General features: G+C 46.4%; 1 protein-coding gene across 2 annotated transcripts; it reads left to right on the top strand.

The window, feature by feature from the left end:
* Window positions 1–9,435: 9,435 nt before the first annotated feature.
* LAMTOR5 (late endosomal/lysosomal adaptor, MAPK and MTOR activator 5) lies at window positions 9,436–77,347 on the top strand. 2 transcript variants are annotated; one of them, XM_085615269.1, is made up of 4 exons: window positions 9,436–9,586; window positions 19,706–19,767; window positions 28,093–28,210; window positions 77,203–77,347. In XM_085615269.1, the coding sequence occupies exons 1-4, from the start codon at window positions 9,552–9,554 to the stop codon at window positions 77,261–77,263; spliced, it is 276 nt and encodes a 91-aa protein (XP_085471395.1). In that variant the 5' UTR covers window positions 9,436–9,551; the 3' UTR covers window positions 77,264–77,347. The 2 variants fall into 2 exon arrangements, with proteins under 2 accessions (XP_085471395.1, XP_085471399.1); XM_085615273.1 differs by having other exon boundaries at window positions 9,492–9,695.
* The last annotated feature ends 66,832 nt before the right edge of the window (window positions 77,348–144,179 follow it).

Raw genomic sequence — 144,179 nt, forward strand, 5'->3', positions numbered from 1 at the left:
ATCCGGCGGGCTGTTTGCCTCCCAGGAGCCCCGTCAGGATCCTCACTCTTCCGTGGGGCTTCCTTCCGTGGAGCATAGGGCGCACCCTCAGTGTCTTGGGAGGGTCAGCTTACAACCCTCCCTCACTGATGAGCTGTTTTCCCCTCCACGGAGGGCTACCGAGGCTGGTGTGGCTTTTTTGAGAGTGGTCTCTTTGGCTACCCGCATTTTAAATATGCAACACCCTTCTACACGTTTGTCTGTGTACCCCTTGCTTGAGGTCCTCCACCGTGGGTCTGGAAAAATGGAGCCGCTTTTGCCTTTTGAGACTTCCCTTTATGATGCCCTCTTGGGTACCTGGGTCCGACCTGCGTCAGGTGACCCGATGGCTCGTTCAGTTTGGCACTGCCACCATCCAGCTCCACATGATCCGGCCTGTCTTTTTGTGCACCCTGATGCGCAGGGGTTCGTGTTGCAGACTGCCTTTCCTTCTCTGCCCCCTCTAACGCTTCCTCCCTCTCAGGAGTCCAAGTGGCTTGAGTCATGGGGTAGGAACGTCTTTGCATCCACTAGTGCTATCCTACGGTCCTTAAATACAGTGTGTGTTTTGGCTCGGGCTACCTCTGCCCTGTGGGACTCTACAGAGTCTTTGCATACTGCCACCTCTGAAAATGCTTGCGTTGATCTCCTTCGCCTCATCCGGGATGGCCGCGACCTTACCGAATTCACAATCCGTTCATCCTTAGATACTGCGGATTCTTTGGGCCGAGCCATGGTGAGCTCTGTTGCCTTAAGGCGTCACACTTGGTTGCGAGATAGCGTCTTCCCTGAAAATATCCGGGAGCGACTGGTTGACTTACCCTTTGATGGGGTTTTGCTCTTTGATGCTCACGCCGAGTGTGCGGTTCGCCGGCTCCTGGCGGGCTTTCGTCCTCCCACTTAGGCCCTTTTGGGCCTGTCTTCTATGGTACTTTTTCATTACACATCCTTAGATGCACTCTGTGTTTACCATGGGCAGTGAGCCTTACGTCTTCTTTTTTCTGTGGTCAAGGGTGCTTACCCTTTTATTGGCATCCCTTGGATGCGTTTTTGCTTTCAGCTGCCTGTTGGCCTTTTGTGGCCGTGATCCACAGGTTGCTGTGTCCTCTGACTGTGGTATTCAGCCGGTGGCTTGGCTCGGTGATGTTATTACGGCTCGGAACTCAGCTCATGGGTTCGGTTCGTTACTGCGTTCTTTTGGCCTGGCTTCTTGCCCTAAGAGGTGTCCCCCGTTGTTTAGGTTGTACATACTCTATGTGAGGTACTTGTACGCTATTATATAGCCTTGCTTATCTCACCTGGGCCTGGGGTCATGTGGGCTCCATGCGTTGCTTGGTGGTCTGTTGTACGGTGTTCTATGTTTTCCCTTACTGCCATCTGCTTTCGCCATGGTCATCCACCTTCTTTGGAGGTTTCATGATCTTCTCTTCTAAAACGGCTCCTACCTGACCTTACTGTTCTAGGTATGGTCCGGTATATACATGTTCATGCTCCTGGCTCGTTCTGTCTCTACATAATTGTATGTTTATACATTTATGTCTACATGCCGGTTGCCTTGGTATCCTCTTCCTACGTCACCACCTCTTGTCGAGGCTGTGACGTCTGGACCAATATCTCCATGTGTGGGGGGGCTTTTCTGAGTTGTTGCAAGTTGGCCATGGGTTCCTCCTTGCTTCTGCTTACTGGAGTGGTTTTCCAAATTGACATATGCTCCCTTTTTGTTGTTCGATGCTGTACGTGTCTTTTTGGAATGCTGGTCTTGGATTCTGAGACTTTACCCACCTTTAGTTACCGTGGTGTTTTTGGCCTCTTCCTTCGGATATGCTTACTCTTGTTGCAGCTACGCCTGCGGGACAGTTCTTTTGTTGGCAGTGGTCATTGATTACTGTCTACAAGTCTATGTTGTGGGTTGTTTCTCACTTTGGCCTCATGCTGCCCGGTCGGACACTCTTCTGTTCCTGTGTGAGCCACTTTAAGGTCTCTTTGGCCTTTTGCCGGCAAAATATTCTACCTGCTTCGGCAGGTCGGAGATTGGTGCTATTGTCCCTCCTTTTGGGGTTGGGTGTGCGCTTGGCATGCTTCTTGTCATGCTGGGTTTTCCCTACGCATTGCTCAGGTTCCGGCTCTTGTCTTTGGGCTCTTGCCACCGGCTCCTTCGGCTTCCTTCTATAGGCTAGTCTGTTAGGCGCTGATTACCTCTCTTTGAGTTCTTTTCAAGATTGGGTCAATGCACTTATCGTGCGCCATTTAGCGGGAAGTGATCCTTCTTGCTCTCTCTCTCTTTCCTTGCTCTGGTATAGGGCTCATGCCGTTCTACCTGTCATTTTTTTTCTACGGGTATGGTGTAGCGCCATTCTGGCATGTTTTTGGGATTTCTTCTACCCTGTGACTTCTGCTCTTTCTGCTGCTGGGGTTGCTGTCGGGCTGTTCTGCCACAGCTTTCCCCCACTTATCCGTCACTCTGTTGCCGGATCAGATGCTTGGCGCTTTCTGTTGTCCTGTGGCAGACCCACCTCCCTTGGGGTTTGGCTGTGGTATCTATTCTAAGTTAAGGAATCTGCAGCTAGATGTCTCTATCAGATGTACGAGTTACTTACCTTCGGCGACGATGTATCTGGTAGAGACGTTGTCTAGCCGCAGATTCCTTAACGCCCACCCGGCCTCCCCGTTCTGCGAGGACCTTGTCTAGTGGTGTTTTCCGCGGTTCTCTTTGGTTGCCATTGGGTAATATCTCAAAGGGGTTCATATTGTTGCACTCCCCTGGGTGCTTTCATATACAGTTCGCCTCTGCTGGGGGCTTCTTTCTGTTATATGGTGCCTTTGATTCACAGGGAGATTCGTTTTCCTCTCCAGTTCCCTTCCCTTCTGCCTGCTCTACTACCTTGGGGTCCTGGTCTCCTTGTGGTTATCCTCTTTGAGGGTCTGTTGTGCTCTGTTTCCTACCTCTGTTTTTAGAGGGGAAGGGCCAGTCTTCTCATTCTTTCCTACAGTGGACTGTTGTTCTTTCTGTGTTCCATTCTTAGTGGACGGCACAGTTCCACATGGCGCTATTAGTCTGTTTCTTTTTTTCGAGATGTTCCTCCCTTGTTGTACTCGGGAAGGGGCTTCTGTTTCGCTTGTGGGGCTCTTTCTCACAGCTTCCATTTATATGTGTAGGCAGTGTCTATTCTGTCTTTCAGATGGTGTCCTCCACCATCCTCCTCCTTTATTCATGGATTGTTCATCCATCCCACAATGTTCCCATACTTTCAGTTTCTGGTTGGTGGCTCCGTGTTGTGCCCTGGAAAAGTTTCTCCGAAGAAAACTGACGTCAGCCTGCCAGGAGGGACTTATTTGACCTCGCTGACATCACGTACGTGGACGACGTCAGGGTGGGGTCGTGTGGCGCCGTCCCCCAGCGCGCATAGATGCTGCTGCAAATAAATTCTGGATCCAGACTCACGGCTGGGGATATTCTAAGTTAAGGAATCTGTGGCTAGACAACGTCTCTACCAGATACATCGTTACCGAAGGTAAGTAACTCGCACGTCAACCCTTTCCAAGCTGATGGTATCCTTGCAGGCTGTCACCCGCCTGGTTGGCCTTCAGGCATCATCGATTCAAACCATATTTCCAGGGCCCCTTCACTATCAGACTGTCCAGCGCCTGAAGATTCTTCATCTCTGGGAAAGGTTTGTCCCACACGGACCAGGTTCCTCTGATGGACGAAGTGAGAGACAAACTCCGTTGGTGTTTGGGAAGCGTGGATGCCTGGAAAGGCAGGGCCATCTTCGGATCCCTTCTGGAAATAGTGATAGAATATGATGCCAGCTGTTTGAGCTGGGGGCTCCTTGAGGGGAAGTATCTACGGGAGGCATATGGTCTCTTCAGGAACTGTCCCTTCACATCAATTGCCTGGAACTCTTGGCGGGGTCTTTCGCGATGCGGACACTTTCACCCAATTCAGTTTCTTTTTGCATCCTCCTTCAGATGGACAACATTTCAGCAGTGAGATACAAGGTCCCCGTTGTTGGTGGAGATTGCTAAGGATTTCTGGCACTACTGTTTAACCCATCAGATCTCCATAGTAGCGGAGTATATCCCGGGCGAATCCAACACAGTGGCGGACTGGAACTCCAGGCATCTGAAGGATTACAGCAACTGGCAGCTCCATCCGTCTCTGTTTCAAATGATCAAGTCAACCTGAGGCCCATGTGAAATAGACCTTTTTGCCTCCAGATTGACTCGCCAGCTACAGATATTTTTCAGCTGGAAACCGGATCCTCTACCGAAAGCCACGGATGCATTGTAACTGGTCGGTGACTCTAAATTTCATGTTTCCCCCATTTTTCCTTATTCCCAGAGTGGCGACTCAGATCATCCGTCAATCGGCGGTGTTAGTCCTGGTCACGCCTCTGTGGAAGTCTCAACCCTGGTTCCTGATGCTGCCGGAGCTAGAATGCGATTGCCCACTTTCCTTCCCTGGTATCTGACGATGCTCCAGGGCCCTCGGGGAATTACACCCGATGATAATGTAGGGGCAATTGTGCCTGATGGCCTGGAGGCTTTCAGGCAACAGTGGACACTGCCAGGCATTTCGGGGATAGCTTCTGAATTCATCCAAAAAGCCTGGGCACCTTCTAACTGGTAGCGATATTCTTCAGCCTGGCGAGGATGGGTGGGTTGATGCATGGAGCAACAGGTGGAACCTGTGGAGGCTGAGCTACACCCGATAATACATTTTCTTTCTCATAAGGCCTCAGAGGGCCTATCGTACAGGTCGGTAAATAACTTTTCATCTGCCATTTCCTGGTATTCGAGTGGCGAATCCTCCTCAGGCTAAGTATTCCTTTTTGTGGGATGTATCCCTGGTATTAACTTTATTCGACCAATGGACGGACAACCATCAGCTGTCCTAAACATAATTGTCGGCTAAATTGGCCATGCTCTTGTGCTTGTCTGCTTATCGTCTTACTTCGAATGTGAGATTTCTTGGCTTGACAGGTAGAGTATTCGCTCCGGAAGGAGCTTCAATTACTATTTGTGGCTTAACGAAACCTTTTTCACATTTAATTGACTATAATGCTTTTCCTGCTAATGCAAAGTTATGTGTAGTTCAATGTCTAAAGATATACAAAGAATGTACCCGTAATTTACGAAGTGTTGGTTGTACTAGACAGTTGATTGTTTTGCAAAAACCATTCAAACCTGTAATGCCTGCCGCGATCGCTAGATGGCTGAGGTCAGTCATGGCAGAGACTGGTATTGACACGCAAATGTTTGGTGCTCATTCTGTGAGAGGTGCAATGGCCTCTAAGTCATACATGCTGGGTTCTAATATTCAAGATATAATGGAATCTGCTGATTGGTTTTCTGAATCAGTGTTTAAACAGTTCAATTATAAACCTGCGGGCAATATTACATTCTGCAGTTTTTTGATAAGCGTTAAACTAGCATAATCTGAAGCTTCCGCTCCTTTAACAGAATACAAAATTTTCTAGCGTTCGCGCCAAGAATTTTCAATTCTATGAAGGACAGGAGGTGAAGATTATAACGCGCATTTTCCATTATCATAACTATTATAATATGTTTCCTTCCCTTATATTCTGGGTGTTGTTTTTCACAGACATTACATGTCACTTTATAGGTCGAGCCTAGCGGCAGCGCGCATGCACTGCTCACTCTGCAAGACTGCTGTAGTGGAGTAGGGGAGAGAGCAGCGCCCACTCTCCTCCCATATTTGTCATTGGCTTGTGTCATTGTCTTTCGTAAATGCTGCCTTCTGATTAATTAATAGGCTTGTTAGTCCCTCCTTAGTACGACCTTGTCTTCATTTGTATCCTTCCATGGTGACTAGCTCTTTTACTTCGGTTGTTACAGAGGACCTGTTATTTAGTCTGTAAGCACTATTTACTTTATTGAGTTTCTCTTACTGAAGGCCAGACATGCGCTGCTTCAGCTGAAACTGCTTGTATTTTTTTAGCATCACGGCCGCCCCCGTAACACGGGCGCCTGCTTTTAATCACTTTAACTCGGCATTACCTTGTGTCTGTTTCAACACATGCTCCCCCCCCCCCCCAAGTAAAATGGATTTAGAAATGATTAGCGAAGGAAGTCATGTGAATTCCAGGTAGCACATAATCCTGTGCTAATGGGCGGAAGCTGACAACAGCACATCTGTGTTACATGTCATCTGTACTAAAGCCACCTGACAGGTTGTTTTCAAAAGCTTATTTTATTAACAACAACACCACCACCACCAATACCACCACCACTAATAAATACCATCACCAATACCACCACCATCAATACCACCACCACCACCAATACCACCAATACTACCAATACCACTGCCACCAATACCACCACCACCAATACCACCACCCATACCAACACCACCAATACCACCACCAATACCACTACCACCACCAATACTACCACCAATGTCAATACCACCACCAATACCAGCAGTGCCACCATCACCACCAATACCACCACCACTAATACCACCACCAATACCACCACTATCAATACCACCACCATCAATAGCACCACCACCAATACCACCACCACCAATACCACCACCACCTCCGCCGATACCACCACCACCAATACCAACACCACCAATACCCCCACCACTACTAACACCACCACCAATACCACCAGCAATATCACCACCACTAATACCACCGCCACTGCCAATACCACCAGCACCAAAATCACCACCACCAATACCACCAATACCCCCACCTCCACCAGTACCACCACCACAACCAATACCACCACTATCAATACCACCACTTCCACCACCACCAATACCAACACCACCACCAATACCAACACCATCACCAATACCACCACCACCAACAGCACCACCAAAACCACCACGAGTACCACCACTAATACCACCACAACACCACCTCAACCACTACCACCAATACCACCACCCCACCACCACCAATACCACCACCACCACCACCAATGCCACCACCAATATCACCACCACCAATACCACCACCACCAGTACCAATACCAATACCACATCCAATACCACCACCAATACAATACCAAAACCACCACCAATACAATACCAATGCCACCACCATCACCACCAATATCAACACCACCAATACCACCACAACCAATGCCACCACCACGAATACCCCAAATACCACCACCACCACCACCAATATCACCATCACCAATACCACCACCACCAATACAATACCACCACCACCAATACCACCACTATCCCTAATACCACCAATACCACCACCATAAATACGACTAATACCACCACCACCAATACCGCCACCACCAATACCGCCACCATCAATACCACCACCACCAATATTAGTATAACCACCAATACCAGTACCACCACCACCAATACCACCACCACCACCAATAAAAATACCGCCACCACCAATACCACCACCAATACCACCAATGTCACTACCACCAATACCACCACCACCAATACCACCAACACTAATACCACCAATACCAGCACCATCAATACCAATACCACCACCACCAATACCAATAGCACCACCTCAGCGCCTCTCGCTCACTAGTAATAGCAGTGGCACTGTACGAGGCTGGAGCTGCAGCAGAGACCATACCTCCCTCCATGCCTGCCATAAAGCACTGCCCGCCCTCCACCAGGAGGTGAAGCCAGGGCTCTACTACAGCTGGAGTGTTTTTAGTAGTCCAAAAATAGCAATGACATTACGCAGTGCCACACTACACACTCAAATCACGGAAAGGGCAGGAAATAGCACCCCCTCCCTCCTGAGGCGCGACAGTGTAATCACAGAACGAAAGGTTTGCAGCGCTTTGTTAGTGTTTGTAGCTCGGATCATATGTAACTCTCACTTCACACTTTGTGTCTGTGTAATTCACTACACTTACACCTCTTCTTCATTGCACTATTTATCACTACTTTGAAGACGTCGCAGGCCGGTCTCTTCCTCTGATATTTACAATCTAACAAGCAGTCGAGAAGGCCTTTTATTGCAATGCAATAGGTCTCGCATTTGAAAGAGTTTAAGTTATTAGTATTGTAAATGACAATGCCTTTTATTTATGTTTAAAACCCAAAACATAAATAAAAGGCATTGTCATTTACAATGCCAATAGCTCAAACCTGTGTAAATGCGAAACCTATTGCATTGCAAATGCTTGTTTCCTTCAGGTGCAGAACAAAATGGAGAGTGATCCTTTTTGAAGTCCTTGGTCAAGATTGACACTTTTTGTCCTGGTTCATGTATGAACTATCGTTAACATCAAGGATGGCCGCTGAGAGGGCCGTAGACGCTGACATTTTTACAGATGTTAGCGTTATTCATCGTTTGCTGCAAAGAAAGAGGCTTGCGAGATGTGGTTAATGTTACTTATTTGAACATAAGGACTGTGATTGGTGGTTACACAACACGGTAGCATGGGAAATGTAGTTTGTTTGGTGTTTTGAATGTTTTTATTGGCTGCTGAAAATTTGACAGTAAAGAAGCATAAGCTTCACCTCTGTGTCCTTAATAGAATTGAAAATTCTTGGTGCGAATGCTAGCAATTTTTTTATTCATTTTCAGTACAAATGTATTCATACTGTCTCAAAACTAATTCATCATCATCATCAAGATTAACTTTATTTCGGCAATTAGCCTTAAAAAGTACAAATATAGATACATACAAAGACAACACATACACTTCATGGTAATATATCATAACAATTCATTAAATAGCAATCAGACCCCTTCTCTTGTTCCACATTGCTAATAAAAATTGGGAAACTGCAAAAACTATACATTCAGAGGTGTCTGTCTTGAAAATTCTAAAAGCGTGGTTACATTGCCGAAAACCCATATTTTTGCAGATAGGCAATATCCAATATGTTCTTGCTTTGAAACTAATTCAGAATCTTCGCCTCACAATTTTTTTGGCTAAACTGTTTGGCAAGTGTAGCATTTCGAGTGGAACTTAGTTAAACCTCGTCCATTTTGCTGTTGCATGAAACATTTCGGCAGCATACGCGAGAAGAAACAAGAGTACTGACATTTTACATAACTGCAGTGTGCGACAGCCACCGCAAGGTGGTGCCATTTCATCAGAAACACACAGGCTATAGATGAGGTCTAATTTCCACCAGCTAGGTAAAGCTGAAGGATCCACGGAACTTGAAAGACTAATGGGTGGGGCAAGGGGGAACGGAAAGCAGGCGCTGGAAATGCCATTTGTTTTGCCTTTTCCATATTGGAAATATCTTCAGTAGCAAACACGATAGTTAGGTCACGGTGACCTTTCAGGATAACAAAAAAAAGTATAGTAGTAGTGGATTGTTACTCTACTGAGAAGACCCGCAGCGAATCACTCTGAGAGAGACATAGAATAACGGAAGTACGACAAGAAATTCGACGCATTATCCCACTCAAAGATGGCGCTCGACCTCGGTCCTGTCCTAATGACAGATGTCGCTTCGCAAAGAATTATGGGTTGAACAGGAACTGTGTGTAGTCAGTTGATACACGGTCAGGCGGAGAAGTGGTGTTAAGAGCATGGAATCAGCTCTGGAGCAACATCTGGAAGAGACGTGAGGACGGGGCATTGGGAGGCAGGGACATGGTAGAAGCGTCTGGTTGAAATAGCCGTGCGGCAAGCTTGTGACAGAGGGGGAGAAAGAGTGGCAGGATGCGATTAGGGTGAGGAGTGATGGAAGCGTTTTTGGAAACTCGAGAGGGTAATATAAAGGGGATGAGGTGCAGGACTACGCTGGAGGAGGTGTGAGATTGAGAACACGTTGGGAGGTTGTTGTACGTAGGGCAGTCCTACAGAAAAATAGTATAGTGATCATGGGGCATTAAATTAGCGGATTATGGGTAGGACGGAGTGCACGAACCGCAGAAATGAGAGCACCAGACAGACAGCTCTAGTAGATGTGCTGTGGAAAGAGAGAAAGAGGCGGCTGAAGAGGGATCTACGGAAATTGAGTGGCTGGTTACGGGATCAGGGAAAACAAGCATAGGCAAAACCAGTTGTAATTTATTTTCTGTATTGAAAATGTAGTGGGTAATACATCAATAATGTTCATATTTGGGTGACTCTGGAGTTGAGATGCTTATTTCTCCACACAGAGGGAAACTTGTACTGCTATCGCAATTGTATTTGTTCAGTCGTGTGGGTGCTGGTGGTAGGCAGGGTATGAGATGAAGCAGCTCATGATGAAGTGCTGGGACCACCTGGATTCTGGTCCCAGCAGCTGTTCTTGAGCGTGTTCTGCTCCACCCACAGTGAGTCTGCTTGGCTCTGTTCTAACAATGTTACACATAGAAGTAGGGACTCTCACACATTCGTTTTCTTCGCCATTTAGTTAAGGTGACCAGATTTTTAAAACCAAAAACCGGGGTGTTGTGGCAGAAGGAAGTGCCGTAGTCGGATTGTGTGGGATAACTTTTATTACAATTCAAATCCCAAAGGGCCCACGAGCAGCCAGCACTGGCGCCGACAGCTCACACGAACTGCGGGCGTACACTCCCCCTCGTGACATCACTCCTCCACTCTCCCCCCTGATTGGATGATGACGTCAGGTGATAATGGGAAAAAAAGAACAGACTGTATCCCCTTGCTCCACGTCCCACACAATACATGGTATTCATGTACAACATCTCCCTTCCTTAACAACAACAAATAATACACAGTTTCATCCCGTCACAAACTCTTCGTAGCGCTTAGGTGCTCTTATTTGCCTTCCCGGTCTACCGGATACATTAGATCGTGGACAACCTACATGACCGGCGGTGTTTTTACCTTGACTCGAGCCATGAGCATCCTGCTTGCTAGCCTGCCCCCTTTTGGGGCTAACTCCATTCCGCACACTGACATCACCGGTCTCTTTCACCACATCCTCACTCCCGGCACCCTCGTCATTTCCTGTCCCTTCTGTGATGGAGATGCTTGCATCACCCTCCTCATCATACATACTCCTGTAAGCATCCTCATTCTCTTGCCACTCCAGAACACTGTCGTCACCTCTTGTATCGCTTGCATGACTCCCTTTAAGAATAATTTCTTCCTGGCCTGCCTTGAGCTTGACTACTGTACTACCAAACAATGTTCACAAGGAACTGATTTGAAAATAATCATCTATTGCATACAACATCAATAGTTGTATTTGAATTAATCTCTCACAAAACGACATCAAATCAATGATAAACACAGTAAGCCCACACACGACCTTTTGCAATTTACCAAGCCTCAGCCGAGGTCTTTTATTTAACACAAATTTTTCATTAAATCACATATAAAAACATATTGTATATACACAACTCCTCTCTTTCTTACATTCGCAGTGCAAAGTGAACCCCAGTGAAAAAAGACCATAACCTCACGAAAATAACAGAAAATAAAACAAAAAGTGTAAAAGGTTATTGGAAAGAAATATAACAAGGACAGTTTATAAACAATATATAATAATCCAGTCAAGGCTGTCTCTTATTTCGTTTGTCGACGGCGTTTCGACCCACTTTTAAATACCGGGTCTCATCAGGACTGTAATTCTGGGGACAGTGTTAAGCATACAGTCGTCCCTATCGGATCCAGTATGCAAAGGATGCGGAGGATAGAAATTTACGTCCAAACTTGGACTTTTTATTATTCATCCACGGGTAGTGGTCAAATGATAGACCAAATATATTGAGCGATACACACTTCCTTGGGCTTTATTTTATTATTCCTCCACGTATACGGTTCAGAGGTGCACCCAATATTCCCAAGATAGTATCAATTCTTATCTCGACATTTATATTGAATTGTTTGGAGAGAAAGAATAGATGCCCTTCAATCCGTGCTGGCTCTACTAAATACGAGAGAAGGGGCACTGACTCTATGGCCATCAATCCAATACGTGGTTACTCCGTGTTGTGTCCGTAGCGGAATGAATCGAGATTCATTCCGCTACGGACACAACACGGAGTAACCACGTATTGGATTGATGGCCATAGAGTCAGTGCCCCTTCTCTCGTATTTAGTAGAGCCAGCACGGATTGAAGGACATCTATTCTTTCTCTCCAAACAATTCAATATAAATGTCGAGATAAGAATTGATACTATCTTGGGAATATTGGGTGCACCTCTGAACCGTATACGTGGAGGAATAATAATATAAAGCCCTAGGAAGCGTGTATCGCTCAATATATTTGGTCTATCATTTGACCCCTACCCGTGGATGAATAATAAAAAGTCCAAGTTTGGACGTAAATTTCTATCCTCCGCATCCTTTGCATACTGGATCCGATAAGGACGACTGTATGCTTAACACTGTCCCCAGAATTACAGTCCTGATGAGACCCGGTATTTAAAAGTGGGTCGAAACGCCGTCGACAAACGAAATAAGAGACAGCCTTGACTGGATTATTATATATTGTTTATAAACTGTCCTTGTTATATTTCTTTCCAATAACCTTTTACACTTTTTGTTTTATTTTCTGTTATTTTCGTGAGGTTATGGTCTTTTTTCACTGGGGTTCACTTTGCACTGCGAATGTAAGAAAGAGAGGAGTTGTGTATATACAATATGTTTTTATATGTGATTTAATGAAAAATTTGTGTTAAATAAAAGACCTCGGCTGAGGCTTGGTAAATTGCAAAAGGTCGTGTGTAGGCTTACTGTGTTTATCATTGATTTGATGTCGTTTTGTGAGAGATTAATTCAAATACAACTATTGATGTTGTATGCAATAGATGATTATTTTCAAATCAGTTCCTTGTGAACATTGTTTTGTAGTACAGTGTACTTACCCGGTTCGCAGGGACATAAGGGTTGCTCTTGTAATTTTGAATATTGAGCTTGACTACATCATCCTTGCTCCGCCATCCTCCACCTTCCAAACAAACCGCCCCTTTGGTCGCTTCTTGCACACGTACAGGAAGGCTGAACACGGACTCCCTTTTTGCCACCTTGTGCGGCTTCTTTACCAACACCCAGTCTCCCTGCTTTATTCCTTTTACCCTAGCTTTATTTGCAGCATCAGCGTACCACTTGGCGCTCTCTTGTTTGGACATAATCCGCTCTCTGACTCCTAGCGTCTCCTCTTGTATGACCTCTGTGTTCTTCCTCACATCGTACCATTCATTGTACTTAGGTGTAAGTTCACTATTACACCTCCTGCCTCTCATCAGGTAGAAAGGTGTGTGCCCTGTGACTTCATTCGGAGTGTTATGATAGGTGCGCATCTTTTCAGCAATGAACTCTTTAACGTCCATATTAGACGCCATGGCCCTCCTTGAGAAACCTATTCTTTCTTTCCACTTGGCCGTTACTTTTCGGGCTATACAATGGAGTTTTCTCCTGCTTGATCCCCAGCGTGGTCAGGAAGTTTGTCATCTGCTTGGACACCAGCTGAGTGCCATTGTCGGAGACCATGATCTTCGGTTGTCCCTCCAATGCAAAGACCTTCTGTAGCATTTTAATCACTCGGTCAGTGGTAACATCACGGACAAACTTATAGTGCACCCATTTGGAGTAGTAGTCAGTGAGCACAATGATAAATCTGCAGTCTTCCGGCAACAGGGTGAATGGCCCACAAAGTCAATAGCAATCTTGCTCCAAGGGCCTATCTGTATGTCCACCATTTGAAGTTCTCCTTTACTGGTCTTCCAGTGCTTGTCGGCTCTCAGACACTGCTCGCACCGGTCTATGAAGTTGCAGACTTCGCTGTTCATTCCCGGCCACCAATAATACATCTTCAGTAAATTCTTGGTTGCTGTGCTGCCCGGATGGCCTTTGTGGGCAATCTTGACCAGTTTCCCGCGCAGTCCCTCCGGAGGTACAAATAACTCATGCCGCTTCAAGAATCCGTTTTCTATGGACAACTCCGCGCTCACCTGCTGGAATCACTTGAGATCACCCTGCAGATTCCGAACGGGAGGCCATTGGGATGTCATGTGATCCATCACCTTTTGAATAGTCGTGTCCTTTTTTTGATGAGCTAGCCACTCCTCTTCCGTGATGGACCCCTCGCATATGACCGTTGCATCCACCAACGCCACCACGCACTCCGTGTCGTCTAGAGAGGCGTCCTCTTTGTCGGTCACCGGTAGGCGCGACAGGCAATCTGCTCTGCTGTTGAGGCCACCCTTGATGAGGCGAATTGTAAAGTGATACTCCTGCAACTTGGATAATAAACGCAGCAGCCGCGAACTGGCCTTCCCGTTACCGCGGCCTTCTCCATCCATCATGTAGATCAACGGCTTGTGGTCCGTAACGATCTCGAACACCTTGCCCCACAGATAGTTTTTGAGTTTCTCCACAGCCCAGACGCATGCAAGCGTCTCGCGCTCAATGGTGCTATAGTGTCTCTCTGCTTCGCTCACAGTTCGCGATATGAAGGCTATGGTTTTCTCCTTCCGCCCTTGGAATTGGCAGAAAACGGCTCCAATGCCCTTGGCGCTGGCGTCGACGGTGACCACATTCCTTAGATCCTTATTGTAAGGTTGCAACACTGGCGCCACAGCGATAGCTCGCTTGACGGACTCGAATGCTACATCCTGGTCTGCCAACCAGAGGTACTTTTCATTTTTCAGCAGCAGTTTACGCAATGACTCCACTGTGGTCGTGTACCCCTGCAAGAACTTTGAGTAGTACTCATTGAGCCCCAGGAAAGACCGCAATGCATCCTTATCGCCTGGGCACGGAGCTTCCCGGATCGCTTTCACCAGATCATCTTTGGGCGCTATGCCGTCTGGAGTCAGGACGTGGCCCAAGTATTCCAGCTTGCTCTCCATGAACTTGCACTTGTCTTTGGAAACCGTCATACCCTTTTCACCTAGAACTTCCAATACCTTGCTCAGCAGTTCCAGGTGCTCACTTTCGTCATGCGTGTGGATCAAGATATCGTCTTAGAAGGCCTCTACCCCGGCCATGTCGCAGAACAGCAGGTCCATCAGTCTCTGAAAAACCCCTGAGGCCGAGGCAAGCCCGAAAGGCAGACGGACGTACCTATACGCTCCAAACGGGGTGATGAAGGTGGTTAGTTTTTTAGAATCTTCGGTCAGGCACACCTGATGGTAAGCTGATTTCAAATCGATCAGAGTAAAGTATCTAGAACCAGATGTGGACGCTAGGATGTCTTGGATATTGGGCAGTGGGTGGCAGTTTACCAGGATATTCTTATTGAGGGACCGTAGGTCCACACATAGCCGGATGTCTCCTGATTTCTTCTTTTTGGATACGACCATTGCGGACACCCATTCTGAAGCACCAGCTTCTTCTATCACCCCTTCCGTTTTGAGTTTGTCTAGCACAGCTTTCAGCTCAACCCTGACTGAGAGGGGCACTGTCCTAACCTTGTGTTTAACTGGTATGGCCCATTCCTTCAACTGTATGTCATGCACAAAACCTCTCACACATCCTACTTCATTCTTGAAGACTGCGCTGAATTTATCTATGACACCTGATAGATCGCCCCGCTCACCCTCAGGCTGAATATAGTTCACCCAATCATCACGCAAGACTATGGGATCCGCTGCGCCTGGGACTAGGATCACACCCAATTTCGCCAGATCCTTCCACCCCACTAGGCTTCTCCCTTTCTCAGGCACATAAATTTTCGTAGCGATCGTCCTCCCTTTGAAGGTGAGGGTGTCGCAGAAATAGCCTTTCATCTCAATATCCTGCTCCCCGAACGCCTTCGGGTTCACATCCGTTTCAGTCAACAGCACGTCGCGCCATTTCACATCAAACGTAGTATCGGATATCAATGTAATAGGGGAACCTGAATTGGCAGTAAACGGCAACTCCACATTCCCAATCATAACTGAGCCTATGGGCCCCTTCACACGGCCATCCGCCATATCAATAGATTGCACAATGCCCGTACATGCGTCTGAGTCGCCATCACTCACGGAACTGACTCTCACACTGCCCCCAGATTTCCTTGTTTTACACACAGCAGCATAGTGACCCACTTTTTTACATTTGGTACACTTTTTACTGAGCGCGGGACATGACTTGCTGTCCGCCAGGTGGTCCTGCGCACCGCATCTAAAGCAAGCGAGTGGTTTCCTGCTCCCCACTCTATCATTCACCGCCCTGTCAAGCGGCTTGTGCTCAGTCTTTTTCCTGTCCTGTAAATAAAACACATTCGAAGCATGGCTAGTACTTGCAAGTTCCTTTGTGGACACCAGAGATCTCTCGATGGCCTTCGCAATGGACACCACGTCTTTGAGCGTGTGGTTCCTACATGCCAACAACCTCTCCCGCACCTTTTTAGAATGGCAGTAAAACACCACTTGGTCTCTGATGTACGTATCAGTCATATCCGCAAATTCGCAGTCTTGCGCTAGGACGCGCAAACACGCTATATATTCTTCAATAGTCTCCCCCTCTTCCTGCTTTCGCAAAGCGAACTTGTGGCGCCCCCCCCATAATGTTACTTTCTTCAGAGAACTGCAGCTCAAGCCTTTTCACTGCCTCCTGGTACTCATTAAGAGGACCGAAGACCGCCGGCGGATTCACGTACACCGGTAAGCTGTCGAAAACCTCCTGACCAGCCTTCCCCAGCAGTCCGAACAGCAGAGCTTTCTTGCGCTCCGCATCATACCTCTTGTCATCAATGGAAATAATATAGTTCTCGAACGCCCGCAGCCAGCTCTTCCACTTCATACACGGCTTGCCGGGGACTTCGAGGAAGAGGGGCAGAACGCAGATGTTGTTGCTTTGTGCTATGGCAAGAAGCGCACGCACCCACACCGCAGGGGCACAGGCGATCAGCAGACCAATTTGCGCACCACTCCAGACGCGCAGCAATCCAGGCGGGAAAGCAAACCCCTCGTGACAGGACAGGGCTCCCCACACCTGCAGTGGAAGTCAACTCTCAGGGTCCCAGCACCAACAGGCGAGACATCAAACAGGAGAGGGCCTACCTGGACCTCCACGTGCTCCACAAGCACAGCCCCGCCCAGGCAAACCAGCTGTATGGGCCTCGAGGCGGTGGAATCTGATGCTGCGACGTCGGGGCAACCAGGGTGGAGTCATAGGCGGAACGGAGCTCTCATCAGAAACGCTCCGGTGCAATCAGCGACAGTACTTTCAGAACGCCAGGGGCGCCGTAATCAGGATGCGCACGTGGCTGGCTGCAGGGGCCTCACACGGCCGGAAGGCAGAACCTGAACACAGTGCCGCAGGAAACAGTCAAGGACGGGCCGGGGACCGGAGATCAGGCTCCCGCTCACAGGTGCAGGCATGGCAGCGTGCCGCAGCTGCGGCTCGCTTCAGGCGCGTGTTCCACTCACGCTGCTCGATGCACCGATGCCCTCGCGCCGTCTCTGAGCGTCGAAATCCGCTCGTGGGCCCACGGACAATCTAGACCCTCGTCGCCATTTGTGCTCACCCTCAGGTCGGATTGTGTGGGATAACTTTTATTACAATTCAAATCCCAAAGGGCCCACGAGCAGCCAGCACTGGCGCCGACAGCTCACACGAACTGCGGGCGTACACTCCCCCTCATGACAGCACTCCTCCACTCTCCCCCTGATTGGATGATGACGTCAGGTGATAATGGGAAAGAAAGAACAGACTGTATCCCCTTGCTCCACGTCCCACACAATACATGGTATTCATGTACAACACGGGGCATTTCGCAAAAATAGGAGGGCTACAATTTTACATCAGGTGCAGAAGGACGGCGTTCATTAACAGCGCACACATGCCAATATTTTAGAAGAGGTAAGTGGGAGATTTAAAAAAATAGTCTGGGGAATGGTATTTCTCCCCATTTCTCCCATCGACTTCTTTGAGGGAGAAGCAATTTCAGATGGAAGACAGCCAAAATAAAACCCATTTTTTGAGTTTCCCGCCTGAATTGGGCCTATTGGCGTGTCTGACATTAAAACACAGACTAGGCTTTAGGGAAATAAATGAAATGCACTGGTTAAACCATATTTAATATCTAGTATTTAAAATGATCTCCGACAACGGCCGCTAACGAGTCCAGCTTTGGAACACATGAAGACATGCCTCCCACTGTTTTGAGTCGACCCTTTCTGAAAACTAGGACATGTTCCGAATTTGCCAAAATCTACTGGGACAGCTGGTGAAAAACCATGACTTACTCGGCAAATCTGAGCTGCCTGGTTAGCGAATAAGGGGGTTGGCGATGAAGGTGAGGCATCTCGGAACTGAAGTATTTACCCATTGAGCCATCTTCTGTTTGGAAGTAGGGCGATTTGCTTTATTGTTTGATTATTTAAAATCATTACAATGAGGAAATACTTTATATGTGTAAAAAAAAGTGAGCCATTAATACAAAAGTAAAAAAACTATGATGTTTCTCAATTTCATTGGAGCATGTTGACCCAGACTTTAAATGTACACAATTTTTCAGCGGCATAACTTATCTAATAAAGGATGTGTTCTGACAGGGACAAACACTTCATTGTTAAAAAAAAAAAAAAAGGAACAATCCCGGCATAGACAAAGGAACAAGAAAAGGAGGCAGACCTGGCGCTTGTCTCTAAAGGTTCGAGATTCCTGTGTAGTCTCGGGTGGCGCCAAGAATATACAGGCTGGAGGTAGTTACTTGCGATCCTGCTCTGCTAACATTTTGGCTGCTCTTGAAATAAATTTGGTGAACCAGATGTTAAGCATCGTATTTTCTGGATTCATAACTACTATGATGGCTTGTTGGCACGATCGGGTACCAAGTTTGTTCCATTCGCCCCGTAGCAGAATCCTTCTGTCGTTTGGTAAGGCGGGACAGCTTATATCAAATAGACACTTGTGAATATGGTGATATGTTTTGTGAGTTTGGTAGGGGAGATAGCTTAAGCATCCATGGGTTACAGGGCATCAATTGTATTAACTAAGGTTGTTTACCACTGATGTCCCAGGCTTCTCATACTGTTGTCACCCCAAATGGAAAACCAAGCATACGCCTTTAACGCTTGAGTCTTGAGGAGGTGACATCCGAGCAGTCCGTGGCTTCCTCAGGGAGTTGATTTTGGTTGGAAACGCAGCACTCCAAAGCACCTATAATAATCACTCAATAAATCATTGGCTAGGAAATGTCTTTTCTTTTAAAACCAAAATGTACATTAATGCACACAAAGCTAAATGCAACAAATATAATTACAAATATGTATATACTATTGGAAAATAGATGGATGGTGCTAGCATGCCGGGTATTTTTGACGGAGGCTAGGGCGCTAAATGAGCATGGGTATTAAAAAAAAATATTTGGGTGATGGAGTATGCCAGAAGCAGCTGAATGTGGTGATGCGTGATAGGACAAAGGTTTATATTATATTTTTTGGGTAAAACAGGGTCAGAGGGTAAAGGGGGTGAGGCCATGTTGTCCACGGGTCCCCCATTACTCATTTACCCCATTGCAGCTGATTAAATGCACCAGCTCGGAAGCAGAACATGATTTGAGGGAGGGAGCATAATGACACAGGACTGTGCGTGGATAGCTGTCAATAACATGGATTTTTCCCACTTTTCAGTTCCAGGCGAAGACCTAGACAGTTCGAGCTTCACTCTCGTCTATGATATTGCTTAGAACCCCTCTGTAGAAGACAGCCTTTGTTATTTCATGCATTCTGTATATTGACTTTGGCAACACCTTGCTGACTTATCCTGCAAGTAAAATACTGTATTATTTGAAGGTATGATAAGAAAGGATCTCTTTTTATGTATGACTCTTGTCTTTCTCCTTAGGATGAAGAATCCCTCCATGGTTGGGATCTTGTGTACCGACTCACAAGGGCTGAATCTGGGTTGTAAGTGTCCATGCTCTTGCCATAGCACATACTATGTTCAACAAACATTAACAGACGGCACTACACTACACACAATTACTACCAGACATTAGTGATTTAATGAAATGCAGTGTAGGAGGCGGTGGATGGAAGCATACCTGTCCTTCTACCATTTTGACACTGAGGCCTGTGAAACAGATTTCCTTATGCGAGTGCTGATGAGAACGTCCTTGAGTATCATCAGCATTTGCCTAATAGTCAAGTCAAATAGCTTTATTTCGATAACCAGTATCATTAAAGCATCAATCATTCTTAGAAACATCAAGAAAAATACGAGTTATCTTTAACACCGTAGTGATAAAAATATGCAAAGCCGTCAGAGCATAATAGGTTGTCACATTGCCATATCAATAACAGTAACAAACTATATCAAACAGTTCCTTAATTCAAAAATAAAATAGATTTGGTTCCTTCCTTAGATACTAAAATAGGACATTTACATTTAAAATAGTTATTTAAAACGACGGTGCATTATGATTTAGACAAGCTATTTGCGCTAAAATAAAAGATTGGAAAAACCATGATGTTTCGTCACACCGCCCTACATAGGGATTTATATCTAATTATCCAGACGCAGCTTAGATACTTAGCCACGCCACAAGCAAGTTCTTGGATCTGACTTCAAAATAAGCAAATCAGCACAATGGTCAGAAGTGTCCAGTTGTCTGCAGATGGGTTTTAACCATCTGGATCTTGCTCATTTATATGCTGGGCAGGCAGACATGAGATGGGCCATACTCTCTATCGATGCCTCACAACAGGGACAGCCTGCAGTTGTCTGATGGGGGGGGGGGGGCTCCACTTTGCAGTTAATTCACGGACCAAAAGTGAGCCTACCCCGAACTGTATGTAAAGCACCCTACCTCGTGGTGTCTGGATGAAATCCAGATATGGTTCCAAGCATATGTGCTGCTTATGTGAGTAGACATCTTCTGTAAGCCTTCCTGCTTTGGGATTGCTGAGCTCCGGCATGTCAACCCAGGCCCAATAAAGTGTTTCAACTTCAACTTTGCAGGGAGGGTTTTGACTTTCCCACGATTCCTTAAGGCCAAGGGCGATAAGTGATTTATTGACATTATTTATCCAGCTGACTCTTTGATTACCATCTAGGTTCATTACCTCTGTGAGCGCAGCGGCATAGTTAGAAAGTTCAGCAGTCCGCCGTAGGCAGGCCCAGAAGAGCAGAGGCCACAGCCTAGCAATGTCTCTAAATGAGCGTCTGCCCAGATCACTCATCAGTGGTACATTGCGGGGAAGCATCACTAGGTCTTTCTTAAGATTTCTTCCACATTGTCGAAACCCCATAGTTCGGCACCATAAAGGGCCGAGCTAACTGCCTTTGCATCATAAATCGTGAGAGCCAGGGCCACTGGTCTGCTCTGCGAAGAGCGATATTCTCTACCTAGTGTCTCGACCGCACGTTTATGGTTCAAAAGCATTTTATCAATGTGAGGTCTCCCAAGCATTTTTCCAGAGTCGCATACCAAGGTAATCGAATGTGCTAACTCTCTCCAGGCGGATTCCATCTAAGGTGAGGCTATCTCTAAATGATCTATAAGGGTTAAATGTCATAAGCTTAGTCCTGGAAGTATTAATGACCAGCCCCCTAGATTTACAGAAAAGCTGGAATCTATCCAGGAGTCTTTGTAACCCTGCCGGGGTCTTAAAAGATCAGCAGGGTATCATCTGCAAACAGGAGTGGGTACCCTATCTCCTGCCAGGGCCGGGGCATCACCTGGAACCTCCTGGAGAAGCTGACCACTCCGTTCACATATAGAGAGAACAGGGTGGGTGCCATAACACAGCCCTGGCGTACTCCCCTGTTTACTGGGATCCTGTCTGTTTTCTGTTCTTGGGGCCCCCGCCTCACTTGTGCATAATTGCCCTCGTGTAAGCGAATCAACAGGTTGAGCATAAACGGGGGATCCCATCTCGCCCAGTATTTGCCACAGCCGTTCACGGGGGACCAGGTCAAAGGCAGTCCTTCAGTCAATAAAGGCAAGATAAAGACTGCCCATGCCAATCACGACTACCTTCCAATAAAGGAGAAGCAGCCTGAATGCCTGGTCGACCGTCCCTGTGTTGGCCCTAAATCCCGCCTGATATTTAGAGAGGACGTTCTCGTCCTCCGCCCAACATTAGATTCTCTGCAACAACACCCTGCCAACTACTTTCTGAAAAACACCAATAAAACTGATTGGTCGGTATTTGGCAGGGTCCCCCATAGGTCCCTTTTAAAAATTGGTGCCACCTCAGCACCCTTCCACGATTCAGGTACTGGGCATCCTTTAGCGATGGAATTAATTAAACATGGTATAACTTGCCCAACTATGGGTATCTGCAAGAATATCCCCCGGTAGACCATCTGGTCTACCGGGGGACTATTCTCTTTATAGCCGCTTCTACTTCATCTAGGGAGAAGAGGTCACAAGTATTTGGAATAAAAAGGGTGCTTAGTTAATCATGTGGCCCTTCATTGTTAATTACATCTGTCCCAGAATAAAGTTTCCCAAAATGGTCATACCAATCTTGGCTTGTGATATGGTTGGGAATTAGATCAGGGTCTTTTCTATCCACCAGTCTGACAAGGTTCCAGAAAGAGTTGGCATCCCTAGCTATACTAGCGTCCTTTAGATCCTGCCAGTGGGACTCATCTCACTTCAGCTTTGCATAGTGCAGAGCTGCTTTATATTCCTTTCTAGTGGTTTGGATCAGAGGACAATTTTTACTTTTAATTGCTAGTGCTTTTTTTTTTCGTCTCAATTCCCTAGTGAACCATGTCTGACAGCTTTTTTGGCGCGCACTTGGTTTGCTACAATTATTTGCTATTTGGAAGAAGGACCCTATCTGATCTATCATTCTCATATATATTTCTGGGACCTTCTCCAGACCATCTTTTTCACTAAATGCCTCCTTTAATTCAAGAGTGTTCTCACGCAGGACATGCCTGATGCCGGCCATTTTTGATTCTTGGGCAACAACTTTGGGCCATTTGAGATTACCTTCTACAATTAGAAGGAACCACTTCTTTGGTCGTCATGGAAGAGCCAACACTATGAGCAGGGCAAGGGGAGACCATGGAACCTTCATGATCAAAGTGGGTTATGGTCACTATCGGTAGTAGGGACCACTTCCATGTCGATCATGATTCTCCAAAGTCTAACGTCTATTAAGATGTAATCAATACGAGAGGGGCAGCTGGCTCTATTGTATGTGTTAGCCCCTATGGCATCTGATGAAGTACTACCATTGGCAGCCCTCAGTCCAAATTCTAAGGTGAGTGCATTAAGCTGAATTATTACCTGAGACCATCTTTTAATAGGATGTTTATTTGGAAGTGGAACACCCCACCTTGAATCATCTTCCTCTACCCCCAAGATGTCCTCAGAGCTTAGAGGCTCAAAGGTTCAGTTAAAGTCTCCTGCAACAATACCATAGGAATCAGACGGGCAACCAGATAACTCCTCTTCCAGAGACATAACAATAGATGAAGATTTACCCCCTGGTGTCCCCCTTATATAGACGTTGAACAACTCGAGAATTTTGCCTCCTCTACTCCCCCCTTAATGGTAAGCCTCATATCTGGGCTCGCACAACGGTGTTCGATAATTCTACAGCCCATGGCAATATTCACCCAAATGATAAGACCTCCCGAAGGACGTCCTCTCCCCATAGTAATAGCTGGTGTGAAAAAACAAGTGTAACCCGACTTATAGAGTGGGACTAGGTTCCATGTTTCCTTGAAAATACAGATGTCATGTCCCTCAATCAGATCGTTCCAGTCAGGCAGTAACAATTTACTATGGAGCCCTGCAACCTTCCAGGAAATGGATTTGAGCTGGGAGGAGGGGCCCAAATGGGAGCTATATCGCATAGAGGGGTTTTATGAATCAAAGGCATTGGGGCAGAGGATAAAGCAAAAGTATCAGTGGATGTTGCAACCCTTTGACCCCTCAAATTACAAACAGGATGGCTACTACAGTCAATAGATCCCGAACTAGTTGATGGTTGTTCAGTCACTGCATGATTGCATAGTGATAGGAACACTTTGGTTATTAGCTAAAGGGATAGATTGTGATTCCTGATGTGATTTGGAGTCATATCGTAGTTAGTCTATAGCTTCCAGTGAGGTTCCCCCTCCTGTGGGTGACATTAACACACTATCCTGTGCCCTAGCAGCAGCAGTTGTTGGAAGACGCCTAAACTGAATAGCTGAAGAGTCCGGAGGGCAGGTCCAGTACTCTAATGCCAAAAGGTTTTCAGCCAAATCGGGCTTAGTCAGGGTAAGTTCGATGCAGTCTAAAGATTGGTTATAGGACGTGCATCTCCATGCCCTGACTATGCCTTCCCTTATCAATGAGCGACATCCCCTGACATGGCGTATCCAGTGTATGGACTTGTTTTTCAAAGAGTCTTCATTTTCAAAGCCGCCTAGTGAATCAAACTTAGGGACGTTGACCATGAAGACTGTCTGCGCTTGTACAGGATGAGAACTGAATTATTTACTCAATTGGAAGTGATCTTTAGTACACAAACGTGTGATCGCTAATGTATTGTTAGGTCTTCTGTAATTTTTAATAGCTTGGGAAGAAAGTTGTTTTTGCTGTTTATTAGGCGTATTAGCTTGAGGGGGGCCTGCCTATCTGGAGATGGAAACCGTGTTGGCCTGTCGGAGTGAGGCTAAAGGAAGGGGAGATGAACCATTGCTTGTTGAATCTCCTTTTTTATGGGCAGATATAAGTGTCTGACGTGGATAGGAATTGGGCAGCAAACAAGCTGCTGGAATGTACGTTGTATTTTTCAGAGCCAACAAGTTAACAGTGGTCCCAAGCTCCTCAATCATCGGCTTCATCGTACCTAGCTCCAACCTGAGTGAAGTAACAATTTAAAAAAGAGCTTGAGGCGATGAAGCACAGGTTTCAGCTGACTCAATGGGACTCTCGATAGGACTCGGAATTGAAGGTTTGGGCGTCGCTTCCCCAGAACAATCGGGCGCATCAGCCAATGCTGCAAATCTATTTGAGCAAATAATAGAAGGCTCAAAATGGCCTGCAACATCATAAACTGAAGAATTAGGGGGCTAGGGAGGAATGTCTTCCAGCTGCCCCGACTTAGGTCCTAGTTGGGTGGCTTCGCTACAATCTGGAACATCTTTGCGTGGGGGTTTCTGAAACATTGAGGGTACAGTAGTTGGCGGAAGGGAATAGTACTCTTATCAGGGGAAGGATTAGTGTTATCATTGGGGCTGACAACTCAGCTCCTAATAACCCTTTGCATTCTGTGATGAGGGTGTCAATTCTGTCCATCACACAATTGTTAGTAGCATTCCTAAGGGCCTTTCTTGCCTTTTTTCCCCTTGCCCGCCCCCGCCAGTAGGACCATTTACCCCCCCCCCCCCTCCTTCCCTCCATAGTCTTCCTTTTACCCATTATTAGGCCTTCAATAGATGCTTAAGGTCAGTACTTTCTAGAGGCCTACCAGTGGTTAATTCCCCAAGAAAATCTTATGATGAGCAAATCGAACACAAGGATTTACAGGTGTAAAGTTTGTAAAGTGTCTTTAGTCTGCAAGGGAATTTTTCAAGGAAAATAAAAAATAGAAAAAGGGATTGCCACAAATCGGCACAGTACCATATTTAGTTACAGAAGGCTCCACGTTGTTTGTCCAACGCATAAAATGAAAGCGGGGTGGCCCTGCCTCTTCCTGACAAGGACGGGCCCGCGTGCGTCCCGCTGCGCGGGGGTAGAGGCAGCGCTTTATGACCTAAAACGCCTCCCCCTCGTTAGCGGCAGGCGGTAGAAGTGCTGTGCACCCTGGGCCCAGAGGTCTACATGCGAGGTGGTTGATGGCAAGACCTGGGATGGAGCAGGCAGGAATGTCAAGTTCGCTCTGACACCTGAAAGAGCTGCAGGAATCCCTCCACGAAGACAAGCGGCAACCGGCAACAACCTCAGGCAGTAAGCAGCAAAACGTGCGCTAAACAGCGCGTCCTGTACCCCGGGGGGAGAGGATGCGCTTTATGCGCAAGATCACCTAAAACGCATCCCCCTCGTTAGCGGCAGGCGGTAGTAGCGCTGTGCATCCTGGGCCCAGAGGTCCGCATGCGGGGTGGTGGATGGCAAGACCTGGGATGGAGCAGGCAGGAATGTCAAGTTCCCTCTGACAACTAAAGGAGCTGCAGGAATCCCTCCGCGAAGACAAGCGGCAACCGGCAACAACCCCAGGTAGTAAGCCACAAAACGTGCGCTAAACAGCTCAAGATTAAGCATAAATATTCACTCCTATAAAGCACCTTCGGGCAGGAAGGCATGCCTGAGATATAAATCCTAGCTCAGCATAGTTTGTTTTGGCATTATTAAATATGAAAGTATCAGATTGGTTGCTCTTTCTATAATTCTCGAGCCAGTGGGCATCTCTGTACACTTAAGTGTCCTTTAGCGAGCCTACCATTACTACCTCTAACTGAGCGGGGCTTCTCAAAGATAATTATATGAACTATGGGATGCCCCTACTTATTGTACAGAAACTTTGCAATCGCAGGTTTGACGGGTGGCTTCTTCCAAATCACCTGTCCTGCCTGAGGAACTGGGCACAATAGAAAGGGGAGATGCTGGTGGAAGCTTTGAGGTGACCGGCAGATTGAACTTGACTTCATTGTCCGGCATCTTTGTAGGTTGTATAATCACTTGGTCTTAGGTACCAGCATCTTCAAGTTAGTATTTGGAAAATGCCATCATTGGTTTCTTGTGCAGATTTGACTTGACTTTAGAATAGACTCAGTCACCTCAGGGTTCAATGAACAGGAGCACAGACTGACATTCAGACTGGTGCAGTGGTTACTTATACTGTGGCGTTGGAGCTGAAAGAATACGTTCAGCAACATCCGATGCCAGGAACTGAGTTTACTGGCATCGAATGGTGCCTGAAGAATCGGAAGATATCCTGCTCAAGATGGTCTCGGCAGTGAGTCTATGACCTTTAGCTTGGTATGTAAGAAGTGAAAAAAGTATCAGTAATGTGACAGATGGTTATTTCCAGGCTAGTCTTCTAGAAATTTTGCAAACCTGCTGCGGCACATTACTGTGGCACTTTGTGCATGACTTGAACCTGATCGTTGCTGCAAAGACTGATTGTGCCAAGAATTAAAGACAGAAGACGGGGTGGGGCAGAAAATCCACAGAAAATGCAAGTACCCAATACTACAGAATTGTGATGAGTGTGACGGAAGCGGGATTCTGTGAACACCAATCATAGTAAATGGGTGGAGCTGTTGAGGACGTGCGTCCTCACCAAGTGAAGGGAGATGGTCATGTGTAAGTCCATGCAAAGCTCTGAACTACTTTCATAAGGCAGTATATGGTACCAGTACTACATAAAAGAGTGTAAACAGGTTGAGAATAGAGGAGAATCTTTATGTTGGAGTTATGGTTACACTCTAGAAACCACCTTGAAGCCGACGGCTTTATCTCAGTCTCTGAGCTCAGATCTGATGACCGAATGGGTTTCAATAAGGGTGCACCTCTATATGTATTTTTCTACATTGTGGCCTTAGGTCGCACCTTTGAGCAGCGGGTGCTCCTAGTGGGTGCACAGCCTTCTTTTGTAAATTATTTATTTTGGGACAAAGGGGAGGTGCTGTTAATTGGGGGCGTTGCTCATTTTGTATTTCTGTGGGTTTCAATAATGGAAGGTTTTTAGTAGGATTCAGGCACAAATACTCCATCTATGACTTGAGTCATATTAAAATGTTTTACTTTGGATGCTACATTGTCATGCGTTCTATAGATAAATGTTACATTTAAATTATTTTATAAAATTATCAACCTTATAAAATGGGTTAGAGAGCCTTCAGATTCTAGGTAGTTTTTCTTGTTCAGCTCCACAGGTCTTAGTGTGAAGGAGGGCCTCGGTACGGCGCAGACTTAATACTTGGAACAATTAAAGGATTACCTTAACATAAAAAAAACAACCATCCATCTTTCTGACAGTTTATATCTTCTTGACCAGAAAACGATTGCTGTCAAACCATGTGCCTGGAAAATGGCATGCACAAAATGTTTGCCAATTATTTGGTTTTAGGGCTTTGGCTATATTGGTGTAAACACTACATGTCACACAACATGAGTCATATAATTATTTCTTATCAAACAGTGTAGACTTATTGAACAGATGGGGGCAAATAACAGCTATATATTAGTGTTAGCCCTAAGAAACCTTCATCATTGTACAACAACTTTTTAGCTATTTAGTGTATGCTTAGCCATATTGATGTGCTTTTTGCCCTAGGTCGAGGAAGCCTTTCGGATGAACATGCTGGTGTGATCTCTGTTCTTGCTCAACAAGCGGCACAACTCACCTCCGACCCTACTGATGTACCTGTGGTTTGCCTCGAGTCGGAGAGTGGGTGAGTTTTTTGTTGTGTTCACACCTAATTGCTTCCCTCTGTAAGTTTACACTGAACTCTGCTGTGCAACCTGTGTTACTTTTTCCTTTTTACTGCTGTCTGAGTTCTTTAGTGGGCTTTTTCTACGAAGGGTGGCGAGAACCATGTTAAATAGCTTGCAGCCATAACCTTCCAATATTTGGTAAAACATAGAAATATTTCATTCTACGTATGGTTCGTCTGACCATCTAGTCTTCATGTTTCCCTGTTTACCATGATGCAGGCCCTTACTACTTATTATGTGCTTTTGCTCCCAGTCTTTTATGAATGGATTTACTGATTTGGATTCATAACTGTACAGGACCTAAAATTACATCTTACACTGTTGTTTGTCAGAACCTTTTCGGGGATTGGTGGCACTCATGGATTATTGCTCCTCAACTGTGGGGGTTGAGTCTTTTTACCACTGATTTCCCGGGGCCTGACCTCCTATAGCCACTAAAAACCGAGGTCCAAGTACACCCTTTTAGGTCTCGACTCTCAGAGTAAAAAGGCAAGCAGTTCAAGGCGTAATCAAGGTGGTGGTGTGGGGCACACACTGCAGTGGTGGAGCGTTTATTCTACTTAGGGCTGCACGGCTCATGTAGGTGTGGGTTTAGCTGGTTTGTCAAAAGTCGTGTCTGCTTCTGCTGAATAACAAATAACCAACAGGAGAGGAAGGGATCAACACGACTAGTCCCCTCAAGGAATTGTTCAAAAACAACAAAGTCAGTGTAAACCAAGTCAGTAAAAACAAGGCACTACTAATCAGAAGAGCACTGATCCACAAGTTCAGAACAAGCCGATATGTTGTTAAGAAGAATGCAGACCTCCATAAATATTACCCAGTTGGTATAAAAGCCATCACTCGCCAACCTGGTTGGTGACATGCTTCATCATCGGGCTCCACTGGGATGACCGAATGTCATCCCAGTGTGCTACAACGCCAGGTTACTGCGGAGCGGGGTTCGTGTGAGGTGGTAGTGAATTTAAAATTTCCAATTGAGTCAAAAAATAAAGTTTTAATAATTTTGCTAATTGGAAAGGAGTAAAAAGGAGTGAAGGTCAAAAAATAGAAGACCTGTTTCACTCCACGGCGGTCAACATGTTTCTGCCTCAGTGAGTGTTCAACAGGCTTTCATCAGGACCAGAGTGGGAGTGCGGAGCCCCGGTGGTATGAACGCGCTAAGGTTCACCCTACCGTGGACTGCTGTGTGAAAAAGTATTTACAGTGAAAAAATCAGCCAAAAATATATATATAATGGGGGAGAGAAACGAGTTTATTAAAGAGGCCAATCCGTTTGATGCCTCAAGGATCCCGGGAGGGGGGTGGGAGCAATATGGCACACCGCCCTTGCTGCTCAGCACCCGTATGTCACCTAATGAGCCTCTTGCCGCCGGGTCCGGAAAGTACTTTACGGACCCGGCGGCAAGACCCCTTCCCCTCCCGGGATCCTTGAGGCATCAAACGGATTGGCCTCTTTAATAAATTCGACCGCCACCCCCCCCCCCCAGGGCTTTAAAAGAGGTGGGAGGGGGGCCACGCGGCCCCCCTCCTGGAGCCCTCGATGGCCCTGGGGACCGCCACCCCCCAGGGCCGGCTCCTGCAGTGTCCCGGGGTGCCCACCCCCGGGACACTGCCGTTTGCAATGACAGGGCGGGAGCCTCGCGTCTCCCACCCTGTCAATACAAACTGCTTTGCTATTTGGAAGAGAGAGCAGGAAACCTGCTCTCTCTTCCAAATAGCAAAGCTGATTGCTTTTCACATGGGGAGCAGCATGTTAGCTGTTCCCCATGTGGAAAAGCAATGCCGGCTCCCCCCCCCCCCCCCCCCATGGTCCCCAGCGAGGTGGCAAGGCCCTGGGGAATGGGGTCCCCGGGCCATAAGTGGCCCGGGATGGGGGCCACGCGGCCCCCTCCTAAAAATTTACAATAAAATGAAAAAACCGCCCGGGGGATGGGGTCCCCGGGGCCTTAAGTAGACACAGGAGGAGGGCTACGCAGCCCACCTCCCTAAAAATGTTTATTTTTAAAAAAAAGAAAAAGTCCCATGCCCCGGGGGATGGGGTCCCCGGGGCAGATTAAGGCCTCGGGAGGGGGGCCACGCGGCCCCCCTCCACAGTATTAAAAAAAAATAATAATTAGGGGGCAGGCCCTGGGGGATGGGGTCCCCAGGGCCAAAAAATAAGAAAAAGGGTAGCCCCCCCTTCTTAAAAAGAATTTTATTTTTAAAAAACGGGATGGGGAGGAGGCCACGCCCCCCCCTTTCATCACTCTGCAAACCTGGCGCGTTTGCAGAGGGGTAACAAATTCCCCTTCAATACTGGGGGTCCTTGGGGGCCAACTAGCCCACCACGAACCTCCAGTATGCACCAGGGGGCTGCGTTGCAGAGAGGTGTTCTGAGGCCACGCCCCTTTTTACACCTCTCTGCAACGCAGTTCTGTGGCATTTAATGGTGGTACCTGGTGGGCTAGTTGGACCCCAGGGGACCTCAGGATTCAAGGGGACTTAATCTCCCAACTTGAAACGCGCCACAGGGCGCGTTTGCACAGTGGTGAAGGTAGGGGGCGGGGCCTGAGGTGATGTGTGTGTGTGTGTAAACACGCCCTGTGGCACGTTTTAAGTTGGGGAATTAATTCTTCTTGAATCCAGAGGTCCCCTAGGGGACGACTAGCCCACCAGGTACCTCCACTAAGCGCCACGGAGCTGCATTGCAGAGGGTTGTAAAAAGGGGTGTGGCCTCTTAACACCTCTCCAACGCAGCTCCCTGGTGCATACTGGAGGTACCTGGTGGGCTAGTTGGCCCCCAGGGGACCTCAGGATTGAAGAGGAATTAATTCTCCAACTTAAAACGCTCCACAGGGCGTGTTTGCACACGTCACCTCAGGCCCCGCCCCCTTCCTTCACCAAAATCAGCCGAACTACGAATTCCGATTTACTCATCTGTAATCAGGAGAGAACCCAGTGCTGCATCTTTTAGCCCAGCACTGACCCTAAAAAGTAATTCTAAGCGTACTTACCAGTAACTTGTATTTCCTTCCATAGGAATCCATTGTGTGGTTTTCACCAGAAAATTTTCGAAGTGTCCATTTTTGAAACGTACAAATATTCCTCTAAAATCAGCCGAACGACGAATTCAGATTTACTCACCTGTAATCAGGAGAGGACCCAGTGCTGCATCTTTTAGCCCAGCACTGACCCTGAAAAGTAATTCTAAGCGTACTTACCAGTAACTTGTATTTCCTTCCATAGGAATCTATTGTGTGGTTTTCACCAGAAAAGTTTCTAAGTGTCTATTTTCACAAACTAAAAATATTCCTAAAAAATCGGCTGTATGACTTAAACACATTCTTTCAACTGTTTACAGGAGGTTGGCCAGTGCTGGATCCAGGATCCACCACTGAGTAAGAAAAAGTAACGATAACACTACTTACCTGCTAAGTGAATTTTTTGCCATAGGATTACACTGGTGATTCTATGTGAAAAATTCTCTAAGTGTCAACTTTTAAAATACAATAATAATCCTTAAAGAACACTACTGTAACCAAAACGCTTTTACTCAACTGTTTACAGATGTCCAAGGACTGAATCTAGGATCCAGTCCTGTGGTTAGAAAAGTAATCCATAAAGTAACTAATGCATTTAACTAGAAATTCACATTGAGCTCAATGTTGCTTTGTGTTTTGAAATTCTGTTGCCCATTGCAACAACTGTAACTACTGTACTTGAAAGTCTGTTGCCCATTTGCCAAGTATTTAAAATAAAGTAATTCATTCTGAGAAAGTATATTTTGTATTGTAATGTATAATGTAATTATCATGTAATTAAAAAAATATATCTAAAAATAGTTAAAAAAATGTAGTAAACCAGTATCAAAAAAATCATTATTACAATTGATACATTAAAAATTGTCATTTACAAAACCTTTGAAATTTACTGAAAAAACCATAGGTTTCAGGGGCGTTATAGTTAGCTGGACATTTCCCTCGTACAAAACCCTAGAAATTCCCCCGTTATAGTTAGTTCAGCTAACTATAACTCGCGCCCCCGCAATGCACTGCTGATGACGTCACATATTACATCACTCATGACATGGTCAGTGACATCACTGATGACATCTCAAATGACATCACTCATGACGTCATTCAGTGAGTCTGTGTTTCTGTAAAGTTTTAATATGTTTAATATATAGGGAAAGGCCTGTTGAAGAATGAGTGGGTGTACAAGTGTGTGAATGGATGATTTTCTAGGTGCGTAACTGACTCTATGTGAGTCATTAAATGTATCTTACTGCAGACTAGTGACTAAACTGTGTGAATGTCTGTATGTGTCTGTGTGTTGGTGTATAAGTGGCTGCATGGTTTAGTGAATAGCTATATGAGTGTCTATATGGGTTATTGATTGGTTGTCTGAGTATCTGTATGGGTGCCTGAGTGTTTGTGTGGGTAGGGTGTGTGTGACTCTGTGCATAGATGTGTGAGTGGGTGATTCTATGGGTGCATGGTTTTAAGAGTGCAACTGTGATGGACTGTATGGTTGGGTGTGTTAGTGATTGAATGTACATCTCAGTTGTACATGTGTCAGTAACTCCATATGTGAAACGCAGTGTATATGTGTGTAAGAGTATATAACTGTCTATAGGTGAGTGTGTGATTGCGAGAATGGCTGAATGGATGAGTGTGCTTGTATCAGTAATTGTATAAGAGCGTCAGAATGTGGTAGTATTTTTATGAGAAAGTGAACTTGAGTTTAACTGTATAGGTGAGTAAATTGGACTGTGATTAATTATTTGCATGACTGACTAGGTGTGTCAGTACCTCATTGGATGATTGGCGGTGTGTGAGTGTCTATATAGGTGTATAAATGCATATGCTAGTCCTGTACTGAGTGACTGTAAGTATGAGTGACTGTACAGGTGAGTGAGTGGAGGTGTATGTAGACCTAAGAGTTAATGAGTGGGTATGTAGTTATTGGTATTGGAGTATCTATGGTTTTCAAAATGGCCGTCTGAAAGTTTGAGTCTGTGTATCAAAGGTTATATTCGGGTGTGAGAAGATGCACTAATTTATCACATGGATGATGTCATCAGTGATGTAATTTGAGATGTCATAAGTGATGTCACTGACCATGTCATGAGTGATGTAATATGTGACGTCATCAGCAGTGCATTGCGGGGGGGGGCGAGTTATAGTGAGCTGAACTAACTATAACGGGGAAATTTCTAGTGTTTTGTACGAGGGAAATGTCCAGCTAACTACAACGCCCCTGAAACCTATGGTTTTTTTCAGTGTATGTGTGTGTATATATATATATATATTACCTACTGGCGGTCGCCAGTAGGTAGTTATAGTTAGGACCACGTTTCCATAGGAAAACCTCAACATTCTATTTTGAATAACTTTGGCGCCGGTCGACGAATCCTCGCGAATTTCTCAAAATAGGTGGGGCGCTACGCTCCGCTCCTACCCTGAAAGTCTCGGGGGGATCCGTCAAGCGGGGGCTGAGATAAAAGGGGGGTCCCAAAACGCGTTTTTCCCATGCATTTTTCCATAGGACCTTTAGAACGAGCTACAGCCCGAACGGCTGAACAGAATTACTCAAAATTTGGCAGAGAGGTAGTCCCTAGGTCAAGGAAGTGCCTTTTGTAGGTTTGGTGTAAATCTGTTCAGTAGATTCTGAGAAAATAGCCTTTAAATCAATATATATATCTGAGCCCGCTTACGGTACGCTTACCGTACGCTTACGGTAAGCGTACGGTGGCGTGCGCGAGCGCGATTCTGATTGGCTCTTAGATCTTAGTAAACATTCGAATCGGCCGAAACCAGGAAGCGGCGGCCGCCATTTTGTGTATTTCACTCTGAAAAAAAAGAGTGAAAACAAGGAAAGGGGGCAATGAGGAGAGTTACAGACCCCCTAACATTTGTAAGGGGGTCAAAGAAGGACAGAAAAGTACAAAAAAAACATTTATTGATTTTAAAAAAAATCACGGGGTACGCGTACGGTAAGCTTACGGTAAGCGTACGGTAGAAAAAAAAAAAAAAAAAAAAAGGAAAATCAGATTTAAGTGTTTAGATATTAGGGGGCTCTAAAAAGAGCCGTTGTGTTTATGAAATGATTTTTTAGTGGTACCTACAAGTAAGTACCGATGCAGAGTCTAAGGTTCAAGAGGAAGACTCTGTTCCCTTCATCATTGAAGTGCACACCATCTCCTCTATAAATGTCTTGCATGTCATAACGCAAGTTGTTGTGGTAAATGGCACCCATACCATAGTCACGGAGGAAAGCAGAAACAGATTTGTTGACGTGCTTTCTTGCTTTGTCATCGCACCGCGTGCCCACCGTGCGTGCACGGCACTAACTGCGTAAAGTGGGCGCGCGGTGCGCAAAGCGCACCGCGTGCTCACTGTGCGCGCACGGTGCGCGAAGCGCACCGTGCGCGCACGGAACAAACTGCGTTAAGTGGGCGCGCACGCCACGAATGGCGTAAAGTAACTTAGCATTTAAAAAACCGTACAAATTCACTGAAAAAACCATAGGTTTTACACACGTTATAGTTAGGAATTAGCATTTAAAAAACCTTGCAAATTCACTGAAAAAACCATAGGTTTCACACATGTTATAGTTAGCGGAAATTTTACTGATAAAAAACCAATGAAATTCCCCCGTTATAGTTAGTGCAGGCAACTATAACTCACGCGACCGCAATCTTCTGCTGATGACATATGTGTCTTTATGAAAAAAAAATATTTGTAATATATGTATAGCTAAAAATGTATGGAAGAAGACATGGGCAAATAAGTGTCTAAATACAGTATTAGCATCAGCAGAGGATTGCGGTCGCGTGAGTTATAGTTGCCTGCACTAACTATAACGGTGGAATTTCATTGGTTTTTTATCAGTAAAATTTCCGCTAACTATAACATGTGTGAAACCTATGGTTTTTTCAGTGAATATATATATGTATATATCCAAAACACAGAGCTCTGAACGGAGGGCCCCCAACCCTTGCAGGGTGGCCTCAGCTGCACAGGTACAGAGCATCCTGCAATAACGTTGTCTTGAAAAGAAAAGCCGAGGCCTTAATGAGAAAGAAACTGCTGCTTTAATAGTGACACACAGCAGCACATTATTGTTTCCAGACGTGTTTCGGCACCTAAATTGGCCTTAATCATTGGTGAGCAAAATAAACAAAGGACTGCTTCAAACTGTTCTATTATTCCTTCATTTCCCACAATCCATCATTCTACTCAGGTAAGTTCGAATTTCATAAAAAAGGTAATCATTATTGGCAGTCTTTACACATTGCAGTCCAAATTATTTCTCCATAGTGGCTTTTGCTCCATGTGCTGCCATAAAGAAAATACATTAGTCTTAAAAACAGCAGCTTACTCATTCCACCCAAGGAGGTGCTCCTCTAGCGTCCCTTACTCGTCTCCAGCCGATTGTATTATCAGGCAAATCCTTTTTTTCATCGTCGGAGGCGGGCGGGGTCATGTCCCCTCATAAAATCAGAGCTCTGAACAGAGGGCCCTCGACCCTGGCAGGGTGGCCTCAGCTGCACAGGTACAGAGCATCCTGCAATGACGTCGTCCTGAAAAGAAAAGCCGAGGCCTAAATGAGAAAGAAACTGCTGCTTTAATAGTGACACACAGCAGCACAATATTGTTTCCACACTTGCCATATCAGGCCCTGCCCCCTCCCTGCACCACTGTGCAAACGCGCCCCCTGGCGCGTTGTAACTTGGAAGATTAAGTCCCCTTGAATCCTGAGGGTCCCTGGGGGCCAACTAGCCCACCAGGTACCTCCAGTAAGTGCCACAGAGCTGCGTTGCAGAGAGGTGTCAAAAGGGGCGTGGCCTCAGACCGCCTCTCTGCAACGCAGCCCTGTGGTGCATACCGGAGGTACCTGGTGAGCTAGTGGGCCCCCAGGGACCCCCAGTAATCAAGGGGAATTAATTCCCCAACTTTCAATGCGCCAGGGGGCGCGTTTGCTGAGTGCTGCAGGGAGGGGGCGGGGCCTCCGGCACGATGCCTCCAGTAAGCGCCACATGTCACTGACCATGTCATGAATGATGTAATATGTGACGTCATCAGCAGTGCATTGCGGGGGCGCGTGTTATAGTTAGCTGAACTAACTGTGGAATTTCTCTGGTTTTGTACGAGTGAAATGTCCAACTAACTATAACGTCCCTGAAACCTATTGTTTATTCAGTGAAAATAAATATATATATATTTGTGTGTATATATGTGTATGTATGTGTGTATATATATATATATATACATATATACATAAACCAAAGGTTACAGAGACGTTCTAGTTAGCCTCAGGTTTCACTGATACAAAACAAGAGAAATTCAGCAGTTGTAGTTAGCTCTGCTAACTATAACTCGCGCCCCGCAGTGCACTGCTTATGACCTCATGACATCACTCATGACATCATCCACAGAATCAGTGATACACCCACTCACACCCCATAGAACCTTTGATACACCAGCTCCCACACACCCATTCACAGACCCCTACCAATACTTACACACCCACTGACTGATTCATAGATCTACACACACATCCACTCACTCACCGATACAGCCACTCATACACCCACTCATTTACTAATACAGCCATTGACATATTCACCCATACAGCCACTCACACACTGACTTAGTCACCCATAGTGCTACTCACACATCTAAACACTTACTCATACAGTCAATCAAACAGCCACTTACTCACCCATACACCCACTTATTTACTCATACAAATACTAACAATACTAACACGTATTCACTCACCTATACAGTCACTGACAGAAGCACACAATCATATAGCCACTCACATTCACTTACCCACGCAAATAGTCACTCATATACCACATCAGTCACCTATACTTTCTTTCACATACCCAGTTACTCACCTATATACCACTGTCACTCACCCACCAACACAGCCATACACTTGCGTACACACGCACACCCATACAGACCCTCATGCACGCACACACTAACACATACAGCCACTGACTCACTCACCCAGCCACTGACTCACTCACCCACCCACTCACTCCTCCATACAGGCACTCACTCCCTCACCAACATACACAGACACTTAGACACCCATAGAGGTACTCAGCCAATCAGTCAGTCACCTGCACAGCCACTCGCATACCCACTCACAGACTCATACAGCCACTTAGACACCAACTGACAGACAGACACTGACATTCACAGAGCCAGTCATTCAGCCATACATTCACTGAGATACCTAATCACTCAATTATACAGTCAGTTGCACCCCCACTGAATCATCGATACAGACACTCCTGCACCCACTTATTCACCAGTACACCTTTGTATATAAATGTAACATTCATAAACTTTTAAAAAACACCCATAGTCACTGAATGATGTCACTGACCATGTCATGAGTGATGTAATATGTGACGTTCTAAGCAGAGCATTGCAAGGGCGCGAGTTATAGTTGGCTCATTTAACTATAGCTGCTGAATTTCTCTGGTTTGTGAAACCGGAGGCTAACTATAACGTCTCTGTAAAAAAAAAAAAAAAAATAATTCAATTTCCTAATTATAACGTCCCTGTAACCTTTGGTTATTTGTATGAATTTCCCCCGCGGCCTGCCGCTTTTAAAAAAAAAAAAAAAAAAAATGGGAGGGGGACTGCACAGCCCCCCTCCTGAATACATTTTCAGGCCCGAGGACCCAATCACCTGGGGCATGGCCACCTCGTTGAGGACTGCAAGAAGAGCCTGAAGGCCCACTGTCCCTGCTGGCTCCCCGCCTCCTGCAGGAGCCGGCATTGCATTTTACAGACGGGGAGTTTCTGGCATGCCGCTCCCTGTGTGTAAAAAGCGAAGTGCTCCACTTTGAGCAAGCTCAAGATGGAGCGCTCTGTTTGCTAAGGCATGGCAGCAGCTGTGCCATAGCAAACTGCAATGTCCCAGGGGTAGGCACCCTGGGACACTTATGGAGCCGGCCCTCGGGGGCGGCAGTCCCCATGGCCATCTACGACTCCTGGAGGGAGGGCCATGCAGCCCCCCTCCTTTGATCACATTTGCCCCAGGGAGGTGGTTGTCCCTGGGGGGGCGCAACGGATCCCCTTAGTGAGTGCATCTGTGCTCCGGGGAGGTGGTGGTCCCCGGGGCTGCGGGGGAGGCCATAGGGGGGTCAGAGTAGTCCTATCCTACTCCCTTTTCTTTTTCCAAGATGGCTGCCAACACTTCCTCGTTGAAGTGTTGACAGCCAATCAAATTTTAGTAGGATTCGCAAGTCTACTGCAAGGGCTCGTGTCTCCGGAAATCTATATTTTTTATAGATAGATATCTAAAAAACGACTGAATGGATTTACACCAAATCACAAGTACGCTTTCTGGACCAACATCTAGCTTTCTACCAACTTTGGTCTAATTCCGTTTAGCAGTTAGGGCTGTAGTCGTGTTTAAAAAATGAAAAAAAACTCCATAGACATAACAGGGAAAACCAGTTTTGGGACCCTCCCTCATTTTTCTCATCCCCCGCTTTACGGATCACCGAGAAACTTTCAACACAGCAGCAGAACCAACAAGCATTGGCATAGCCAATAGGTCTCGCTTTTGGGACCTTATAAGTGTTTAGCCATGCAACAGTTGATGTTGTTGCACCAAGGATATTCTGCTGCATAACTAAATACTTATAAGGTCCCAAAAGCGAGACCTATTGGCTATGCCAATGCTTGTTTCATGTGGGATACAGTTTATCCGAAACCGTTGTGACTTGGAAGGAGGCGGAGAGGACCCTCTCTGCTACAAGAGTTGCCAGGAAATGTTTATCAAAACTGCTGGGAGGTATTCAGGCTCAGCCGCGCAGGCGCACCGAGGCGAGCCTAATGTTAAATGAAGAGGGGCATGCGTACAGCAATATTACTAACTTGTTTGTACATAACTTTATATTCAGCACATTCATTTCTGTTTGTCTTTAGTGTAAAGAAGTCCCCTATCCTCCACCGTTCATTAAAACAGTGTCTTGTCTCTGTCACTAGAATTAGCGTATTTTCAACCATTTAATACAAGCATTGGCATAGCCAATAGGTCTCGCCTTTGGGACCTTATAAGTGTTTAGCCATGCAACAGTTGCATAACTAAATACTTATAAGGTCCCAAAAGCGAGACCTATTGGCTATGCAGAGAGGCCGTGCGGCCGCGAAAGTGAAAGTGATCGCGATCAAACATCAAATGTGTTTTTGTATTAAAAAAGTGAAAGTAATCGCGGTAAATCGCGGCACGCGCTCCCGCGCACATGCACTGTGGCTCTAGGCTGGCCTGGTAGCACTTTTTGGAGCCCTCTCAATAAGTCTCGCCAGACCAGCGCATGCGCTGGGTCAGGCGAGACCTGAAAACGGGAAATTTTGTGAAAGTTTCATGGAGATTCTTCAATTGGCACCGAAGTTATTAACGAAACATAGGAAAACACTTTTCTTATGGAAACTTTGGTCTTAACTATAACTACCTACTGGCGACTGCCATTAGGTAATGTATAAATATATATGAAAATATATTTATACATATATATATTTTTTTAAGTTGCCTCGATCACTTATCCCAGTGGCACTGTTTGCTGCCTGAATGGACAATGCACAAAGCTGGATTTCAGCGAACATAGCAAGTGAGCCTGCTGCCTTTAGCAAAGGGTTAGCCCCAAGAACATTTTGAAAATAGAGGGGCTCATTACGATGTCCGTCAGAAAGCCTCCAACCGCTAGTCGGAAGATTCCTGACCGCGGTTGGAGGCTTTCCGACCAGCACAGTCGTTTGCGGTCCGACCGCCGAATTATGATGTCTGCTGTCGGAGTGTGAACTGGCTGGTCATTCCGACACGGTTCCAACTGGCTCTCTGAGTCTTCTGGCCAGTCGGAACTACACCATAATCATCCATGGACGGCATTTCCCCGATCGGGATTATGATATCTGTTTCCCACAGCCTTTCCGTGCCGGCCTTTCCAACATGGCAGGGCTGTCGGAAAGCGAGTTTTGGGGCCCCTTTGCCACCGTAGCTTACAGTTGTTGGCCAAGGGGGTACCTAGGGTGCCCCCCTGTAAATCCATGCACTGTGTGGCAAGCTCCATGGGGTGCCTGCCACAGGGTGCAGGGTTTTAAACACACCCACATTTCTTAATGGGAGCCTGGATTATGACCGGTTTACTGCTGTAACACTAGCTCCCGTAGAGAAATGTGAGTATCCAACTGAACAGTGTTTAGTCTCATTGTAATCAGGTGGTCGTAACTGGTGACCCGACTGTTTCGGTCAGAGGCAACTCTGACTGACATCTTAATAAGCCCCATAGTGTCCAATAGTGCATCTTAAACCCAATTTTGACATATATTTACCAAAAAAACTCTTGTAGGAGAGTAGGATCTGCTTCAAAATGGTTACCCCCACTTTTTGCTGCTGTAACACTGTTTTTCGACTTTAGTCTGGTTGGGGCCCTGCTATTCAGGACCCCAGCCTAGCTGCTTCCTCTCTAAATTGATTCCATGTATTTTAGGTACACTCCAGATTGGATTCTGGGGTACCCTTGTGAGTCCCTAGTATATGGTATACTATGTACCCAGGGCATAGGTACCCCAGAGGCCTACCAGGGGCTGAAGCATGTATTGTGCCACCCCTGGAAAGCCCTCCAAAATGACACCACAGGTCTGCTACTGCAGCCTTGGTAAGGTGGTGCATGCACCCCTTACTGAGCTATAGGTTCACTATACCTCACCTATCACTGCATATAGAAACCTATCCGTCACCCCTATTGCAGGCCTTCTCAAACCTGAAGGCAGGGTGCTTCGTTATATGTGAGAGGGTGCCCAGGCATGAGCTGAGCCCCTCTGCAGCCTTCGGAATCTCTTCTCCGGGGTTGTCAGTGGTGCAGCCTGACCATATACTCTCAAGTGCATTATAACCAAACAGTAAATGCAAACTTTGGACTGACTGCACGGAAACATGCCGTGTTTGGTGTCAAACACCTTGGCATCATACCCTCACACCAGTAACTGGTGTGGGAGTATGATCCCACCCTTCTAGAGGGAGAGATATGACAGCCCCGGTATGCCCGGTACCAACTTAACAGAGCCCTGGCATCACAAAATGGATGCTGCAGACACGGATCTGGCCTCCTGCTGCTGACCGAAACTCCGGCAGGGGAGGCCTGGACAATAGGTTTCCTGTCACTGGGGGGTGTAACCACCTCCCAGACACGCTGATGTGTATTGGGGCTGGGTGGGAGCACTCTCAGAGTGCTTTGAAGTCCTACACTGGGGGTACATTTGGTGTCCCTGTGCATAGTCCAGCTCAAACCGGTTCAGGGTCTTCCAGCCCCTGCTCTGGCGTAAAACTGGGCAAAAGAAATGGGTGTAGCCACCCCTCTTTCCAAACCCTCCCATAGGTGGGTCCCTAGAGTTAGTCCAACCCCTTCCTTGGGTATAAGTAAGGAACCCCTGGCAACAGGACTTGGATATCCCTGGACGAAACTCTGTAACTGAATCCTGGAACTTTGACGCTCTACTAACGACTAGATGATGAAGAAATCTCCCTTTGGGTCAAGGAGTGACTTCCCCTGCTGGGCAGGCACCAACGAAGCAATTGCTGGTCTGCATCTCCAAAGCTCCCGCCGGACTCCGAAGTATTTGCAGCCCAGGAAGAGGATTTCCAGACTTCTAAGAGGCCGACCTGAGTCCCCAGCAAAGCTGAGACCTGCAGCCCTCGTGAGCAACGTGGAACCGGAACTCCTGGTCACCGTGCATATTTGCAAGTGCATTGACTTCCCGACGTGTCTCAAAGTCGTGCTTTGGGTTACTTGTAGCCCACGCCCCGAGCACCATCTGCTCCGAAGATTGTGGGCCTACACACCACGAGTGTTCCGTGAGCCCGCTTCTTGCATTTCAGCTCGAGGCTCCTTCGTGATCCCTGGTCCATCGACTGGTGGGTCCCTGTGAAGGCAACTTTGATTTTCCTTGGGCTTCCCTGGTTGCTCCAGACGTGCCCTGACTCCCCACCACGTGGTGAGTCCCTCAGACCTTGCTGGTCTGCACCGAAGCATCTTTCTCCTTTCTGCGTGGGTTGCTGTTGCCAAGGCTTGTTGTGTCCAATCCGGGCACCGACGCTGCAGCACTCGACATCCTTCGTGGGACAGCTCAAACCCAGCTTCTGGTCATTGTCGACGCCTCTTGGTCCTTGTGGCTGAAGAGTCGAGCTTCACCTCCTTCACCTGAAATCACCCGATATCGGTGGGTATTTGCCTATCGTGCCCCTGATCACTGGCTAGTGACCCAGACTCTGTCCCCTCTGCTTTCAGGTTCTTCTCATCCTCGATCCAGGTTCGGATCTCTTCGGACACTTCGCATCTTCCTGGCAGTAGCAATTCTTCGTTGGCTCCCATTGAAAACGACGACGCGACCCGACACCATTTGACACCTATGCACCTGGCTTCCCTGGGTGAGGTAACTCGAGTACTGCGGTGCTCCCGTGGGTGTTGACCCTAGAACTTCCTAAGTCCAAAAGGGTTTGGTCCCAGCTCATCTCTAAGTGTCCCTAATCTTTAAAAATCTAACCACGACTTTCCCCTTAGAAGCTAACGGGAGCTTGCGGCTGTGTTCTCACACTGCACACGGCCCCGTGGGTCCCCTGTGTCACTACCTTGGGGTCCCAGCGATTCTACAGGCTCTAGGCCTTGTCTAGTTAAGTCGTGGTTCTTATACCACTATTTTAGTATATGGTTTGCCTCGCCCCTAGAGCCTAATGTGTATTTGTGCTATTTTACTGTAATATTTGAAGTGTAACTTAAGTGTTTGGACCTCTAGCCTCATAAAGAGACTAGTAGGGTGTGTTTAGAAATAAATACATATATTTTAAATATATACCTGGTGTGGTTGCCTTTCATTTGGTCATTCAAGAGATTATAGACTGGTAAAACAAGCTGCTTTACATTTCTTCAAGACTTAGCCTGAAGGCTGCTCTCCATAGCTACCACTAGGATAGCTTTCAATAAAGGTTGTCTTTAACCTATCATCAATAAGTGGTTGTTTGGACTGGTGCAGGGTGCCCACTATAACTAGTGGTACAAAAGGGGGTGGTGATGGACGGAGCATCAGAACCAATCAAACACTCACACCCAGTCAACAGATCTGGGTTTGATCCATCACCGTTCTTTAGCCCACTCTGCCACCCCAGTTCAGACATGGCCATATGCAAATCAGTCTGACCCTGTGCCTCATGGGAACAGTCCAGCCCGAACCGCCAAGCCATGCCTTCCCTGGACCGGAAACAAGCTTCCTAGGACCGGTTTCTGGCATTTCAGCTGTCTTCAGCCAGGCTTGCGTGAATCCAGTGGCAAAGTGAGCAAGGGACTCAACGTCAGAGCATACCCTGCCAACTTATGGCGAGCAAAGCGGTACAAAAGGGGGTGGTGATGGACGGAGCATCAGAACCAATCAAACACTCACATCCAGTCAACAGATCTGGGTTTGATCCATCACCACCCCCTTTTGTACCGCACTATAACTAGTGGACAGCATATACCAGGCCAACGTCTCACAACTCTAGTTTCACAAAGATCACTTTAAAGGGCACTTGCATGTTCCCATTTGGAGGGGGGTCATGGGCTGGACCTTTGAGAGGAAAAATACACCAGTGCAGCATGGCTCATGGTCTGTTGTTTCTCAGTGGAATGCATACATGTTCAATGCAGACTGACGGGCAGCTCTCAGAATTTTGGTTACTGGCCAAACAAGGAAAATACTTCTAATTTTTAACAATTGGGATCACTACCCGCAGGCCACCACCAACTCAAATTAGGTACTGCTGAGATCTATGTATGATCTTGGTACTAAACCTGTTCAAAATGTATTTTACTAAATCTGAGTCTCTCTTGTTTGTTTTCTGTCACTTACCCATGGTCTTTCAGTCGTTAGCTCACTCAGGTCCTGATTACCATAAGGCAGCTAATACGGTTTCATGTGCAAATATCCCTTTGCTCCTGAATTGCGTTTATAGTTCTGGGGCAAACTGTGTGAGATGTGGGTTTGCACCCTTAGTTAATGCCAAAAACAATCTTGCATTAAATGCCTTGCACTCCTCAGACTGGGTGCTATCATGTGTAATTTGCACTCATTGCTTATTCAGAGGATTGCAACTCCTAACTAGGTGCAAATTGTACACTGACTACGTACGACACCACTTGCAAATGGTAATTATGGGTTCGATAATTTGCATCTGCAGTAGCATAAAAGTGTGATAATAAGGCCCTTACTCATCTTCACTTTCCAACGTACTATTTATTATACTCACTTTTTCAGTTATTCAAAATCAGTCATACTTTAATCTAATAGGACTTGCTATTGTCAGCTAACTACAACATCCATTATTTTCTGGGCAATGGACATCCATATCAAATGAGGAATTTGGTGTAGCACTCTAGTTTCACCCAGTCAACAAAAGTCACAGTGAATAAGAACTTGCACATGCATGCTACCGATTAGCATAACTCCAAAACTAAATCAGACTCTGATCCGCAATGAAAATGTTTGGAATGTCATAATATGCAATTCCAAACTGGGAAGCAATGTCAGACAAAAACACATCTCTTTCTCTCCAAGTTTCTAGAACTATACAGGTCAATTAAGAGGATGGGGGCACTTTTAAACACATGTGGGAATGTGCCATTAGAGCTGTGAAAACTCATTTTTAAATTCAGAAGCTTTCCACCAGTATACTAGCATACGTTTGAAACCGGAAACACTAGGCTGTTGAACGGGTTTGTTGAGGTGGTCCTCCTAAAATACCGTGCAAAAATCTTCATCCACATATTATGTCCATTGCTAGTGCAGGTCCCTTTTAACAGTTAAAGCCTTGTAGATTCTACAGTCACAGCTGAACCACTTTTTCCCACTATCTCTCAGTACTTACACAGTCAATTTCCCCGCATCATCCAGCACTGTGCAGTATCTACTCTTGCCCTCCTTCTGCTTCTCCCATTTCTTTTCCTACTAAATACATCTTATATGGCCCCCAGTAGTCCTTGTATCGGTTCTGTGGTGGAAGAAGCTCACTATATACATCTGATTGCGTGTTGCAGTATACCAGGTCTGTGTTCCATTCCTCTACTGTCACACGGGACATCTAGCGGCTCTCGTGAGTGAGGGTGACACATTAGGGGCAGCGATTTATCCGATTCAACTGTTTTAAATGTACTGTTTTGTAATTTGCACGGCTTTTGGACTTTAAAATTGAAGCACTGATTGCACATTTCCTGGATTTTAATTGCTCTGAACCCCTGCACTGCTGCATGTTGCAGGCGAAGTCTTTTTACTTGTTTTTAGGCTGCTGTTTTTAGGCTGCTTAAGGGCTACGTGTTGTGGGCCTAGCGGGGAGGGCTTCCCCGATCCTTGGAAGTGGATCTTCCCTCTGTCCCCGAACTAGACACCTCCAACCGCCATTTTGGAAAGTTGTCGGGCTAGTTGCTCTTGGAGCATAACTCTCCAAATCCCATAAATGAGAGCACTGACGCAGACGCACAGTGGACACGTGCAGCGGGCATGCCAAAGGCAAGCCGGTCTACGCCCGTCAGCTTCCAGAACGTGACCAGCGCCAGCTATGCTGCCCAAATATGCCCAGGTATTGTGTTATCGCCAAGCCTATTCAAGTTTTGACACCAGCAAAAAATGTGGCTGCCGATTTACACCTGATACAGCCAAACGTCCCCTCTCAGGCCGTAAATGCAGAACGGGTTCATATTCACAGACATCTGCCCGAAATACATGGATACTAAAGTGCTATCATCTAGCAGTTCGCCACTTAAAGGGGTGCTGATCAATGCACAGTCAATCTGTAAACACTCAAGATATTAGAGAATTGATTTATCAACCTACAGCTCGATATTCCTTTTCCTCACTGAATCCTGGCTTAAGGAATGGTGTAACCTAGGCATTGCTGAAGCACTCCCCTGCCCCCATTATACCATTTGTAGGAAAGACAGAGACGAAATGGGTGGAGGTGGGCTGGCCATCCTCTTTCGCGACTCCCTGCAATGTACAAATTTTGACCTCCACTCCTTGACGGGAGCGGAAAGCCTAGGATTCTGCTTCAAACTCAATGACTTTACAGGAGGCCTAATCTATCGTCCTCCTAGGCCCAGTTTTGATTTCTTAAAATCAACTGGAGTCACTCTAATCCAACTCCTGCTCAGGTACGCTAATTTCACTCTCTTAGGAGACTTTAATCGCCATTTAGAATGTAGAAATGAACCAGGAGTGAGTAATTTTCTCGATCATAGAATCACTTGGAATTCACCAACTGGTCGTAACTCCTACTCACCAAGCAGGCCACACGCTAGATGGAGTCTGTTCGAACTCCACCTCGCTAATGGTTGACACTCCCATCTCTCAAATATGGTCTGAACACAAAATCATCCCCCTCAGTATTATTATGCCAGTTGCTAACTTTCCCCCGAAGCAAATACCGTTATCACAGCCTAGGCGCAAATGGGCTAAATTGGTTACCAGTCCAAAGTTGCCTTCCATTGCCTATGCATCTATACCCACCCTAACTGGAGACACTTTGGAAGATACGCAACTTTTCCATAAGTGGATGAAATCAATAAGTGATGATTTAGCTCCACTGGAAGAATTTATCAAGAAGCGTAAAGCTAAAACCCACCAAGCCCCGTGGTACACATCCACTTTAGCACAACTACATCTCCAGTGTAAACAACTGGAACGAAAGTGGAGAAGAACATATGACCCGGTAGATAAAAACTCTTTTAAACTAATCAGAAACAATACCACATACACATTAAATTAGCTTAAAAATAAAGCGTACTACTCAAACTAAAATTTTGAGGCACACCACGATCAGAAAACCATTTTCTCGATCATCCAGTCCTTTACAGACCCAAAAACACTGAGTAGAGAAATCCCCCCCCATCACAGACCTTATGCAACCAGATTGCAGTTTTTTTTGAAGAAAAAATCCATAATATACAAAAGGAACGTACTATAATCCCTACGCAGAATCTGGCCTTGGAGACTGACCCGACCCATATTGGTCCTTCATTCCAGGCCTTTGAAACATAGTCACTTGAACAGACACGTGAAGCAATAACTGCCTGCAAATCAGGCTCTCCTCTCGACGCCTGCCCACCTATGATTTTGCCTCAAATCATAGACCTCATCAACCCTGTGATCAATCGGATAGTCAACGCCTCGATAAGCACAGGCACAGTCCAAGATGAATGGAAACTGGCTATAGTTAAACCTCGGGGAAAAAAACCAGAATATCGACTCATTAACTCTCACAAGCCTCCAACCAATGTTGTTGCTACCTATATTGGGTAAAATTACTGAAAGACTGGTCAACAGAGAATTATCCAACGTCCACAAAACCAATAAGATCCTACACCACGTCAATCAGGTTTCCACCCTAAGCACTCCACGAAATCTGCGCTTTTGGAAATAGTTGACACCCTAAAATCTACTCTAGATAAAGGCAGGAAGGCGGTTTTGATTTTACTCGATCTGTCAGCTACCTTTGACACCATTTCACATGATATCCTCCTCACACGTTTCAAGAATAGCGGCATCTCAAATACAGCACTGGCTAGGATCAGATCCTTCCTTACTAACCCAAGGCAAGCAGTGGCCCTAGGAACGTTTCTTTCCTCCGAACGTCCCATTACATCTGGCCTCCCACAGTGCTCCTCCCTCAGCCCTTTTTTTATTTAACATGTATATGACCCCCTCTCATCTCCTTGATTTCCTTTTTTCATATTGAGGTAACGGCATACGCTGATGACACACAATTGATCTTAACCCTGGACAAAGATTCCACCAAGGCAGAACTCAATTTTAAATTATGCCTGACAGAGGTCATCCAGTGGATGAATCACCTTAGATGTAATACAAATAAAACGGAGATCTTGCTGATAGGAAAGGACAATCCCTTCGAGCCGAGTGTATGGTGGCCAGAAGACGCACCTACACCCCCAAATACGGTTGAAGTGGCAAAAAACCTGGCAGTGAAATTCGATATTTAACTCTCCTTTCGACCACATGCCCTGACGGTGGCAGGGATATGCTTTAACATAATTAAAACACTAAAAATTATTTGATTTTATCCCACTTCCTGCACGTAAGACTGTTGCAGTGGCACTTATCCTGTCACACCTAGACTACTGCAACAGCCTACTCGCAGGAGCAAATAAACACTCAAGAGATTACAAACGGTACACATCTAGGGCTAAAATTACCATGTAGGTCTTCCACTTCAGCTGCCATTAAAACCCTTTTTTAGCTACCCTTACTAAGAGAATCATATTCAAGGTACTCCTAATCACTTTCAGAGGATCCAGGAATCTAGGACCTACATACCTTCCGGCCAGATTCACCCCCTACACCACTGCCAGGACACTTAGACTCTAATCTGTAAACTTTCTTAAGCCCCCTGCTTTCGGTGCAAAACCAAAGGAGGAAAAACCATAGCTGCATTAGGAACCAAAGCCTGGAATATTATGCCCATACACTTAATGCTGATCAAATCAGAAAATCAGTTCAGAAAGGCCTTGTAGACTTGGATCTTCGGCTCCTCAGATGAACTCTACTCAGCCCTCATATAGGGCCTGTTCTTGTCCACCTAACTTGCGCCCGCACAGCGCCAGGATGCTCTTTTCAGAGTGACAGTAGCACTCTATAAATACCTATTCAAATTTTAATTGCCACTTGGCCCTTAGCTAGTAATAAACCAATAGCTACCAACCTCCTAGTCGCCTTGTCTATTTCCTTGTCGTAACCTAGCAGAGCTAACATTGGATCCATCTTTAGGGGAGAGCCAACAATAACTCCCAACTCTTGAAAGACCTTTCTACAGAATTCCTGTACCCCCGGACAGTACCAAACAGTGTGTATAAACCCAGCCCCTTGCATGTGGCATCATTGGCATCCTGCTGCGTTGCGCAATCCATATTGAAACAGTCTCTCCGGTGTATAGTAAACACGGTTTATATCTTTAAAGTGTATTAAATGGTGCCTCCCATTGAACAATATCTCTTTCGTCTTAGAGCAACAGTACCATTAGAAAATATCATCAATGGCCCTGTCGAGGTCTCTGCCATTCTAATCTCGCTTCTGTCAAACCAGTCATGCACGCGTCTGGCGCATAAGTGTAGAGTGATGCTACTAATTTAGCAGGTACCAACCAAACAACTGCCAATACGGATACCATTCAAACCCAAGCAATTATCCCACACACCAGATGACCTAAACACTCTGGTTGGAAAAAAAATAGAATTTTCTTTTTCTTTTTCAAATACTCTTTTTTTAGTTATTAGTTATCTTTTTTTTGGTGATGAATCATTGTTTATAAATTTAAACAAAACAAATCAAGAAAAAATCTTGGACATACACTGAAGACACACAAAGACACACAAATGTGATACAAATAAAATAGAAAAATATATGTACAATCTACCAATTGTCTATACAGCTTTTGTTCTCATCAGATTTTTTTCACATTTCAAAACAAGCGGTGCCTCTGAAACCATTTTGATTATTTACAAAACTTTTTTGCTCAATTTCAGAGGACCGTTTCAAATGGTGGACCTACTGGGCTCACTCAATACTTTCTGACTTTTTATACACTTGATCCGTGGTGAGCACCCTGTGGTCTCCCCATCGGAGTGGGCACCTATTTGGCTCAAAATGAAAACAGTCGACGCATTTCGAACCCTTAGGACATTAATGTCTGGTTCTCCTCAGGACGTAGAAAATCAGGCTGAAAATAAAATTCATACTGTCAGAATCATCCAAACATTCGAACTTCGTTTACTCCATTGACTCTTAAAAAAGGCTTTAGCTCCCTTTACCTCAATCTCTTCTTGAATGGACTTCAGTTTCCTTATTCACCGGCCGGTGAACCAAGTCACGAATAAACAACCTTCAAAGAATACCATAGCCAAAAAGCGTTATAACACGGTTATCTAGTCAGTCTGCATTCTATAAACCAATCTCTTAGTTTAAATGCTTACTTGTGTGTTCGTTGTGAGAGAAACTCCTCCCCACATTCACTTATATTTCATAGATGGAATTGTTCACCACAGTCTCTGTTGGTGAAAAATATGTTTATCAATATTTAGACGGTGCCGAAGTTCCATTGCGTCTGTTTTAATATAGCCCATAGTTTTAAAGATATTCTCGTTCTTTCATCACGTCAGGAGGATCATATCGACAAAATTGTCCATCTTAATTAGCAAAAATCAATGAATTGGCAAACCTCCTTAGTTTGTCTTTAATATTGACAATATATTGGTGTATGGCTTCTCTAAAATATCACACATACTGTGCCCGTCAAAGTAATATTTTGCGGATAGATTTATGCAAGGTAATTTGTGACTGATAGAACTGCGTATCATCATTGTTGGGGCCGTATACTCCCACAGTCAGAACTGCCAACTCCGCCTTACAGCAGTGAGCTACTACAAAACAGCCTTTTGGATCTGTGCACATCTCTTGTAGCCTTATTCCCGTTCTGTGATTCACCCAACTGAGAGATAGTGTTACAGAGTTAGTGTCCGAAATATGACAGTAACCGGTACATAGAGAAAGGGAGAAAGAGTGTATGTAGGGTGAGGGGACTGTAAAATATAAAGGTAGAGTGACTTAGATAAACGTTAAAGTGACTAAGCGATAGTGACAGAAAAGTCAGAGAAACACAGAGAGAAAAAGGGTAAATAGATAAAATCAGCACTATATAGTTGGAGACGGAGTGAAAGAGAAAATGCCCTAGGCTACGAGAGATGCAGGAATTGAAGGAGAATGCCTCTATTAAAATAAACACCAAATGACAAGAGTGACAAGGAGTGAAAGGAAGGTGGTAAAATGTGGCCCTACCAAACTCCATTCGTTCAAAAGAAAGCGATGAGCAAAATCAGTGCAATTTATTTTTGGGTGGGATTATTCATATGTGTGGTGTTTGGTATGATAAGGGAGCCCACAAACATCAGTTTGAAATTAGCCTCTTCTTATCTCCAGCCGGTGCAGATTAAACATTAAAGAAAGATCAGTCTCTGACCGAGCATGCTTTCGTATTTATTTATTTTTTTAAAGAAAGAGCTTACCTCTAACTGGTGTTAGCTGTATTCTTCTGCGAGGAAAGACACTTCCTGGTGAGAAAAGCAACAAGAAACGAGCCCGCTGGTCGTGCCTACTCCCCATTTACAAACAGCCAAAAGAGTAAATAAAAAATGTCACTTACCAGACTATACCATTCACGTTGAAGTACCAAGCTGAAGCACAGTCTAAGATTGTTTTAGTAATTTGAAAAGCATATGCTTCAAAGAACTTTGGCTTTGACAGTTGATAAATCTAAAAGAAGAGATGCCACGATTAGGAGAGCAGAGGAACAGCTTCATTTCAATAATACTTTTATTTTTTCAAAACTTGCCCACAGCGCCCACTCCTAGCCATTCAATTTCTTTCATTTCAATGGACACACCACAGGCTGTCCACTGCTGACAGGATCTCATCAAACCACAACTGTCTTTATGACCACTGTCGAGGGAAATATATGCCTCTGCTCATCTTGCTGCAAAGGAATGTCAGAAATGTGGCCGCTCTTCAGCTGTTAATCTGATCTGGGAATAAAAGGTGAAATAAACCAAATAGCACATATTCGTTTTAAGATGAAAAATGCAGATATTCCTTTCAAGAATTTAGCAGACTGCGGAGCAAAACACACCGATGATAAAAGTTCTGAGAGCTAATCTCTGATGCGAGCCAGACATCCGTATGGAAATTTTGTCAACTCACCTCTGCCCAAGTGGGTCGACCTTTCTTTTTCACAGATTCTGCCAGAAAATTAGACGTGAACCTTCTCTTCGTCTTGACCCCAGACACACTTTTAACCCAGAGGCTATGAAGGGTATCACAGTCAGGCAACCAAAATGGCCGCCCGAATCATTCAGAAGAGTTAATGCAGTCTAGTTCTTAACGCATTCTGTGTTTAAGTATTCCCTTTGAAAACATAAAAGAAAGATATACAAAAACTAACAGCCGTCTATATCTCAAATATTGGTAAATGTGAGTCGCCATGCCATGGTGGCCCCTTATCGGTCTATTTTCAATTCACACAAGGCAACAAAGAAAAAAAAACTAAGATTTTAAAAATGATTATTAGGTAATACTGCATTTATCCAATGCTAAAACGTGCTAAATTGTGTTCATATTTTTAAGAAAAAATTAAGTAACTTTAAATAAGTTGGCGTGTGTTTATTATTTAAAAGTCAACATATAAAGATTTGTATTGCTGCCATACAGAAACAACTGACCTCTGAACGGACTCGTACGTGATGATCTCTTTATCTTGAAGGTTAAAGACTAATAAAGCTGAAAGTTGGGGGTCATAAGTTGCATGACAGAGACCTCTCCCAGGCTTTGACCCACTAGAGACTGCAGTGGACCATCACCTAAGCTTCCAAATAGTCCATTAGTTCTCCCTCGTGTTTTGCGCACAATGGCCGGCAACTCTTCTGTGAGGGGAAGAACGGAGAGTGGTGGGGGAGGAGAAATAGTACCATCGCGTCAGGAGCAGTGGATGGGCACTGATTAAGTTTGATTAATCTGTGCTTGGTCCCTGCTCCACCGAGACAAGGGGAACTGACGTTTGGGCTGTGCTGGACAGTTAGGAGGCAGCAAGGAAGTGTTGCAAGCGAATGCATGTGCTCGCAGGCTCGACCCTAAAAACTATGTGGAAAAGGAAATCTTACAGTAGCGTGCAGTGAAGTTGATTCCTCATTGTATGCTCATAGGTCTTCTAAAATCTGCTAGTTTCTTTCAATTTCACTGAAAGTTACAGCGAAAATTCAATTTCCACATACTTTTTTTTTTTTGATTAACATGGGATGTTTCATTAAATCCCAAAGTTTTGTGCAGGTGGGCGGCCTAACAAATTAAAGGTGATGGCCCTTAGAAGAGCTGAGCGCAGAAAATATATATATATTTTTATTTTTTTTATAACCAACTTTATCGAAAGGTTTGAGGCATGGCATAGCATAGTACAATGTTTGATTCACATACAAGTACATCATAGTACCCCGCTCCAGCACTAACCTCAGGTAACCGCACTTCATCATATGGTTATGCCATACTAGTCCCACCATTTCCCCCCTTTCCTTGCCTGCTTCTACAGGGCACAACAGGCCGCAAAAAGCTTCTTGTGGTGCGCACACCAGTCCACTCTTGCACGCCAACCTCTAACAGTCAGTGGTTGTTTTTTCTTCCAGGCACGGGCCACATCTCGCTTGGCAACCAAACATGCCATCCCCAGGAATGCACTCTCCGCCCTCGAACCCCCCCCCACCTCCTCCATCAGCCCTAGTAATGCAATATGGGGTCTGAGCACTGAAAATATTCAAAAGCAATCCTTTGCATCTGTGAATGGGGAGATCTCCATCATATTTGGCAGCGTTTGTTGTTGCGCTCCAATCTGTTGGCAATTAAAGTAAAATACTTCCAATTACGATGGATATCACTGCATCCACAGATGCATAAGATTGCATTTCAGGTTTAGTTAGCCCTGTTTGTTTTAATTTCTTTTCTGCCAGATTTCTCCACTTAGACCTTAAAGGTCTCTCCTTTAAAATGTGTGCTACAGTGTGCCCCCTTCATGAGGATTGACATCCGTGTGCGCTGCCGCCTAGGCGCATATCTTAGAGGGAACAGTGGTTGTATCATAAAAATAGTCAGGAATGCTAGTAATACACTGTTTGTCTACCAGACTGCCTCTGACCTCCATCTTGTGCAGCAATCATTCAGTCCACTCACTCCACTGGCTCACACTAACAACCTCTTATCACACGCATGTACTTGTCATACACATGAAATGTAGCTCAGCTAAATAAGAATAGAAGGCATAGTTCTTCCAGGCATCTAAAGCTGCCCATAGCCATACTTTGAAATGATTAACACAACCTAATCTATTTTAAAAATAAATAACACTCACAGCTAAAATATCGTTACAGGTTTTAAAATGTGTTAGTTAGCCACTGTCCTCGCACTTTTAAATTGTAAAACTCACAAGAGGTAGGCCGAAGTGCTAATTGGGTGGAGACTGTCTTTCTGAGTTTTACCAAACAGCTACACAGGTGTAAATAGTTAACAAACAGACAATGGGCAACCATTATTTCACAGTATGCACACCCCGCAGACAAATCATCCATTGGTCAATAAGCTTACACAATGTATTGTTTGTCTTAATAAAGTATGCAAGAATTCATAGTCCGGCCTGGTATATAAAAATCCTTATTCTAGCTAACAAAATATAGTTCGACTTAAGTATAAACCTTTAATGACCGTCTTAGCCACTTAAGAGACTCACAAGTGATGTTACCTACTATTTCTTCAGCGATGTTGGGGAAATAATTCCAGTAGAGGATGAAGAGTTTTCATGTCATGTGTTAGAAAGCAAAGGATTGACTGCAGAATTAAGAACTTGTAAGTGCAGTTCAAAATGGTATATATCTAGGACTTCAATTGAGTAGTTCTAGTATTTTGCCAAAAAAACAGAACTACTGAAATCTATTAGTAATGTGCTTCCACCTACATGCAAGGACGATGCAAGGTCTTTCTTCCGTTAACTGAATTTTACCTCAGATTTGTAAAAGACATTGGCAAGAACATTTTTGAGTTAAGATATTGGCTCAAAAAGAATAAAACACGAGTGGAGTAATTATCTCCAAGAGATTTGGAGTCTATCAAAAGTTAAATTTCTGATGTGACACTGTTGCACGGTTTTGATCCATGTGCTAGGTCAATTTTGCATGGTTAAAAGAACCCTACCCATATGCGCAGAATTACAAAAAAGTGCGACCGTGTCTGATAATAGTAGGGCCAACACCCAATATGGCATAAAATGCTAGGGAGTAAACAGGAGCACACAATAAAAAAAATGGCACCAGGTGTTACGAATTTTGTAACAGGGATATCTAGCAATTTACCCTTTTGCCATTGCGTAGTTAACTGAGCCCTGCCCATATGTGCAAATTTACACGTACAGTGCAAGTGTCTAGTTGTACAGGCACCAACACCCAGTGTTGTATGATAGGGAACCGATGAGCCTTGATTCTCCCTAGCAGCCCGCCGTAATATGGGTAGTTTTCATAAGCTGATGGGGGAACCCCTCTTAGCCAACAGCCTTGACCCTTAACTGAACATGGGGATTCTCCTTAACGAGGACCTTGAAAATGTAAAAAAAAAAGTGCACCAGACTGATGTAGAGCATTGTATTCAGTGGGTTTAATGACTGTTACTGCAGTTCTGCAGGTCCTAATTCCTTAAATTCCTTCCTTCACTGGGTTCTCCGCTGGTGGCCTATATGGAGGGCAGATGCTGCAGTATCCTATTTGTCTTTTACACAAACATTTCATGTCCCCTCTTTGGCCTTCTTCCTGCCAATTTGGTATGCGGTCCAGAGTAGTGACCTCTATTAATCTCAGCAACAGTAGTTTGTGCTTGACCTTCAGGGAATAAGTGGCCTCCAGTAGGGGGAGCTCCTTCTGCTCGTCATTAGATTTAAGCACCAGCCACCCATGTGTCTGTGTAGCCACTGCTCCTTTACCCTCCATCTAGCTTTGCAGCTTAGTGGTTTTGTTTAGCGCTCTGATGAATACTTTGGTGGATGTGTCTAGGCTCCATAGCCCCTCAGCCTAAGTTTTTCAATACTTTTTTAGAGATATTTTATATATTCACCCTTTCCTCTTTGGAGGTTAATTTCAGAACAAACCAGGCTAGCTAGTGAACTTTTGGCAGCAGATATCAAATTATGAGAACATTTACCAAATGCTCCAGGCCTAGCAAGAGCCTGCTTTGTCAATGAAAATTCCAGCCTAAGTTGAGCAGGCAATGCTGATCTCGGCAGCTGAAATACTTGCTTGTAGGTTCTTGTTTCTATTTTACCCAATAGACTGGCCTCTGTGCCTGTCATCATTTCGTCCCTGTAAGAAAGGGTGGGTATCAATTTTGCCTTTATTACTGCAGCTAGTGGTTGGAGGTTGTGCCTATTGAGGGATTTGCTAATGTTGAGAACGCAAAATATAGGGCTAGGACTTTTTCTTTAATTGCCTCTCTTTTGGGCACAAACGAAGCCCTTGAGTCTATGTTAACGCTGAGATAGACGTAAGTGGGTGTCTCATCAATAATAGCTCCACTGAAGTGCCATTTGCGATGATATAGGATACAGCGATTTAACAAGATGATCTTAATTTTGACCCAAGTGTCTGTTTAAAGCAGCTTGATAGCACTGAATTGGTTAGGCGGAATTCACTACTGCTGGAGTTTTGCCTATAGTTTGTCACGTTGAACACAGTCAAATGCCTCATTAAAGTCAACAAAGCACCCATATAGCGGCGTGCCAGTGGCCTTTTCTCTGCTGAGGATTAGACCTACTTCCATGGGGTTTGTTAGTGTACCTTGCTTCTTCGTAAACAGTGTCTGGTTCGGCGGGAGTCTGCTTCAATCTAACACCCATGCTTCTAGGTCTTGAAGTTGCAAGGTTGAGAAATACTTGAGGTCTACGTCCAGTAGGGCAATTAAACGGTAGTAACTTGCTGTTGAGGCAGCTCCTCCTTTAAAGTCTAAGTGGATAATTGACCTTTCCAGCTTTCCAGGATAGGCCCTTAAGTCAGGATGGTGTTAAACATCCCGACAAAAAAACTTGGGCCATGTGAAGCGTTATGCTTAAAGAGAGCTTGTGGGTTTCCATTTGGGCCGGGGGCGCAGTCAGAACGGGATTTCTCGATGATTTTGGTTATTGCTGTCTCTGTGTACTCTAGTGGCATAATTTACCCGGTTATTCACCTGTGACCACTCTAGCCCAGCTGCGTCATGCATACTCTCTGAGATGTCACATCAGGTGCTCCACCCAGCCATCCTCACTCATATTTGCATTGGGAGCTGCCCTGGACCTTTATCAATGTCATTGATCATCTTCCAGAATTTCTTCGAGTCATTTGACCATTAAGCGGGCAGTTCAGTAACCTTCTCTACTTTCGCAGGGACTGTAGTAGGTCTCTGGTACTTTCTGCAAACTGGTACATTCTGCAAACTTTAGTTCTCATCAAGTGGACAAGTGTCTGCATGACTGGGACCTTACTGTTCCCTGCGCCACGTTGTTCACGCATTTGGCTGGGTATTTTAGTTGTCAAGTAATCAGTAAAGGTTTCCCAGGCTGATATTGGGTTGGGATCCCCAATGGAGTTAAGGGATTCCACAGCATCTTCTGCCAGATCTTTTACTGTGCTGGAACACCACGGTGGGCGATTTTCAGTGTGGACAGCTCCCAACAGGGCTGTTGCGGGCTTATGTTTACGCTTGGTGATCTCAATCAAGATTTCCTGTGAATGGTGGTTGCTCTCCTGACGGTGAGTTATTCTAAAAGCCACCGCCCGGTTGTATAATGAATGGTATACCATTGTGTAATTTAGATAGGAGACTGATTTGCTGGATGACCTAGTGTCTGTGGTAATGTATATATTTGGAGGTAGGTGTCATATGTTCTTGGATATATGTTTTCATTATAACCCAGTCTCCATGACAAACTCCTTCTCTATGGAGAGAGAGAGTTCTGAGTTGGAAACAGTTGTTAAGGAAACTGGAAAGAGGAGTTATGTGTAGCAGTTGGTGGTGGCTGGAGTTTCTTTCATGGAATAAAGACATTTTCATTACACCTTGCTTTGAGTATTTGTTTCCTACCTTCTTGACACTTGGATTTCCATGCTGGTGACAAGGATGGGATGTGAACCCACATGTACAAAGCACAATAAATTATGTAGTCATGATAATGGACTCTGGGGCCAAGTTGACCCTGATTTCTGATGAGGAGTAAGATTCTTGTTTCAAAGGGAACATCACTCTCAATCCTCCTGATGTTATGACTTATGGTTATGGAGGGAAACCTGTGGAACTGATAGGTTACTTTGTTGCAGAGTTTGACTTTCAAGGGAATCATGCTTTGGGAAAAGTATATGTTCCTGTTAAGGGGGATTCTATTTTGAGCTGGCCTCACCAGAAACTTATGGAAATGTTTCTTGATCCTAACTTGACTCCTCAAGTGCAGGTCAGGTTAGTGGATACGTTGACTGAGCAGTTCCAAGTGGAATTTCCTCAGGTGTTCTCCGATAAGGTTGGATGTGTAAAAAGTTACATTAATCACATGAGGATTATGGAGGTCCACATCATGTTGGCAGAATATCACAGGGTGTGCGGCTGTTCGGGACGATAAGGCTGGATAACTTACACACTCTGGCTAGTTTATTCCTGACCTAATTTCCACAGCAAACTCTGGTCTGGAAGGGGCCTAATTGCCTCAACATGCTCCTCACTTGGTTTGTGGAACAATGTTAAATTAAAATCTCCATTAACTAGACAGTACAAATGGTAACACATTCTTTAACTGCAGCGTGTATGTGGCAAATGTATCTGCTGTTGCGGCTTTCCTCTTAGGATTGATGTACACATTCACAAACACAAGGGATTCACATGAATGCTGAGCTCATCTATCCAGGCACAAGGCCAGAAGCCAAGGTTCATTCAGTTTTAAATTTGTGACCTTTGCAGGTAACAAAATTACAGGTTGGAGCTTACGTAAACTGTCAAGCCCCCGTTTGCCCTTCCAAAGGGACTGCTTTTCTGATCCATTTTGCTGTGTTCTACAAACCCTATAAGTGGAACATTAACCTACGGAGGGTTCCTTTTGTCTGCAGACCCCCCATATTCCAAGAAAAGAGGGTTAAGCCACACTGTACATTGGCAACTAGTTGAGCCACTATTCAATCTATACTGATTGGTGCCATGGATAGGGCAGCCATCAACCAGCTCCAGCCAGTCTAAGAAGCTTGCATTGTTATAGTCCTTCGCTGCTTGATTGGTCCCTCGCTTCTGCTTATTTGAACAGTTAAACGGGAGTTCCTTGCAGCACTTGAGGGTTGCACCATTGGGGGATGACCCCCCATAGCACCTCCTCAGAACAGATGTTGAAGGGTCTGCCTCCTTGGTGAAGTGCCTCTGCTCTATCAGGGTGTGGGTACAGCCTCCCCTGAACACTATCACTTCTGTGCCCCAGGACTTCAGCAGTTTCTTTCTCTCGAACCTGTGCTGGCAGATCCGGTGCAGAGAATGTAGCAAGCGTAGGCTCCGAGATCTGCCTTCCTCTAGCTGGTAGAAATTTTATGGAAAGAATGTCATCTAATACCACATGATCTAGGCCTAGTAATGCTCTTATCACTTTTAAAACACTTGTGCAATTCAATACGTCCTGTGAGCCCCTGGATTTGAATTCTGGGATCCAAAGGAGCCAACGCCCCTCGTTGTTATACTCAGTAGGTAAACGTTTAAGATCATTTGGTCTTCACATGCCGCAAGGCCTGTCCCATAGCCTGGAGGGGCTGGGGCCAGCTTTGATGTAGTCCTTGCCTGATGTTTGATCCAGGATTACAGACTCGAGTGGCCTGCTGGGCACCCCTTCCCTTTTACAGGGGACTGCTTCCTTACATGATGCCAACCTACCCTCCAGAGTAAATGAGGTCTATGTTGTTTGTGGTTTGAATCGCCACTGCCTTGAGCTTTCTTACTGAGCTACCGCCATTGTTGCCCTCCTAATCTTGCGGGATTCCCTCTGATGCAGGTAGAACCCTACATTATTTGCTGGCACAGGCTCCACTGAGCCAGGCTCTTTCTCCCTAGGTGGCCAGATTGAGGTTGCAATTAAGGTTCAGGCAGGCCTAGGGACAGTTTTATTCCTGCCCTTCCCCACTCGCTTCCGTTCCCTCCTTGTCATATGGGTTCGTGCTGGGGTTACATCATGATGTGGGCTAGGTGCACAAACTGGGTTCCGGTGTGGGCTAGGGTCTTCCATTTGACCTGCCCCATCACCTACGGGGTCTGCAGGTGGGGAGGCTTCAAACCCTCTTATCAAGGAGATACTGATGTCCTGGGGATCTATTGGCAGCAAATTCAACTGGTGTAACACATAAGGGAGGGCTTGAGTGAGCATCCCTTGAAACCGTGTTCGCTTTAACCTCTCCTAGTATTCGTTCCAAAATCACTGGAAGCTGCACCATCTTATCAACCAGCTCCTTGCAAGAACATTTTGTGCCATTAGCGTCGCTTGCATAGAATTCAAAAGTGCTGCCTACAACTTACTAGTGTCCGTCACACTTTAAATGCCTGCATTGTGGTCTTCCATCCCTACCATTCGGCTTGGGCACCACTCTGGAGGGGCCTTGGGGAGAGGGGTGTTTGCACAGCCACCCTCCAGTATCTGCATGTGACTGGGGCTGTCTATGCTGTTACTGTCCTCCAGCAGGTTCTACCCTGGGCTTTGCTGGCCTTAAACACTGGTAAAGAGCAGAGTGTGTGCTGTGGACTTTTTGTGGTAACTAGGTCAGGCTTATGACTTGTACAGGAGTTGTCTGGGCCGAGTGCCAGTCCACTGTGGTCTCCAACACCTTGTGGGGGGGGGGAATCGCTACATAATTCTGCCGCAATCGGCTCAATCACAGAGGACCAGCTACGGAGACATTGGTTCTTAAAGATCACAGCAATATTTGACCGAGGAATCTGAGAGCGATTCTCTGCTAATACCACGCTGTTCCAATTACTTGTGAGATCAGATGCCACTTGAGTAAACGGTTTAAGGTTAATGGCAGAATTAACCTCCGTCTCATTGGGCTGGTTGTTACTTGCCCACACTGTGCCCCTTCCGCCTTCAATGCTTGGTGTGAAATAGCCAGTCCTTTAGACCATCCAGGATTTTGGCCAGCTTCCCCTATGTCTTTACCCTGTGGGCACGCTGCTACATCTGTCCCTCTCTACGACCAGGTAATGTTTGCCCAATGGGGAGTTCTTGGCTATTGCTCCTTTAGCTGTCCTTTTCAACACTATTTCATCGGTCTTTGCCTCCTGCTTCCTTTTATTGGATACTAAGGCTTGTTCTCTATATCTGCTTTATCTAATTCTGGATGTTATGTGAGAGAGATGTGATACCTACTGAATGTGCCTGCTAGTATAGGTAAAAATGATCTTGATGGGGTTGTCTGGCTTGGTTAAGTCAGATTTAAATTGTGTGATTTTGTTCAGGCCTCTCCTCTCCTGAAAGTGACCAGATGCCACTTGCTCCCTCGTGTGTTGAGGCAGGTGGTGGGGTGGGGGGGCAGGCACATTCTAGGAGCTACTCAGTGTTTAGGCCAGAATGCCATTTGGAGCATTGTACCATTGGGTTGATCTCTTCAGCGTCTGTTTGGCCTCTTGAACTGCTCTGTTGAGGAGGGAGGGGGGAAGCTCACCTAGTGTCAAGCCGCACCCAAGCCTGGCTGAGCCGCTTCCACGGCACAGGGTTCAACCAACTATCCGTGTGGGGACTTAACACCACAAACCTCTCCAGCCACTACTAGTGGCAATTCTCCCTCAAGGGACCTTGCTCTCTGCTCCTTAGTTAGGTGGCTAGTGGGTATCGCGGGGAAGGCGGGTGACGTAAATGGGGCAGCAGAGGTGACCGCGGAGGCTGGACAGGGGCTAGACCGGCGTCCGGAGATCACTGGGAGAGAGAGAGTGTGGTCGCGGAGAGGGATACTACTCAACCCTACATGCTTCCACCCACCTTTTGCCCACTACCTCCGTCCACCGACACTAGCGTTTGCCAACCACCAAATGACGGCCAGCAACCTTATCCACTAGGTCCCTTGCGCCTGACCCTGCCCACAGCCTGCTAGGCCCACTGACCACCTTTCAAGGTCTTCCCTGGCAGTTTGTGGTTTGTTCGGGCACTGGCTGGGGTACTGGGTTGCTGGTTCACTGGCTGCTCTCGGCTCAGCTCGTCTGGAGCTCCCCCTTCTCCTCCTCCTCTCGCGTCTACACCACCAGATTCCAAGAGTCAAACACTATCAACATGCCAAAGTCACACCTATATCCCTCTCTACATTACTAGGGATCACAAAGAATTCCTTGCGAGGAATCTGGGGCCTCAAATGAGTCGTCTGACTGCATGTTAGCCACTGGCGCTCGCTTCAACTCTCACTTCTTTGACGGGTGGCTCTTTTTAAGATGCTGATGCTACCGCGGCTTCTTTATACATTACAGAACACTCCTTTTCAGATTCTGCCGACTATCTTCAAGCACATATCACAGGAAGTGTGGACTCTGCTGTGGGCGGGAGGGTCGCTGAGAATTGCTCTACATAAGTTACATAGAGGAGTCTTCGATGGAGGGATTGCAGATGCAGGTGATCAATGACTGTGTATATGTAGGGATGGAAGAGCCAGCCTACAGAGTGGATAGGACAATAATGCCACAGGGCAATTTTGAACCCCTTCTGTACTCCCATCTGTCGCGCCCAGACTGGCCGGAGCATACCAAAGTGGTGGTCCAATGTTGGAGGGACACCAATAAACTGTTGGACTGGGCCGGGAGGTTGACGGGCAGAACCCCACTCTGGGTGGGTGACCCTCTAAGGGAAGTGGCCACGCTGTCGGGGTTCAAAGGCTGGCAATTGATAGGAATTGAATACTTGGGAGACGTGTGGAAGGGGGACTCTCCTCGCACATTTAAGTACCTGCAAAAAGAGTACGATATGCACGATTCGCAGCAATACACACTCCTGAGTCTTTTGCAAGCTCTGCGCACTCCTATCCAGCAAGGGGTTTCCATTCCAGACTACTTCCCGCTAGAGGACCGGCTACTGCTGGACCCCATCCAGTGGAAACCCACCTCCACGATCTACCTCAAATTGATTAGCAACCTCCCGGATCCCCTTGCTGCTCTTAGGGAGGCCTGGGTCAGCGACCTGGGAGCTCTGGATGATGATTGGCAGGAGGTGCTCCAGAGCCCTAGAGAAGTGGCTATGTGCGTCAGATTTCAACTGGTGCAGCTCAAGATCCTCCATCGCACATACTATCCTCGCACTCACCTATTCTCTTGGGGCTGGGCTCTGTCCGCGCTGGGCATCAGGGGGTGCAGGGAGGAAGGGACCTTCATACACATTCTGAGGGAATGTCCCGAGGTTTCAGTATTCTGGCGGAAAGTCATGGAAGTCATGTCGGAGGTTGTGGGAGAGCCTGTGCCATTAGAACCAAAATGGCTTTTATTCATGATTACAGGCGATGCAGACTGGTCCAGATACGTGGGTCTATGGCTGGCCTTGTCGGCGGGGGGGGGGGCAAAGCGCAATATTGCCAGAGCCTGGGGTGCGCCTGCACCCCTGCAGGTGGAGGAATGGAAACGGGATCTCAATTGGTGCCAGAGGGAGGAAACCGTGTACAAAAGTAGGGGGGTGTTAAGAAATGGGAAAAGGTGTGGATGCCGTGGAGGAGGTATAGAGGGCTGGGGGTGGAAGAATAGCGGCACGTTCGGGGGTAACAAGCATGCCTGCTCTATCCAAGAATATGATGACACTGATTCTCTGTATATGGCAACCAATGTACTCATGACTTTGTCTTTGTATGATATGGTCTCTCAAGCTTTGTTAATAAAAATATATATTTTTTAACATCACTCCTGATAAAGGGTCTACTGTCACAGCAGCAAGGACTATTTCCTAGACCTATAACCAGAAGCACTAAATGTAGCGATTTGAAACCTGGGATTTTAAAAGTCTGGTTATCTTAAGCTCCACGAGCAACATACTGTTCTGAAGCGAGTTATAAGGCCTTCTACAGGAGTATCCGAGCGAGGCAAGTGGAAGTTTGTTCTTTTCCGTGCTTGTCGTGAGGTTGATGGGGCCTGTGCAGAAATGCTCCTATTTTCGACATGTTCACGTTTAAAAGTTGACACCTTTTTAGGTGATGACTTTTAGCACATTTTGCATGTATGCTTCAGTGTGATAGTGTACTTAGCAAGTGTTTTCGTTAGAGATACATTTCTTCCTAGACACATTATCATATTATCGTACATTGTGTCCAAAGACCAATTATACTGCGCAAACTGCCCTTGTATATTGTTGTCTGTTTGGAGACAGCTCTGACTTGGTAGTATCAACAATACCATCAGGATCTGAATTCAGGCACAGTGAGAATGGGTCCCTTCTTTATTATATAAACGGCACTGAGCCTTTGTTAAGCAGAGAAGCATTTCTATGGATTGTCTTGGTCACCCGTGCCGGATTTCCAGCCTACTGAATCTCATCAGTATCCTGAGAGGGACGGCGGCCTGTTCTACACCAGACTGACTTTGAGATGAAACATGCACACAGGTAAATGGGTAGTTAGACCACTCCAAGGTATCTGGCATAACCACATTCACCCTATGCTCTCTAGGAAGAACTAGATAGGAGTACAATTATATGTATTCTTATACTCACTGCACCAGTTTAATGGTTGAATTATTAATCTTTTTCACCATTCTTGTAATGCTGGTTACAGTGCGCTGTTTCCTTCTACTAATCCTCACAGTGCACATATTTTTACACAAGAATCTAATTTCTTCAGTAAATTTTTGAAAGGCCAATGTGTGTACTTCTTGTGTCTCCCTTTGGGCATGCCTGAGATAACAACGAAAGGGTAAATCTGTTTTCACAATTTGCTTGAGGTAATGAGGGTTGTCATGTTCTGAGGTTGCAGACACCATCAGGTACCCCATGAGGTTTAGGGGTCCAGATGGGGCACTGTGAGGTAGCCAGGAACAAGGTCCGCATCAAGGTATGAGTGAACATAGTGCCCATTGGCCTGAAGCTTATATTGTCCAAACACACAGCGTTACTGAATTTGTAGGAACCGTACGATAGTAGTTTTCAGCAAGACCTTTACAAGTGTCAGTACAAGATCAAATTCAATACACATCTGTAAGAATTTATTTGGCAGCAGTTGTGGCATACTTGCAACCAAGGGAATTTTAGTCCATTTTCAAAGACCCAGTAGCAGAGCTTATAGAGAATCATCCCTCCCAGGTAATTCCCAGGACCAGCATGTAACTTGAATGTTGTACTAACTCATCTTATGGGACCATATATTCAGCCAATACATTCTATTCATGTTCCTTTCATGAAACTTTTCCCTTAGTTGTAAGCACATCTTAACATAGAGTGAGTCACGTGCTTTATCAGTGGAATAATTTTATTTTCAGTTGCACAAAGGCATGGTAACTGTATAAAGTAATCCCATGTTTATAGCCAAATGTTTTCAAAGCAACCTGTCCATTGAGCTACCAATCTTTTTCACAAGACCACAAACACTTGCTAAGATATTTACACTCTCTAGGCACAAGAAGATAAGTATTTTGAGCGTACACATGCATTTAGAGAGACTAACCAGCTGCATTTAGAATATGCTGTTTACAGTGCTGGAATGGCTAGATAGATTACATGTATTCAGCTTTGTGTTAGAGACAAACACACATTACCGAGCTTCCACAAAGTATTCTATGATGGCCTTTTTGGGCCAAATCTCATTAATTGACATTTGCAAAGCTGCCAAATGGTCCTCCGTTTAGTAACGATACTTATATATAAGCTAAAAAGGAAGTGCAAACTAATCAAATGGTTCTTTAAATACTTTTCCAGACCACATCCTCTACTTCTGTAAGACATCACTTTAAATAAGGAATTCCACTACTTGGCAGTCTATATGCAGCATGTGATTTAAAACTACTCCTGCTTCAAATTGTAGCATCGTAGAATCACCTTCCCTTCTCCCTGAATGCAAGACCGCTGGAAATTGACCTCATTTTTGCATAATGCACTCATAACACAGATCATGTTCCCAATAGCAGGGGTAAACCCACACTCTAAGGATGCGTCTTTGTCTCAGGGCATTGTGGTTTTCAGGACGTGCCTACGAGTCATCTGCTGCATGATCAAAAGCATTCTTTTAAGAATCACGTATTATATTCCAAACTTAATACTAGGTGGAAAAAGACTGTACAGCATGTGATTCTGTAACACTACAGACTCAACTGATTGCAATAACATATTCCATTACATGCTAGTTGCAGAACCCTGGTCGTCACGTGGCACCTAAGCATTTCAGAGGCTGTGCAAAAAAGAATTAAGCTATACAACGGTGGTGTTCTTTAGGTGAGAATGTCTGAAGCCCTGAAGCTGTGAAAAAATTCCACAACATACCCTGCCCATATATTTCACTCTTTTTTGCCAAATAATTGATTTTTTTCCATTAGACAACACATTGCTGCTTTTGCCTATGTGTGGTAGGTTAGTCTTCCTAGGCTAGTAAGAATTCCGTATATGGACAGTTAGTATTAGTAGATGCCATTGTAACAACAGTATAGACTTGTGTGTCATGTGCATTGAGTTGGGAGTCGATAGATCGAGCCACAATTAAGCATTAGACCAAAGATCATGATTACAGATAAAATGTTTGACTTTGTACGTCAAATGCTTCACTGCCTGTTGTCACTAACCAGCGCTTATGAAAGTAATGTTTGAGCAAACCAGTGCAGACTCCTTCCTCAACCTTTTAACGTGCTGTGCATTTGGTGCTCTCTCGTGAACTTGCTTTTGTATTTGTATAGTGTGCTCAGCACACAAAGAGGGTGCCTTTGAGGATTGGCATCTGCTTCATGTATGTAATAGCATTTATGTAGTTTCAGAAATTGCTCATGCAACTTATTCAAGGGTAATGTTGTATAAAGTGGGAAGAGAAGGCAATGGCTTTCTAGAGGTTCCCTTTCACTGTCTGAGAGCAAGCAGAGAACAAAGCTCCTCTATGGACGTGGATAGTGGAGGTACACTACAGAGACTGATCAACTTTCATAGTATTTTGACACATGCTGAGAAAAGATTGTGACCTCCTTCCTGGGCACTGACCTCTTCTTGGGGGTGAACAGTGAAACCTACTACCCGTATCCCAAGCAAAACAGATCGCTTCGACCCCAGGTACTCTGTTTAGGGATTACATTTCGCTTCAAGAAGGCCTCTTGTGAAATATTAGAACTTCATCTAATGGCAATCTAGCATTTTCCATTTGTGAACTCACCTGAGGTCATTTACATTCAGCTCAATGTAACTCTCACAGGACAACAACAACCCCTTCGCTGCTAGGCCTTTCACCCCCTGTGCTAAGCCTTTTTTTGGCTATTTGGGGTAGTTCGCGCTTAGGTCCCTGTAACTTTTTGACCACATAAGGTATCCACGCCAAATTTGCATCCTTTTCTTCCAACACCATGGGGATTCTAAAGGTACCCAGGGTTTGTGGATTCCCCTGGAGGGGACCCAGAAATTAGCCAAAATACAGCTAAATTTTGGTTTTTTGGGGGAGAAATGGGGAAAAAGGACTACCCATGAAAGCGTCTGGTTTTTTCCCCTGCAAATGGTATCAAAAAAGGGGTTGTGAGCTGAAATCACCATCTTCCCAGCTTTCAGGGACAAGCAGACTTTTGTCAGAAAACCAACATTGTTTACACAGTTTTGTCATTTTTCTGGGACATAGCCTATTTTTTGTGCTTTCAACCTCCTTCCAGTTAATGGTAGAAATGGGTATGAAAGCAATAATGGATCCTGGAAAGCTATACATTTTAGAAAAGTAGACAAAATTCTGAATTCAGCAAGGGGTCATTTGTGTAGATCCTTCAAGGTTTCTTTATAGAAACTAACCGTTGAGTATAGGAAAAATAGAAAATTAGTTGAAAAAAACAGCCATTTGTGTCAACATTTTCACCTGTAACTTCTAATTATGACAGCTGTTTGAAAGCAATATACCATTACATCCGCTGGACCTTTCTGGTTGTGGGGATATATAGGACTTGTAGGTTCACCAAGAACCCGACAAACCCAGAGCCAATAAACTGAGCAGCATCTTGCAATGGTTTTTTATTATGTACCGGGTATAAGCAATTCATTTGGGAAAATATATACATGTAAGAATTGGTATGGAAGACACCTATGTGTTTCTGAATTTGCAACAAAATATAGAGTTTAGAAACAGTAGATATTTGCACAATTCCGAAATTGTGAGTACCCATACTAGCATGAGAATTATAGGTCATTTTAAAAAATTACTTCTTTTTTACACATTGTCTTTCATTTGGAAGGCAGAAATGCATCGAAAGTCTATAGGTAATAACAGTTGCTCTACAATTCTGTGTTTCTCTAAGTCTCCGGATAAAAATGGTACGTCACTTGTGTGGGTAGGCCTAGTGCCCGCGGAAACGGCTCAATACGCAATATGGACACTTTATTTTTACAGTGAGAACTGACCCTTTTTTTGAAAAGTGCCTAGCTGTAGATTTTGAACCCTAGCTCTGCCGGCACCTAGGGAAACCTAGCCAACCTATACATTTTTTTAAAACTAGACACGCAGGGTAATCCAGGACGAGGTGACTTGACTGGCTCCCACTACGTTCTATTAGCCAGAATCCCTTGCAAACTTAAAAATGTGTAAAAAAAATAAAATAAACTTTTCCTCACATTTCTGTCGTGGAAAGTTCTGGAATCTGCATAGATCCACAAAATTCCACACACCCAGCGTTCCCCAAAGTCTTCATAGAAAAATGGTACCTCACTTGTGTGGGTAGCCCTAGTTCCGGCAACAGGACACGGCCCAAAACGCAACGTGGACACACCACATTTTCATAGTGAAAACAGACCCTTTTTTTGCAAAGTGGCTAGCTATAGATTTTGAACCCTAGCTCTGCCGGCACCTAGAGAAACATAGAAAACCTTTACATTTTTGAAAACTAGACACCCAGGGGAATCCAGGATAAGGTGACTTGACTGGCTCTCACCAGGTTCTGTTACCCAGAATCCTTTGCAAACCTAAACATTTGTCCCAAAAAACACATTTTCCTCACATTTCTGTGGTGGCAAGTTCTTGAATCTGCGTGGATTAACAAAATTCCACCCAGCCCACGTTCCCCAAAGTCTTCCGAGAAAAATGGTACCTCATGTGTGTGGGTAGGCTTAGTGCCCACGACAGGAAATGGCCCCAAACGCAACGTGGAGACACCACATTTTCACAGTGAAAACAGACCCTTTTTTTGCAAAGTGCCTAGCTGTAGATTTTGAACCCTAACACTGCCAGCACCTAGGGAAACCTAGCAAACCTATACATTTTTGAAAATTAGACACCCAGGGGAATCCAGGATAGGGGGACTTGACTGTCTCTCACCAGGTCTGTTACCCAGAATCCCTTGCAATCCCAAACATTTGTAAAAAAAAAAAAAAAACATTTTTGTTCCCATTTCTGTGGTAGAAAGTTCTGGAATCTGCGTGGATCCACAAAATTCCACCCACCCTGCGTTCCCCAAAGTCTTCCGAGAATATTGGTACCTCACTTGTGTGGGTAGGCCTAGTGCTCGCAACAGGAAACGGCCCAAAACGCAACATGGAGATGCCACATTTTCACAGTGAAAACGGACCCTTTTTTGGCAAAGTGCCTAGCTGTAGATTTTGAACCCTAGCTCGGTTGGCACCTAGGGAAACCTAGCAAACCTATACATTTTTAAAAACTAGACACCCAGGGAAATCCAGGATGGGGTGACTTGACTGGCTCTCACCAGGTTCTGTTACCCAGAATCCCTTGCAAACCTAAACATTTGTCCAAAAAAACACATGTTCAAGGCATATGAGCTGCAGATTATACACTGTGCATAGATCGCCATCTGGTGTTGGGCCCGGATGTTTGCAGTTTGTTTTTCTTCTTGGACAGTCTTTGGAAGTCACGATTTCGGTGACTCCTCCTTCGGTCCGTACTGCGCATGGGCTTCGGCTCCATCCTCAGATTGTTTTTTTCCGCCATCGGGCTCGGATGTTATACTTCGTGCTCCGGCTTCGAACCTTTCCAGTTCGACCTTCGACGAAAAATCCTCGTCCATCGAGACTCTTCAGACGAAAATCGGCTTCTTCATCTCTCTTTTCGGCACTTCCTCGATTCCAGGCAGCGGCCTTCGGGCCTACCTCGACTCCGGTCTCGGCCGATGGAAAGGACTCCCTTCAAGAAGTGCCCAAAATGTGGGTCTAAATTTCCCCACACCGTTCTCCATCAGGTGTGCAACCTCTGCCTCTCTCCCGAACACGAGGCCCGAGACTGCTCCGCCTGCAAGTCTTTTCGATCGAAAAAGACCATTCGGGATCGACGAGCTCGACGCACCATGGCGCACTCATCGACCTCGGTTCCACCTGACATCTTCGGAGCGCTTCCGAAGCCGACGACTCCGACGTGGAGGAGATCACACCGGCGCAGAGGGTCGTGAGTACTCTACCCCCTCCCGCTCCCGCACCCATACTGAAAGAGACTCCGGTTACCCCTTCGCCCCCGGGCCTAGGGAAAACCAAGCATACCGCTTCCATCACCCCACCTTTGGGCCCGGTGAAAAAGCATCACAAGTCTCCTGGCGGCTCGGGCTCGAGCCAGCCTCCTAGCGGCGCCGAAAAACACCCTTCGGCGCTGAGGAAAACCAGCTCCGTTCCGAAGCCATCGGTGTCGAAACCTGGCCTCTCGGTGCTGACCAAACATAAGTCCCTCGGCACCGACGCTTCCGTGTCGAAGCCTGCCTCGGCACCGAAAAAAAATCGGAGGCCCCGAGAAAGCATGGCGCGGATAAACCAACGAAGCCCTCGGTTCCAAAAACATCGGCACCGGTAGAGGAATCGGTGCCGGAGGAGCTTTCCACGCCAGATCCTCTTCAAAAGACTTTAACCAAGGATCCAAAGACTGGACATTTGACTTTGTCTTCCAAGAAAAGACATTTAGACAAGCCAGCTCCTCCTCCACCACCAAAACGGAAGGACTCTGCCACATCCCCATTCAGAGTACCCTCCCCACCACCTCCACCTCCTCCACTCCCTCCATCTCCCTCCATCTCCGCCCCCACCTTCTCCACCCTTGCCTCATCGCTCTCCAACCCCGTCTCCAGCCCCTGATGACCAAGGGGATTCATTCTATTATCCAACAGATGCCCCGCAGGACCCCACTCCCACGGCAACACCTGACCCATGGGAGGATTATCACAATCCAGATGTCCCAGATGTGCCTCAGGATGATCTTTATCCATCCAGGCTATCTCCACCAGAGGACTCCCTGGGGTTCCACCACCTCTTACAACGGGCGGCACATTATCATGGGGTGGAGTTACACAGTCATCCAGTTGAGGAAGACTTCCTACTTGACACGTTTGACATAGCAGATAAATCTACCGCTATATTACCCATGCTTAAGGGGGTGACCAAACATGCGACAGAGGTTCAAAGACCCCGTCAGAGCTAGGGTCTTAAACCCCAGAATAGAAAAGAAATACAAGGCAGCCCCCACAGATCCTGCCTATATTAAAGGACCTGCGCCCCTAGACTCATTAGTGGTATCCACAGCTAGGAAGCGCTCTAATTCTAAGTCATCAGGTGAAGCTCCGCCACCCGATAAGGAGTCCAAGCTCCTAGACGCGTCAGGCAAATGCACTGCCTCGCAAGCTGCCAATATGTGGCGCATCGCCAACACGCAAGCGTTGCTGGCGCCTTTACGACAGAGCACACTATGATGAACTGGAGGCTCTTATGCAACACCTCCCAGAGAAATATAAAAATAAGGCTAATGAACTAATACAAGAGGGAAAGATTATTACCAACACCTCTATTAAATGTGCCCTTGACGCAGCAGACACAGCTTCCAGGGTTATAAACACCAGTGTTCTGCTTCGCCGCCACGCCTGGCTCAGGCTTTAAACCAGAGGTCCAAGCGTCTATACTAAACCACCCTTTTGACCAACAACACTTATTTGGCCCAAAAGTAGACGAAGCCTTGGAAAAAATGAAGAAGGATACAGATACGGCGAAGTCCATGGGAGCACTACAATCACACACTCCTAGACGCTCCTTTCGCCGTTCCTCCTTTCGAGGCTCTTCCGATAACGCCTCCACATCCTATAAGTCCCCTCCTCAAAATACCTTCACAAAGGGCTATCAAAGAGGTGGATATCGAGGAAACAATAATAAAGGCAGGGGCAAAACCAACACCGCCCGTTCTGCCACACCGCCCACACAATGACTTTCCCCGCTCCCCCCAGACCATTCCACTCCGGTCGGGGGCAGACTACAGGATTTCCTTCAAACCTGGGAGACCATAACATCAGACAAATGGGTGACCCAAATTATTCGGTCAGGGTACTGTCTCGAACTAACTTCTACCCCCCCAAACATTCCACCCAGACACCGTGCGATGTCACAAGAACATACCACACTTCTGAAACAAGAGGTACTCTCCCTCCTACAAAAACAAGCTATAGAGCAAGTCCCTGTCAATCAGCAAAATTTAGGGGTCTACTCTCTGTACTTTCTAATACCAAAGAAGGACGAGACCCTACGGCCCATTCTAGACCTCCGGCCTCTAAATGCATATATCCATTCAGACCATTTTCACATGGTAACTCTCCAACAAGTTCTCCCACTCCTCTGTCAGGGCGACTTTCTCGCTACACTGGACTTGAAAGACGCATACTTTCATATTCCAATACACCCTGCTCACAGAAAGTACCTCCGATTTGTGGTGGACGGCCAACATTATCAGGTAAAGGTTCTCCCCATCGGGGTCACAACCGCAACACGGGTGTTTACCAAATGCCTGGCAGTAGTGGCGGCACACCTCAGAAGACAGAACATTCACGTCTTCCCCTATCTGGACGACTGGCTCATAAAAGCCGCGTCCTACCACCAGTGTGTGCAGCATACAAACACTACCATCCAACTACTCCACCAGCTAGGCTTCACGGTGAACCACCAAAAGTCCCACTTGATACCGTCTCACACAAAACAATACCTCGGTGCCACTATAGACACCTCAAGAGCCATAGCCTATCCCAACTCAGCCAGAATCGCAAGCATACAAGTCTTGCGCCAAAGATTCCTTCTTCAGCACTCTCTCCCAGCAAGAATGTTCATGAAACTAATGGGGATGATGGCATCTTGCATCTTCATAGTGCCTCATGCAAGACTTCACATGCGTCCACTCCAAGAGTGCCTAGCACGCCAATGGAACCAGGCCCAGGGACAGCTGACGGATCTGGTGTTGGTGGACGGTCGCACCCATCGCTCTCTGCAGTGGTGGAACACCACAAACCTTTCCAAAGGGCGACCGTTCCTGGACCCGGTTCCTCAGGTGATTCTAACAACGGACTCATCGCTCTCCGGCTGGGGAGCGCACCTATTACACCTCACAGTGCAAGGTGTATGGACGCTACAACAGAGGTTACTCCACATCAATCATCTGGAGTTATTGGCGATCTGTCTAGCCCTGAAATCGTTTCAGAAACAAATCTCAGCCAAGGCAGTCCTCATTCGCACAGACAATATGACTGCAATGTATTATATTCAAAAACAGGGGGGGACACACTCTCCCCAGCTCTCGCTCTCTCGCTTAGCACAGAGCATATGGAGATGGGCAATCCCACAAAAAATCTTTCTCCTGGCACAGCACGTCCCAGGTATACAAAACACCATGGCAGATCTGCTCAGAAGACAAACGCAGCAAATGCACGAATGGGAACTGCATCCACAAGTTCTTCACCCATTCTTTCACAAGTGGGGGCATCCTCAGATAGACCTCTTCGCCACCCACGAAAACAAAAAATGCCCAAGCTTCGCCGCCAGATACCCACACCCATTGTCCAAAGGCAATGCGATATGGATGACCTGGTCAGGCAAATTTGCATACGCCTTTCCACCTCTCCCGCTAATTCCATTAGTGGTAAGGAAGCTACAACAGCACTCCCTCACACTCATTCTGGTAGCCCCAACATGGGCCAGGCAGCCGTGGTACACCACACTACTACAGCTCTTGGTGGTGCCACATCAAAAACTGCACCTGTCCCCATGCCTCCTAACCCAGAACCATGGAGAAATCAGGCCCAGCTCAGCTCAACCTTGCGATCTGACTCCTGAAATCTTAGAATTTGGATACCTTAATCTTCCCCCTGATTGCATGAACATTATCAGGGAAGCCATACGTCCTACCACTCGAGCATGCTATGCCGCAAAGTGGAAGAGATTTGTTGTTTACTGCCGTAACAATACAATCAACCCTTTAGATGTATCCATACAGCACATCATATGCTATCTGCTCCATCTTCAAAGGTGTAACCTGGCGTACTCATCCATCCGTCTACACCTAGCAGCAATTGCTGCTTACCTGCAAAACAGACAGCATTTATCACTTTTCAGAGTACCTGCTATTAAAGCCTTCATGGAAGGCCTTAAAAGAGTAATTCCACCCAGGGCACCACCCTCACCTGTGTGGAATCTAAACGTAGTTCTTACAAGGCTAATGGGTCCGCCTTTCGAACCAATGCATAAATGTGAGCTACAGTTCCTTACTTGGAAAACAGCTTTCCTCGTAGCTATCACTTCCCTTAGAAGGGTTAGTGAGATACAAGCATTCACTATACAAGAACCCTTTTTACAGATACATCACAGCAAGGTGATACTTCGCACAAATCCAAAATTTCTGCCCAAGGTCATTTCCCCCTTCCATCTTAATCAATCGGTGGAATTACCGGTTTTTTTCTCGCAACCCCAATCTGTTGCGGAAAGGGCTCTACATACACTTGATGTTAAAAGGGCTTTACTGTACTACATAGAAAGAACGCAAGCTTTCAGAAAGACTAAACAGTTGTTTGTCTCCTTCTCTCCACCGCATAAAGGCAACCCCATCTCAAAATCAGGGATAGCTAGGTGGATTGTAAAGTGCATACACATTTGCTATCACAAAGCAAAAAGAACATTATCTGTTCCACCTAAAGCCCACTCTACAAGAAAGATAGGGGCTTCTATGGCTTTTCTAGGGAACATACCCTTAGATGACATCTGCAAAGCAGCCACATGGTCAACACCGCACACCTTCCCAAAACATTACTGTGTAGACGTGCACTCCAAACAACAAGCTAGTGTGGGCCAGGCTGTACTAAAGACACGGTTTCAAACCACTGCAACGGATACTGGTGGTCGCCTCTAGGGTTGGGTACTGCTATATAATCTATGCACAGTGTATAATCTGCAGCTCATATGCCTCGAACGGAATATGCTACTTACCAGTATGCATCTGTTCTTGGCATGTAGAGCTCCAGATCTATACACGCCCACCCGCCTCCCCGGCTACCTGTATCCGTTCCAGTCTATCTTATTTAGATACAACACACATGGGTTTCTTACTATTATCACTACGCTCCATCTTTTCCCTGATTTTGTCCCCAGGCTCGGCGGTCATCTAGGGACACCCACAAAACCCACACATTTCTGAAAACTAGACACCCGGGGGAGTCCCGCAAGGTATGGCTTGCGTAGGTCCCCCAACATTTCCCTACCCAGAATCCCCTGCAAACCTCCAATTTTGTTGAAAAAATCAATTTTTCTCACATTCCTGTGTGGGTAAGTTGCAGGCTCACCGGGATGACACAAATTTCCTACCACCCAGCATACCCCCAGGTCTCCCGATAAAAATGGTACCTCACTTGTGTGGGTAGGTATAGTGGCTGCAACAGGAAATGGCCCAAATTGTACTGTGGAGACTTTCAAATTACCTGGTTTTGGGGAGGGGGGCACCTGTTTCTGTGGCCCGGGCTCGCCGCCATCTAGGGAAACCTACAAATCCACACATTTTTGAAAACTAGACACCCTGGGGAGTCCAATGAGGTATGGCTTGCGTGGATTCCCCAACGTTTCCCTACCCAGAATTCCCTGCAAACCTCAAATTTAGCTGAAAAAAACACATTTTCTAAATATTTTTGTGTGGAATCACCGTGCCGGCACAAATGTCCTACCCCACAGCGTTCCTCTTAGTCTCCCGAGTAAAATTATATCTCACCTGGTGTCTAGTGGGCTTTATGCCCCCCTGGGGGCAGATTGGGGGCTACTGCCCCCATATGCACCCCAGGGGGGGGGGGGGGCAGAAAGACTCCAATTGTGCATTTGGGGTGGGGGCATTGGCGTGCCCCCACCCCTAATTTATGTGGTAAACAATCCCTGGTTCTAGTGAGCTTTCTTCCCCCCATAGGGGGCAGAAAGACTGAATTTAGCCAAATATTTATGGGGGAGCAAAGACCCTTGCCCAAGGGGCCGCTTCTCCCTCCCTGGTGCCTAGTAGGTGGATCCCTGCTTGGGGATAGCCCACCAAGCAGGGATCCACTAGGGAGTCTCCCGTCTTTCTACATGCTCGGGGGGCTGAGATAGCCCCCTGAGCACGTAGAAAGTGAAACTGAAATGAGCCTCGGGGCTCATTTTAGTTTCGGTTTCTGTGCAATGAAGTTAGCGTGACGTGCGTGCTGATCTTCATTGCACAGAAACAACACAGACTGCCTTGGCAGCTGGGGAATCCCTTCCCCAGCTGCCGAGGCTGGTGGGGTCTGGGGGGGGGGGGGGGAAATCCACCAGAGGGATTTCCCCTGCCATGTGCGAGGACGGCCGTGAGCCATCCTGCGCACACGAGCACCGTGACGTAGGACGGCTCTCGGCGGTCCTGCGCATGGAACGGGTTAAATGTTTTCACCAGGAATCTTCCTATCTCAGCGTCCAGGATTGTAGAGCTAGTTGTAAAGTGGCTTTCCCCTAGGTCTCCCCGCTAAAAACATAGCTACCTAACAAAAAAACTCTATGGGATAGAGTGCGTTCTCAGCTGGAAAAATCATCCTGCATCTTCACTGTCATACAGAAGTAGCCATACTATTTACATAAGACCCGTTATTGCATTCCACAGCTGAGTGCAGAGTCCATTAAACACTTCCAAGGCCCTATGCTATATATAATAATTGCTAGGAGCGTTCTAAAAGGGATCTCTTGGTTTTCATCTCATGAATAACCAGTCAACATAAAGATTACCAATTGGTCTATAAATGTAACAGTCATAGCAAATTAAGGGACATTGTAGATGATTCTGATGGTTTTCTAACATTGTAAGTACGTCAATGGAATAGAATAAAAAAACAGTACATACTAAAATGCTCAAAAATTCAGTGTGACGTCTTTGTTTATTTTCTTTCAGAAACATCATGATCCAGAGACATGACAGCATCACAGTGGCGGTTCACAAAGTAGCATCCTGAAGAGACCTTCTTCCTCACATCCTCCATTTCACAGCTGTTTACATTGTTTTTGCTGAATTAAAATGATTTGATCAATGTTCATAAGTCCAAGCTTTCACTTTTACTTGGTTTTTGAAACGCCAGAGGATTTTAAGACACAATAGTCTCTCCTCAGAACAAGCTTTCTTTTGGAAACTGGAATACATTGTATATTACTTGAGAATATTAATCTGTGTGTCAAATCTTCTGTTATGCAAGGACCCACGCCATTCTTCTCTTCACATGTGTGAAGAACGCTGGTCAAGTCCCATTCATGGGAACACAGTCCAAGGAGGGACTACTGCACCTCAGCCATGAGGTTGTTTGCCTCTGATGTATCGGAGTCTGTCCAACTATGGCTGAGCGAGCTGGGACAAGTACAGACAGTACGGGATGGTCTGTTCCCATGAGGGGCAGTTTCAGTACCGATTTGCATAAGGCGAGACTTTATCTAGAGTGACATGCTGGGGGAAAACGATCAACTGGTATGCAGATTAAGTGATTGCTAGTGGCTGAGGTTAATTCGAGCATTCCCTCCATTGTCTTGTTGTTGTATCTCTACAACCTTCAGAGCACTACACTCTGTGGTACCAATGGTGAGTAGTCACAGGCATCTCAGGGAGGTAATGTTCTAGTGCTCGAACTTTGCATTCAACAAGCACACATCAGGATAATAAATGATTGCCCAGTGCTTGATTTTCAAAAAGAAAAGAACTTTAATGCATAGTAGAACTAAACGCTACACACAGGTATGCACACAATGCAGTTATTGTGGCTCAGCGCTGTTGCCCCTGGTTGGCCCCTTTGGTTAGGTAGATTCCCTCCTTTGAGCAACACTTAGCGAGATTAGGCTCTAGATTACCGCCAACACTCCTTCAATAGCACTTAGTCATTGAGTTAGTCACTGTTCATCACCCAACAAATCTTTGAATTTGTGGATCGGGCTGGCATTTCAGTGACCGCCCTTTTCTTCCCCAGCTCAGCCTCTCCTCCTCTTCTGGGCCGAGCGTGAGTCGGCAGTTAATCATGGCCCTCTTCGCACTTGTCAATGGCTATTTAGGAGAGATCTGGCTTACTGCTTTTCCAGTGATGCGCAGTGCACCCTAGATATTTAGGGTTTGATTGGAGGGCACACAGTTCGCGTTCTATAGTCCTCTACTTCTGAAGACCCACTGCACTGGGGTCGCGCAGTACCCACTGGACAGTCATTCCTCCTACAGGAACGCAACACAACATGTGATTTTGCTCCTTCCCTCTCTCTGCAGGCAGGCTGGCTTCTAGGCACTTCAGTACATTCTTTAACTGCAGCATGTACGTGGCAAATGTTTCTGCTGTTGCGGCTTTCTTCTTAGGACTGATGTACACATTCACAAGCACAAGGGATTCACATGAATGCTGAGCTCATCTATCCAGGCACAAGGCCAGAAGCCAAGGTTCATTCAGTTTTAATTTTGTGACCTTTGCAGGTCACAAAATTACAGGTCGGAGCTTACATAAACTGTCAAGCCCCCGTTTGCCCTTCCAAAGGGACTGCTTTTCTGATCCATTTTGCTGTGTTCTACAAACCCTGTAAGTGGAACATTAACTTGGGCCCATGTTTCCTGTATCATTATTATATCAAGTGAATTCGGGTAGTCTCCTACGGAGGGTTCTTTTTGTCTGCAGACACCCCATAATCCAAGAAAAGAGGGTTAAGCCACACTGTACATTGGCAGCTAGTTGAGCCACTATTCAATCCATACTGATTGGTGCCTTGGATAGGGCAGCCATCAACCAGCTCCAGCCAGTCTGAGAAGCTTGCATTGTTATAGTCCTTCGCTGTTTGATTGGTCCCTCACTTCTGCTTATTTGAACAGTAAAACGGGAGTGCCTTGCAGCACTTGAGGGTTGCACCATTGAGGGATGACCCCCCCCCCCTCCCCCCATAGCACCTCTCAGAACAGATGTTGAAGGGTCTGCCTCCTTGGTGAAGTGCCTCTGCTCTATCAGGGTGTGGGTACAGGCCCCCCTGAACACTATCACTTCTGTGCCCCAGGACTTCAGCAGTTTCTTTCTCTCGAGAACCTGTGCTGGTAGATCCGGTGAAGAGAATGTAGCAAGCGTAGGCTCCGAGATCTACCTTCCTCTAGCTGGTAGAATCTTTATGGAAAGAATGTCATCTAATACCACATGATCTAGGCCTGGTAATGCTCATCACTTTTTTAAACATTTGTGCAATTCAATACGTCCTGTGAGCCCCTTGATGTGAATTCTGGGATCCAAAGGAGCCAACGTCCCTCGTTGTTATACTCAGTAGGTAAACGTTTAAAGATCATTTTGTCTTCACATGCCGCAAGGCCTGTCCCATAGCCTGGAGGGGCTGGGGCCAGCTTTGATGTAGTCCTTTCCTGATGTTTGATCCAGGATTACGGACTCGAGTGGCCTGCTGGGCACCCCTTCCCTTTTACAGGGGTCCGCTTCCTTACATGTTGCCAACCTACCCTCCAGAGTAAATGAGGTCTACATTGTTTGTGGTTTGAATCGCCACTTCCTTGAGCTTTCTTACCGAGCTACCACCATTGTTGCCCTCCTTATTGTGCGGGATTCCCTCTGATGCAGGTAGAACCCTACATTATTTGCTGGCACAGGCTCCACTGATCCAGGCTCTTTCTCCCTAGGTGGCCAGGTTGAGGTTGCAATTAAGGTTCAGGTAGGCCTAGGGACAGTTTTATTCCTGCCCTTCCTCACTCGCTTCTGTTCCCTCTGTCATATTGGTTCATGCTGGGGTTACATCATGATGTGGGCTAGGTGCACAAACTGGGTTTCGGTGTGGGCTAGGGTCTTCCATTTGACCTGCCCCATCACCTACGGGGTCTGCAGGTGGGGAGGCTTCAAACCCTCTTATCAAGGGGATACTGATGTCCTGGGGATCTATTGGCAGCAAATTCAACTGGTGTAACACGTAAGGGAGAGCTTGAGTGAACATCCCTTGAAGCAATGTTGGCTTTAACCTCTCCTAGTATTTGTTCCAAAATCACCGGAAGCTGCACCATCTTATCAACCACCTCCTTGCAAGAACATAATCATGATTTAGTGCCATTACAGTCGCTTGCATAGCATTCAAAAGTGCTGCCTACAACTTACTAGTGTCCGTCACACTTTAAATGCCTGCATTGTGGTCTTCCATCCCTACCATTCGGCTTGAGCACCACTCTGGAGGGGCCTGGGGGAGAGGTGTTTGCACAGCCACCCTCCAGTATCTGCATATGACAGGGGCTGTCTATGCTGCTACTGTCCTCCAGCAGGTTCTACCCTGGGCTTTGCTGGCCTTAAACACTGTACAGGAGTTGTCTGGGCCGAGTGCCAGTTAACTGTGGTCTCCAACACCTTGTGTGTGTGGGGGGGGGAATCGCTACATAATTCTGCCGCAATCAGCTCGATCACAGAGGACCAGCTACGGAGACATTGGTTCTTGAAGATCACAGCAATATTTGACCGAGGAATCTGAGAGCGATTCTCCGCTAATACCACGCCGTTCCAATTACTTGTAAGATCAGATGCCACTTGAGTAAATGGTTTAAGGTTCATGGCAGAATTAACCTCTGTCTTATTAAGCTGGCTGTTACTTGCCCACACTGTGCCCCTTCCGCCTTCAATGCTTAATGTGAAATAGCCAGTCCTTTAGACCATCCAGGATTTTGGCTAGCTTCCCCTATGTCTTTACCCTGTGGACACCCTGCTACATCTATGTCCCGCTCTACGACCAGATAATGTTTGCCCAATGGGGAGTTCTTGGCTATTGCCCTTTTAGCTGTCCTTTTCAACACTATTTCATTGGCCTTTGCCTCCTGCTTCCTTTTATTGGATACTAAAGCTTGTCCTTTATATCTGCTTTATCTCATTCTGGTTGTGTTATGTGAGAGAGATGTGATCCCTAATGAATGTGCCTGCTAGTATAGGTAAAAATGATCTTGATAGGGTTGTCTTGCTTGGTTAAGTCAGATTTAAATTGTGTGCTTTTTTCAGGCCTCTCGTCTCCTGAAAGCGACCAGATGCCACTTGCTCCCTCGCGTGTTGAGGCAGGTGGGGGGGATGGGGGGGGCAGGAGCATTCTAGGAGCTACTCGGTGCTTGTGGCCAGAATGCCATTTGGAGCAGTGTAACATTGGGTTGACCTCTTCAGCGTCAGTTTGGCCTCTTGAACTGCTCTGTTGGGGAGGGAGGGGGGAAGCTCACCTAGTGTCAAGCCGCACCCAAGCCTGGCTGAGCCGCTTCCACAACACCGGGTTCAACCAACTATCTATGTGGGGACTAACACCACAAACCTCTCCAGCTACTACTAGTGGCAATTCTCCCTCAAGGGACCTTGCTCTCTGCTCCTTAGTTAGGTGGCTAGTGGTTATCGCGGGGAAGGCGGGTGACGTAAATGAGGCAGCAGAGGTGACAGCGGAGGCTGGACAGGAGCTAGACCTGCGCCCGGAGATCACTGGGAGAGAGAGTGCGGTCGGGGGAGGGATACTACTTAACCCTACACGCTTCCACCCACCTTTTGTCCACTACCTCCGTCCACCGACACTAGCGTTTGCCAACCACCAAATGACGGCCAGCAACCTTATCCACTGGGTCCCTTGCACCTGACCCTGCCCACAGCCTGCTCGGCCCACCAACCACCTTTCAAGTTCTTCCCTGGTAGTTTGTTGTTTGTTCGGGCACTGACTGGGTTGCTGGATTGCTGGTTCACTGGCTGCTCTCGGCTCAGCACGTCTGGAGCTCCCCATTCACCTCCTCCTCTCGCGTCTACACCACCAGATTCCAAGAGTCAAACACTATCAACATGCCATAGTCACACCTATATCCCTCTCTCTACATTACTAGGGATCAGAAAGAATTCTTTGCGAGGTACCTGGGGCCTCAAAATGAGTCGTCTGACTGCATATGTTAGCCACTGGCGCTCGCTTCCGCTCTCACTTATTCGACGGGTGGCTCTTTTTAAGATGCTGATGCTACCGTGGCTTTTGTATATATTACAGAACACTCCTTTTCAGATTCTGCCGACTATCTTCAAGCACATATCACAGGAAGTGTGGACTCTGCTGTTGGCGGGAGGGTCGGCGAGGATTGCTCTACACAAGTTACATAGAGGAGTCTTCGATGGAGGGATTGCAGATGCAGGTGATCAATGACTGGGTATATGTAGGGATGGAAGAGCCAGCCTACAGAGTGGATAGGACAATAATGGCACATGGCAATTGTGAACCCCTTATGTACTCCCATCTGTCACGCCCAGACTGGCCGGAGCATACCAAAGTGGTGGTCCAATGTTGGAGGGACACCAATAAACTGTTGGACTGGGCCGGGAGGTTGACGGGCAGAACCCCACTCTGGGCGGGTGACCCTCTTAAGGGAAGTGGCCACGCTGTCTGGTTTCAAAGGCTGGCAATTGATAGGAATTGAATACTTGGGAGACGTATGGAAGGGGGACTCTCCTCGCACATTTGAGTACCTGCAAAAAGACTACGATATGCACGATTCGCAGCAATACACACTCTTGAGGCTTTTGCATGCTCTGCGCACTGATATCCAGCAAGGGGTTTCCATTCCAGACTACTCCCCGCTAGAGGACAGGCTACTGCTGGACCCCATCCAGGGGAAACCCACCTCCACGATCTACTGCAAATTGATTAGCAACCTCCCGGATCCCCTGGCCGCTCTTAGGGAGATCTGGGTCAGCGACCTGGGAGCTCTGGATGATGATTGGCAGGAGGTGCTCCAGAGCCCTAGAGAAGTGGCTATGTGCGTCAGATTTCAACTGTGGCAGCTCAAGATCCTCCATCGCACATACTATCCTCGCACTCACCTATTCGCTTGGGGCTGGGCCCTGTCCGCGCTGTGCACCAGGGGGTGCAGGGAGGAAGGGACCTTCATACACATTCTGTGGGAATGTCCCGAGGTTTCAATATTCTGGCGGTAAGTCACGGAAGTCATGTCAGAGGTTGTGGGAGAGCCTGTGCCATTAGAACCAAAATGGCTTTTATTAATGATTAGAGGCGATGCTGACTGTTCCAGATACGTGGGTCTATGCCTGGCCTTGTCGGCAGGGGTGGCAATGCACAATATTGCCAGAGGCTGGGGGGGTGCCTGCACCCCAGCAGGTGGAGGAATGGAAACGGGATCTCGATTGGTGCCAGAGGAAACCGTGTACAAAAGTAGGGGGTGTGTTAAGAAATGGGAAAAGGTGTGGATTCCGTGGAGGAGGTATAGAGGGCTGGGGATGGAAGAATAGAGGCACGTTCGGGGGTAACAAGCATGCCTGCTCTATCCAAGAATATGAAGACACTGATTCTCTGTATATGGCAACCAATGTACTCTTGACTTTGTCTTTGTACGATATGGTCTCTCGAGCTTTGTTAATAAAAAGATTTTTTTTTTAAATCACTCCTCATAAAGGGTTTACTGTCACAGCAGCAAGGACTATTTCCTAGACCTATAACCAGAAGCACTAAATGTAGTTATCTTAAGCTCCACTAGCAACATACTGTTCTGAAGCGAGTTATAAGTCCTACAGGAGTATCCGAGCTAGGCAAGTGGAAGTTTCTTCTTTTCCGTGCTTGTGTCGTGAGGTTAATGGGGCCTATGCAGAAATGCTCCTATTTTCTACATGTTCACGTTTAAAAGTTGACACCTTTTTAGGTGATGACTTTTAGCACATTTTGCATGTATGCTTCAGTGTGATAGTGTACTTAGCAAGTGTTTTCGTTAGAGATACATTTCTTCCTAGACACATTATCATATTATCGTACATTGTGTCCAAAGACCAATTATACTGCGCAAACTGCCCTTGTATATTGTTGTCTGTTTGGAGACAGCTCTGACTTGGTAGAATCAACAATACCATCAGGATCTGAATTCAGGCACAGTGAGAATGGGTCCCTTCTTTATTATATAAACTGCACTGAGCCTTTGTTAAGCAGAGAAGCTTTTCTATGGATTGTCTTTGTCACCCGTGCCGGATTTCCAGCCTACTGAATCTCATCCGTATCCTGAGAGGGACGGCGGCCTGTTCTACACCAGACTGACTTTGAGATAAAACATGCACACAGGTAAATGGGTAGTTAGACCACTCCAAGGTATCTGGCATAACCACATTCACCCTATGCTCTCTAGGAAGAACTAGATAGAAGTACAATTATATGTATTCATATACTCACTGCACCAGTTTAATGGTTGAATTATTAATCTTTTTCACCATTCTTGTAATGCTGGTTACAGTGCGCTGTTTCCTTCTACTAATCATCACAGTGCACATATTTTTACACAATAATCTAATTTCTTCAGTAAATGTTTGAAAGGCCAATGTGTGTACTTCTTGTGTCTCCCTTTGGGCATGCCTGAGATAACAACGAAAGGGTAAATCTGTTTTTACAATTTGCTTGAGGTAACACAATTTGCTTGAGGTAATTAGGGTTGTCATGTTCTGAGGTTGCAGACACCATCAGGTACCCCATGAGGTTTAGGGGTCCAGATGGGGGCACTATGAGGTAGCCAGGAACAAGGTCAGCATCAAGGTACGAGTGAACATAGTGCCCATTGTCCTGAAGCTTATGTTGTCCAAACACAGTGTTACTGAATTCGTAGGAACCGTACAATACTAGTTTTCAGCAAGACCTTTACAAGTGTCAGTACAAGATCAAATTCAATACACATCTGTAAGTATTCATTTGGCAGCAGTAGTGGCATACTTGCAACCAAGGGAATTTTAGTCCATTTTCAAAGACCCAGTAACAGAGTTTATAGAGAATAGTCCCTCCCAGGTAATTCCCAGAACCAGCATGGAACTTGAATGTTGTACTAACTCATCTTATGGGACCATATATTCAGCCCATACATTCTATTCATGTTCCTTGCATGAAACTTTTCTCTTAGTTGTAAGCACATCTTAACATAGAGTGAGTCACATGCTTTATCAGTGGAATAACTTTATTTTCAGTTGCACAAAGGCATGGTAACTGTATAAAGTAATCCATGTTTATAGCCAAACGTTTTCACTGTTTTCAAAGCAACCTGTCCATTGAGCTACCAATCTTTTTCACAAGACCACAAACACTTGCTAAGATATTTACACTCTCTAGGCACAAGAAGATAAGTATTTTGAGCGTACACATGCATTTAGACAGACTAACCAGCTGCATTTAGAATATGCGGTTTACAGTGCTGGAATGGCTAGATAGATTACATGTATTCAGCTTTGTGTTAGAGACAAACACACATTACCGAGCTTCCACAAAGTATTCTATGATGGCCTTTTTGGGTCACATCTCTAATTGACATTTGCAAAGCTGCCAAATGGTCCTCCGTTTAGTAACGATACTTATATATAAGCTAAAAAGGAAGTGCAAACTAATCAAATGGTTCTTTAGTTTTTTTTTCAGACCACATCCTCTACTTCTGTAAGACACCACTTTAAATAAGGAATTCCACTACTTAGCAGTCTATATGCAGCATGTGATTTAAAACTACTCCTGCTTCAAATTGTAGCATCGTAGAAGCACCTTCCCTTCTCCCTGAATGCAAGACAGCTGGAAATTGACCTCATTTTTGCATTATGCACTCATAACACAGATCATGTTCCCAATAGCAGGGGTAAACACATAATCTAAGGATGCGTCGTTGTCTCAGGGCATTGTGGTTTTCAGGACGTGCCCACGAGTCCTCTGCTGCATGATCAAAAGCATTCTTTTAAGAAACACGTATTATATTCCAAACTTAATACTAGGTGGAAAAAGACTGTACAGCATGTGATTCTGTATCACTACAGACTCAACTGATTGCAATAACATATTCCATTACGTGCTAGTTGCAGAACCCAGGCCGTCACGTGGCACCTAAGCATTTCAGAGGCTGTGCAAAAAAGAATTAAGCTATACAACAGTGGTGTTCTTTAGGTGAGAATGTCTGAAGCCCTGAAGCTGTGAAAAAATTCCACAACATACCCTGCCCATATATTTCACTCTTTTTTGCCAAATAATTGATTTTTTTCCATTAGACAACACATTGCTGCTTTTGTCTGTGTGGTAGGTTAGTCTTCCTAGGCTAGTAAGAGTTCCGTATATCGACAGTTAGTATTAGTAGAAGCCATTGTAACAACAGTATAGACTTGTGTGTCATGTGCATTGAGTTGGGAGTCGATAGATCGAGCCAAAATTAAGTAATAGACCAAAGATCATGATTACAGATAAAATGTTTGATGACTTTGTACGTCAAATGCTTCACTGCCTGTTGTTACTAACCAGCGCTTATGAAAGTAATGTTTGAGCAAACCAGTGCAGACTCCTTCCTCAACCTTTTAACGTGCTGTGCATTTGGTGCTCTCTCGTGAACTTGCTTTTGTATTTGTATAGTGTGCTCAGCACCCAAAGAGGGTGCCTTTGACGATTGGAATCTGCTTCATGTAAGTAATAGCATGTTCGAGGCATATGAGCTGCAGATTATACACTGCATAGATCGCCATCTGGTGTTGGGCCCGGATGTTTGCAGTTTGTTTTTCCTCTTGGAAAGTTTTTGGGAGTCACGAGGTCGGTGACTCCTCCTCTGGTTAGTATTGCGCATGGGCTTCGGCTCCATCCTCAGATTGTTTTTTTCCGCCATCGGGCTCGGATGTAAAACTTCGTGCTCCGGTTCCGAACTTCCCAGTTCACCGATCGACGCACAAATCCTCGCTCATCGAGCTTCTTCAAAGACATAAATCATCTTATTCATCTTACGGCACTTCTTCGATTCCGGTCGTCGACGGCGGCCTTCGGGCCTATTCCGGCTCCGGTCTCGGCTGATGGAAAGAACTCCCTTCAAGAAGTGCCCTCGATGTGGGTCCAAGTTTCCCCACACCGATCTCCATGAGGTGTGCAACCTCTGCCTCTCCCCAGAACACGAGGCCCGAGACTGTCCCGCCTGCAAGTCTTTTCGCTCAAAAAAGACCATTCGAGATCGACGGGCTAGACGCAACATGGCGCACTCCTCGACCTCCGCTCCAGTCGACATCTTCGGGGACGACGTCGAAGCTCCGGGACAACAGGACATCGAACAGGAGGACGACGACCTCGTCAGCGCTTCCGAGGCCTACGACTCCGATGTGGAGGAGGACATCACCCCGGCGCAGCGGGTCGTGAGTACAATTCCCCCTCCCCCGCCGATCCCGAAAAAGGCTTTGGTCACACCTTCGCCTCCGGGCCTAGGCAAGACCAAGGACACTGCTTCTGACACCCCACCTCCGGGCCCGGTGAAGAAGCCTTCTAAGCCTTCCGGCAGCTCGGGCTCGAGCAAGCCGGCCACCGGTGCCGACAAACACCCTTCGGCACTGAAGAAAAAATCAGCCTCCACCTCCACACTAAACCTGGCACCGAAGTCTTCGGTGCCGAAACCTGCTCCGGTGCCGACCAAACATCACAAGACCATCGGCACCGACACTCCCGGGCCATGACCCCCTTCGGCACCGACCAAAAAACCGGAGGTTCCCAGGAAGCACGGCTTCGACAAACCTAAGAAGCCGTCGGCCCCGAAACAGTCGGCGCCGACCGATCAACCAGTGTCAAAGGAGCTCTTCACGCCGGATCCTTTGCAGAAAACCCTCACCAAGGATCCAAAGACCGGACACTTGACATTGTCTTCAAAAAAGACACTTGGACAAGCCGGCTCCACCTCCACCTCCAAAGAGAAAGGACATTGCTACCTCTCCTTTCAGAGTGCCTTCCCCTCCTCCTTTACCTCCTCCACCCTCTCCACCTCCACCCCCTCCACCTCATCGTTCCCCCACCTTGTCCCCTGTCCCAGACGATTTGGGGGACCCTTACTATGATCCAGCAGATGTGCCACAAGATCCCACCCCTACTGGATCCCCAGACCCATGGGATGATTATAACAATCCGGACATCCCAGATGTCCCACAGGATGACCTTTATCCATCTAGGCCATCCCATCCTGAAGATTCCTTGAGTTTTCACCACTTGTTACAACGGGCGGCACACTACCACGGGGTGGAGTTGCATACCGATCCAGTGGATGAGGACTTCCTCCTAGACACCTTCGATGATACACATAGGTCCACTGCCATTCTACCTATGTTAAAGGGCGTAATTAAACATGCCCCTGAGGTTTTTAAAGACCCAGTCAGGGCCCTAAACCCTCGGATAGAAAAAAAGTACAAAGCCGCCCCTACAGACCCTTCTTACATTAAGGGCCCTGCACCATTAGATTCCCTAGTGGTATCTACAGCCAGGAAGCGCTCAAATTCTCAGGCGTCAGGCGAGGCGCCCCCACCTGACAAAGAGTCCAAGCTCCTAGATGCGTCAGGGAAGCGCACTGCGTCACAAGCGGCCAATATATGGCGTATTGCCAATACGCAAGCACTGTTGGCCCGATACGACAGGGCGCACTATGATGAGCTAGAGACCATCATGCACCATCTCCCTGAAAAGTACAAGACTAGGGCTAATGAACTTATTCAAGAGGGGAAAACAATAACCAATACCTCGATACGATGCGCCCTAGATGCGGCAGATACAGCCTCCAGGGCCATAAACACCAGTGTCCTTCTCCGTCGCCATTCCTGGCTCTGGGTTTCAGGGTTTAAACCAGAGGTTCAAGCCTCTATACTAAATCACCCATTCGACCAAGATCATCTATTTGGCCCTAAAGTAGATGAAGCCCTGGAAAAAATGAAAAAAGATACAGACATGGCGAAATCTATGAGAGCCCTACAAACACAGACTCCCAGGCGCTCCTTTCGCCGTTCTTCCTTTCGGGGCACGGGCAGAGGCTACTCATCGGACAGTGCATCCACGTCCTATAAATCGCCCCCTCAGTCTGCCTTCACAAAAGGTTATCAAAGAGGCGGATACAGAGGTAATAATAATAAGGGCAGAGGCAAAACAAATACCGCCCGCTCTGCCACACCTCCTGCCCAATGACTTTCCCCCGCTCCCTCCAGACCATTCCACTCCGGTCGGAGGTAGACTACGACATTTCCTTCACGTCTGGGAGACAATCACTTCAGACAGATGGGTGACACAAATTATTCAGTCAGGGTATTGCCTAGAATTAACATCTACACCCCCCAACATTCCACCCAGGCACCGCCCTATGTCGCAAGAACATACTGCGCTACTAACACAAGAGGTGATCTCCCTCCTGCAAAAAGGAGCAATAGAGCACGTCCCCATAAATCAAAGGAATTTAGGGGTCTACTCCCTGTACTTTCTAATTCCAAAGACAGACGAGACTCTACGACCTATCTTAGATCTCAGACCTCTGAACACTTACATTAATTCGGACCATTTTCACATGGTAACCCTCCACTTCTCTCCCAGAACGACTTTCTCACCACTCTGGACTTGAAAGATGCGTACTTTCACATCCCAGTACACCAATCTCACAGAAAGTACCTCAGGTTTGTAGTAGACGGGCAACACTACCAGTTCAAGGTGCTCCCGTTCGGGGTAACAACAGCACCAAGGGTATTCACCAAGTGCCTGGCAGTAGTGGCTGCACACCTCAGAAGACAGCACATTCACGTCTTCCCCTACCTGGACGATTGGCTGATAAAAGCCACGTCCTACCAACAGTGTGTGCACCATACCGCCGCAACAGTCCAACTACTTCACCAGCTAGGCTTCACGGTGAACCATCAAAAATCCCACCTGGTACCATCACACACAAAACAATATCTCGGTGCCACCATAGACACCTCAAAGGCCATAGCCTATCCCAACCCTGCCAGGATTGCAAAAATACAGGCGCTGCTTCAAAAATTCATATCCCAACACTCTCTCCCAGCAAGAGTGTTTATGCAGCTCATAGGGATGATGGCCTCTTGCATCTCTATAGTGCCACATGCAAGACTCCAAATGCGCCCACTCCAAGAGTGTTTGGCGCGCCAGTGGAACCAGGCCCAGGGGCAACTGACAGATCTGGTGTTGGTAGACGGTCGCACCCATCGCTCTCTGCAGTGGTGGAACACCACAAACCTTTCCAGAGGTCGACCGTTCCTGGACCCGGTCCCACAAATAATCCTAACGGCAGATGCATCGCTCTCCGGCTGGGGAGCTCATCTGTTACATCTCACAGCACAGGGCACATGGACGCCGCAACAGAAGTTACTCCACATAAACCATCTGGAGTTACTGGCGATCTTCCTCGCCCTAAAATCCTTCCAGGCGCAGATTTCAGGCAAGGCAGTCCTCATTCGCACAGACAACATGACTGCCATGTACTACATTCAAAAACAGGGGGGCACACACTCTCCACAGCTCTCTCAGTTAGCACAGAGCATATGGAGATGGGCAATTCCACAAAAGATTTTTCTCCTAGCCCAACACCTCCCAGGAGTACAAAACACCATGGCAGATCTGCTGAGCAGACAGACACAGCCGATCCACGAGTGGGAACTTCACCCACAGGTTCTTCACCCGTTCTTTCAGAAGTGGGGGCATCCACACATAGACCTATTCGCCACCCACGAAAACAAAAAATGCCCAAGCTTCGCCGCCAGATATCCACACCCATTGTCCAAAGGCAATGCGATATGGATGAACTGGTCAAACAAATTTGCATACGCTTTTCCACCTCTCCCACTAATTCCATTAGTGGTGCGAAAGCTACAACAGCTTTTCCTAACACTGATCCTAGTAGCTCCATCATGGGCCAGACAACCGTGGTACACCACGCTGCTGGAACTCTCAGGAGTACCACACCAAAAGCTACACCTCTCACCATGCCGCCTAACCCAGAACCATGGAGAGATCAGGCACCCGGACCCAGCTCAACTTAACCTTGCGATCTGGCTCCTAAGGTCCTAGAATTTGGATACCTTAACCTTCCCCCTGATTGCATGAACATTATCAAGGAAGCTAGACGCCCTACTACTAGGGCGTGTTATGCAGCGAAGTGGAAAAGATTTGTTGTTTACTGCCACAACAACACAATAAATCCCTTAAATGTATCTATATACCACATTATATGCTATTTACTCCATTTACAAAGGTGTAACCTAGCATATACCTCCATTCGGTTACACCTTGCTGCAATTGCTGCCTATTTATAAAACAGGCAGCACCTCTCACTTTTCAAAGTGCCTGCCATCAAAGCCTTTATGGAAGGCCTCAAAAGAGTAATTCCACCCAGAGTGCCACCCTCACCTGTTTGGAACTTGAATATAGTCCTCACACGGTTAATGGGACCCCCTTTCGAACCATTACATAAGTGCGAGCTGCAATTCCTCACTTGGAAGACAGCTTTTCTAGTGGCCATCACTTCCCTCAGAAGAGTTAGTGAAATACAAGCACTCACTATACAGGAACCTTTTCTTCAGATGCATCACAACAAGGTTGTACTCCGCACCAATCCCAAATTTCTACCCAAAGTCATTTCTCCATTCCATCTAAACCAGTCGGTAGAATTACCAGTCTTTTTCTCGCAACCCCAAACAGTTGCGGAAAGAGCCTTACACACACTGGATGTTAAAAGGGCTTTACTTTACTACATCCAGAGAACACAACCTTTCAGGAAAACCAAACAGCTATTTGTTTCCTTCTCCCCACCACACAAAGGCAACCCTATATCCAAATCAGGGATAGCTAGGTGGATTGTGAAATGCATACAGATTTGCTACCGCAAAGCAAAACGAACGCTATCGGTTCCCCCTAAAGCCCACTCTACAAGGAAGATATGGGCTTCTATGGCTTTCCTAGGGAACGTACCACTAGATGACATCTGCAAAGCAGCGACATGGTCAACACCACACACCTTCACAAAACATTATTGTGTAGATGTGCAAACCAAGCAACAAGCTAGTGTGGGCCAAGCTGTACTAAAAACACTGTTTCAGACAACTGCAACGGATGTCGGTGGTCGCCGCTAGGGTTGGGTACTGCTATATAATCTATGCACAGTGTATAATCTGCAGCTCATATACCTCGAACGGAATATGCTACTTACCAGTATGCATCTGTTCTTGGCATGTAGAGCTGCAGATCTATACACGCCCACCCGCCTCCCCGGCTACCTGTATCCGTTCCAGTCTTATCTTATTTAGATACAATACACATGGGTTTCTTTACTGTTACTACTACGCTCCATCTTTCCCTGCTGGCGAAAAACTATCTGAGGATGGAGCCGAAGCCCATGCGCAATACTAACCAGAGGAGGAGTCACCGACCTCGTGACTCCCAAAGACTTTCCAAGAGGAAAAACAAACTGCAAACATCCGGGCCCAACACCAGATGGCGATCTATGCACAGTGTATAGATCTGCTGCTCTACATGCCAAGAACAGATGCATACTGGTAAGTAGCATATTCCTTATGTAGTTTCAGAAATTGCTCATGTAAATTGTTCAGGGGTAATGTTGTATAAAGTGGGAAGAGAAGGCAATGGCTTTCTAGAGGTTCCCTTTCACTGTCTTTCAGCAAGCAGAGAACAAGGCTCCTCTACGGATGTGGATAGTGGAGGTACACTACAGAGACTGATTAACTTTCATAGTATTTTGACACATGCTGAGAAAAGATTGTAACCTCCTTCCTGGGCACTGACCTCTTCTTGGGGGTGAACAGTGAAATCTACTAACAGTATCCCAAGCAAAACAGGTCTCTTCCACCCCAGGTACTCTGTTTAGAGATTACATTTCGCTTCAAGAAGGCCTCTTGTGAAATATTAGAACTTCATCTAATGGTAATCTAGCATCTTCCATCTGGGAACTTCCCTGAGGTCACTTGCATTCAGCTCAGTGTAACTCTCACAGGACAACAACAACCCCTTCGCTGCTAGGCCTTTCCCCCCCCCCCCCTGTGCTAAACCTTTTTTTAGCTATTTGGGGTAGTTCGCGCTTAAGTCCTGTGACTTTTTGACCACATAAGGTATCCACGGCAATTTTGCGTCCTTTTCTTCCAACACCATGGGGATTCTAAAGGTACCCAGGGTTTGTGGATTCCCCTGGAGGGCACCCAGACATTAGCCAAAATACAGCTAAATTTAGGTTTTTTTGGGGGGAAAATGGGGAAAAGGACTACCCATGAAAGCGTCTGTTTTTTTTCCCTGAAAATGGTATAAAAAAAGGAGTTGTGGTGCTGAAATCACAATCTTCCCAGCTTTCAGGGACAAGCAGACTTTTGTCAGAAAACCAACATTCTTTACACAGTTTTGTCATTTTTCTGGGACATAGCCTATTTTTTGTGCTTTCAACCTCCTTCCAGTTAATGGTAGAAATGGGTATGAAAGCAATAATGGATCCTGGAAAGCTATACATTTTAGAAAAGTAGACACAATTCTGAATTAAGCAAGGGGTCATTTGTGTAGATCCTTCAAGGTTTCTTTATAGAAACTAACCGTTGAATATAGGAAAAATAGAAAATTAGTTTAAAAAAAACAGCCATTTGTGTCACTGTTTTCACCTGTAACTTCTAATTATGACAGCTGTTTGAAAGCAATATACTGTTACATCCGCTGGACCTTTCTGGTTGTGGGGATATATAGGACTTGTAGGTTCACCACGAACCCGACAAACCCAGAGCCAATAAACTGAGCAGCATCTTGCAATGGTTTTTTATTATGTACCGGGTATATAGCAATTCATTTGGAAAAATATATACATGGAAAAATTGGTATGGAAGACACCTATGTGTTTCTGAATTTGCAACAAAATATAGAGTTTAGAAACAGTAGATATTTGCACAATTCCGAAATTGTGAGTACCCATACTAGCATGAGAATTATAGGTCATTTTAAAAAATTACTTCTTTTTTACACATTGTCTTTCATTTGGAAGGCAGAAATGCATCGAAAGTCTATAGGTAATAACAGTTTCTCTACAATCCTGTGTTACTCTAAGTCTCCGGTTAAAAATGGTACTTCACTTGTGTGGGTAGGCCTAGTGCCCGCGGAAACAGCTCAAAACGCAATATGGACACACTTTATTTTTATAGTGAGAACTGACCCTTTTTTTGAAAAGTGCCTAGCTGTAGATTTTGAACCCTAGCTCTGCTGGCACCTAGGGAAACCTAGCAAACCTATACCTTTTTTTAAAAATAGACACGCAGGGGAATCCAGGACTTGGTGACTTGACTGGCTCCCACTACGTTCTATTAGCCAGAATCCCTTGCAAACTTAAAAATGTGTAAAAAAAAAAATATATATATATATTTTCCTCTCATTTCTGTGGTGGAAAGTCCTGGAATCTGCGTAGATCCACAAAATTCCACGCACCCCGCGTTCCCCAAAGTCTTCAGAGAAAAATGGTACCTCACTTGTGTGGGTAGACCTAGTTCCCGCAACAGGAAACGACCCAAAACGCAACGTGGACACACCACATTTTCACAGTGAAAACAGACCCTTTTTTTGCAAAGTGCCTAGCTATAGATTTTGAACCCTAGCTCTGCCGGCACCTAGGGAAACCTAGCAAACCTATACATTTTTGAAAACTAGACACCCAGGGGCATCCAGGATAGGGTGACTTGACTGGCTCTCACCATGTTCTGTTACCCAGAATCCCTTGCAAACCTAAACGTTTGTCCAAAAAACACATTTTCCTCACATTACAGTGGTGGCGAGTTCTTGAATCTGCGTGGATTAACAAAATTCCACCCAGCCCACGTTCCCCAAAGTCTTCCGAGAAAAATGGTACATCACGTGTGTGGGTAGGCCTAGTGCCCACGACAAGGAAATGGCCCAAAACGCAACGTAGACACACCACATTTTCACAGTGAAAACGGATCCTGTTTTTTGCAAAGTCCCTAGCTGTAGATTTTGAACCCTAACTCTGCCAGCACCTAGGGAAACCTAGCAAACCTATACATTTTTGAAAATTAGACACCCAGGGGAATCCAGGATTGGGTGACTTGACTGGCTCTGGCCAGGTTCTGTTACCCAGAATCCCTTGCAAACCTAAATATTTGTCCAAAAAAACACATTTTCCTCACATTTCTGTGGTCAAAAGTTCTGCAATGTGTGTGGATCCAAAAATTCCACCCACCCCGCATTCCCCAAAGTCTTCAGAGAATAATGGTACCTCGCTTATGTCGGTGGTTCAAGTACCCATGACAGGCAAGGGCCCAAAATCTATTGAGGCAACATCAAAATTACCTATCACAAAACAACCTGGTTTTGCAAGGGAGGTGGGGGTCCCATGAGTTTTTGGCCCTGGGTGTCGGCAGCCATCTAGGGAAACCTGCCAATCCTACACATGGCAACATTTTCCTACCCAGAATCCCCTGCAAACCTCAAATTTAGCTGAAAAAATCACTTTTTTCTCAAATGTCTGTGTGGGAAAGCTCTGGAATCTGCGTAGATCCACAAGTTTCCTTCTACACAGCATTTCCCCAGGTCTCCCGATAAAAATGGTACCTCACTTGTGTGTGTGGGTCAAGTACCCGCGACAGGTAAGGACCAAAAACGTATTGAGGAGACATCAAAATAACCTATCACAAAACAACCTGGTTTTGCAAGGGGGGTCACCTGGGATTTTGGCCCCAGGCTCGGCGGTCATCTAGGGACACCCACCAAACCCACACAGTTCTGAAAACTAGACACCCAGGTATTGCTTGCGTAGGTCCCCCAACATTTCCCTACCCAGAATCCCCTGCAGACCTCAAATTTTGTTGAAAAACTATTTTTTTCTCACATTCCTGTGTGGGTAAGTTGCAGGCTTACCGGGCTGACACAAATTTCCTACCACCCAGCATACCCCCAGGTCTCCCGATAAAAATGGTACCTGACTTGTGTGGGTAGGCATAGTGGCTGCAACAGGAAATGGTCCAAATTGTACTGTGGAGACTTTCAAATTTCCTATACCAAAACTATCTGGTTTTGGGAAGGGGGGTACCCGTTTCTTTGGCCCCGGGCTCGCCGCCATCTAGGGAAACCTACAAAACCCACACATTTCTGAAAACTAGACACCCTGGGGAGTCCAATGAGGTATGGCTTGCGTGGATTCCCCAACGTTTCCCTACCCAGAATTCCCTGCAAACCTCATTTAGCTGAAAAAAACACATTTTCTAAATATTTTTGTGTGGAATCACCGTGCCGGCACAAATGTCCTACCCCACAGCGTTCCTCTTAGTCTCCCGAGTAAAATGATATCTCACCTGGTGTCTAGTGGGCTTTCTGCCCCCCGGGGGGCAGATTGGGGGCTACTGCCCCCATATGCACCCCAGGGGGGGCAGAAAGACTCTAATTGTGCAGGTGGGGTGGGCGCATTGGCGTTCCCCCACCCCTAATTTGTGGTAAACAATCCCTGGTTCTAGTGGGCTTTCTGCCCCCCCCCCATAGAGGGCAGAAAGACTGAATTTAGCCAAATATTTATGGGGGGAGCAAAGGCCCTTGCACAAGGGGCCGCTTCCCCCTCCCTGGTGCCTAGTAGGTGGATCCCTGCTTGGGGATCGCCCCCCAAGCAGGGATCCACTAGGGAGTCTCCCGTCTTTCTACATGCTCGGGGGCTGAGATAGCCCTCTGAGCACGTAGAAAGTGAAACTGAAATGAGCCTCGGGGCTCATTTTAGTTTTGGTTTCTGTGCAATGAAGTCAGCGCGATGTGTGCGCTGATCTTCATTGCACAGAAACAACACAGACGGCCTCGGCAGCTGGAGAAGCCGTTCCCCAGCTCCCGAGGCTGTCGGTGGGGGGGGGGGGGGGGGCGGTCTGGGGGGGAGGAAATCCCTCTGGGAGCCGTCCTGCGCCACGGTGCTCGCGCAGGAAAGCTCTCGGCGGTCCTGCTTATGGAACGGGTTAAATGTTTTCACCAGGAATCTTCCTATCTCAGCCTCCAGGATTGTAGAGCTAGCAGTAAAGTGGCTTTCCCCTAGGTCTCCCCGCTAAAAACATAGCTACCTAACAAAAAAACTGTGCGTTTTCAGGCTGGAGAAATCATCCTGCATCTTCACTGTCATACAGAAGTAGCCATACTATTTACATAAGACCCGTTATTGTATTCCACAGCTGAGTGCAGAGTCCATCAAACACTTCCAAGGCCCTATGCTATATATAATAATTACTAGGACAGTTTTAAAAGGGATCTCTTGGTTTTCATCTCATGAATAACCAGTCAACATAAAGATTACCAATTGGTCTATAAATGTAACAGTCATAGCAAATTAAGGGACATTGTAGATGATGCTGATGGTTTTCCAACATTGTAAGTACGTCAATGGAATAGAATAAAAAAAACAGTACATACTAAAATGCTCAAAAATTCAGAGTGTGACGTCTTTGTTTATTTTCTTTCAGAAACATCATGATCCAGAGACATGACAGCATCACAGTGGCGGTTCACAAAGTAGCATCCTGAAGAGACCTTCTTCCTCACATCCCCCATTTCACAGCTGTTTACATTGTTTTTGGTGAATTTAAATGATTTGATCAATGTTCATATGTCCAAGCATTAACTTTTACTTGGTTTTTGAAACACCAGAGGATTTTAAGACACAATAGTCTCTCCTCAGAACAAGCTTTCTTTTGGAAACTGGAATACATTGTGTATAACTTGAGAATATTAATCTGTGTGTCAAATCTTCTGTTATGCAAGGACCCACGCCATTCTTCTCTTCACACGTGTAAAGAACGCTGGTCAGGTAGCATTCATGGGAGAACAGTCCAAGGAGGGACTACTGCACCTCAGCCATGAGGTGGTTTGCCTCTGATGTTTTGGAGTCTGTCCTACTATGGCTGAGCAAGCTGGGACAAGTACAGACAGTACGGGATGGTCTGTTCCCATGAGGGGCAGTTTCAGTACCAATTTGCATAAGGCAAGACTTTATCTAGAGTGACATGCTGGGGGAAAACGATCAACTGGTATGCAGATTAAGTGATTGCTAGTGGCTGAGGTTAATTCAAGCATTCCCTCCATTGCCTTGTTGTTGTATCGCTACAACCCTCAGAGCACTACACTCTGTGGTACCAATGGTGAGTAGTCCCAGGCATCTCAGGGAGGTAATGTTCAAGTGCTCGAACTTTGCATTCAACAAGCACACATTTGGATAATAAATGATTGTCCAGCCCAGTGCTTGACTTTCAAAAAGAAAAGAACTTTAACGCATAGTAGAACTAAACGCTACACACGGGTATGCACACAATGCAGTTATTGTGGCTCAGCGCTGATGCCCCTGGTTGGCCCCTGTGGTTAGGTAGATTCCCTCCTTTGGGCAATACTTAGCGAGATTAGGCTCTAGATTACCCCCAACACTCTTGCAATAGCATTTAGTCGTTGAGTTTAGTCACTGTTCATCACCCAACAAATCTTTGAATTTGTGGATCGGGCTGGCATTTCAGTGACCACCCTATTCTTCCCCAGCTCAGCCTCTCCTCCTCTTCTGGGCTGAGCGTTGTGAGAAGTTGGCCTGGCATATGCTGGTCACTAGTTCTAGTGGCCACCTTGCACCAGTCCAATTCGACTCTTGGTAGATAGGTTTAAAGACAACCTTTTAAAAGAAAGCTATCCTAGTGGTAGCTGTGGAGAGCAGCCTTCAGGCTAAGTCTCTGAGGAATGTAAAGCAGCTTGTTTTACCTTATAATCTCTTGAATTGCCAAATGAAAGGACACCACACAGGTATATATATGAAATATATATGTATTTATTACTAAATATACTCTACTAATCTCTTTGTGAGATTAGTCCCAGGTAAACATTCAAAAGATCAACATTTCTCAATAAATTAAGCACCTAAATCACTGTAGCCCTAGGGGCGTACCAAACCATATACTAAGTAAATGGTATAACAAATTCGACAAGCAAAATGAAGAGGCCTAGGGCCTTGGGAATCGCTGGGGCTTCACTGCTGTAGTGTGTTCAGGTAAGTAACTAGCCCACAGGAGGCGCGTGCAGTGTCTAAACACGCATGCGAGTTTCTCATAGACTTCAATGCAAAAATGTCGCGATTTGTATTTTAAAGTTCTAGGGCACTTCTGAGTGGACAACAAGCACACAACTTACAGGGTAAGTATTTCGATAGCCAATGCACACTTGGGCACCGTAATGCCAGAGTTACCTCACCCAGGGAGTCCGGGTGCACAGGTGTCCTTTGGTGTCGGGTGGCGATGCTGATTTCAATGGGAATCGAGGTGTTCTTGCTGCTTGTGTCGTCGAGAGAGGTGTCCGTTCGGTTCCAACGATGGATTGGAGTTGCAGGCGACCTAGAAATTGAGGGGACAGAGTTCAGAGTCACTTGCCAGTGACCGGTGGCCTTCAGGATAGATGACCACAACTGTTGCGTCGCTTTCGTCGCTGATGGTGTTTTGTCTCTTTGCCCACGTCGTCCAGGAGAGATCGATGACGATCAGCAGCTGTAGTTGGAGGGTCCCACGACGTCTGCAGCTGTTGGCGGTGTCGGCACTCGGATTGGAGCCAACAAACCTTGGCAACTGCAAGTCTCGGGTAGAATGAAGATGGTGGATGGCTCAGACCAGCAAGGTCCGAGGGACTTACCCAGCGAGGGTAAGTGAGGGTAGGCCCAGAGCAACCAGGCCAGCCCTTGGAATAGTCGAGGATGTCTTCAGGAGGGCTACTAGCCAACGGGCAAGCAACCGCGAAGACGCCTTTGCAGGTAAGCTTCAGCAACAGCCCACGGTCACTCGGGACGGGGTAGGCCGCTGATCTTTGGTTCAGCACCTGCTCGGGACTTGGACATTAAGTGGTCCAAAGCACAGGTTTGTAGTTCGTCGTTCAGGGCTTGCACTCGAAATCAGTGCACGGTTCCCTGGTATTGTCGTTCCTCGTCACTCGTGGTGTCCAGACGCCACAGCTTCGCTGGGGACTCAAAATGGCCGTAGAGAGGTCAGGAAGTCGACTTCAGGGGACGCAGGGACTTCGGGCTCCGGCGGGAGTGGTAAAGTTTGCAACCGTTGTTCAGTCCTTAAGGTGCCTGCAAAGCAGGGGAGCCACTCCTTGGCTCCAAGGGAGATCCTTCGGTCTTCTAAAGGTAGTAGAACGTTGAAGGGACCGGATTCTTCTTCGTAGAGCGTCGTCCAGGTGTAATCTGAATTGCATTGGCAATGTTTGGTATCTTATACTGTAAAGATGGGAGGGACTAGCTCTATGGCCACTCCTCTAGGAGGGCCAGGGTAGGGGGTGGTTACACCCACTTCTCTTTGTCCAGTTTCGCGCCAGGACAGGGGCAGAGGCCCCTGAACCGGTTTGAGCTGGCATATGCACAGAGGAGCCTACTGCTCCCCCAGTGCAGGACTTCAAAGGCACTCTAAGAGTGCACCCACCCAGCTCCAATACACTAAATCCTGTCTGGAAGGTTGTGACACCTCCCTGTGACAGGAAACCCTTTGTTGAGCTCCCTCCACTGCGAGTTTCGGTCAGCAGCAGGAGGGCAGCCCGGTGTCTGTGCTGGTGGCATCCATTTTGTGATGCCAGGGCTCTAGAAGATTTCTACCGTTTGGTACAGTGGGTACATGTCGTCCCCTCTAGTAGGGTGGGATCATACTCCCACACCAGTTACTGGTGTGGGGGTATGATTCCAAAACGTTTGACACCAAACACGACATGTTTTGATGCAGTCATCCCAAAGTTAGCATTAACCGGGAGGTTATAATGCACTTAAAAGTATATGGTTTAACCGCATCCACAAACAGCAGCAGAGAATAGACTCTGCCAGCTGCAGAGGGGTCCTGCTCAGGCAGAAGCACCCCCTCACATAGTAAACCACGCACCCTGCCCTTGGGATTGATAGGGCCTACCATAGGGGTGACTGATAGGTTCATATGTGTGTGTATGGTGAGATATAGAAACCTATACCTCAGTGAGGAGTGCTAACACTACCTCACACAGGCTGCAGTAGCAGGCCTGTGGTGTCAGATTGAGAATGCTTCCCAGGGGTGGCATAATACATGCTGCAGCCCCTGGTAGGCCTGTGAAGTACCAATGCCCTAGGTACCTAAGGTACCATATACTAGGGGCTCACAAGGTACCACAGTATCCAATCACTAGTGCATCTAGTATGCACATCAAGTTGTTTAGAGAGATCAGGTAGACTGGGGCCCTGATTAGCAGGGACCCAGCCAGACTATAGCCAGAAACCAGTGTATACATCAGAAAAAAAGTGGGAGCAACACAAGTGCAGATCCTACTCTCCTACACAACCCCCCCCCAAACGCAGGGACATTAAACTAACCTTGACCAGTTGAGTCTTCATGTTCTAAGTGGAAATACCTCGAGAGTCCATCTGCATTGGCATGTTGGGTCCCAGGTCTATGTTCCACTGTATAGTCCATCCCCTGTAGGGAAATGGACCACCTGAGCAGTTTAGGATTTTCACCTTTCATCTGTTTGAGCCACAGGAGGGGCTTATGGTCAGTCTGAACAATGAAGTGAGTGCCAAACAAGTATGGCCTCAACTTCTTCAGGGCCCAAACCACAGCAAAGGCCTCCCTCTCAATAGCTGACCAACGTTTCTCTCTAGGGGTCAGCCTTCTGCTTATGAAAGTCTTGACCTTCATCATTAAGTTGAGACAGCACAGCTCCCACACCCAGCTCTGAAGCATCTGTTTGAACAATGAACTTCTTTTTGTAATCTGGACTCTGTAAGATGGGGGCAGTGCACATTGCCTGCTTGAGGTCATCGAATGCCTTTTGACAGCTATCTGTCCACTGAACCTTTTTTGGCATTTTCTTGGAGGTTAGGTCATTCAAGGGGGTCACTATAGATCCATATCCCTTAACAAACCTCCTATAGTACCCAGTCAGGCCCAAGAAGGCGCTCACCTGTGTCTGGGTGGTTGGAGCTACCCAATCCTTTATGGTCTGGATCTTGCTCTGCAATGGTTGAACCTGGCCCCCACCTACAAGGTGGCCCAGGTACACAACCTGACTCTGCCCTATCTGGCACTTAGTGGCCTTGATAGTGAGGCCTGCTTTCTGCAGGGCCTCCAGTACATTCTTGAGGTGGACCAGGTGATCCTGCCAGGTAGAACTAAAGACAGCAATATCATCTAGATATGCTGAGCAGTAAGTTTCCATACCAGTCAGAACTTTATTCACCAACCTCTGGAATGTGGCAGGTGCATTCTTCAAACCAAAGGGCATTACCACAAAGTGATAGTGCCCACCAGGGGTCGAAAATGCAGTTTTGGCCTTGGCTTCATCAGCTAACTTGATTTGCCAATAGCCTGCTGTAAGGTCAAATGTACTTAGATATTTGGCTGAGGCCAAAGTATCTATTAGTTCATCTGCCCTTGGTATTGGGTAGGCATCAGTCCTTGTGACTGCATTGAGGCCTCTGTAGTCAACACAAAACCTCATCTCTCTCTTACCGCCCTGGGTGTGAGGTTTTGGGACGAGGACTACTGGGCTAGCCCAAGGGCTATCTGAGGGCTCAATAACACCTAGCTCCAACATTTTCTGGACTTCAGTCCTGATACAGTCCCTGACATGGTCAGGTTGCCTGTAGATTTTACTCTTTACAGGCAGACTGTCTCCAGTGTCCACCTCATGGGTGCACCAGGAAGTCTGACTTGGGGTCAGACTGAACATATGTCTAAACTGCTGTAGCACTTGTCTACATTCAGTTTGTTGATGTTCAGTGAGGCTGCCTGCCAAAGCAATGCCATCTACTGATCCATCATCAGGGTTCTGTGAGAGGAGGTCAGGGAGAGGGTCACTCTCCTCCTCCTGGTCCTCATCAGTTGCCATGATCAAGCTCATGTCAGCCCTGTCCACATATGCTTTAAGTCTGTTGACATGGAGCACTCTAAGAGGGCTCCTGGGAGTACCAAGGTCTACCAGGTAGGTGACCTCTCCCTTCTTTTCAACAATTGTATGGGGGCCACTCCATTTGTCCTGGAGAGCTGCTGGGGCCACTGGCTCCAACACCCACACTTTCTGGCCTGGCTGGTAAACAGTCAGTACAGCCTTTTGGTCATGCCAAGCTTTTTGTAGTTCTTGGCTTGCCTCAAGGTTTTTTGTGGCCTTCTTCATGTACTCAGCCATCCTGGAGCAGAGACCAAGTACATAGTCCACTACATCCTGTTTGGGAGGTTTGAGAGGTAACTCCCATCCCTCCTTCACTAGACATAATGGTCCTCTCACAGGGTGCCCAAACAGAAGTTCAAAGGGGCTGTAGCCAACCCCCTTCTGAGGAACCTCCCTGTATGCAAACAGAAGGCAAGGAAGTAAAAGGTCCCATTTTCGCCTAAGCTTTTCTGGGAGGCCCTTAATCATTCCTTTCAGGGTTTTGTTGAATCTCTCAACTAACCCATTGCATTGTGGGTGATAGGGAGTGGTGAATTTGTAGTTTACACCACACTCCTTCCACATTGCAGTCAAATATCCTGACATAAAGTTGGACCCTCTGTCAGAGATAACCTCCTTAGGAAAGCCCACTCTGGAGAATACTCCAATGAGGGCTCTGGCTACCACAGGGGCTGTAGTAGTCCTGAGGGGAATAGCTTCTGGATACCTGGTGGCATGGTCCACTATCACCAGTATGAATCTGTGCCCAGATGCTGTTGGAGGGTCAATGGGACCGACTATATCAATCCCTACCCTTTCAAAGGGGACCCCCACCACAGGTAGTGGTATCAGGGGGGCCTTTGTAGTGCCACCTGTCTTGCCACTGGCTTGACAAGTGACACAGGAGCGACAAAACTCCTTTGTATCTTCAGACATGTGTGGCCAATGAAAATGTGGAACAAACCTGTCCCAGGTCTTGTTTTGGCCCAAGTGACCTGCCAATGGGATATCATGTGCTAGGGTCAAGAGGAACCCCCTAAACTTCTGAGGAATCACCAGCCTCCTGGTGGCGCCAGGAGTTGGTTCCCTAGCCTCAGAGTAAAGGAGCCCCTCATCCCAATAAATCTTATGGGACCCACTAGCACTCCCAGCAGCCTCAGCAGCAGCTTGCTGTCTGAGAGGTTCAAGAGTGGGGCAGCACTGTTGCTCTTTGCTCAGATCTTCCCTGGAAGGGCCCCCTGCCCCCAAGAACTCAACCTGTCCAGGCTCAAGTCCCTCTGGGGCAGTTCCTTCTTTAGGCTCTGCTTCTCCTCCCTCTGGAGGGGAATCTGTGATCTGAGACAGAGGGGAAGGCCCAGCCTTAACCCTACTGCTCTTCCTCTTGGGTAGCACCTGGTCCATAGTTTCAGGATCCAGAGCTGGTTCAGCTTTATGCATTTTGGCTTGTGACCTGGTCACAGCAAATACCTCTGCAGGTATGCCCAACATCTCAGCATGAGTCCATAATTCTACTTCAGACCAGGCTGAAGTCTCCAGCTCATTGCCCAACAGACATTCGACAGGGAGGTCTGCACTGACTATAACTTTTTTAAGGCCAGTTACCCCTCCCCAGGAGAAATTAACAACTGCCAGGCTATGGTTGGTCCTGGTGTTGCTAGCATTGGTTACCTGGTACATTTCCTCCAGGATGATCTGTGTAGGATCCACTAGGTCCTCTGCCACCATGGTGACACTAGCACCTGTGTCCCTAAATGCCAAAGCCTGTTTGCCATTTATAATAGGCTGCTGTTTGTATTTGCCCAGGTTACTGGGGCTCACTAGGAATGACATATCAAGGTCTCCCTCACAAACAAGCAATGCCTGTGTTGGTACTCTGACTAGGCCAGAGTCCACATCAGAACCCAGGGTCAACCCTACTACACCCTTATTCTGTGCATTACCTCCACCACTGGCTGTACTAGGGGGAACAGGTGCCTTAGGGGCTGAAGTGGTGGTGGATTGGTCTTTGGACTTGGTACAATCAGAAGTCCAGTGCCCCTTCTGTTTACAGTAGTTGCACCAGGGCTTCTTTTGGCCTTTTTTCTTGTTAGATTGTGACTCCCCACCAGATGCAGATTTTTGGGGCCCTTGTGAAGACTTCTGGTCTTTAGACTTATCCCCACCTTTCTCTGAGCCTTTAGGATCTTGCTTCTTAGTGTCACCGCCCTGGTTCTGGTTTTTCTGCTTCACCCTGGTTCTGACCCATTTGTCTGCCTTCTTTCCCAATTCTTGGGGAGAGGTCAGATCAGAGTCCACCAGGTACTGATGCAACAACTGGTTCTGGCAATTATTAAGGATCTGTTCTCTCATTATAAGATTATACAATCCCTTAAAGTCAGTTACTCTACTACCAACCAGCCAACCTTCTAGAGCCTTGGTTGCACAATCAACAAAGTCAGTCCAATCCTGAGTCTGTGTTTTCTGGGTATCCCTGAACTTCAACCTGTACTGTTCAGTGGTTAAGCCAAACCCATCTATCAAAACACTCTTCAGGGCTTCATAGTCATTAGCATCCTCTTCTCTAACAGTGAGGAGCTTGCCTCTACCTTTATCTGAAAAGGAGAGCCACAAGATTGCTGCCCACTGTTTCTGGGGGACCTGTTGAAATTTACAGGCCCTCTCCATAGCAGTTATCCATTTGTGGATCTCATCCCCACTCTGGTAGGGAGGAACAACCTTGGACAGGTTCCTATGGTCAGGTGTATAATCTCTGTTTCTAGGGACACTGTTGCTGCCACCAGGGGCATCTAACCCCTCCTTCTTTGAAGCTCTTTGGAGCTCGAAGGCTTCCCTATCTAAGGCCAGTTGCTTGGCTCTGAGAGCAAGCTTAGCTTCATCATACTGTAGCAACTTGTACCTTCTCTCAGAAGAGGTCTCCCTGGGAAAGTTGGAGTTCTTCTGTGGGACAGATTCTCTTCCAGAGTGGTATGAATGGTCAGATTCCCTTGAGAGGGACCTAGGCCTCTCTCCCACTCTGTCAGTTCTCTTAGGGAGAGTTCCTCTGTTCCTTTCAGACTCTTCTGAGTCTGGCCCTTCAATCACAGACTCCAGGTCATCTTGATTTTCATCATCAGACCCAGAGACTATGTTTGACCCACCCCCTGATCCAGACCCACTTGCTCCTAGAGCTTGTTTCAGGTCATCTGATACTAGCAGATCTATCAGGTGCTGTGATGAGGGACTCCTGCCCACCCTCAGTCCTCTTTCAAAGCATAAGGCCTTCAGGTCAGTGTAGGCCAGGTCTTTGTACTGAGATGGGATGGACCCACTGGCTCCATCCTGGTGAGGCATACTAGTGTTGTGCAGTGTTGTACTACCTACACTAGTTGTGGCCTACTAAACCTAGCTTGAGCTGTAGCAAGGGTGTGCTTATCCCTTTACACACAGCTCTAAGTTCAGTAGAACTTATTGATACTAGCTTGACTTTATATGTACCTTGAGTACCTTAAGTGGTTTTCAGTTAGTAATTCAAATTGAGATTTTCTGGTAAAACAATGGCAAGCTGTAATCCCACCGCTGCCACCAATGTGAGAAGTTGGCCTGGCATATGCTGGTCACTAGTTCTAGTGGCCACCTTGCACCAGTCCAATTCGACTCTTGGTAGATAGGTTTAAAGACAACCTTTTAAAAGAAAGCTATCCTAGTGGTAGCTGTGGAGAGCAGCCTTCAGGCTAAGTCTCTGAGGAATGTAAAGCAGCTTGTTTTACCTTATAATCTCTTGAATTACCAAATGAAAGGACACCACACAGGTATATATATGAAATATATATGTATTTATTACTAAATATACTCTACTAATCTCTTTGTGAGATTAGTCCCAGGTAAACATTCAAAAGATCAACATTTCTCAATAAATTAAGCACATAAATCACTGTAGCCCTAGGGGCGTACCAAACCATATACTAAGTAAATGGTATAACAAATTCGACAAGCAAAATGAAGAGGCCTAGGGCCTTGGGAATCGCTGGGGCTTCACTGCTGTAGTGTGTTCAGGTAAGTAACTAGCCCACAGGAGGCGCGTGCAGTGTCTAAACACGCACGCGAGTTTCTCATAGACTTCAATGCAAAAATGTCGCGATTTGTATTTTAAAGTTCTAGGGCACTTCTGAGTGGACAACAAGCACACAACTTACAGGGTAAGTATTTCGATAGCCAATGCACACTTGGGCACCGTAATGCCAGAGTTACCTCACCCAGGGAGTCCGGGTGCACAGGTGTCCTTTGGTGTCGGGTGGCGATGCTGATTTCAATGGGAATCGAGGTGTTCTTGCTGCTTGTGTCGTCGAGAGAGGTGTCCGTTCGGTTCCAACGATGGATTGGAGTTGCAGGCGACCTAGAAATTGAGGGGACAGAGTTCAGAGTCACTTGCCAGTGACCGGTGGCCTTCAGGATAGATGACCACAACTGTCGCGTCGCTTTCGTCGCTGATGGTGTTTTGTCTCTTTGCCCACGTCATCCAGGAGGGATCGATGACAATCAGCAGCTGGAGTTGGAGGGTCCCATGACGTCTGCAGCTGTTGGCGGTGTCGGCACTCGGATTGGAGCCAACAAACCTTGGCAACTGCAAGTCTCGGGTAGAATGAAGATGGTGGATGGCTCAGACCAGCAAGGTCCGAGGGACTTACCCAGTGAGGGTAAGTGAGGGTAGGCCCAGAGCAACCAGGCCAGCCCTTGGAATAGTCAAGGATGTCTTCAGGAGGGCTACTAGCCAACGGGCAAGCAACCGCGAAGACGCCTTTGCAGGTAAGCTTCAGCAACAGCCCACGGTCACTCAGGACGGGGTAGGCAGCTGATCTTTGGTTCAGCACCTGCTCGGGACTTGGACATTAAGTGGTCCAAAGCACAGGTTTGTAGTTCGTCGTTCAGGGCTTGCACTCGAAATCAGTGCACGGTTCCCTGGTATTGTCGTTCCTCGTCACTCGTGGGGTCCAGACGCCACAGCTTCGCTGGGGACTCAAAATGGCCGTAGAGAGGTCAGGAAGTCGACTTCAGGGGACGCAGGGACTTCGGGCTCCGGCGGGAGCGGTAAAGTTTGCAACCGTTGTTCAGTCCTTAAGGTGCCTGCAAAGCAGGGGAGCCACTCCTTGGCTCCAAGGGAGATCCTTCGGTCTTCTAAAGGTAGTAGAACGTTGAAGGGACCGGATTCTTCTTCGTAGAGCGTCGTCCAGGTGTAATCTGAATTGCATTGGCAATGTTTGGTATCTTATACTGTAAAGATGGGAGGGACTAGCTCTATGGCCACTCCTCTAGGAGGGCCAGGGTAGGGGGTGGTTACACCCACTTCCCTTTGTCCAGTTTTGCGCCAGGACAGGGGCAGAGGCCCCTGAACCGGTTTGAGCTGGCATATGCACAGAGGAGCCTACTGCTCCCCCAGTGCAGGACTTCAAAGGCACTCTAAGAGTGCACCCACCCAGCTCCAATACACTAAATCCTGTCTGGAAGGTTGTGACACCTCCCTGTGACAGGAAACCCTTTGTTGAGCTCCCTCCACTGCGAGTTTCGGTCAGCAGCAGGAGGGCAGCCCGGTGTCTGTGCTGGTGGCATCCATTTTGTGATGCCAGGGCTCTAGAAGATTTCTACCGTTTGGTACAGTGGGTACATGTCGTCCCCTCTAGTAGGGTGGGATCATACTCCCACACCAGTTACTGGTGTGGGGGTATGATTCCAAAACGTTTGACACCAAACACGACATGTTTTGATGCAGTCATCCCAAAGTTAGCATTAACCGGGAGGTTATAATGCACTTAAAAGTATATGGTTTAACCGCATCCACAAACAGCAGCAGAGAATAGACTCTGCCAGCTGCAGAGGGGTCCTGCTCAGGCAGAAGCACCCCCTCACATAGTAAACCACGCACCCTGCCCTTGGGATTGATAGGGCTTACCATAGGGGTGACTGAGAGGTTCATATGTGTGTGTATGGTGAGATATAGAAACCTATACCTCAGTGAGGAGTGCTAACACTACCTCACACAGGCTGCAGTAGCAGGCCTGTGGTGTCAGATTGAGAATGCTTCCCAGGGGTGGCATAATACATGCTGCAGCCCCTGGTAGGCCTGTGAAGTACCAATGCCCTAGGTACCTAAGGTACAATATACTAGGGGCTCACAAGGCACCACAGTATCCAATCACTAGTGCATCTAGTATGCACATCAAGTTGTTTAGAGAGATCAGGTAGACTGGGGCCCTGATTAGCAGGGACCCAGCCAGACTATAGCCAGAAACCAGTGTATACATCAGAAAAAAAGTGGGGGCAACACAAGTGCAGATCCTACTCTCCTACAAGCGTGAGCCGGCAGTTAATCATGGTCCTCTTCGCACTTGTCATTGGCTATTTGGGAGAGATCTGGCTTACTGTTTTTCCAGTGATGCGCAGTGCAGCCTAGATATTTAGGGTTTGATTGGAGGGCACACAGTTCGCTTTCTATAGTCCTCTACTTCTGAAGACCCACTGCACTGGGGTCGCGCAGTACCCACTGGACAGTCACTCCTCCTACAGGAGCACAACACAACATGTGATTTTGCTCCTTCCCTCTCTCAGCAGGCAGGCTGGCTTCTAGGCACTTCAGTACAGGTGATCAGCTCTTGCAGAAAGGGGTAGGGGTGCTGACCCATCAGCTGTGGAAACCTGGCTTTCAGGTTGACACTAGCTCTGGGTGTACAGCAGTCCTCTGAGTACTCTGTGGAGCACTCCCTTCCTTAATGCTACGTAACTTGGAACTGAAATAACCAGTGGACCTTATAACCTATGACTTCACATGCACACTGGATTACAATATAGGTGAGATTAAATCAAAAAACAGTATCCCAAATACTCTGTCAGGTACTCTAGACAGGGCAACATGACTGTACACCATGCTCGGATTATTCATGTTTCAAAGCCCATCCACAAGATGCTTTACAGTCGCTTCTTAACCTACATTGCCAAACTTATCAACCAGAAGACTCTGATCTGCCATTTGGAGTTGGTTAACGTCCAACCATCTCAACACAAGCTAATCTGGAACCCCCTCTTTTTTGTTTTTTTCAATCATTGTAGACACAGCTGTCCCCTTACTTTTGGTTAGTGCAGTCATTTCACAGCTTCAGGCCTACCACATTATCACTTATATCCTGCCCCATTAGACAACGAAGACTTGCATCATCAGCTAGGCTTTCCAGGACTTGCTCTTCTTCAAGTCACTTTTGTGGCCAGAGTGTTTCAATGTTTCCACCAGCAGATTTCATCAGTTCTGTATTTCTGTCTGGTTCATCCACCACCAGGTTTTTGTGAATGTAATATCCTGTTTGGGAAAGTGGGTTAATAGGTTGGGTGGATGGTAGTCCACCACAATTAACAATGTCACTATTCCTGTTAGGTCCAAAAAAGGTTTCAGTATTTTAAACCTGAGCTCAACCTCTAATAGCTATGGCACCGAGCAGGCGCGCTTAACTTAAGAAAAAGTGAAAAGAATTTAGTAGCATCAAAATAGTTAACAAGTCAAAAACACAACACTATAAAAATCCCTATCCAATTTATTGTAAATTAACAAAATGACACCAAAATGGACATCCGGTTAGGGAACCAGAGATATACATTTTAAAAAAATATATATATTTTTATTATTTGAAAAAACAAGAAACAAACATCAGCAGTTACATGTTCATATGGGATGGGCAGACCAGGGGGCATCAGCGGTGCAAAAGGCAATACACAAAATACGATTGAGCATGGTGGAATGCCTAAGGCGAAGGGGGGTCGTCACATGTAGGGGTTAGGGGGGGCTGACAGATATCTCCTCGATAGGAGTTCCACATGCCCCACACACGAGACCATTTCTGGGGAGATCCACGTGACACATATACCGTCTTCTCTCTGAACATTGCCCAGTCCATATCTTTCTCCCATTCCCGTGCCGTGGGTGGATCTGTAGCCCCCCACCGCTGAGCAATATTCCTCTTGGCAAACATTAGCCCCAGAGTCACCCACTGTGTCAAACAAACATTCAGGGCAGTCGGCTCCCAGATGTTCAGGAGACATTTACGGGCCTCCACTCGGAGCTGCGCTGACAGAACAGTGTTAATAATGTCATGAATGGCATGCCAGTAGGATTGGATCTGTCTACATTCCCAAACTATATGGAAAAAGGTGCCCAGCTGGCCACAACCGCGCCTGCAGGCGTCCTCTTCCACCCTTCCCATTTGTACCAGCTGGGGCCCGTTACATGGACACGGTGGAGGATTTTTAATTGAACGAGACGGTGGCGAGCTGAAATTGCCACAACCTTGGGAGAGGAGACTGCCTCCTGCCATTCCTCATCATCCATTTCTATGCCATCTCTGGTTCACTTCTCTCTGAGAGTCAGGAGGGGATCCGGAACGTTATTTACCAGTTTCTTATATATTAGGGAGATAGTGCTATCAGGGAGATGGCCATCTAGTACCCTATCTTCCAGTGGGGAGGATTCAGGCGGCGTGGTACCGGGCAATAAGTGTGTGCGAAGGGCGTGTCGAACCTGTGTGTATCGGAAGCGCTCCGATTCGGCCGGGCAATATTGCTGCTGTAGCGATGCAAAAGACTAAATATCAGATTTATCCCACAGATCCTCTATGTTCGCAATACCTATGAGATCCCATTTGGCAAAACCCTTACTCTTCCATAGATCACCTAGTTGCTCGGAATCCCATAGCGGCGTTGCGAGCGTTAACTTCCTTCTCCAGCCTAAGCGATTGGTAGCCGCATGCCAAACGTGTACTGAATGGTTAGTGGGGCCTGTAAGGGGGTAGCGCCGAGGCCTAGAATAAAGGGCTTTACTAAAGGTTCCTCCCGGGAGGATCCACCAATCCATGTTATATCCCGGGTCCCATGGCTGACCATATGTGCAGTGGTTAATGGCGGACAAATGTGACGCCCAGTAATACAATCGTATGTCTGGGAGGCAGATGCCACCGTCCTACCAATTTAGGGAAAGTTTACCGAGAGCGATGCACGGTTTACCGTCCCAGAGCAGATCACGCTGGAGGCTCTCGCCCTCTCGGAAATAAGACGGGGGTATCTGATTCATGGAGTTCTGAAGAGCATAGAGGAATTGGGGTAGAGACATCATCTTAAAAAGAGCAGCTTTACCTAACAAAAAGATGGGGAGTGCCTTCCACCTAGCGATGTCCTTGCGCAGCTGCAGCAGGGGGGTTGAAGGTTTCGGGAATAACGAAGAGAGGGGTCTAAGCTGAGAAAGACACCTAGGTAAGTAAACCCCTAGGTGCAGATGCGCAGTGGGCACCCTGACGGTGGAATTGGGGGCTCACCCGCCACCACAAACAGGAGGGACTTGTTCCAATTTATGGAGTAGACGGAGTACCATCCAAAGGTCGTGAAAATATCCAAGACCGCTATCAGAGAGTTCCTTGAGGAGGACAAATACAGGAGGATGTCGTCCGCATAGAGAGTAATCTGGTCCTCCCAGTCTAGGGACCAACGCATACCCCTTACGCACAGGTCCTGACGTATCCACGCCGCCAACGGTTCCAAAGCCAGGGCAAACAGCAGCGGGGACAGGGGGCAGCCCTGACGGGTCCCTCTGCCAAGCTTCGAAGGCAGTCGACCACCACTTGGGCCATAGGTTGGGAATATAGTATCTGCACCCATCGTATGAAATTGGGGCCAAACCCAAATTTCTCCAACACCGCCCATAGGTAGGGCCATTCGATGGTGTCAAAGGCCATGGCTGCGTCCAGGGATACTATCACAACCGGCTCCGATATTGTGGCCACCCTGCCCAGTACCCCGTGGATCCTGCGCAGGTTGAGCGCCGTGTTACGATGTGGTATGAACCCTGATTGGTCAGGGTGAACCAGTAATCCAATCGCCGTCAAGAGGTGGGTAGCTAGAAGCTTAGCCAAAATTTTGGGTTCAGCGTTCAACAGAGATATCGGTCTGTAGGAACCACATTCATTTTTGGGTTTCCCCTCTTTATGAATAGTGATGATTGTGGCCGTACGTTGGTCTAATGGCAGTATTCCCGCGTGCCTCGCATCCTCGTACATGGCCCTCAGGTGTGGGGCTAACTTGTCTGGTTTGAGCTTGTACAGCTCAATCGGTAGCTTGTTGGGCCGGTGGCTTTACCAGGCTTGAGCGATCGTATGGCTGCCGCTATTTAGTCGTCGGACAAGTCCCTTTCCATAAACTCATGATCGACCGCCATCAGCCTGGGCAAGGTGATGTCAGTGAGCACCTGGCGGGAGTCTTCGATAGGGTAAGGGGCTGTAGAAGTATAGACAGCCTGGTAGTGGGTCGCGAAGCAGTCCGCTATTCCTTGCGGGTCCGACAGAGAAGTACCCTCCCGTCCTCTAAGCTCAGGCACCAGTCGGCTAGCCCCCTCTTTCTTGTCCAACCAGGCCAAGAGTTTCCGGCCTTGTCGCCCACCTCATACAAACGCCCTGAAACGCTCTCCCCATGGCTTTAGCCTGATCCGTCGCAAGCGCCCGGTATTCCTGCTGCTTGAGGCCGAGTACGTGGAGCTTGTCCGGTGTGACCACTACGTTTAAATCTGATTCCAGTTTTCCCACCTCTTCCTCCAACACCATCAACTCTTTGCGTTGTTTCTTGTTCTTCCCAGATATTAAGGAAAGGACCTGACCCCGTAGCACTGTCTTAAATGCCTCCCAGAGCATCTGCGGGGATCCCACCGAGCCTACATTCTCACTGAAAGAGCTCTCGGCGGATACTGGGATCGCGAAAATACCATGGATTGATGGGGTTGACACGACCCTGTTGTTGGTGGCCTAGCACCACCTGGAGCCAGACCGGTGAGTGATCCGAAATGCCCCTTGCCAGATGCCCCACCTCTCGAACCTGGGCAACCTGGGAAGCAGGTACCAGAAAGTAATCGATTCGAGAGAGACTCCCATGCGCCCCGGAGTGAAAGGTATAGTGCAAAGCCTCGGGGTGAAAGGCCCTCCATGCATCCACCAACCCCAGGAAATCCGGCAGCCAACAGTGCGAGCGAGGGAGAGCCCGGGGGCGGGGGGGTGCCGATCCAGGTCCCCAAAAACCACCGAATTCAAGTCTCCTCCCAATACCAAGAGACCCTCCGGGATCCCCAACAGCAGCGCACCCAAGCCGCTAAACGTGGTGGCCTGAATGCCCGGGGGTACATAGACCGCCAGGAAGGTAATCGGATGGCCTTCTCGCATGCCCGAAACCCCTACATATCGTCCTCTAGTGTCCGACTAAGTATTCTGCACCACAAGGGGAAAGGCCTTTTTCATCAGTATGCCAACCCCCCTGGAACCCGTGGTGAAGCCTGCGTGGGCCAATAGGACATAGCCCCCACTGTGCAATGCCTGGCATTTGTTGCCGTCCAAATGTGTTTCTTGTAGAAGTACAATGTCCGGGGTGTGACGCTTAATACTCTGAAGAACGACACTACGCTTAATTTTGTCCCCCAGTCCGTTGACATTCCAACTCCACAATTTAAGTCCTCTGTCCTCCGCTGGTGCCATATCGATATATATCAAAACTGACTGCGGTCACCCCCACTTTTCGGAACATTGTGTTGCTAGCAGTTGCTGACGTAAACAAAACTTCAAACAAAACATAAAACACTCCCACCCAACTACCCCCCACCCCACTGCCCTGCCTTCTGGGCTTAAAATTGCCCATGAAAAATTTGCAGAGTGCATGTCGCCCTAACAACTGTTCAAAAGAGAGAGAGAAAAAAAAAAAAAACAGCGGGGGGAGGATGTGGACCGCCCCCACCCATCCCAGCTTATCTACTGTATACCCATCTTACTAAGATCATTACGGCCCTTGTGAGTCCACATACCAAAAGGCAGAAGCACCAGATGTCCCCCCTCACCCCACACCCACCCCATACTGCATGAGGCAAGAGCTCAACCCCTGGACAGTTCTTGTCTCAGACCGTTGGGCGATTAACAATGTCTCCCCCCCCTCCCCCCCCCCCTCGGTGAGTCGGACAACTCGCACCTCTACTCTCAATCCAGTAGGCAGCAGCCTCGGGATGTTCAAAAAACCACACTCGTCCCTCCGCCTCAACCCGAAGACGGGCAGGGAACAGCATGGAATACTTCATTCCCCGCTCCCTGAGGACACTCTTGATCGACTTGAAGGATCGTCTTTGTCGTTGTACCCGTTGTGTAAAATCCAGAAAGAAGGATACGTCTGAGTTCTCAAATCGCAGGGGGGCTCCGGCTCTGGAGTTCTGAAGGATAACATCTCTATCTCGAAAGTTCAGGACCCGCGCCAACATGGGCCGCGGGGGAGCGGCCGGCTTGGGACGGCTGCCCGGGATCCTGTGGGCACGCTCGAAAACAAAGAACTTACCGAGGCCTTTGGGTTTCAAGTGGTTGAGAATAAGGTCCTCAACAAAAAGGTCCGGCGTTTGTCCCTCCGAGTTTTCCGGAACCCCAAGAATGCGTATGTTATTGCGACGCAAGCGGCCTTCATAATCGTCTAGCTTGAGGGTGGCAAAGGGGCGAAAGTCCTGAAGTTCCTTGACCGCCCCTTGGAGTTGTGAGACATTGTCCACCAAGGTAGCTGTCGTAACTTCCACTTGCTTGACCTTTTCACTTAGTTTACCCATATCTGCCCTAATGAGGTTAACATCTTTAGCCACCGTGTCCAGAGAAGTATTGACCCCAGTGATGGCAGCCATAACATCTTTGAGAGAGATTTCTTGCTACTCCTCACCCGGTCCTCCGGAGCCTGAATCTCTGGGCTCATGTGTCTGTAGTGCATCTTTGGGGACAGTATAGCGATCCAGTTTGTTTGATTGCGTGCTCTTGGATCCACGCGGTCCCGTAGTCGATTCGCGATCCATTGTGGCCTGCCCCAGCTCACCCCAACCAGACAATTCCAGAGGGGCGACGAGGACTCACCGGTGATGGAGCAAAGCTGTTCAACACGGGTATGCAGTGTAGAGACCAGCCGAGGATAGACACCACCTCTGAGAATGCGCCACCACTAATAGCTACCTCCCGGTCTGTGCCCCCTCCCGGCAAGCCGCTCCGCGCTCCACCACTACTCCAGCACGCCCCAGTCGGGCTCAGTTCCCCTCACGGCCTCTGGCCCCGCCGATCCCGGATGCCAAAGTCCACTGCTCCATGGTGTATTCACCAGTAGGGGCACAAGAGGCCACCCCTGTCCATGCACCGGGCCCAGGACCCGCTGCCCTGCCGGGGCCGGAAGGAAGTAGATTCTATCAGTTGCACCCCACAACCCGGGCTGTTGTGCACACCTTCTGGATGAGGGGGGGGAGAGACCCCGACACAAATCCCACACTTTTCACCGGGCCCAGTCCAACCGAGCCCGCTCCACTCCGAAACCCCAGTACGACCAGCACCACTAGTCTTGCTGGCAATGCCTGTTCAGCTCCCCAGAGCCTGCCCGGCCGTACCAATGTCGTGGCTCCTCTTATATCCACGGCCCTGGACCAACAGGCCAGCACAGGGGGTGGGGGAGCGTACCCTCCAAGCAGGGTGTGTCCCGGGTCAGTCCGTTGCCGATCTAGTGCTCTGCAGCCCTGCGGTCATGGTCATGGCGCTAAGAACCCAGGTGTGCGCTGTGTCCGCGCTTTGCCCCTGCAGTGGAGGAGCACTCCACCCAGCAACACTCCTGGGGGTGCAGGCTGCTGGGGGCGTGTGTCAAAAAAGGTGCAGTCGGACCCCCGATCTCCCGGGTGCAGACGGGTGGCAAATATCGCGGGAGGCAGTGAAGATCAGGGACGCGCCGCCGCCCTCTTGCGCGTCTCCGCCATTGCGCTCCGCATTACCGCTGCAGCTCATCTCTCCCCCTCTGCTGGAGCTCCGACAAGGCTCCGAGTGCTCCACCACCACAGCCTCCTCGCACGAGAGCAACAGCCTCACAGGCGGCCGCCACCTCGGACGCCCCCGCTCCCGTTTTCACGTCGCTGGGTCACCGCCGAATCTCAGAGGACCGGAAGGGGCACCGCAGTCAGCCGGGCCCAGTACTGTGGGTCGCGGCTGCAGGCCCTGCCGCGGTCCATTCTTCCGACGGCGATTCCTCCTCCACTGGGCACCCCATGATCACCGGAGACAGTGGGATGGGCTCCGCTCACGTTCCGATTCTGGAATTCTTTATCGGTTAAGTCGGATCTGTGATCAAGATAGTCGTGGGCTGGGTGGGAAGACGGAGCTCCCTCACAGCACGGCCATCTTCAGCCCGTGCTGAGCCACGCCCCGCCCAGAGATATTAATTTTGAGAGTTTTAAATAAAAAGAGCACCAACTCATATCGCTAGACTGTGGCATGGGTAAGCTTTAAGGTCGACTGCGATGGAGCGCAGGTCAGATACAGAGATTTGGTGCGTCCCGTCCAAAGTTTTACCTTCCTCAATGGGGCAAGGTAGCAGGCTGTGGTTGAGATTGGTTCCACGATTTCTACCTTCAAACTTAGGGGCTGACTATGGACCACCACAGGATCTCCACAACCGCCGAGGGATCACAGCATGTGTGGCACTGCAGTCTGGCCCAGCAATATGCTGGCGATGCTGCTGCGGCACTGGCAAGCATATGCTGAGATTCCTCACACCCACAGTTTTCATGGCGATGAGCCAGAAATGAAAACTGTGGCAGTGAGGAAATGCCTCCCTGGTGCTTCAGGGCCATGGGGATGCATGCAGGGGGGCATATGTTGTGCTCCCCTCTATGCATGCACCCCCAGTTTCGGCACGGCGTGGACTTTAAAATCCATGCAGTGCAGGAACTTGCATTGGCGTTCCCATTGCGGTGCCTTTCTAAGGCTCGCTGCCTGGGACTGCCAAAGCACTGGGCGGTCTCAGTACGGCTTTGGCGGTGTGGCAGTGGGGTGCTGGCGTGGCAGCCATCTGCCACGATGTCAAAGTTGTAATCAGCCCCACAGTCACTTTTTTTAAGCTCGGAATCTTCCTGTGAGGCAAGGCTGCAAGCTGTAGCCAAACAAGACTCCATGACGTCCCGCTGAAATGGATTGCAGAAAAGCTCTGAGCGGAAACGACCTGAATATTTGGCCCAGCTGCAACGCACCTTTGGTGAATTGACTCAGCAGGTATGTCTCGGGCTTTTGCCAGTTCTCCAGGCAAAATTCCTTGAAAACATTTTCAAGGTTTTATAGTTAGGCTGGAGGAGTACACCGACACCAGCTAAGGGTTCCTAGACCTCAGGAACAGCACGCGGGGGGTCAGGACTCACTCCAGTATAAGCCACCACTTGGGTCCTGGTCAGGTCCTGTGGCAACTGCTCAGCTGGGCACTCTCGGGAAAGTGGGCTTCTTTCAGTTTTTGTCCCTGTAGCTTAACAGGAGGTCAGCCAACTAACTGTTGAAGTTCACTTCTTGGCCGTGGGTACAAGTGGGAGCAGGTCCAGCCCCGTGGTTCTCCTCACAGGTCACAACACCTGGTGCAGTCCTTCTGACTTCCACAGGTCCAGATGTGTTCTTAAGAGGATACGGGGGTGAGTCCAGATGTGTTCTGAAGAGGATACGGGGGTGGCACCTGTAGCTCCACTGCCAGCCTGTGGGTGTGGGAAACTGCTAGCCACTTCCTAACCACTAGAGTAGATATTCCAAAGGGTGCCCCTAGCCACCTTTGCACCACTGCCTTTAAGTTTTACTGTAAACTATTCCACAGGGACCCTCTCTACCTAAATTCAACATTGCAGAAAATGTCTTCACTTGTGCAGAGCTCCCAGTGCCCACCCAGAGCTGTGGCTTTGCAAATGGATGTACTCTACTATGGAGTCACTCAAAACCGGTACGGGGAACTGCCCCTCTCCCACTGGGATTGGTGCCTTACAATCTAGTAGGACAATAGAGATGGCTGGCCCAGGCATGCGCTACATTTGCCTGTGACAGGGTAGGAACCCTTTGAAGTTATTAGTTTCACAGGCACAGCTCAGATGGCCATCCTGCCAGGGCCAAAACATCTCCCTCACACCCAAGCCCTTTGTCCACCGTATGGGAGCAATACACATTTCACCACAGGGTGACACTGAACACTAGCAGAAAGGGCAACTTCCTAAAAGTGTAATTTTAAAAAAAATATCTAAAATCCAACTTGACCTTAAAATTGGATTTTAAACTAGCATTAAAATGAGTCCTTGAATCATTTTACGAGCTATCTACCCAGCTGTCTACCCAGGTTGCTGGGGCAGGCCTGGAGATGTGCTTTGCATGGCGTTTAGTGGCGCCACAATAGGTGCTGCAATCCACTAATGACATTTAACTTACAAGCACTGGGTACATTTTTGTACCATGTACTAACCAATCAGGAGTGTAGTTGAACTCCGGCTCCGGCTCCCAGGAGACACTGGACAGTTTCCTGGCCCAGACGATCCCTCACTAGGGATTCTGTCACAAGCTCCCAGAGGCAGAACGGCTGGAGCTGCATGAGGACTCTAACGAAGTGTGGCAATTTTTGGAAAGCTGCCCTCCTTCATTCTTACTATGCTAGGTCCTCTTTTAGATCCCTAGGAGATTTGGACACGTATATGGATCCGATCTCTTATCTCCACATTCCTGCAGAGAATGTGAATAACGGTCATTAGAGGATTCATATTTTTTTCTATGGAGTCCTAATACCTTTCCAATCTCTCAATGTACACCATCCATGCCTATCTCTATTGCAATACTAACACTTTATTTTTACGAGATCTGTGGTCTTCGTGCATCTCGTACCCACTGTGTCCCTTCCAGTAGACATAAACTTGAGTCTTTGGCAATTGTACTTTTTTGATCTTCTCTAGTACAGGCATATCTTTGGGGGTATTGTCAGGCATGCTGTATTGCTTTTCATATTTATAATCCCAAGAACAATCTATGCCACATATTTATTATTCTTTATTGGTTTCATATAAAAGTCCACAGCACTTGCTGCATTTGCCCTGGACCTCTGTTAACACTACTACAGATAGAATACCATATGCAGACGAAGGCTTCTTAAGATCTGGGGCCATATGTAGAAAGCAAAATTGCGATCGCAAACGCCGAAATTCGGCGAATTTCGGCGTTTGCGATCACAATTTGGGCAGTATGCTATGTAGGGAACAACAACCCACATGCAAAATAAGGAATCGCAAAATTCGCGATTCCTTATTTTGCAAAAACATTTAAGGAATCCCAAATAGCGATTTCTTAAATGCAATGTAGAAAGCACCCAAGTTGTGCTATTTTGGCTTAAGGAATCGCAAATTACCACCAACTTCAGGTTGATGGTAATTTGCGATTTCTTTTAATAATGCAGTTTTTTGCATTATTCAAAGTGCCATGTGGCACACATACATGCCCTTAGGGCATGTATGTGCGCCACATGTGCACCCATGCTCATTACAGGGGTGCAACAGGGTGTCCTATTGACACCCTTGCAACCTTGAAATTGCATTCTCAATTTGCGATTCTCTAATTGAGAATCGCAAATTGAGAATGTCTTCCTATTCATTCCTATGGGCCTTTTAGCCCATAGGAATGAATGGCAAGGTATTCCTTATTTGCGATTCTCAATTAGAGAATCGCAAATAAGGAATAGGTGGGATTCGCAAAAAAAATTGCTAATCCTACCTACATAGCGTTTTGCTATTCTCTAATTGCGATTCCCTAAAAATTGCAATTAGAGAATCGCAAAACACAGCCTACCTACATATGGCCCCTGGTTATTTATCCAAGCATATAACTAAAACCTAAGCAGACAACCAAACATATTGGGCTCTGGCACATCCTAGGGACAGCGCCAAGAAACCAATCAGTGTACGTGCCCTCTATAAGAAATTTTTATCATAACAGTATACAGGGTTGCAAACCTGCTTTCCCCATCGTTCATAATGTCAAGGATTATGTACCAATCCCATTGGATGGAACATAATGACTATACTTTGCTTTTCTTGAGGTGTTGGTTGAGAATATATTGCATCTCGTTGATATGTTTTCCTACCAGTCCAGACCAGATTGTCTGTCCGCTTTGCTGGACAACACTCTATTATTACAATAGTAGTCTGTAGATATATGGCAGGTCCTCAAGTCTGTTTTGGTGTCTAGTCACTTCTGTGCCTCGCTACTGTAGTACATATTTTCTTAGTTGCCTGTAAACCATTTCATCTATGGCTAGGCCATCCCTAGCCAGATGAGGTATGTTTGTAGCTTTAGGGACCCATGTTTGTCCTGGCAAAGTTAGAAGTGCTGTTTGTATTACATGCGATATCACAATCTCCTCTGAAACAACACCACACGCTCAATATACATCAAGGGTATTTATATAGATCTATACAGATTATATCACACTGGTGGATCTAATTTAGCATATCTATTGGAAGCTCTGTTGTATCAACAGCTTCTATTTCAATAGATTAATGCAATGCATTTGTGGTATATTTAGAGGCAGTTCTAGCCACTAGTTTGAATTCAACATTTGCTAATCAGAATATCCTTGCTGTCAAATTGCATTAAAGACAGGGTGCACATATTCAGGAATATCCAGAGTTTCTATCTCAACTTCTTTAGAGTCGGACAAATCTGTCAGAGATCCTCTCATCTACAGGTAAATATGCACACAAACCATTTTTGTATTTTATAATAAACTAATATTTATTATGAACTACTCTCCTACAAAATACATGAGTACAATTATTAATAACTCAGTAACCAAAATTGAAAGGGTAAACCCTAAATACATCCCAATCAAATTTCAATCAGGCCATGTCCTACCTATATTCTAACTAGCTGCTATACCCCATAGTTTTCTTTAGAACATTTGTGCTGTTTCATCTACAACCCTGCACATATTAATGGCATAAGGGTTGAAGTAGGAAATCCACCTCTTAACCGCTCTCAAGCAACTGTGTTATCTACTTTTTTACGCCCAAGTTAACAATATCCTTGATTCCCTGTTCCTACATGGTAGTCTAAGGAGTGAGGAGGGCTTTTATCAAATTCGACTCAAGCATCTTACACTGAAAGGTAAAAAGTGTTTGTGCTCACATTCCAGGAAGCATAGGGATGCTGCTATTTCTCTTTCAGTTCATCTGATGCAGAACGCGCAGACCATTTATAAATGCGAAGCATATATAACCCAAACGACAGAAAGTATGTGAACAATGTGCACACAATTTAAAAGCTGGAAGGCTCATGTTAGTATTAAGCAAGCCTACCTTTTAATATCTAATCTGCTGTTAATCATCACATTGTAATCTATGCAAACAATAGTCACGGTCACCTCCAGCAAGGTGCTTTAGTAACATAATCATTTAATAAAGCTATACCTCAGAGGTATACCCGACTGCCGTTGACTTGCATTCAGATGTTGCTCATGGTGGTAGCCTTTGTACTGTGGCTTAAAAAGATCACGAATCTCATGAACATGTTGCATGGATTTCGCCTGCCTGATCGAGGAACCTGAACTAATTGAAGCTGAATTGCGCTTTCAGTTTTTTGTTTCTTAACAGGAGCATTTCCCCTGTCAACCCCGCAGCATGTCCACTCCTAAGTGGAGTCTTCGGTAACAAGCTGTAAAGTCAGGGCCTAACAGAGACTGTTAAAGACCCACTCACCTCCATTCTTCATCTGGATAACATTATGCCCCAATCGACTGCATCAACTAGCCAACACCCTTCCATGGTGGGAATCCCTCCATGAATATGGGGAAACTCTAAAGAACTGTACGACTTTGTAACCTCCTTTTCTCTGATCGTACCAGGAAAATCTCTTGGCATATGGAGTGAGGACACTGCACTAGCCCGCGCAGCTAAAATGCACCACCTTTTTCTGCAAAGTTTCCATACTTTGATAAAAATGCACATTTTAACTCTATAGGTTATTCCTATTTACAGAAATCTAAAACAAAATCTGAGTTGGACAGCACCAATCTGTGTAGTCTTCGTCATTTCTTAAATCACAGGAAGATGGTTATAACTTGTGGTATAGTGATGTCTACTTTAAAGGGGTTCATTTGTGGATGCAGAGCATCAACAGGGATCAAGAACATTCTTTGCATACACCTGCATCTCAATCACACAGTCCAGCGGACTACATGACTAATATTCGCATCACTCACAGATTTCCACATACCATTAGGTCCACGATAGAACCACTTGCAGTTTAAGAACTTGTCCAGATCTGAGGTAGAGATTTATCTTCATCTAATTGTCTCCCTCACAAGATGATCATACTGGTGTCATAACGTGTGCTTCTGAAGGAACAGTATATTGAACAGATGCACTCCTGTGCAAATCTGCCTACTCACACTACGAGGCAACAAAACACATCTGGGAGTTCAGGACCAATAACACGTAAATTGTTCTTAAAGTATAGATATAGTGCAAATGCTGTCTAAAAAATACATTTAGGGGGTGATTAGGATAGCAGGCGGATCGCCACCGCCGGCCTGGCAGTGGTGATCCGCCCGCCATCACAACCTGATTTACCACGCCATATTATAATGGTGGGGGGTACCGCGGCGGACGCAAAATGCGTCCGCCGCTTTTCCGCCAGTCGGCAATCGTTCCGATTGCCGGCCGGGCGGATTTGGGCCACAATATGGTGGCGCTGCCTAGCAGGCACCGCCATCCATAATAGGATGTGTGGCATTCAAGGCCTTTCCATGGTGGCGATGCCATAATGGGAAGGCTGGCAGGGATTTACTTTGAGGGCCCGTTGCGAGCCCCTGGGCGGGTGGGGGGCTGCACTTGGGGGATACCTATGGTATCCCCCTACATTGCCATGCACAAGGTTGCAGGCATTGCGCGGTGCCTGCCACTTTGTGCATGGCAATGCACAACATGGCATTTCACTATTGCGGCGGGTGCTGCAGCCAGCAGCACCCGCCGCAATCTTAAAATGCCTGATGCGACTGACCGCCGCGGTGGCGGTCGCATCATGATTGGAGTGGCGGGACCACCGCATGGCTGGCGGGCAGTCCCATTACCGCTAGTGTAGCGGGCGGATTTAGGTTCGCCCATCATCCTAATCACCCCCTTTGTGTCTGAACGCACTTCCATTGCTCTTACACTAGATAGGGACAATTCGAGCACCAGCAGCAAACTGACATTTCTCCTTTGCAATGGGCTCTACAAACATTGAAGTCACAGAGCACCATGATCACTTTTAAATGACGCACTGTTCTTTCAACATTGTTGTTTAAATGCTACTCCACATAATATCAACACCCAAAATATTGCCAAAAAGTATTGAGGACACAAATATTGACTCTACATACTTACTGTCTAAATTACAAAAATATCCACCACAAAAATCTAGCAGATCAAAATATTGTCAGTACATACATAAAATTCAAAATAGTTATATTACTTTAACAAATACATTAAGTTAATAAAAATGATATATATATAATATGTAAACTATATAAATACATTTTCTAATTGAAAAATATTAGTAATTAATAAACATTGTTAGCAAGTTCTTTAATAATCAGGGTAGATGGTAGTCCACCACAAGTATTAAAGTCACTAATATGTTAGATCTCGACAAAGATTCCATTAATTTAAACGCGAGTTCGCCTACTGAGAGCAATGGCACAGAGAAGACCGGTTTACAAAAATTCATAAAACATTTAGAAGTACCAAAACAGTTAAAAACTATAATTGCAACCACAATGCAATAACAATCCCACTGTAACTTATAAAAATAGAGTGGAATTTAATCAACAAAATTACACCAAAACAACAAAAATTAAATCATGGGAAACAGAAATATTAATGTTTAACAATTTAGGAGGAAAGGCGCAGAGAAAAAGTAAAGCGTCAATTGAAAGAAATATTCATATGTGACTTAGGTGGGATCTCAGGATGACCGCGATGGAGTGCAGGTTAGATATGCCAAGCAGGTTCGCCCTAGTTAAACAATGTTACCTTCTGACTTAGGGCATTATTACAAGTTTGGCTGTCCCTTGGATCGGCGGTGGAGGTTCGTGTGCCGTAGTTGGGCGGGTTGGCTTTGTGAAGACTGCCACTGGATCACCAGCAGACTGCCGGGTTTGTGGTCAGGGAAAGGCAGCCGCCATAGGGCGGTACGTGGGAGCTGCACTGCTGTCTGTATTACGAGTCACCTGTTCCACGAGTGGCTTGTGGTATTCCAAACCGCCTGTTTCAAGGTGGTGGTGATGAACGTTTTGGGGTGTGTACTCACTCCTTTCTTCTTCCTGGCAGATTTTGACAAGGATCCATTTCTCCAGGTCACCCCTTCACAGCAGGATCTTCACCTGAGGATAACAACCCTGTTTGCGCCGATCTTCAGGTGAGTCCTTTTTTAACCATATACCCATTTCCAGGACTGCCCACATATGGCTGAATCCCGGTAATGGGTTTGTGGTATTTTTCCACATATATCAAGCACATGTGTGCATCCGACACATCTGCAGTCGAAGTGTACACACAGGCATCAATGTATTTGTGAAAAATACTCCCCACTAATGCATGAGCCACACCGATGGCCCTATGGTCAACTCGTAGTCTATAGGTATTTGGACCACCAGTGCCATGGGCTGCTGGCGGACATAGGCACGCACCTACAGCGGTTGGACCACCAAACTCCTAATAAGGCCCTATGTCTCTGAAATGGAAGTAAAAATCATCCAGCAGGGCATGGCAGCAGATTGCACTCTGGAGAATTTCCTTCGCAGTCACATTGGCATGGATTGAGGTCCTGCTGAAGCCATTTTGTCAGGAAAAGCTCAGAGCAGGAAAAGTCTGATTTCACACCCAGGGAATTCATCTGCTTACTTCTGGCGCCTTTACCCACTCAAGATTTCTACCTCTGAACTTAGCTTCTTTTTTTGGAGCTCCGATTCCTCCAGCGGGACAACGCAGCAGGCTGCCTCTAGGAAGGTCACATTAAAGTTGGATAGGCCTGCCACGAGGGTCCCGTTAACTGGGATTTCAGGCAACAAAGATCTCCAAGTGAGACTCGCATGATTTTATTACCCAGAGTGGTCGTGCTTTGGGCAGATTAACCTGGGTGGTTGGTCTCAATCCTTTGAAGGTTTTGAAGTCCGAACATTTCATAGATTTCAGAAGAAGTCCTTTTGGATGCAACCCAGCTCCCAGTACCCCAGGGGCAGCACGTTTGAGTCAGGGCTCACTCTAGCAGAGGCCACCTGCAGAGTCCAGTCCTCTTCCAGATGCACCTTTTTGCTCCAAAAAATGCCTCTTGAAGCTTTTGATGTCACTGTAGCCACACAGGTCAGCCAACAGACCCTCGGACTGCACTTCTTTCTTGTGGGTCCATTAGGAGCAGGTCCAGCCCTTCAGGCCTCTTCACAGCTATGAGATAGCAAGTACAGTCCACTTCTGTAGTTCCAGAAAGTGTTCTGTTGAGCTGTGAATGAGGTGCCAGCGTTATAAATGTCACTAGCTAGTGGTGAGGTGACCAACAAATGAGGAAAAAGTTCCATGGAGCAAGCTTCCCAATTTTTCAGCACATCCTGTTTTCTTTCCTGCAAACTATCACAGAGAGCACTTTTTTAAGGGAATCCATGATGGCACTGGCATTCTGTCCCTGAAGGAAGGCTGTAGGCCAGCCAGAGGTGTGTTTAGTGAAATGACCAGTCTTTTTCTCCCTTGCTACACCAAACTTTTCTGGGACAAACTCCCCTCCTAAAGGGCTGGTGCCCAACTGGCTACAGAGGTTCTAAAGAACAAAGACTTCCATTCATCATGTCCCCCTTACACTTGACTTAGAATGGACAGGACTCACCCGTGTCAATCTGAACCCTCCTAGCTGCTCTTCCAGGGCTGACAGGTGTAACATACTTCAATCCCATCCATCCAGTCACAAGGCCTATACCATTGTCTCTGATCTGGGAAGTTTTTTCGCCACTCATTAAGGTCAAACACTGGCAAGGGCAGCTGCTGGCAAGCTAATGCAAATTAGCCTCCGGGAGCTTCAGGCAGGGAAAAGGCAATTTTCTAAAAGTTGGTTTTACTAAATATTTATCCAAAATCTAACTTTGCCTTTACATTGCATTTTGAATACATTTAAAAAATATTAGTTGATTCATTTCTCTAGCCTGTCCCAAATCCGGGTTAACAAAATTAACATAATAATCTACACTGTAGGGCAGAGCTTTCCAAACTGTGTGTCCCGACACAGTACTGTGGCTGTGGGTGTGTCGCGGGCACTTAGCACATAACTGCTGCTAATTAAGAGGCATTCCTAGACACTCTGCACTATGGGGGCCGGGCGATTCACAACAAAGCATCATTAACAAGTAAATGGTCTCTGTGCTCGGGTGCGGCTGTGTGTGTGCCCAGGAAGCTGGGGTGAGGTGACAGAGGGTGGCAGACAGAGGGAGACGGAGGGAGGAAGTTAGAGGGAGGGAGACACAGAGAGAGAGAGAGAGAGAGAGAGAGAGAGGGAGACAGAGAGAGAGGCAGAGGGCGACAGACAGAGGGAGACAGACAGAGGGAGGAGGGCGACAGAGGGATGGAGACAGAAAGAGGGAGGAGGGCGACAGAGGGAGGGAGACAGAGGGAGGGAAACAGAGGGATGAAACAGACAGACAGAGAGAGGGAGACAGAGGGAGAGGGATTGAGACAGAGGGAGGAAGACAGAGGGACAAGGCAGAGGGCGACAGACAGAGGGCGGAGGGCAACAGAGGGAGGGAGACAGACAGAGGGAGGGAGACAGACAGAGGGAGGGAGACAGACAGAGGGAGGGAGACAGACATAGGGAGACAGACAGAGGAAGGGAGACAGAGAGAGGGAAACCGTGGGAGACAGGGAGACAGAGGGAGGGAAACAGAGGGATGGAGTCTGAGGTAGACAGAGCGAGGGAGGGAGACAGGGGGAGGGAGACAGAGAGAGAGAGGGAGACAGACGGAGTGAGTGAGACAGAGGGAGACAGAGAGAGAGGGAGAGAGAGATAGAGGGAGGGAGAGAGAGGGGGAGGGAGACGGAGAGGGGGGATGGAGGCAGAAACAGACAGACAGGGACAGATAGAGGCAGGGACAGGGGCAGACAGATAGAGGCAGAGACGGAGAGGGAGACAGAGGGAGGAGGGCGACAGAGGGATGGAGACAGGGAGGGAGACAGACAGGAGGGAGACAGACAGGAGGGAGACAGACGGAGACAGAGGGAGGGAGACAGAGGGTGAGAGAGAGAGGGAGACAGAGGGAGGGAGACAGAGGGCGAGAGAGAGAGGGAGGGAGACAGAGAGAGGGAGGGAGACAGAGACAGAAATGGAGACAGACAGACAGGGGCAGACAGAGGCAGAGACAGACAGACAGAGAGGGAGACAGAGGGATGGAGACAGGGACAGACCGAGGCAGAGACAGGGACAGGAACAGACAGAGGCAGAGACTGAGACCGACAGAGACCGAGAGAGAGACGGAGGGAGACAGAGGGAGAGAGAGAGGGAGACAGAGGGTGACAGGGAGAGGGAGAGAGAGAGGGTGACAGAGAGAGAGAGGGAGGGAGGGAGACACAGAGAGAGGGAGACAGGGAGGGAGGCGGAGGGAGTCAGGTAAGACCGAAGGAAGGAGAGGGAGACAGAAGGAGACAGACAGAGGGAGGGAGAAAGAGGGAGACCGAGAGAGAGGGAGACAGAGAGAGAGGGAGACAGAGAGGGAGAGAGGCAGAGGGAGACAGACAGAGGGAGAGGGAGGGAGACAGACGGACAGAGACTGAGGGAGGGTGACAGAGGGAGACAGATGGCGACAGACAGGGAGACAGACAGAGGGAGGGAGAGAGACAGAGGGAGGAGGGCGACAGAGGGAGCGAGACAGAGGGCGGTAGACAGACAGAGAGAGAGGGGGGAGAGGGACAGAGACTGAGGGAGGGACAGAGACAGAGGGAGGGAGACAGGGATGGAAACAGAGGGAGACGGAGGGAGACAGACAGAGGGAGGGAGACAGGCAGAGGGAGGAGGGCGACAGAGGGAGCGAGAAAGATAGAGGGAGACAGAGGGAGGTAGACAGACAGAGAGAGAGGGAGGGAGGGAGACAGAGAGAGAGGGAGACAGAGTGAGTGAGACAGAGGGAGACCTGAGGGAGACAGAGAGAGGGCACAGTTTTTTGCTCTAGCGCCCCCCCCCTCCCCCACAAATGTGTGGCCTTTTTTTGTAACTTTCGACGTGTTGGTGCTTTTAGAAGGAACATCTTGGGTTCATAGAGTACTTTTCTTCTCCTGTAAGTGCATTACTAGCGTATGTTTGTTCTGAATGTTGCCATCCGTTTTATTGCTTTCGCCCATATCATTTTTCAGAATGCATTTTATGTTATTTGCCTGCTTGGGTGATGTCAATCCTTTGGTCTTAAGCTGTGTAGCAAAGAAGCATTTTTCCTCTTGGATTTGGATGAGGATGGCCAGGGTGGAGCTTGTGGGGCTGTCTTGTAATACCCCTCTGTTTGGTATCTATGTTTTCTGGAGTATTCTTAAGTGACGGATTCGGTTGACAGCCAGGTCACTAGGGTGAGTTTGTTTTGTTTGCGTGCATCGCCAGGGGATGGAATTCAGTTTTTATGACTTCAGATGTGATAGTTCATTGTGAGCCATTAATAGTTTAACATTGTTCCTCCCATTTTAAATAAGAAAACTTGTACAGACCTTTATTAAGGAGATATTAGTAGATTGTACATTTCTCTTTTTCTCATGCAATGAACCATTCAATGTATCTTCTATTGTAGACCCTTGCTGGTATTGTGTGGGGGTCCTGCATGCTGGAAGGAGCTATTATAACTATAATAATACTTTTTATTGGAAAGAAGCGCTATGACCTATGAAGAATGTGGTATTCAACTGTACATAATGCTGTTTAGTCGTGTTACTCTGTCACTCACTGGACATTGTTATAGGTTTCCCACAAGAGGATGGTCCATGGTTAATCAGTAAAATTCATAGCACTTTATCCTGCTTCACTGAGAAATCTCACTAGGAAATGGGGTGAAGTCATGTTTTCAGGACATTCTTTAAAGTCTTTCTGTGACTGAAAACATCATTCAGAATTACAGCAAGATTGACTCACCCTTCCATACTTCCAAAACATTGGTAAATATATTGCCTGTATATTACAGCACTTAGAAACGGAGAGCGGTCCCATCTGAGTTCAATGCGCAGAGACCAGCTGATAAGTTGCATGATTCCTTTACCACTCACAATTTCCCCTTCCTGAACGGATTTTTGTATAACTCATATTCAGCAAGGCAGCAGGTGGACTTTGTGCATGGTTGAAAGGGTTGGCAGTGTGTGAACCAGCCCTTTTTGTTCCCTAAATCCCTGGAGCAGGTGTCAATGTGTGCATGATTATATTTTTGCTTCAGGCACAAACCTAACCTTACACCCAGTTTTGCCAGTCACTGTCTTTGTTAGAACAGATTCACAATTGCTATAGTAACCTTCCTGCTTTCTCAAAATTCGCTTCAAAATGCACCATTTGCCCACTTTTCTAAAAAGTGTGTCACCAACATGAAAAGTTTGGTATGCTGTGCTGTAGGGGCATGGTAACATTACAGGTTTACATGTCCCATTTTAAAATGCTAGGCACACTACCTCGGCCTACTTAGTAGAGACTTATTAACATTTAAAGGTTTTTACCTGTCAAATGGGTTATTGTGACAGGTCTGGTTGAAGATGTAAACTGCAACAGCCAGTTTACATTGGTATGCCTGGATCATGTTTCATTGCACAGTAGTGGATAGTATAGCAAGTGCTGCAGTCAACAGGTGGTATTTAACTTACCATGCCATGGGCATACTTTCTACACCATATACCATGGCTTTACAGGAAAGTCAACTATGGCAATTAAGAGTCACGCAATTGGACCAAGTTTTATGGGTTGGAGCTCATGTAGTGGGGACCGGACAGTATGGCCCTAGTATGGAGAATCTAAATACTGGCAATGACATTCAGGAAAAAAAAAGATTGACCAAGCAAAAGGGGCATTCTCTCCCAAGCATAATATGTAAAGAAATACAATTATTAAATAAACATATAACAGTTAACAAACTATTATAAAAAACACAACACATTAGAACATAATAAAAATGTACAATAAATGTATTACTTTTTTTTAATAAAAAATTCATTAATAAAATAATATGACTCCCTTGTACCGTTAGAGGAACATTAAAAAGAATTAACATACACAACATAAAAATCATTAACTGCAAAATACCTTTTAAAATGACATCACAAAAACACACGTTAAAAAATAGATTTAAAAAACAAAAAAATTCAAATAGAGATGACACAAGTGCAATACAAGCATTGATAAATAACTAGAACTTCAATACCGAGAAAACATCCTAACTCCAAATAATAAAAATACATATAAAAAACAGACCACTATAACTCTAGTCAGATAAAAGGAAACAAAATTTGATTACTGCTACAACATACAAAGAAAAAAAATGTTACGATTTTGTGGAGAGGTCCGATTTACTATTCCCATACTAACTTAAGGAACAGTAGGGAAAGTGTTTGACTTTGAAAGGGTCAGATTTACTATGCCCACTCCCACCTCAGCAACAGTAAGGAATGTATTGGACTTTGCAATACTCAGAATTACTATTTACAATACTAATAAAAACAAAACAATAAAAAATAAACCTAAAAATGAATAAATATATTAAAACATAAAATCATTTACAACCTATATAATTAATATAAATACAAACATATTACATTATAAATCAATATTTTTTACAATAATACATAAAAATATCAATTTAAAACATTAAAACATATATGTAAACCTACTCTCAACTACTTTTTACATAATTAATAATCTCATTAACATATTGAAAGTGATCAAATAAATGTGTATATAAACATAAAATATATAATAAAAACATTTCTCACGGAGAACAGGGTGACCGGCTAGAGGCGGGTCGCGGGAGCTCCACCAAGTGTGCATACGGAGGTGCTAAGCAGAGGGAAAATCACGGACAATGTCGGATTAAATGGAAAGTTACAGAGAGTAGGCCAGGAAGATCATTTATTTTGGGGCCATACCTGGAGACTACTTTGAGTTTTTGACGTTGAGTGTTGTCGTGTCCCAGCGAGGGAGAGGAGCGGGCTGTACTGGTTGAGAGGCTCAGAGCTTGAAACGCTGGAGTTCTGCTGCCGCGACGCTAGTTTGTGGAATGCACAGCAACCCAGATGTATCTACTGGTCTGTTTTTTCCTCGTTCTTGGAGATGCTTTTTTTCAAGGATATGTAGGTAAAAGGGATACTTGTAAGCGTGAATGTTTATTAAATCGGAGACGTACATCGCAAGTTTTTACAACGGAGCGGTGGAGTAGGTTTTGGGGGGAAAATAAAACGGTGTGACCAGGTTGTCGTTCTGTCGTTTGTGAAGTCCTGGATTTGGTGTAAGGAGCTGCAGCGTGTACAGGGGAAAGAATGCAGATTTGGAGGTCCCCGACTGAGCGGTGAGGATACTAACTCTGGGGTGAAGGTGCCGTAGTTACCGAGTTGGTTGTGGGGAGAAACACGATACAAGGCTGAAGGTGGTGGTGGAGAGGCAGCAACGGCGGGGGAGGAGGATATCGGGCAGCGCTGGTTGAGAGCAGCGCTGGAAGTAAAGAGAGAGGCTGCAGCAAGGATCTCCTTCCGAGGAGGTGGTGGAGGCAGCCTTAGAGGATTAACTCGGACCGAAACAGGGGTACCTGAAGGTACAGAGGAAAACGCAGCAAGTTATCGGGGGTTACAACAGGGGGTTAAATTGAAGGGAGAGGGGGGAAAGTCGGGAGAGGGACAGAAAGACCTTAAGGGATTGAACAGTAGTAAGGTAGCCAGCAATAAAAACGAGCCCAAATTGCAGGGGGTGGGGAGATATACACTAAGGGGTGCTAAAAGAGGAAAAGTCCTGTTCGATCAGTGTGCAGTGCGAACACCCTATCTGGGTGGAGGAGCAAAAGAAGGAGGTAAAGGGGAAAAAAACAGCACCTAGAGCCCTAGTAATTAGGAAACTGTTGGTGAAAGAACAGAAAACAGGTGGCCAAGAGGGGTTGGTTAAGAAATGTATGAGTAAGGATCGGAAGGTAAAGGTCACCCCATCTCCTAGGACTTTTTTCAAAGTACTGCCAAAGACTTTAATATTAAGAGAGGCTGCGATGGCAGATAAGGAGGTGCACAAGGGAAAGACCACGAAGGAGCTGCGGGAAAATTGAGCTGGCGAAACAGCAGCTGACTGGGGGAATGTCTTTAGCCCTAGTAGGTTCTCACCACTTCAGGTAGAGAATATAGAGGGATTGCGGCAAATGGAAAATCAAACCGATTTAACCGACGGAGAATCTACCTCTTTAAACCCAGAAATGGGGGAGGCAAGTAAAGCAAGGTAGTAGAAGAGGTTGGTCTGGAATACAGCTGCAGTACTGAGGGGAGGAAGGACATGATGCAGGGGGAGCAGGTGGAAGTAAACACTGGTGAGCAGTGCTGGGAGATTTATTAGCAGCATTCACGTCGAGATCAGGAGCAGATTCAGAATATCAGAGGGGAACCAAAAAGAGATACAGCTAGCTTGTGAGGCTTTAGAGACAAAGTTTAATGATTTGGCCGGGAGAACAACAGCCCTAGAGGTGACGGTTGAAGAGCTCAAGGGAGAGGTACAAGCAAACAAGGAAGAGATAAAAGTTTTAAGGATGAAAGAACAGGGGCACCAGGATTGGGAGGAAAGGATGGAAAACAATCAGAGGGGAAATAATCTAAGGGTCCTCAATATGCCAGAAGGGGCGGAGGGTGCGATCTGAAAAGTTTTGTAGTTAGGCTGATCAAAACGGGGTTACAGCTGGAAAAGTCTGATCAGGAAATTGATAAGGACATACAGAGAGTTCACAGGGACCCCTTCGGGCTCAACCCCAACAGAAGCAAACCCAGGAGGATCCTGGTGAATTTTCTCACTTACTCCCTGAAATATCCAGAGCTCTAAAATTAAAAACAGTGAAGATGGAGGGCTCTCCTGTGAAATTAGGTCCAATGTTTCATATATCGCTTCCAACAGGCAATGGGAGCTGGGGAAGAGAATGGACCAATTAAAATAGTTACTCGGTGCAAATGCGATTTCCGGATGTATTAAAAATCATGATGAATAACCAGATGCATACCTTCAGAGGAGTGGATGAAGTAGATGATTTTATGGAATCTAGTAAATAAGAAAAAAAAAAAAAGAAAACGATGTTTGCTTGAAGAGTTAGGACTCCTGTTGTAGAATCATAGTTGGAGACAAAGCACACTTGGGGTTAACCCGTAGGCCAAGACCATCATTAAGGGGGGTAGGTTTTACATGGGGGGGGGGAGGGAAGGGGTAGGAGTCACCGGGTGGAGGGTTTATGGGGAGAAAAGAAAAAAAAGTCACCCAAAGCGGCGGATTTACTTTTAGAGAAGGGTAGTAAGTTAGGGGTATGGGAAATGGACAGAAGCTAGAATTGAAGATTATATCTTGGAATGTCAATGGGTTACGGGTGAGGTCTAGGAGAGAGTGAATTATAAAATATATTAAAGATTGTACCCAGGTCTGCATTCTACAGGAGACGCATCTGACGGAGAGAGTGTAAAGAGGTTTTTGAGTCTAGAAGGTGGGTGCAGCAGTTGGAGTGTACTAAACAAACTTTTGTTACCAAAGGGGTGGCAATACTAGTAAAAAAGACCCAAAAGTTGCAATTATAGAAAGTATTTCAGATCGTAGAGGAAGGTGGATTTTAGCAAAATTAAAAGTCTGGGACCATGTTTATACTTTAGTAGGATATTATGGGCCAAATCTGGATGATATAGTTCCTCTACAAGACTTGTTGGTGGAGTTGGCTTGTTTCCCAGACCCAATAACTTGATCAGGGGACTTTAATGTAGTAATAGACAGTACCCTTGATAGATCGATTAGTAGCAGAGCGACTGTTAACCATAAAATGAGAACACAAGTAAAATTAATGATGGATCAACTGGGGTTGTGCGATATATGGAGATGGAGAATGGGGGTGAAAAGAGGTTACACATATTCAAACAGAAAGTATCATCATCAGTCTAGGATAGACTGTTTTCTGTTGGATTTTGGCTTAAGGGAACAAGTAAAAAATATCCAGCATATAGGGATTCGTCTGGCAGACCATTCAGCTGTAGTTTTAGAAATTTTTCTCACGGAGGATAGCAACCCTACCAGGTGGACTTTGGATCGTACCTTATTGCGGGATCAGGAGGTAGGTAAGCGATTGAAAGAGGAGACGGTGGATTTTTTCAAGGTTAATTGGGGTTCGGCTCCTGCAGGAGTGGTATAGGACTACTATAAAGCCTATTTAAGGGTGATCTTGATAAGTTGTGCGGCAGCTAAGCGAAAGGTCTTTCGTGAGAAAATTAGAGTGGTGGAGGAGAAGATAAGAGCAGCGGAAGAAGACCTGGTTAGCAATAATCAGAAAGAATCTAGACAACTCGAAATGTTGGACCTGAAACTCAAACTAGCATCTATCCTCGAAAAAAGGGTAAGGGAGAGATGGGTAACAAGTAAACTAAGATATTTTGAGTATGGGGAGAATTGTGGGAAGTTATTAGCTTGGCAGACTAAGAAGGATCAGGTAAATAATTCAATACAGGAAATAAAGTGTCAGAGTACTGGGAGGATTGTATGAAGAAGGCCTAGTGACATCAGAAGAGAGTTTTGGAAAGGTGGTTGAGTCAGGGTTTGATGCATGTTTTGGAGGAGGAAAAAAATATTGACTCTGAACTTGAAAATTCAGGAAGGGGAAGTGGAAAGAGCTATGAAAAGGGGTAAACGGGGGAAAGCTCCTGGCCTCGATAGTTTACCATTGGAACTGTATAGTGCATTAGCAGATATACTGTCCCTGATTTTAACCAAGTTGCATAATGAGATCTTTATGGAAGGGGCACTCCAACCAGAATCTAGTGATTATAAAAGGTTTTCAAAAATTCTAGCAGATGGGCTAAATGGAGTTATGGAGGATTTGGTGCATGACAAACAGAAGGGGTTTATGCAAGGAAGGTCATTACATGAGCTTACTTATTCCCTTATAGGGGCAATAGATTTGGCTACAGCAAATAAAGCTCCTTTAGCAGTGAATGCAATAGATGCAACTAAGGCATTTGATCAGGTAAACTGGGAATTGTTATTATCCGTTATGAAAGCTGCTAAGCTGGGGGATAGATTTTGTAGAGCAATAGCAGGATTCTAGGACCCCAAAGGACCCTAAAAGGCACAATTTTAGTAAATGAGACATTAACACCAGCTTTTAACATCATGAGAGGGACGAGACAGGGGTGCCCTTTGTCCCCACTAGTGTTCAACCTTTATATGGAGCCATTTGCAAGGAAGCTGAAGGCAGATCAGAGGATTGTTCCGTTTCAATGTGAAGGTTGGGAAAAGAAACTGGCAAAGAATGCCGACGACCTGATGATATATACGGCAGACTTGCAAAATACAATGGTGCAGGTGGTAAGAATAGCAGAGGATTTTGGAAGAGTTTCTGGGTACAAGATAAATGGGGGGAAGACGGAGATCATGATTTGGAATTTGGATAGTGGAGATGACAGACCCACAACTGAGATGAGATATTTGGTAATTAGATTTACTCAGGACACAAATAAAATGGCGGAAACACATTTTAATAAAATCAAAAAGGAAGTATGATTTGATGGCAGGTTGGGAACACCTACCAATTACAATATTTGGGAGAGTGAACTTAGTAAAAATGATCAGTCTCCCGAAGCTCACTTTTCTATTTAATGCTTTACCCTTGCCCTTCAAAGAAGCATGGCTTATGAAATTGCAGGGAAAGATTGGTTCTTTCATAAGGGAAGCTAAAGGCTCACGTATCTCGTGGAAGAAACTGCAGAGGAGGAGAGAAAAGGGGGGTCTGGCTCTTCCGGATCTGCAAATATATGTATGGGCCTTACAACTTAAAAATGGCAGGATGCTTTTGGACAAAACTTGGGGATCAGAAATTGGAAGGTTATTCTCTGGATTGCTAAAAGGAAAAGAGGAAGGGGATTCAGGCTTCATGATGAAGTTTTCTGACACAAAATACTTCAAAAGGTTAAGTTAAAAATTCTTCAGGGTTTGGCGGAAACCTGGTATAAGATAAGAAGGAAACTAACAATGCCATACTACAGTAATATGCCCTCTTTTTGGGATTCACCAAGGTCACCTGACTGGACGAAGGATAAACTGGCGGAAGCTCTAAGGAATGCAGGTATAGAGATTTGGAAAGATCTATTAGAGGGAGAGCAACTGATTTCTTCGGCATTGACAGATATTTTGAAGATGAAGCTTCAACACTTGTTTTCTTTGGTGTGACCCAGAAAGTGAGCGAACAAGATAAAGATAAGCAAAAGTTAATATTTCATGCAGTGCAGTTGGCACGTAGAGAAATATGCAAAAATTGGACTAACTCGAATCCTCCCATATATATGGAGTCGAGAGCATCTTTAGAATACTTTTTTAGGATGGATGCAGTCTCTTTATAAAAGAAAAGATACGCCTTTTGGCTCCAGGTGGTGGAATGGATGGAACAGAATAGATCGGGTTTAGGACATGGATAGGAAGGGATGGTTCAATGATTAAGCCCAAACTAAACCTCAGTAAAGCACATATCATTCCCATTCCTTTATCGTCCTCCCATTTTGGGTGTTCAGTTGGGAGAGTCGAATATAAGGGAAAATGCGGTGAAGTGCAACTGGAAGGGTTTTGGACAAGTGTGAATCATATGTTCCTGTCCCGGTACAAGGGAACGGTTTTCGGATAGAAGTGCTGTGGATAGTACATCTGAGGCTAATGAACACAATAAAAAAATTATATATAAAACCCCACCCTATCCTCCTACAAAACCTGAAAACCCCCCAAAAAACAAGCAAAATAATACTGGAAAACAATAACAATTACCGCAGTTAAAACCTAAATAAATGTACTTGTTATATAAAACCTAAATAATAATATAAGTGAATTTATTCATGTCATTAAAGCAAATCATTTATATAAATATTAATCAAATTAACCAAAGAAACAATCAAATTAATCTTTTTTATAAAAATTATTTTTAACCTTTTCCCATGCTACTCTCCTACAAATCCAATAACCCACCAGTAAAACAATCTGAAAATTCTTTTAATATATTTCCAAAACAAAAAGAAAACTCTGCTATAAATAATTATATAGAATTAACACTACAAAATAATAACTTACAACACAAAAAGTACTAAAACAACAAAATAATTTCAAAAAACAATATTATATGCAACTATATTAAATAAAGCAGTGCTAAAATACTTAAAAAATTATATTCAATATTCTCACATGCGATATTCTGTCCCATCTTTTTTACATCAGGATATTTTTGAAACAGTATTTGTGCCCAGCGATATTTTTGCAACAATATTAAGGCTGCAAGCCATTTAAATGTTCAACAATGTGTTTTCAGTAGGCATGAATCAATGTGTTTGTGGCAGAGTAACAAATGTAAATGCAACCTCTTACACCTTATGACACTTCGCAACTGTCATAGCTGTTTTATAATATTATTGAATTTCTAGTTACCAGCTATATCCTTTACATTTTATTATATTTTACATTATATATATATATGCATCAGATATATTAACAGTGATATACTATGTTCCATAAACATAGAATATGCATCTACAACATATGTTACTTACGTTTTCCTGAGTCAACAAGGTCAACATATTTGCATCGTCTCTTTGCAATCAGGGTGGAATAGAAATTGGTGTCTCAGTATTGTGTTCTATACCCTTGGAGATGATAGTGCACTTTACAAATTCACATAACATATTGTTGTACAGCATCCCTTTGTTATAACATTCAGTCCTACTGATGTTTTCAGGTATGTGGTTGAGTTAATCTTTTAGCGAATAACTTTTTAACCTACCCTTTACTGAATGGTCTATTGCTCAACTGATTTGTGAGTCTGTGTTGCCTATTCTATTATTGCTGTACTCCACCTAGCTATGTGAGGAGCCAGAGGGGATTTCCATATCGTAGCTAGTGCTCTTTTCGCCAGAAGCAGTGTTACGAATCTATCCATCACTACGCTAGATCATGGATTGGGGAAGAGCTACATGGGAAATTGCATTGTGAAAGATGGTTTTCTCTGTGCAATGTTATAGTTAGGCAATCACTGGCCTCCTTTCAAAAGTGTGTTATTTTTGCACATTTTATTTATTAATTTGGGTGTTAAATAAATTCTATGGAAATAATTGAACTGGATATAATTAAAGATAGAGTTTCTAGAGACCATCCGATTGAATCAAAGGGTGTTTACTCTGCCTCTTCAAGCTCTACATTTAGGTCAAGTACCAATTCATTTTTAAGAGCTGTTAATTTGTTCAATGACCCTGTCGGCAGGGACCTGTAAAATTAAGTAGGATGCTTATGCTAAAGGTCTAGTGTAAAGAGGATCTGCAAGACCTAGAGTGCATTGGGTTACAGTTATCACTTGCCCCATCAGTCCTGTATCTGCTTCTTTAAAGTGACGTACATTCAAAATAGTCCAGTTGGCACGCCATCTGCTTAACAGACGTCTGTAGTTCTTCCAAAGAATAACAATCGCCTATTGCCAGCTGTCCAAATTCAGTTCGGGGGCCATCAGTCTATTTCTCTGGAAACCGTGTCCTCTATGGAAAACCCACCAGCAGTATAGCATGGGCATAGGAGATGACAGGTTCTTTTTTGCACCTTTTCCAGATTTCCAGTGCTACTTTTATGGATGCCCTCTGATAGGGCCAAACGTTCTCCGCTCCAGCATTCATCACGAGTTCCCCCATTTCCTGTGTCAACTTCATACATCCATTTAGTGAGCTAGGAAATACATTTCAAAATCAGGAGCTGATAGTCCTCCTTCTGTAATCAGTATCTTAACTTTTCCAATGTTATCCTATGTACTCCTACCACCAAATCAGATCAGTCAACGTTGTATGCAATTAACCGAATACTGTGAGCAGGATCCATAGCGGTAGGTTCGTAAAGAGGGACAGCAGTCATTGGAGTATGACCATTTGTTCTGTTCAGGAAGTAATGCATTTTGAAAGTTAGAATAGGAGTGTGTTGGATGGATTTAACCCAGATCCTTGTGACTGGGGAGTGAATGTTTGCATTGTTCAGCATTCCGTCCATCAATTGTTTCTTTTGCGTTTGTCGCCCTAAGTGGGAAGGGTATGACCAGACATGTGTCCCGTGCTCACTACACCACTGGATTCAAGCTAGCCTGGCTGATGAAGGATGATGGCCTGACACTGGTCCCAGGATGCTTGTTTCCGGTCCAGGGAGGACCTGGCTTGGCAGTTCGGGCTGGACTGTTTCCACAAGGAATAGGATCAAGACTGATTTGCATATGGTTGGGTCCGAACTGTGGTGGTGTGGTGAGCAAAATAATGATGGATTTAACCCAGATCCTTGTGACTGGGGTTGAATATTTTGATTTGTTCTGCATTGCTTCCATCAATTGTGTGTCTTTTGCTAAAACCGATTACAGTCCAATTGGAGAGCTTCGCCAAGTGCCATGGTCCCCAGAATCTGGAGGGTTCTGGGTCTTTGCCAGGTTCTACAGACATTGCTACCAAAGCAAAAACCAAGTCATCCGCATGGCATCGCGTGCAGGCTTTAGCTAACCTTCCTAAGGCTCCTTTAGTGGACCATGAATATTCCACCCCTTCTGCCTCCTCAAGTATGTAGCAAAAACGCAAAGGGCCCGATTCACAGAACAAACTTAAGACTAAATCCTAAACTTAGTACCATTCTGGTATTCACAGAATGCACTTAGTACTTCTGGTATTCACAGAATGAACTTACTACTTTTGCTATTCACAGAATGAACTTAGTACTTTTGCTATTCACAGAATGGATTTACGACTCCTAAACTTACGTCCGCACTCGGGCCGGAAATTCCGGCCCGGAGGCGGAGCTTCCGGCCCGGAGGCGGAGCTTCCGGCCCGGAGGCGGGGCTTCCGGGCCGGAGGCGGAGCTTCCGGGCCAGAGGCGGAGCTTCCGGCCCGGAGGTGGGGATTCCGACCGATTTAGCTATGGCTGAAATCTCCATCTCCGGGCCGGAAGCTCCGCCTCCGGGCCGGAAGCTCCGCCTCCGGCCCGGAAGTCCCGCCTCCGGCCCGGAAGCTCCGCCTCCGGGCCGGAAGCTCCGCCTCCGGGCCGGAATTTCCGGCCCGAGTGCGGACGTAAGTTTAGGAGTCGTAAATCCATTCTGTGAATAGCAAAAGTACTAAGTTCATTCTGTGAATAGCAAAAGTAGTAAGTTCATTCTGTGAATACCAGAAGTACTAGGTGCATTCTGTGAATACCAGAATGGTACTAAGTTTAGGATTTAGTCTTAAGTTTGTTCTGTGAATCGGGCCCAAAGTGCGCACAGATACCGATACGGACACAAATACCGACTCCTCGGACCATAATTCTTCATCTAAAAAGAAGAAGTCTGAGTAATCATCTTGCAGGTCACAAGCCCATTTGATTTCAATCCCCAAGACATCTCGATCCTCCAATTAGGCTCCTGCCCCTGAAGTTGCAGAGTATCTCCATGAAAACCTGCGTAATAGTTTTGATAAAGAGGTTCACAGCCATTTGCAGGTGGAATGCCCCAGTCCTGACATTCCCAAGAAAGTGGCTGAGACTACAGATATTGATCCTCACATGTCGGCCTTCCTAAAGAAATTTGCTAAGGATACGAAAAAGGGTATCGACTGCACATGGCGTGGTTGTCAGGATAAGTTATTGGATCTAGCTGAACCTCATTCAAAAATCCTAGAAATGGCTCTCGGGGCTAAGGACCCAGGTTCCAATGTGGATTCTGAAGTCCCAACCGACAGGCGCAAATCCCTACTGATGGCAATGCATTTGTCAAAGATGTGTCTAAATATGTGGGTATCTTTACGTCCCTTAGTAAGGCCCAATCCAACATCAAAAAAGTAATTTAGGCTGGCCTTTTCGGCAGGGCCGGGAGAGGCAGGGGCCACTCATCAGGCCAATATCATTAACAAGGTCCTCCAAGAGGCAGCTACGGTTGTGGCAGAGGAGATTGTCAGGACACTACCAGAGGTGGCACCTTCTACCCCACCAGGCAGAAGTTCTCCAGCCATCGCTTCAATCGAAGCAGTTATAGAGCGGTTTGCCAGTTCCAAAATTCCTCGGGTAAGGATTCTCAATATTTATTCCATTCCTTTGGGGGGTCAGGTCCGATGTTTTCTACACAAGTAGATGTCTATTACACAGGAAGCGTGGATCCTGCAAACAGTTCACGGTTTCTTCATAGATTTCTACCAAAATCCACATCAGGAGTTCCCTCCCCACCAGTTACATTTTTCACAACAAGATAGCTCTTTTATAGATGTAGAAATAGGAGACATGCTGCAGAAAAATGTGGTGGCATATTGCGACAACAGCTCTGCAGGTTTCTGCAGCAACGTATTCCTGGTTCAGAAGAGGGGAGGTGGACACAGATTGGTCTTGAATTTAAGAGATTTCAACCACTTCATTACGTACAAACAATTCAAGATGGAGAGTATCCATCTGTTGATGAATTTACTGCAGAGAGGGGACTGAATGGCCCAGTTGGACCTCAAAGACGCATACTTTACCTTTCCTATTTTCCCTCCACACCGGTGGAAGGGCAGGTGGCTGGAATATTTGGTCCTTCCTTTCGGGCTTTCTTCGGCTCCATGCTGATGAAGCCAGTAATGGCCCATCTAAGGGAGGAGGGAATACGTTTGAAAATATATCTAGATGACATTCTTATCATGGCTCCTTCTCTATCTCTGGCCTCTCCTCATCTGCAGATGACGAATTCCCTACAGTAGGAACGGGGGTTCGTCATCGAGTCCAAATCGGTACTCTGTCCCTCTCAGTTGATAGAATTTCTGGGGTTCGTGATTGACTCGCAAGCAGCACAGCTGAAACTCCCCAAAGCAAAGGTGCGCAACTTGAAGAAGGATACACCATCTTCAGAAGGGTTTGAATATACAGATCAGGTTCCTCTAACAGAGGAATTGAGGAACGAGCTCCATTGGTGGTTAGGACACGCGGATGCCTGGAATGGCAGGGCTATCTTCATATCTCTTCCGGAAATAGCAATAGAATCAGATGCCAGCCATTGGGGCTGGGGACGGGGGCTTGTTGGGGATACGTATCCACAGCAGGCAGAAAGTCTCTTCAGGAATTGTCCCTTCACATCGATTGCCTGGAGCTTCGCACTGTGTCTTTTGCGATCCCAACCCTCTCCCCTAAGTCAATATCTTGTTGCATCATTCTTCGTCAGGACAACATCTTGGCAGTGTGATACATCAACACGCTGGGGGGTACAAGGTCCCCATTGTTGGTGGAGATTGCCTAAGATTTCTGCACTATTGCCCTTCTCACCAGATTTCAGTGATAGCAGAATACATTCCGGGCCAGTCTAACACTGTAGCTGGAACCGGAACTCCAAACACCTGAGGGATTACAGCGATTGGTAGCTCCACCCCTCCCTGTTTCAAATGATTTATTCGATCTGGGGTCCCTGTGTAATAGACATGTTCACCTCCAGACTGAATCACCAGCTAGAGATTCTCTTCAGCTAGAGGCGAGACCCTCTAGAGAGGGCCACGGATGCTTTTTCGCAGCACTGGTCTGCGACTCTGAATCACGCATTTACTCTGTTTGTCCCTATACCACGCGTGGCAACTCAGATCTCTCGCCAATTAGTAAAGGTGGTCTTGGTCACCCCTTGTGGTAGACTCAGCCCTGGTTCCCAATGCTGTTGGGTGCTGAAGTGCGACTATCCTCTCCTCCTTCCCTGGACTCAGATGATGCTCCAGGACCCTCAAGGGGAGTTACATCTACTAATACTGTTGGGGCAGGTATCCCTGATGGCCTGGAGGCTTTCAGGAAACAGTGGATGTTGCCGGGCATTTCGGAAACGGCTTCAGCATTCATTCAATAGGCCTGGGCCCCTTTCACCAGGAAGCGGTACTCTTCAGCATGGCAATGCTGGATGGGTTGGTTCCTGGAACGGCCCGTGTGGCCCGTGGAGTCAGAGTTATCCCATTTGGTAAAAAAGATTTCTCACAAGGCCTCAGAGGATCTCGCTTACAGGTAGGTAAATAATTTCCAATCTGCCATTTCTGCAGGACACGCCCAGGTTGAATGTAGACTGGTAGGTATGCCTCCATTGGTATGCAAATTGCTTAAAGGTATTGTGAGAAAGTGCCCTCTTTCTGCATGGTTGCCTCCACTTTTTGCTGAACTACGG

The sequence above is a fragment of the Triturus cristatus genome, chromosome 1_2, assembly GCF_964204655.1.
Source record: "Triturus cristatus chromosome 1_2, aTriCri1.1, whole genome shotgun sequence".
NCBI classification, from domain to species: domain Eukaryota; kingdom Metazoa; phylum Chordata; class Amphibia; order Caudata; family Salamandridae; genus Triturus; species Triturus cristatus.

Excerpts from the sequence above, each read along its gene's own strand:
- LAMTOR5 (XM_085615269.1), top strand. The coding sequence starts at position 9,552 with ATGGAATCAGCTCTGGAGCAACATCTGGAAGAGAC. Across the intron at positions 9,587-19,705 it reads GAGCAACATCTGGAAGAGAC|GATGAAGAATCCCTCCATGG; the intron begins GTGAGGACGGGG and ends CTTTCTCCTTAG. Across the intron at positions 28,211-77,202 it reads TGCCTCGAGTCGGAGAGTGG|AAACATCATGATCCAGAGAC; the intron begins GTGAGTTTTTTG and ends ATTTTCTTTCAG.